Genomic DNA, 144,179 nt, shown 5'->3' with positions numbered 1-144,179 from the left:
GTGAACTGTCCCCGAATATCTCTAGCTAAGCCTTTCTCCGGAGCATGGTGCCCGGGCCAGAGGTGGTTTGGCGACCAGGTTTCTTGAACAAGGAGCACAGACCTCACTGTTGGGCATCATGGCTCTTCATCCGTCTCCAGTCCCTGGATGGCCTCCCAGATGTCCAGGTCACATCCAAGTCATCCAAGTCCCATGCCCTGCGTGTGCTTAGCAGGAACTCTGGCTTCCCACCCCAAGAAGGGAAAGACAGAGAAAGTTTTTTTCTCCCTAGGGCTCACTAAACAAGAGGCTCTGAAAGACTCGTCCCCCACCCCAACCCCCAACCCCCTGTTAGAAGTGTGGCACCGAGATGATTTGAATCTGCTCTATTGTCCTCTGACTGATCATGTGAAGTGTGGGGAAGAAAAGACATAAAGGAAGCCAGGCATCCCTGCAGGTGCAGAGGCAGCCATCTTTCTTCTCGGCATTGTCCACGGAGCATCTACTGCCGGCCTGGAGCTAAGCCTCAGGGGATGAAGGAAGGCTGGGCAAAGAACACACACTTGAGCAGGAGCCCAGAGGATGGATGGCAGCTACCCAGGTCAATGGGGAGCTGGGGCAAGTCTCTGAGGGTGAGGCAGGAGGCAGTGACCTTAGATGTGCAATGAGCATCAGCGACCGTCTTCAGAAAGCACCCTCCAGCAGGAGAGCTACAAGGCCACAATGCCTGAAGTTTACTCAGTCCTAGAGCTGAACGCCCTCCCCTTGAAGGGCTGCAGTGTTAATCTCCACTTCCATCAAGGCTTCTGCAAGCATCCCCAGCATGTCCTCAGGATGAAGCTGGGATGGACAGCGTAGGGAGAAACAGGCATGGTCCTGGCAGTGTATATGTCCCCTTGCTGTAGACAAATTTACTGAGCCCAGATTAGGGAGAGGGTTTGAGTCTGAATCTCCAGAAGCCAGGTACAGAAGCACATGCCAGTAACCCAAGCTGGAGTTCGGGGAACAAGGAGGCATGCAGATCCTGGGTTTCTGGCCAACCAGCCTAGCCAGTTCATGAGTGTTGGGTTTAGTGGGAGACCCCATCTCAAAACACAGGGTAGAAAGTAAGAGAAGAAAGCACCTAATGTCAACCTCTGGCCCCCACACTGGCACACATAGCTTCTCGTGACCCGTGTAGCTCAGTGGCATGCTTATCCCCCTTGGCCTCAGGAAAATGACGTTCACAGACCACTCAAAACGTGTGACAGTTGCACGCATATAACACACACAAACACACATACAGAACACAGCATATCGTCAGAGGTAACACAAAAGTGGACTTCCGAGTGGGGCCTGCTCGTCCTTAGGAGCTCAGCAGACGCCGAAAGACCATCGTCCACTCGTGGCTTCCTTCAGGTGGCCAGAGGCTACTCTGACTCCTTGGGACAAAGGAGAAGAGATGAGTGAGGCTGTCCAGCCATCTCCTCATGAAGTGGCAGCAGGACAGTCACACGTGCTGAATCGTCTCTGGACACCTTCTTCCCGAGGCTAAAGGAAATAAGCAAAGACATGTCACTGAGCCACACAAGCTGCCACCGGGATCCTAGACTCTTATCCCTAATAAAGGGACCTTCCAGAAGGACTCTGTGCTCCGGTGACTATTGGGTCGCGGTGTTTTTTGCAGGAAAGGGAAGTTGGGGTGTGGGGTCTCTGTTAGAATCAGCTACACACCCCAGGTTGCCCCAAAGTTAAGATAATGCATACATTCTGCTCCAGTTTTCTGGGGAGAGGTTCTCTGGGGTTTATTAATCCCACTTCTGCCCTTCATCCAATACAGGCATAAATGAAAAAGATGTACTTGGCTGAAAAGAAATAAGAGAATAAGAGACACCCCCCTGGCCAAAACATGGGGGGTGGAAATAGGCAATTTTCCCAAAAAGCCATTGCATAGGTTAAAATCACCCCGGGGAAATGTTTAACTTGCTCCTTGGTCATTTATTTGAGCTTAGGCCACTCTTGGGCTGTGGCGTTTAATGGAAAGAGTGTTTACCTTAGCAACCACAGCAAACTGGGATCCAGCAGGCATGCTGGGAGGACACAAAATCCTCTCACAAAGGAGGCCATCCGCTAAGAAAATGTCACACTTCACATTTGGGGATGCCATCAAGGGATCTTTTAAAAATATTTTTCTGTTAATGATGGTTAAGGGAGGAGAAAGGGAAGGGAAAGGAGAGGTGCGTTCAAGCTCCCCTTCGGTTTTCACCCCCACCTTGCTTCCTCCTGCTCCCTCCTGCTCCCTCCTCGCTGGACAGTCTTAAAGCAGGAATGGATGGATGGATGGATGGGGGAGAAAGGACCCCTGGAGAATGGAGTATCGGAGTCATGCTGCCCTTCCTATGTCTGTTGCTAGCAGTTATCACACTGCCAGCATGCCCTGCGAAGACCCACAGAAAGCTCCTGGATCGTTTCCCTGCACGCCAGACTGCAGGCTATCCACAGGTGTATGTCCTTGTAACTCTGGCACCCAGTCAGTCGGTCCTCCATCCCCAGTAACAAATACATTTAATTTCATCAGCCTTTGTCTAAGCTCAGGCCGGCTGCACACCTACACACACACACACACACACACACACACACACGCACACGCACACGCACACGCACACGCACACATGCACACACACACATGCACACATGCATCCCTGTGTTTGGAAGAAGCACATGAAGGAACCTGCTATTTAGATGCAATCATCTGGACCAGATAGCACCGCTGGTCCTGTCAAGGACCTGGACCATCCAAAAGGAAGCCATACACCTTGCAAGGAGCTCCAGCAAACTTTTAGCCCAACAATTCCCTCTGCTCCTCAGGGTATGCAGGCTTCTGATAATGGGAAGGTGGGTGCAAGTGAGGAGGGTAGAAAGGGGATGGAGGCAAGCAGCGAACGCATAAGAGTACGGAGAGCAGGAGAGGAAAAGTGTCAAGATCTTGGCTGCAGTGTTAGAAAAGACTAAAGGCCAGATTATTGTTGCCTGGAGGGTATGGTTCAGCTGGTGCTGGCCTGCCTGTTGCTCTCTTCGGCTCCCATCTTGATTCACCACCCAGCTCCTGCAGAAGCCCACCAAGCCTGTGCATGCCTTCCTGCCTCTCCTGCCTCCCTCACACACTTCCACACACCCCTCACGTTGCAGCCCGGACATCCTCCAGGTCTGTAATCCTCCTAGCAGTCCCTGGAGCTCTCAACAGTACTTTTCTTTGTGTCAGATCTGTCTCCATTTAAACTGACAGTTCTTAACCAGAACCCAGGGGACGCAGGACACATGCCAATGTCTGGAGATGTTTTTGATTGTCCTGACTGAGGACGGTGCTGTTCGTATCTATGGCTAGAGCCCATAACTCTGCTAAACACCCTACCAAGCACAGAATAGACCCCCCCAACACAGCATGACCTACCCAAAATGTCAATACTACCGGGCTGAGAAAACCTGAGTTCTCAGGACGAGGATGTCCTTCATCTTTGAAATCACCTTAGTTATGTCAATCTACCACACCACATGCACAGTAGATTCTGAAATTGTTACATGAAGGATAGACAGGCAGATCAACACAATTAAGACCACATCTGGAAGAACAGCGCGACTACATTTACCTCCCAAAATGTCTTCAGTACAGAAATCTATGGAATGGCTACACTGTAAGCTCCAGTGGCCAGAGGGCCATGCATACACTGCAGAAGCTACCAGAAAGAGCCCAGGAACATTGGGGCCATTTACAAAACTCACCACTAAATTAATCATCTCACTAGACACATTGGCCACTATTTCAATACATAATCCAATAGGTATGTTTCTCTGTTTGCAACTTCCGTTATGCTAATTGGTTTGTATAAATTATGACTATCAACCTATGCAGTTTACATCTGAACTTGTTGGTTTTGCTCTCTACGTCTTTACCCCCTTTAGTCCCTGGGAACTCTGAGGGACAAAGGGTTCCAAGAACTGGTTTTAAAATGCATGTTCTGCTGGGCAATACTGGTGCATGACTTTAATCCCAGCACTCAAAACATAGAAGTATATGGATCTCTGTGAGTTCAAGACAACTTTGTTATATAGAGTTAGTTCCAGGACAGCCGTGGCTTTACAGAGAAGCCACGTCTTAGGGGAAAAAACAAACAAACAAACAAAAAGAAAAGAAAAACAAGGACAGAAGAAGAAAATGCATTTTCAAGTCAGAAGTGCTGGGACCCGCCTTTAGTTCCAGCACTCAGGAGGCAGAGGCAGGAGGATCTCTGTGAGTTCAAAGTCAGCCTGGTCTACAGAGTGAGTTCCAGGACAGCCACAGCTGTGTAAAGACCCTGCCATTGCATTTTCAGGAGCCAGGCTTGTTCCCTGCAGGGTTTTCCATACTAAAAGCAGCGGGACTGTGAGCATGCATACCCTCAGTACAGAGAGACCCCCTTATCCCACTCCCCATGGTCTCCCTGAACCCCACTGTCAAATGCACAGAACCCTGGGGTGAACATGAAGTCAGGGAGTCCCTGCCCCGGCCTGTCTGTTACTCTGAGATCATAGCTCTACCAAAAGTCAGCCTGGAGACCCGCAGAGCCCTCTTCTAAAACCCACAGTGCCATTACGTCCAGCATACGTTGGAGCCATTCCCAAGCGGACTCAACTGAGCTCAGTTCAGGCCAATTCCAGGAACTTTTATAAAGCAAAAGCCTTGTGCTGGGTACCACGCAAGAGACTGGAGAGTTACAAGGTCGGGCTACAGTCCCAGGGCTGTGTGTCAAGACAGCACTTCCTAAGTAAGATCAACTATGGAAACAGGCCCAACAGACAGATATGCAGGGCCCTGGAGATGGCAGCACACTGGAAGGGAAGGCAGATTCTGACCACAGCAGTAGGTCTGCAGGGTGAAGCTCCCTAAGATTTCTATGGCCATCCTAGGGCAGGATGGGGGAAGGGAACGGGGGGGGGGAGCTGCACTTCGGGGGCGCTAGAGCAGCTTCCTTCATGGAAAGCCCACAGGATTCCATTTCTCAAGAGGGAGTGGGGTCAGTGCTAAGGCAAAACTACGAGGAGCTGAGCACACTGGGGCCTGGGGTCTCTCTCAGACTAAACATCCAAGCCCTGAACTCCCACAGATGTCAGGCTGGCTGGACCGCACAGTCGGACACCTCTGAAAAAGGCCATCCCCTCCCTGTCTGAGAATAAACAGGACCATGAACTGCTGGATTTTTTTTTTCTTGGCATGCATGGGAGGGTCAGGGCTTTTTGCTTTAAGGAAAGAAAATGACATTTCCTGAACTCAGAGGTCCAAGTTCCAGTCTGCCCGCCCCAGCCCCACCACAAAGCCCCCCTCAGTCTGAGACTCTCTGGGCTGTCCCCTCCCTGTGTCCACTGACTCTGCCTGCACCTCTGGCCTCTCCTCTCAGTGAAGTCTGACTCACATCTCCATCAGGAGGACACCATCACCGCAGCTGCCTTCTCGGCGACCCAGATTGGTGCAAAACCACTGACCTAATGCAACCTGCAGCAGACTGGGGCAGGGGGAGCCCTGCTGGTGTGTCCAGGCGAGGAAGCGAACGCTCGAGAGATGAGAAAGAAAACTCAGTTCAGATTGACTTGAAATCCTGGGTCAGACATCGGGAGTCTAATGCCTCCCTTGGTTCATTGTCTGTTTATTTAAAACACAGTACAGTTCGGGGTGAGGGGGACTTCCAGGCAACAATAATTCCGATTTCAGGCACACAACAACACTTAAGGTGTGACTACATAGACTCTTGACAAAGAACACGTGACCACGAAAACAGGTTCTATAGCTTAAGAGCCTAAGGTTTGATGACATAAAGGTCAACAGGCTGTGAAGTACATGGGACACTGCCCCCCCCCATGACTGGTTCTATAAACTGGGAACCAAGGAGAGAAAATCTAGGATAAGCATTCTGGGGAGTTTGGGGGATGAAGTCTGCCTCTATAGCAAAAGGTGGGTGAGGCTCTGCCTCCACAGAGAGCAAAAGGCATTAGGTCGTCAACAATATCCACTCCCAGTCCTGGGTGGGATAGCAAGTCTCTCACCTCCTCCACTGAGGAGAGGCCCCTGTGTGTTTAACAGTTCCGGGGTCCCTGACAATCTGTGGACAGATGTGTGACCCCAACAACAGGCCGTCACCGACTGAGCTAGACCGTAGCCTAACTGTGGCAGCGCAGCTGAGATCCTACCTGTACCTGAAGAGGTAACCCTTCGTCCTGTAGGCTGTCTTTTCATGTGGGCGATTTGGGCCCCCAGCTGCAAAGTGAATTACCAATCCTGTTATAGTAGCAATCCTTACTGGTGAAATTTCTCTCTGGTGAATGGAGAGAAGACCTAGTATCCACGGACCTGAAGGATCCGCCACAAATGTCTGTCTGTCTGCCCCAGAGCCTCCCACCTACACAGCAGAGCAACCTCAGCTCCCCATCCCTGCTCTAGACTCATCCACTCCTCCCTCCCCACAACCAGATGACTCAAGCCCACAGCAGCTCAGGAAGCCTGAAGGAAGCTCCCTAGGGTCCCTTTCCGTCTGGCACAGCAGGACAGCCTCAGTCCAAGGCCTTCATCATGACAAAGTCCACTTTCAAAACTGCCTGGAATTAGAAGGGAACAGTGTGCACATCTTTGATTTAATTGGTATTTATTATTTATTAGTCTTTGGTAAGCCAAGAATCACCCAGCCTTCAAGTGACTAGCTGCGTGTACTGGCCAGATCTGCAGCCCAGAGCGGGGTCATTGGTCCTTTCTCTTTCGCTTTGTAAATTTATTTTTTTTTAAATATCATCACCATTCCCAGTAAAATGAGCTTGCCCTGGGCTGTCCTACCCGAACCCAGGGCACAAGAAGTAGTCTTTATCCATCAGAAGATGGCCCTGCAGTGACCCTTGGCCCTTTGTCCTTTTCCCAGACCCATCATTCTCCTCCATGCTTGCTCCATTTCACGAGCTCAGCTTACACTCACACATGCACACGCACGCACACACACACACACATGCATGCACACTCGCACACACACGTGCACACTCGCACACACACGTGCACGCACATCCTCTTATATCCAGGCTGGCTCTAGAATCCAGCTCTTTCCCACTGCCTACAAAGACCAGAGCCACCAAAAACCTTGACAGCACGCCAGCAAGCACAGGGACATCTTGGTCCACGAAGCCATTTCTCACATCCAAAATATCCCTCTCAACACTCAAAGGGCGATAGCCCAAAGCCCCTCCCCCAAGTCAAAAGGCTCTGACTCCACATTTGGAGCGGAGACTATTGAATGCTCCCATGAAGCGGTTCCCTGGCCTTCGTCCACACTTTCAGGACCTAGAAGAGACCTAGATCTGGTCCTTTAGCTAATTTAGGAGAGGGTGCCAAAAGGCATGGAAGCAGCAACATCTGGTGGGAAGAACCTGAAATTTTAGTTAGAAAGCTTTGGATGAAATTTTTGACTTCACGCTGTTCTAGCGGTATGATCTTGACTGAGTTACTTGACCTCCCCAGAAGTCGGTTTCTCCATAGAAAGCATCTTATACACTGGGTTGTCATAAAAGGCAAAGGCAATAGCATAAGTGGACGGTCAATTTGCTCCTTTCTCTTGCAGAAAGGAAATTCCCAAAGACGCAGACAATACGATATTTATTTCTCCATTGAGCCCAGAACCAGTATTATTTGCCCCTAGAGACGTAAATAGAAATTTGTAAGTAAAATACGTTTTTAAAAATGGAGAAGCTACACGGTCTTGGGAAACTTAACTGATAGCACGTTTAGATGCTACACCAGTGGCTGGCAGACCTTGCATTTGAGGGGCAGGAGAGGGCATACTTCTGGTTTCAAGGGCCTGCCTCTGTCACAAGCACGAGACCCTGCCATTGACAGCAGTCACAACTGTAGGCAATATAGCTACACTCAAAAGCTCTCAGGAGACCTGTGGGGTGGCTCAGCAGGGGGCATGCTGGCAAGTCTGAAGACCTGAGCTGGATCCCTAGAACCCACATGGTAGGAGGAGAGACCTGACTCCCACAGACTGTCCTCTGACCTCCACATGTTCACTGCGGCACATGCTTGTCTCCACGCATGCAACACACACACACACACACACACACACACACACACACACACACACACATACACACACGGAATGAATGAATGAATATTTTCCAAAGATAAGAAGTTGGGGAAAGCACAGGATTGTTGGGGAGAACAAAGGGGTGGAGAGAATGAGAGGGGGAACGAGGAGGAGGCAAACTTGTCTGTTTCTGTAGAGCATAGAAAAGGTTAGAAAAACAGGTACTTAGAAAAGGAGGTGAACCTCCTGGTTGTATACCAGGACTCCCAAGTCAGCATCTCACAGAGACATTGCATATGAAGGTTTACTGTACACAACAGCTAAGTTACAGACCCAGGCTAGGTGTCAAGCAACAGAGGAACTGTGCTATGTGTACACAATGAGATTCTTTTCAGCCCTAAAGAAGAATGAAGTTAAGTCGCTTGGGGGAAACATAGAGACTACTATAGAGAATTATATTGAGCGAATTATGTCAGCCTCAGACAGACAAGCGTCATACTTGGCCTCTCATCTTCAGTTCCTATATTTAATATAGTTACATAAAATCAAGTCCATATATACCAAATGAAAATGTAAGTAAATTTGTCTAACGGGACAAAGGGATTAATGGAGGGAAGATAGAAAAGGGAAGGTAGATTGGAATAGGGCAGGGTGGGATGCGGTCAACATACAATATACACCTAGGAGGGAAATTCATTTCTTAAATGAGTGTGAAGTGGATGTGGCCCTGAGCTGCGGGCAGCAGACCCTACACTAGCTCAGCCTAAGTTTTGTGACTTCTCCTGCTCCTGACCATCATGTGGTTACCTCTGAAGACACCACCACATGCCATCCAGCTGGTAACATCTGGGCCACCGGTGTGTCGTGTTCCGACCTCAGGTTAATTGGCCATGTAAAGTATGGCTTATCTTCTAGAAGGTTAAGGAGACCAGCAGTGTCTCTGTCTTATTCATTTGGGGGCGCATAGCAAGGCAAGCTTTAAGACATATTAATAGCAGGTGGGGTTAGCCCACCTCATGGACCTCAGAACTGAGGTGCCTGGGTGGGAGGAGACCTAACTACCCAACACATTCTTTCACCAGAAACGAAGCTCAATCCTCGCTTCTCTGCCATGCCACACCTCGATGCGCTTCCTGCTTTTTCCTAGGCTCCGATCTCTTCAAATCAAGCAGTGAGCAGTGAGTTTCCGCAGATAGGCACTCAAGTGTTTTACAGGCAAAGGTGATAGACTCTCCACGACCTGCTGCGTGGAGTTCTGGATGTCTCCAGATGTTGCAAAGATTACACTTATTTTAAGGAGCGGTGTGTGCACCTGGAAGCTGGCTCGGGGCAGATGATCGGGGCTGGGCCGCCAGTCCCAGGCTGGTGCTTTTCTCTGCGGCACCCCTGCCCAGTCTTCCAGCACATGCCTAACCTCTTGTTTTATTATCCAAGCAGGTCATTAAGCAGGTATAATTGACCTTGATCTATTTAAAGACGTTGTGCACAGCAGCAGCTGGTCTAAATGGGGCAATGAGCACTCATGCCCATCCTGGGGACCCCGTGTGCTTTCTGGACGAAGAAGTATTCTCACCATGGTGCACGAAGGACTGGGGAATCTGCAGCTCCCTAAAATTGGAGAATGCTTCATTTGGTCAGAAGCATGGGCTGATGGAGGAATTCAAAGCTCATTTCTGAGACAGTCTCTTTATCTCTTCCAAATATACTTTTTCAGACCCAGCTTGCATCCGCACATACCTCCCCGAGATGTACAGACAAACTACCTCTCACACTTGCCAGTAAGGACTAGCTATAAATCCCACCAAATAAATGGTGACTCGAATTTCCTGAAAGCCTCTTCCAGGCGAGGAACCTTGCCTGGAACAACTCATTCGGTGACTATACAGCTTTTCCTAGGAGTCAGTGCCGCCCCGTTTTCAGGATAGCAAAGATTAAGGTCAGACAAAGGCCAGAAGGAGGAGAGGAGGCCCATTATCCAAGAGCCCTGGGCATCTGAACCAAGTTGAACTGCTTTGGATGACTGGGTGCTCTCTTGGAAGTGTCCCCCTTTGACAAACCCCAATAACCTTCGAATCTCTAAGCAAAGCCTAGGGAAGGACTGTTTCCTGGGAGTCCTTCACCCCTGCCGGCTCTGCATGCATGTCTGTGCTCTGCATGCATGTCTGTGCTCTGCATGAATGTCTGCACTCCTCTGAATGCATGCGGCCCTCCTTGAGCTATGTTGCAGCACCTCCATAGCTAAGGTCTTCCCAGAGCCATGGGACTCCTGCAGCGCTGAGGTGAATGGGACAGATGCCTCCCAGGTTTACGTGAACACAGATTATCAGGCTCCGGTGACCAAAGCAGAGATGCAGTCTGCTCCACAGAGAAGCCAGCTGTCAGAGCTCCCTGGCCCTCACCACACGGCGACGGACCGCCGGAAGCCAGCAGCCCTGATGCTGTGCCCTAAGCCCTTCTGGATGCATCTGACCTTGGGGTTCTGCTCCTCTCCTTTGAGATTTCTGGTGACAACTGGACCCTGTGCTGCAGCCCCGGATCTCACCTTCAAGGGCACAGTTGAAATCCAACACCATTCCGTTCCCCTCCCTGCCTGCCTCCTGTCAATCCTAAAGCCTCAGAGAGACACTGCACCCAAGCGGGGGTGGGGGGCGGGCTGCAGACAGGCTGGCCTGGGGGAGAAAAGGGAGCACATGACCCTCTGAGGCTTCTCATGCCACCACATTTGAAAAATATGGAGCAGGTCAAATTTCGTTCGCTTCTTCTGGTTTATAAAAAGCAAGTCTGTGAGTTCGGGTGGGAAGCCGACTGCAGAGGAAGGTCCCTTAGGCATAGAAGCCCAGACAGCCTGCATGTCTGGGGGAGGGGTGACACACTGTTTGACAAAGGTGTCATGTGATATTAAACATGGTCTCGGACCTGTGAACACTGACCTTTGCCCTTTCCAGGCCCACCCCCATCTGTCCTTTGCCCCCCCCCCCTCCCGCCCCCATTTCAAATCTGAAATGTAGATTTGGCTTGAATACAAATACCTTCCTCTGGCCAGAGCTGAGCGTTCACACACTCTGACTGCATTGAAGTGATACAATGCCGGGGTCAGAGTAACACAAAATACTAGGACCGCTAGACATAACACAGACTCGATTTCTAAACACCATTATAGTGCTTGGCAGTCCCAGCCCCCACCCCAGCCCAAGCAGCAAGCTCCAGGGACTTCCCATTTTATCTCCCCTGCTTGCTCTGGCCCTCCTTTTCTTCTTCCTTAGGTGTCCCGGTACTTTTTGTTTTGTTTTGTTTTGTTTTCACTTTAAAAAAAATATGGAATCTTCCCTAGAGCTAGCCTGTTTAAAATAAGCCCAGAGCTGGAGAGAGCGGGCACAAATCTGTGTGCAGCCTTCTAAGAGTGTAACCCTAAACCGCTAGGAAAACTATTCTTCCTTCCGCCTGCCCTGCGCCGCTGAACAATCCAACAGACCACAACAGACTTTCTCAGAGACAAGACACCCTCCTGCTGAGCAGTGGGTTCTGGAGGAGACCTGCGGGAAAGTTAGCCCCGAAGAGGGTCCTTCCCCACAATGCCCACGATTCAGGGCTGAACATCTACTTGTGTGTATCTGTGTGTGTGTGTGTGTGTGTGTGTGTGTGTGTGTGTGTGTGTGAATGAGTCCCATGTGTGCCTAGCTGCAAGTTAAGTATATGCATGTGAGGGAGTGGATGCATATGTGTGCAAGTGTGTAGACCTGTGTACGGATGTTTTTGCCCATGGGTGTGAGTTTGTATGGATATGCAAATGTGTATGAGTAGTGGGCCTGTGTCTCGGGAGTGGAGATGGGTGTGTAACACTGCACACACTAAGTGGTTGGGGAGGGTTTAAAGGGGATGTGAAGAGCCAGATGTGCCAGCTAGATGAAGGGTCCTGTGCTTTCTCCAGGGAGGTGCTGCAGAAGCTGGAGTTTGGGCGGGAGAGAAGCAGAAAGCTGTACCGAGAGCCCACCACTTCTCCTGCCTCTGTCCTGGACTTCCAAACACTTCCCCATAGACTCTTCCTCTCGGGACTGGCTTCCTTTGGGACAGTCAATGAAATCTGCCCAAGCACAGTGTCCTCAACAACTGAACTGATCCCCTAGAAACTGCTGCCTTGTTTCTCTGGTCCTCCAGGTCACTTCAACCTCAACTTGTCCTGCATTTAAAGAGTTCCCTAGTCAGTGTGCCCAACCAAAACTCGCTCACCCTGTGAGAGACCTGCCCAGGTAGGGGGCTGCATGTTACCAGATGGATCAAGAAACACACACCCTACCCGGTTCACCCCTCTAAACCCTCTGCCCTAGTAAGTCCTCCAACCCTTCTGGTCCCCAGCAGTCTACCTAGGTAGCTAGCAACTGACGAAAGATTCCAGAATTAAATTTTTCCTTTTCCCCATAAATTTATGCTCTTTACCTACCCTGTTATATTTCTAATCTCTTAAACTCATTTAATTATGTCCAGAGTAATTAAACTTGCTATCAGGGGGCATCTGGAAGGCAAGTTAATACATTTTAATTTTACTTATACAATAAGTCTTTGATGGCACCCGAGGTGGGGGAGGCGCTTACACACTCACACGGTCTTGCATCATCTGCTCACGAGATCGGTTGTGGGAGGCTGTGGGGTGGAGCTGGCAGCCTCACACACCCTGTGGACAGGGCCTGAGGCTGGAAGAGATTAGTGGGCACCATGGTGACAGTGTCAGGTGGGGCTCAAGACTCTCCAGAATCCTTCCGACCCAACAGGGTCCCCTAGACAAAATCCTCCACAAAAGAAACCTGAGAACTTGTAGTTCCTTTCAAGAGTGGGAGGAAGTCGGCAAAAATAAATAATAAATAAAATAAGGTGTGGCTTGTCTTGAGTCTCCACTGAGAACCAAATGAGGACTGGATTTTCCTCAACCAGGTAGGTGGGCAGAGGAAGAGCTGCCAAGATACACCTCAGCAGAGTTCTGTTCCATGCCATGTACCATCACGCATAAATGAAACTTGGATTGGGTGATTTCATGCTAGGTACATAGACCCAGTGACACTGGCAAGGGTCTTCCTGTATCACGCCACCCTCAGTTTTGCCCTCTATGGAGTGAGCAGCTGAGCAGATTGCCAAGGCCCTGTGAGAGTCTACCCTTGTGGCTTCAGGGCTCCTGGAGAAGCGAGGTTGGAAGTGAGCCGGGCCAGGATGCACATACAGTAAAGGCATCCAGGAAATAGTTCAGATCCCCCATCCAGGTGGGGACATGTAGCATCACTGAAGTTTAAGCCTGTCAATGGCAACAGTGTAACGGTTAGGGAGTCTGTGCTGGCCCACCAATAATGAACTCTCCAGTCAACAGCTAACCACATGCCAGGTCTCTCTCTGAGGGCTGAGTGGACCCAAACAGGCATCCTCCTGCCCTAGGAAGAAGGCCTCTTGGCCCTAGAAGGCTCTGTTTGCTTAATGGCAACCAAGACAAGATGAATCCCTTCAGAGAGGGTGAACGATCCCCTGTGGGAAGCTCTGACCTCCCTGGAAACAGATGTCCTGGCCCCACAGCGCCAATTGCGGTATCACATCCCCAAAACACAAGCCCTCCCATAAATCACTCGGGTGGGGGGGAGCCTGTTTCGTTTTCCTGTTCTGATGAAAGTGACCCACGGGGAGGAAGGGGGAACACAGGCCGAAAGCCCTGTCACACTCGAGGGCTCCACACTTCCCTACAGCTTACTGTAAAGGTGCTGGTCAAAACCACCACGGAACGCCCCGGGCTGCAGCCTGGGACCACAGCAGCCCTGCCAGGGGGCCCAGGTGGCATCCCCACAGCCTGGCTTCTCCACTCATCTGTGATCACCCCACGTAAATTTGGGGGATCCCAGGGTTCACCTTTTAATTGTTTGGGCATTCTGACTCCGTAGTTAGCATTCTCCATTCTGTGCGAAGGTATGTTCTCCCCTCTTCTTTTTTAGTCAGTGTTGCTGAGGTGGATTATACAAAGACACCTCGCAGGTTGTAGGTGTGCTGTTCACCGGGGGGCTCACATTGGGCAGCCACCATGCTGGGTGAAAAGAGAAGTTTGCTGGGTTCTCCGGCCTAGCCACACCCCTGACTCTCGGTAATCACTAAAGTGTGTCGTTTTGCCTTTTTTTAGAACTTACATTTAGGAGGGGTCATTGACTGTGTAGTGTTTCTTGCCCTTGGCCTTTCCCCTTGGAACGCTGTCTTCGGGACTCAATCCTAAGTGTTATGTGTGTGCAGTGCCTCCGTGCTTGTTACTCCTACAACTAGCTAAATCCTCCTGGAATGCTAAGCGGTCCGCCAGCCTATGCTATACCACAGTCTGTTCAGGCACCAACTGATGCTTAGTCGGTTGGCAGTGCCCTCCGCACAGTAGGTAAGTTTCCCTGACGTGGAGTACAATTTCTGTATGCACATGAGTTCGAGTCATTCTTGTTCATTTGATGAAAAGATGTCTTGTCCGTCCTCCTTCTTGGAAGTCAGCCAATGATTGGCACACGGACGCCCTCTGACCCCTCGGCTCCATCCGTCCCATGTCCACTATAAACAAGCACCAGAGCCTTTACAGCATAACCTTACATCTTGAACTCGGAGGCACGAGTTAAACTTGGATTTATTTTTCCCAGTTGCTCTGGTTTGTTCGAGGTATTTACGTCCCCCGTGTGAGTTTGAGAACCAGTTCATCAGTGTCATCAAAAAGCCCAGGGACCTTTAACCAGATGAACACGAGCTCAGTGGATCAGGTCTTCTACCCATTATGTTTTAAGTGCCTGGAAGACTGAGTCGCAATCCCCCATGGCTCCTGAGCACAGCCAGCTGCACACTTATCTGCACAGAAGTCGCTGTAAGCCAGCCCAAGGAGGTTGAGACCAGAGGCAAGAGCTGGGCACAAGGCCCGCAGGAGTGGGAGTCATGTGACAAAGTCAGGCGATGGTAGAAAACCTCAAAGCCCAGGAATGAAGTGCCCACTTTCCCTCGTGGTCGCTGTCACCGTGTTTGGCAGCAGAGACTGTTCCAAGACCATCAGAACCTTTGCATTCGAGAAGCTAGGAGAACCTGGCAGGTGGGAATCCGTTGGTTCATCACTAGAAAGGGGGAAGGTAGCTGACTTCGTTTCTTCATGATAGTAACTTCTAGAGGGATCTAGAATGCTTCAACAAAACTCAAGGCAGAGGTCAAAGAGATCTGTAGAGAGTTAGTAGCACAATCCAGGCTCAGAAAGCCCACAGCTCTCCCAAAGTACCTGCTGGATTCAGGCTGTTCCAGGCGGTGCATGTCTTCCCCCATTCAACAGCAAAACCCCTTTGCTTCATAGAACCAAACTCACTAACTTGACCACAAAGGCTGCTCTCGGACCTCCCAACCGACTCCTCCCTTTTTTGGAGAGTTCAGCTCTCTCCCTCCCGATGGGAAAGACCAACTCTCTCCAGGTGAATGTTCTGGGGGTCTTCTGTGGGCATGGGAGTGAACCCCAATCCTCTCTGCAAGGATCTCCAATTCATCCTGTTTTCAGAAAAGGGACCCCAGAGGTTTAAGTTCAGCTTTGTGCTCTGGGAAACCCCTGCCACACACAGGGCATTGGGCCTATGACAGCCCTCCCTCTCCCAGGTCTGTCTCATCAGGGTCCTGACTCCCCCGTTCTGAGAGGATCCCAAAGCACTTCTGACCTTCCTCCTCATTGGCTGCCTAGACACCTGGCATCTGAATATCCTACAAGCCTGACATCACCAAGGCTGAGGAGACTTGAGCCCAAAGTCTTCCCTTGACATCAGCAGGGACTTTATTTAGACTTGGGGCAGATCAAGCCCATCTCGTTTCCAAAGACCTTCCTTGACCAGGTTTTCTCTCCAAGGAAAAGACCCTCTGTCTTAAGGAGACAGACAGGGTTCATATGCTGGAAGGGCCCAAATCCAGGATGCCTGGCAGTGATGTAGAAACAGCTTACCTCTTCTGCTAGAAGCAGTTTAATTACTAAATTAAGGCAATTCCATTGTTTTTCTAAGCACAATGACATTATAGTAATACCTGTCACTAATGGGTCCTGGACCTCCCTCCCACATCCTCCCACACCCTCCCCCAGCAGAACTTACAGTCCGGTCCCCAGGGACAGCCCCACATTTCTATGCAAATCAAGTGTCCAGAGTGAATGGGGGAGGAGGCGGAGCCGCACTTTCTCCACGGCTGGGTGGCTGGAATATATGCATAATAAAATGCCATTAACAGCTTGGAATTAATCATTGCTCTTACCCTGAATGGCCTAAGAACTCTTTTTCTGGGGCCTCCTCTGTGGAAACTGTAGATGGCATTTGAAGGTAATGGAGCCTCTGAATATTTTTCTAATTAACACCACATTTTCCTATCTGTCTCTAGAATGTTCCTCTGTCCTAGAATATCATAAATTGTTGTAGATATTCAAGGATTTTTTTTTTAAATTGTACAATGATTCTCAAATGTTCAAGAATTTTTCCACGTGCCTCCCTTTAGCTTGCTGATAGCGTTGGATAGTTCTGCCACTGTGATAGCGACAGACCAGGGCCCTGATGCGGCACTTCCTTCCGTGGGGAACAGAAGGGCCTCAATCTCCTCCCACTTCTGACATGGCCCCGGTCTGGCCTGGGGCGGGGGGGGGGGGGGGGGGGGGGGGGGTTCGGCAGTGAGATGGTTCTAGTGCTTTGCTTCTGAGGAGAAGAGTGTGTGGATGAGGAGAAGAGTGTGTGTGTGGATATCGGTCAGAGAATCCCGGTACAGCAGAAGGAGCTCCCCGCCCCCCCCCCCCACACCCGCTCCCCGCTTCCCGCCCCCAGCCAAGCCAGCACTCCACAGAAGCCAATACCCATGCGCTGCAGCAGAGGCCCTGGAGTTCTGAGTCCCTCCACCCTCCAATAAGGAACTGGATTCTGCCAGGATCCGCTTCATCAGCCTGGAAGTGGACCCATCAGGCTAAGCTTCCAGAGACTGCCGCTCTGACCAGCACCAGGATGCCAGCCTGGGAGAAGGCCTCCCTCGTCTTCCAGCTGAACTGCACCTGGGCACTTGGGCTCTTTCCCCACCAAGACCGTGAGATGATGTACGAGCTGCGCCAACTTCTGCATTTGGGGTGCATTGACCTGCAGTCATAAATAACTAATAGTGCTTATTATTCAACAGATAAAACCTTATAAACTACTCCACAGAGGATCAACATCTCCGACGCCTTGGGGCTGTAAATTGGAAGGCACCCACAGGGTTAGAGCATGCCTTATTTGGGGCCCAGCAAACAAGTCTCATTCCTAGATGCTACTGTCCTCCTCTAGGTAGCAAGTCTACTGTCCTGAACACTGTATCCCCTCCATGAGTCCGACTTCATGGTTTTGCTCGTAGGTAGGACCTCCTCACCAAAGCCAGCATGTAGATGGCATTGGGAAGGCAGCCGGCAGTCACAGGGAAGCTGACTCCATGAAATTACTCTTCCTTGGCTTCTCCCAATGATAAGCCCCAACTAATAATAGTGATGAGTCTTTTATTGAACAGCGTGTGCCAGCAGTCTTGTGACCATTCTCTCATATCCTAACCATCGTCCTAAGAATGACTCAGCAAATTTAAGTCACTTGCCCAGTGGTAAACCATTAGAGACTGTCACAGCTGGGGTTAGACATACTTTTTTGGCTGTGTTTATTTATTCTTGTCATTTGTGTTGATTTGTGTTGTGATGATTCTAAATCAACTATCTAATCAAATTAAAATATGTTTATTTGTCTTCTTTTCTCACTGAACCCTTTATTATGATCATTTCCCTGTGTTGTTACACTTTTTAAATCTTATTTTAACGGCTGCATAATATTCCATTGCTGAGCAGACAGACTCTGTCCTACCTGTCTAGTACTAGGGCTACTCCCTGGCGGCTCATTCTGGGGTTCATTCTCCAAAATCCATGATGCGCCCTCTCATGCGAAGATCTGTGATCCCATCTCTGACTGTTTTCTTAAGACTCACTGCTAAAAGTGGGACCGCTGGGTCATGGAAGTTAACGTTGCTTTAAGGCTCCTAATGCATGTTGCCAAATTGCTTCTCTGAAAGCTTGTGCCAATTCCTATTCCCAAAGAGATAAACACTCAACTTTGAAAGCAAGGGGAGTCTAAAAGTGTGAGATAAGCTGACATCTTGTTTAAAGGAACAGCTCTTCACGCTCCCCCAAAAGGGCCGCCTGAGGAACCCTGTGACCCCCGCCTGAGGAAGGCTTGTTCAGCTTTCCTGAAAGGCTGCCGCAATTCCCAGCATCCCCGATGTCATTTTATCACGATTGTAGGAGGGGATTGGGTGGAGTATGAGGGGAAATGAAAACATTTGCATGATAATAAGTTTGAAACTTGACCATCAAACTCTCACGATATCTGGACCTGTTCCTCTCTAAGCCAGCTTCTCCAAAATGGGAAGGCCCCCTCCTAGGGGCCGGGCCCTCTCACTGGGGGATCTCCAGTCGGGGCACTGAAATTCTTTCTAAACACATACCCAAAGAGGAGTGAGTCAGGCCACAGGAAAGAGAAGAGACACTTCTGAGGCAGGGATTCTCTCTTGGTGGCAGGAGGGTCAAAGGAAGACGCAAAACTACCCTTTCTAATTGGGAGAAGTCACCCCAGTTTGTTACATGGTGACATGACCCGAAAGAACGACGTGACTGTTTCAACCTTTAAATGATGCCATCTTACTTTTATAAGCTAAATAAAGTAAAATATCCTTTTTAAACAAATATTCAAAACGACAGTGGGGGAATGGCAATGAGAGCGAGGGAAGGCTACCCCAGCCTCTGCAGTGACCTGTGTCTCCAAGAAAGAACTCAGAGTCAGCATCACACACGGCCTTCCCTGGGGCAGCACCTTCAAGGCAGGGCTTAAAGAGGCCAAACGGTTCTGCCTTCTGCCACGATTTGGAAAGTTCTCACTCACACTGGACAGCTGTATTTTCAGTTATACGGGTCCTTGTAGGCTAAGGAGACCAGGGGAGCTCTATTCCACACAACCATCCAGAGGTCCAGGGAGATGCAAATTAAACCAAGAACCACCCTATGGATCAGCTGGACAAGAAGTTGAATGTTACAAAGTGTGTATAAATTGTACAGTTTACATACGTTTTAGGAATTATGAAGGGGCACCTCTATATCCTGGTTTTTTGCTCGTTTGTTTTTTGACATTTATCTAGTGTGTGCAGATGTGTGTGTCACACATACATGTGGAGGACACAGGCCGACTTGAGGGAGTCAGTTCTCTCCCATACCCACGCAGAGGCCACAGAGATCCCCTCACTGGCAGAGGTGAATAAAGGCGAATGAGACCCAGGGAGCAGACTTGAGGCACCGTTCACACAGTCCATCAGTTCAAAAGAGGCTCAGCAGAAAGGGCAGAGTTCAAAACCCCACAGGAATCGGTAGTCCCTGACAAGCAGCATTGGCAATGAGCTTTTCCCAACCTCAGAGCCACCCAGGAACCTTCTAGATAGGTCATCTAAACCAGGGTGTCTTAGACTCCCAGGTTCAGAACTGCCTTGACCACCTGCTAAAGCTCCTATCATTACTGTGGTTCAGCTTTCTTCATACAGAGAAACAGAGAACAGGCCTGGGAGAGGCTCCGAGGGGAAGGATTGGGAGGGTCTGCAGAAACCTGGCAAAGCCTGCTCACTTAGCTCCAGCTGCAGCACCTAGGGCAGGAGAATTATAGAGCAGGATGCCAGGGAAGAAGATTTTGGTTTGGGGGCCATGGAGTGTGAAGGTAGACAGGCGTCATACCAGCCCCTGGGACAGGAAGTCACATAAGACCAGGGCCAAGGGGAGAAAGCATTTCATCATTCAGACTTCAGTAATTTGCTAACAGACTTCTGGGGAAACAGGATAATTAGCAAAAGACGTCAGAACTTTCTAGATGCTTTCGATTCTCACCTATACCTTCATTTGTTCTGGTTGAGCAGCAGCTTGCCACTATCTCAGGGTGCATCATCCTTAGGGTGCCCACCACTTCTCAGTTGGGCTAGGAAACCCCTCCGTCTGATGCAGACCAGTTTGGCCAGTCCCCAGAGATTGACAGCCGCTTCACAGACAGCACCAACCAGGGGTTGTTTTATACAAAACAACAGGGACCTTGTCACCTGGACAAGGGAACCATGGACATCCTCGCACAGAGGACCAAGATGAGGACCAGTTAGGTCAGCTATCAGAGTCTCTGGAATACCACACTTCTCCTTCCCCATGAGGAGAGAATTTACAGTTTAGGCTTCCGGTCACCGGAGTGGGAGGAGCTTGGAGACCGTCTAGTGCAATAGGCCGTATGGTAAATGAGGAAGAAGCAGATCCAGAGAAGTCTAAAGAGATGCTGATCTACACAGCAACCCACTCGGGCCTGGCGTTCCTTTCTCATCTAGAACTCAGCCCACAACATGTGAATTGGTCACTAGAGTCCCAAGCAACCAAATTAATGGGCCCCAAGAGATAAGCCTGGACATCCATGGAGGCCTCTGGAGGACCATCCCCAGTAGTCACTGCTGGGGACAAAAGACAGGGTAGTGGCAGTAGAATCCTCCTAGGGAGCTCCAGTCGGCTACCTGTGAGGCTACGGTGTGGCACATCAACCACCAAGAGACACCGCGCTCTTCTGGGACTTCAAGGCTCCAGCTCCCAACCATCATCAAAGCCCCAGGCACTCCTGATGCCCACACACTGCTGGACCAAGGCAGAGGAAGGGGGGGTCATGGATACCGGCCTCCCCAGGATCTCTTAAGTTCATTGCAGCTTCTGAGAAACTGAGTTAGATACCTGGTCACCTGTGCTATGGAGGAAAGTGCTTCAAGCCAGCACCCGCCTACCAGTGTGGTAGTGTTTTCCAGGGACAAAAAAGGCTTGACTCCCGGAAAGGAGTCTTCTGAACATTGCTTTTTTCAAAATTTTTTTTATTGGTTTTTATTGAGCTCTACATTTTTCTCTGCTCCCCTCCCTGCCTCTCTCCTCCCCGTTTCAACCCTCCCCAAGGTTCCCATGCTCCCAATTTACTCAGGAGATCTTGCCTTTTTATACCTCCCATGTAGATTAGATCTATGTAAGTCTCTCTTAGGGTCCGCATTGTTGTCTAAGTTCTCTGGGATTGTGATTTGTAGGCTGGTTTTCTTTGCTTTATGTTTAAAAGTCATTTATGAGTGAGTATATGTGATAATTGTCTTTCTGAGTCTGGGATACCTCATTCAAAATAATGTTTTCTAGCTCCATCCCTTTTCCTGCAAAATTCAAGATATTGTGGGGTTTTTTGGGGGGGGGATTGTTGTTTTTTTGTTGTCTTTTTTTTTGCTGTGTAGTACTCCATGGTGTAAATGTACCACATTTTCCTTATCCATTCTTCATTCAAGGGGCACTTAGGTTGTTTCTGGCTATAACAAATAATGCTGCTATGAACATAGTTGCGCACATGTCCTTGTGGCACAATTAAGCATCCTTTGGATATATACCCAAAAGTGATATTACTGGGTCTTGAGGAAGGTTGTTTCCTAATTTTCTGAGAAATCGCCACACTGACATCCAAAGGGGTTGTACCAGCTTGCATTCCCACCAGCAATGCAGAAGTGTTCCCTTTTCCCCACAACCTCTCCAGCATAAGTTGTCATCAGTGTTTTTGATCTTGACCATTCTTACAGGTGTAAGATGGAATCTCAGAGTTGTTTTGATTTGCATTTCTCTAATGACTAAGGATGTTGAACATTTCCTTAAATGTCTTTCAGCCATCTTAGATTCCTCTGTTGAGAGTTCTCTGCTTAGGTCTGTACTCCATTTTTTAATTGGATTATGTGTTCTTTTGATGACCAATTTCTTGAGTTCTTTGTATATTTTGGAGATCAGACTGATTTGGGGTTGGTGATGATCTTTTCCCATTCTGTAGGCTGTCATTTTGTCTTGTTGACAGTGTCCTTTACAGAAACTTTTCAGTTTCAGGAGGTCCCATTTATTAATTGTTTCTCTCAGTGTCTGTGCTGCTGGGGTTATATTTAGGAAGTGTGCCAATGGCTGGCTTTATGTTGAGGTCTTTGATCTGGACTTGAATTTTGTGCATGGTAATAGATATCTATTTTCATTCTTCTACATGTTGATACCCAGTTATGACAGCACTATTTGTTAAACATGCTTTCTTTTTTTCCATTTGATATTTTTTGCTTCTTTGTCAAAAATCAGGTGCTCGAAGGTGTGTGGATTAATATCCAGGTCTTCTATTCAGTTCCATTGGTCCTCCTGTCTGTTCTTATGCCAATACCAGGCTGTTTTCAGTACGGTAGCTCTGTAGTAGAGTTTGAAGTCAGGGATTGTGATACCTCCAGAAGTTCTTTTCTTGTACAGGATTGTTTTGGCTATCCTGGGTTTTTTGCTTTTCCATATGAAGTTGAGTACCATTCTCAAAGGTCTGCTTTTGTGACATCTCTTAAGTCCCACCTATGTGGGTGGAACAGCAGGAGGGTGGAGGTGGAGGTATTGCTTTAGGAAGAATCTGACATCACCAGCAGTGAGTTTATGGTCTCTTTTCTGAGCTCAGAGGTGGCCACTCTTAAGGTGCACGAACATGGGATTGAGATCACTGATGCTCCTCCTATCCTGACCAATACTTGTGAGTTGAAAGATGGACATATTTCAACCCCAAAGCATGTGACTTTACAAAGTTAAAGGACCCTTTCCATTTACATCCAACCTCACCACGCCCTGAGGACACTGCAGTCTGCTACCTCTCTCCATTCCCACTTCTCTAGACTCGTTGTGCTCTGAGACCAGCGAAGAATCCTCCCTAAATATTATGCCATGCCCCTCTAGCCAACATGGCTCTTCCTCCTCTAGTTCATGCCTTCCTTAAAGCAGACTCTCACTACAAATAATGTAATACTTTGCTCTTTAGTGTTTGTATGATTTAGCGTATACTGTATGACCAACATGGAGGTGGTAGGTTCAATGTGTAGAGTTCAACTCGTGTGGGGAATGGATGAATGAGTAAACAAATGAACGCAAACATAGATCTTCCAACTAGAAAGACGCGACATCACCTCTTACTAACTCCATGACCTGTATCAAAAGCATCTTAATTAGTATGAGCCTCAATGTCTTTATCTGGAGAAATGGCAATAACACCACATGACTTAGAGGAACAAATGAAGTACCCGTGTCAAATGCTTCCAAAGCGAGCGTGTCCTTCTCCTATGCCAAGTGTGCAGTGAGCTGGCATTTGTCCTTTATTTTTAATCCTTTGAGAAAGTTCAAAGTGTGTGAATTTGATCATATCCGTCTTCCGCTATTTCCCCCTCCAACTTCTCCTGGACCTTCCCACATACTCACCTCCAAACTTCATCTTCCTCCCCCCTTCTCCTCCTCCTCTTTTTCTTCCAATATTCCAGTAAGTCCACCTAGTACTTCCTGTCGTGCATGGGTGTGCAACGATCCACTGGGGTATGTGTTCCTTTTCTATGTGACTCTTTTAAGGGCTTAAAAAAGTGCAGGAAAGCTAAACGACTTCCCCACCATCAAAGTCACAGTTGAAAATGTTTCATGAAGTTTTCTACTATTTACTCCTGAATTGTGGCAGATTTCATAGTTAGATTTTGATATATTTTTACATTTATCTATTTTATTAGTTTTAAGTTATACTTATGTCAAAAATTCAATATTATAAAAATATACCTGCAATTATTTTTTTCACTTAGCATTATTTACAATAGCCAAGGGATTAAAATAACACAGTATTTATTGATGAATGAACTGAAAACAATATACAATTGAATTTTATTCAAGCCCGTAATAAAAGGAAATCCTACCATTAACACTGGTATGAGCAACATACCATTGGCCAAACCCCCAAAGAAGAACGAGCCTTCCTCCCCTAGCAACTGCTGACCTAGCATTAGCTCTTCAACCAGGGAGCTAGAGCCGTGCTTCTCAGCCTTCTTAAGGCTGTAGTCCTTCAATACAGCTCCTCATGTTGTGATCACCCCAACCATAAAATTATTTTTGTTGCTACTTCTTGACTGTAATTTTGCTACTGTTATGAATCATAATGTAAATACTTTTGGAGACAGAGATTTATTCAGAGAGTTGTGACCCACGGGTTGAGAACCACTGATCTAGCGTGATCATCAATGCTGAACTTGATCTAAGGCAAGTTTTACACAGACTGATAAGAACAACTGGTACAACAGCTGTCCTGTCTAGCTCTGCTTTCCATCCTCCATCTTTTCCGTTCTTTCTGCTTGCTCTTCTGCGATGTCCCCTTAGCTTTGGCAGGGACAGGAGGGCATGACAAAGGCTGAGCACTTTGAGACTTATTCTCAGCACTTTGATCCATCATGAGTCTTTGCTCGGACTATAGCGGTATGGGTTGTCTAAACCAGTCCACATTCCACGGGCTTTTGTTCTTTTTAACTCTTCACTCTGGGACAGGTCTATTATAGTTGATTAGGATGGAATTGGACTTGTCGACTATGAAGAAGCTTCCAAAAACCAAGATCAAATACCCCCAAATAAAGACACCTGGAGCTCCAGATGCAGATGTGCGCCGCTGTGCCTTCTCATCCAAGAAGAGAAATCCCCACCTCTTGTCACCGTTCAGAAATGTCTGAGTCACCCTCGATCCCAGCATCCTTCATTTTATTTTCCTCTTCGCCCCTGAGTCTTGCAGATCCCAGGATACGGGAGGCACTGGGTATATGTGTGTAAACTCACTTATGTCATGATTCCCAGGCGTTGGAAATTTAACAGGCTAAAGCGGGAGGGAAATGCTTTCAGAAGCATTTAGCTTTTGGTTTCTGAACCATATTTCAACAGACGAAACTCCAAAGCTCCTGAGGATCACCCGAAGCTGCAGCCAGAACAGCCCTGGGCCAGGCAGTGTTGAATGGTGTCCTTTACACCCTACCTCGTAAATACTCTCTGCCTAATGAACCCATGCCCCCAAACAGCCCCTGAACTGCTCTGCTAACCCCAATACATGTTAAATTTATGATTTCTAAACAAGATGAAAGACCCGATTGGATTTATTTCCCTTAAAAAAATAAAAAAATAAAAAATAAAAAAACCCAAGGCATTCCACTCCTGGCTGTGAGAAGGAAATCTTGCTTAGAGTCAGCATCCACTTGCAGCCGATCCTTGGGCAAATCCTCCTCGAGAATTCCCCTGGATTTGCAGCAGACGCCTTCCTTTCCCAACCAGCCTGGCCTAGCACTCTCACCTTATCTTGCATGTGGCAAGATTCCGTCTCCTCCTACGGCTACATCTAGGCTTCCTACCTGCCTGTCATGGAGCAATGGTCTTCAAATTGCCCTTTCTGGGTTCCTCCTTCCAAGGAAAAACATAGAGAGTCTTAGTCAGAAGTAAACTTGGAATTCCTCTATTCAATTTACAGGTAAGAAAACTGAGGCCCAAAGAAGATAAAGAATTCAAAAAGCTTAGAGCAGAACCCAGGGATCCCTGTTTGGAAACTGACCTGACCAACTGGCCTCAGCAGCTTCTCCCCTGGCATGCCACATCTTCCCTTTGAGCTTGGCCCTTGTGGTATCTACCTGGGAGGGTCACATTAGCCACCCTCCCCCAGTCCCAGCTCTAACAGCTCCAATGAAACAAGCAAGCTAAGGCACCCAAGAAGAGGAGACCCAAGGACACTTTCCAGACAATCTGAGATAAGCCTTCTGAAGGGTTCAGCGTTGTTGACCCAACCAGAAAAGTAACTTTAGGGAAGAGCATCTGAAATTGAAGAATTCATGAGGAGCTGGCATCTGAGGGTGAGGTGTGGACCCAGGTTAGGCTATGATCAGAGGAGGTCATCAGACCAATCTGCTTTCACATCAAAATAGACACTCTGTGAGCCAGAATTGTGACACTTGGAATTCCTCCTTTGCAGGAAAGGCTGTCCTCGATTCTGTCCCCTCCTCCTATGGCAGATTGAGACCAGGTCCACACTGAGCAAGCACATTAGCTTTTTTAAGAACCACCTCCACCCTACACTCACCCCCAGTACACCCAACATACTCCCTTCACCCAGAATCTAGAATGGGGCCAAACCCAAGGGCAAGCACACTAGAAAGTACCAAGGAGCTTCCCAGCCTGTCATAACACCTGGGTCACCATCTCCGGCTCCTTCTACCCAGCTCTGCAGCCCTGACAAAGTATCAGACTGTTTGGGGTCTCCGTTTACACGTGAAAAGATATGGGCGTTTGCAACAGCTAGGAGGCAGGAAGGCAATGAGAAGATAAAGTCTCCTCAATGCGGTTCAGAACCTTTGCAAAGCCAGGACTCCTCACCCTTGTTACAGCCAGCCGTCACTCCTCATCCTCCTCCCGGGTGTTCCTAAGATTTTGCAGTAAACACCCAGATTTGCTAAGTTACTTGGCAGAGTAAGCTTCTTCTCTCACTTAAACTCCCTTGCTCTTGGGCTCAGCCTCCACCAACTGAAGTTTTATTTTTTATTTATTTATTTTTTTTTAAGATCACGAGGGAAGATTTGTCCAGGTCATTTCTCAGGAACCGGAAAACAAAATCCTTTGGCGAAAATGAATTCTAGTCACCCGCCTGATCCCTGAGCATGCGTGATTCTTAATTCTGCCTGGGCACGGCCCACCGGGGTGCCGGGAGCGCGCCTCCTAGGAGCTGGCCTCTGTGTGTGATTTGAGCGTCTGATGATTCTTCACTCTTGGCCCTCTGTTCCTGATCCTGATACACTCCAGGCAGCTGCCCTGCTGTTTCCCTGCCTACACTTACCCCTCCAACCCGTTTAACACTTTGACCTTCAGGACCGGACAGACGTGCACGTGAGGATTGCACGTAGCTGCACCACTTTCTCTGTAAGGTGCAGGAAGAGAGAATGGACCCAAGGGGCAAACCGGGGCAGGCAGATCAGCATGAAGCACTTAGGGAGACTGGAATCATCTCCCCCCATCCTTAGGTATTCCTGTAACGTTGAAGAACCCGTTTCTTGCACTTTGAGAGGTCTCAGAAATTATTCAGACATGAGGACGTAATCAGGAGGACACCCCTCCTCCCCTCCACTAAAGCAAATGGCTCTGAGGGCACAGTTCACGGGGAAAGCTCTCATATCAAGCCCGGGCCTTAAAGTGGACATAAATATCAGGTCAGTTTTACAGTCGTTTATCCCACTCTGGGGATAAAACACATAAATAAACTGGAAATGGACACTTCTCCTGCCCCAGGGAGATGATCTTGCCCCAGGCTCCAGGCATGCTGCCACGTAGCAAAAGCAGCCAGCCCTTTTCTGCCTGATTGGGGTGGGGTGGTGGCAGAGGGCCATCTCCCTGAGGGACAGATCCCTGGGCTTTCTGTACCGTCTCGAGAGCCACCCTTTCCCTTCTCTCCTTCCTTCTCTTTATTGCTGGCACCGTCCCTTCCACAACACCCACCCTTCACCCTGGGTCTTCCAGGGTCTGCCTCCATGTCTTTCTACTGTGGCATTGGCATTGTGGTTGCTTCCTAGTCGGGCCTGTTGGCTTGATTTTGAATCAATTTTTAATTGCAGTAAAGCATCTATATTGTAACATTTATTACTTGAACCCTTTCCAGAATGTTTCCATTGTCCCCATGTAAATCCAGGACCCACTAAACAGTAACCCCGCCCACTGCGTCAGCTACTGCTGATGGCTACTCCGTGCCTGTGACTTTTCCAAGCCTGAGAATCTATATCTGGCTTCTTTCACTCAGCGTGATGTCTTCAAGGTCTGTCTCCGTTGTGGCATGTGTCAATATTTCATTTCTTCCAATGACTGAATATCACTTCATGGGGCATCTGGCCACAAGGTCTGTCCAGCCTGCATTTGTTGATGCTGCAGACACCTGCTGCGGCCTCTGCTTTCAGGTCTTCGGAGGATTCTCCCAGGGGTGACGCTCCCGGATCACGTGGCCAGATTCACTTTCCCGGATCACGTGGCCAGATTCACTTTCCCAGGGATTGCCGACCAATATCCCAGAGCGGCTCCTCTCCTTTACGTTCCCATCAGCAACGCAGCTTCCAGCTCCCTGGGGTCCGCACCGATGCCTATGTGCCTCTCTGTCTTACTCATTGGTTTGGTTGCGTATTTGTCCTTAATGGCCATCTTAGCTGGTCTGATGACAGACGGCAACTCGGGGATGCATTTCTCCTGAACTAGAACCAACCCAAGATGAAGTCACAGGCCAGTGCTGAGGAGTTGCTGGCAAGGGCCTCAGATGTGACGCCTAGGAAAAAACAAACAAACAAACAAACAAACAAAAAAACCAAGACAGAAGACAGAAGACCAAACTTGTCCACAGACCTCACTCCATGCCACCTTCATGCCACTCTGGAACATCTGCCTTGGGGTCAGACTCAACCTGCTGCCAGCTATAACCTCAGGAGAGCCCTCAAACCATGGCAGCCAGTTATAACCTCAGGGGAGCCCCCAACCATGTCAGGTCTCAGTTTCCAGTCAGCGATCCTGTGGCACAGCTGCAAGCTCCGCTTCTGGTAGGTTCCACAGTGCTGTGATGAACACCCTAGGAGAGAATGCCTCACAGGCTGGCACCGCACACGCGTAGACACTCACGGCAGGACAGGAAAGAGAGCGGTGGCCCTCCATGAGCTTACCCACGTCTCCTCCAAAACCCAGTGGCTGCTTCAGCCACACTGGGCGGCTGCTGCTTGGAGATTTCACAAACTGGCATCACAGATTGTCACATCTTGTTCCTTTGAGTCTCACAGGACAAAGTCAAGGCCAAATAGAGTGATGGCCCTAACACGGAAAGACACTGTGGGCTCTCCATTCCCCAGGAAGCGTCTGGGGATGACGTCTCAAAGACCAAGTGGGAGAGGGTAGTCAGTCTGAATCTGAACTATGGGAAAAACACACATTTGAATGTGTACACTGGAACATGCTAATTAGCAATCCCATGCCACCCATCCTCAGGTCCTGGCCCATCTGTGAACATTTAGATCAATCTGAAGGGGTAATCTGAACTTTAAGAGCCTCAAGAAAGAAAAAAAAAAAAAGACCACTCTGTTTTGCATTTCTTAATGGAAGGGATGAGGGCGCAAGTTTCTCCAGAGTCCTGGATAGATGTGGCTGTTCAGGTGTACACAGGAGTAAAATCGGTCCTGGAGAGATGAAACTATCCCATGAGGGTTTGTGGAAGTCCTTCTGAAGGCCACTTCTACTTGGGCATCTGTATAGGGCTGATTCGCCACTCAAGAATTATGTTCATGACACTGGGCTGGCTGTAGGAAACGTCGCGAGAGTTTGGGTTAGGCCTTGTAGAGAGAGGGGACTTTGCAATGAAAAGCTGCAGTTTGTGAAGCAGGAGACTCACCCTATGGAGGAAGTCACCTGGGCTGAAGAACCTCAACAAACACCGGCACCAGACAACGCAAAGCTGAGACGCCTGCTCCTCAGTCTCCTTAGCTGGGAGACTAAACGTCTGGATGTGTCCTCTCCTCTGCCCAACGGGGAGTAAACTGGGCCCTACTCAAGGCCAATGAACAAAGTCTTCAGACCTCATGCTCCAACTTCATGCGCCAACCCTCTGAGCAACTCCCCTGTCTGTGCCCTACCTCGGCAGAGAGAATGTTTGTTCTGCCTACACACGAGCACCAGATGGGCCTCCTTTGGAGTCCTTGAGATCTGATTGATTGGCAGGTTATCCTTTAACTCGTTCACACCTGAGTGTTACCACACTCCTGTCCTTTGTTGTGTAAGACTTTCTCTCCTAATTGTCTCACAAAGGCATTCTCACCTTGTTAGAGGAGCTTCAGGTGGTGGCAGGTGTGGGGAGGACGAGTTAGTCCCAGCTGCCATGAAACCTCAGCCTGCTAGAGGTCTAAGGCGGCCTGGGGAGCCCTATTCTTCTCATTTCCATACCTATCTCTAACACCCACTCTCAAGGAGGTGGGGTTTGCTCCTGGGATGAGTTAGGAGGGGTCACAGCCTTACCTTTTTACACTAAGCCCATATCACTGTCGGAACAAATGATGTTTTCGGTAGCCTCGGCTACCATACTTCAGACTTTCGTCAAAACAGAGAGCATGACTCGGTTGCCCAGAGGCGAGGCTACTGTCTGTGCATTTCTCCTGGCTCTCCAGGGATGTTCAGCCGCTGTGGCTCCATGGTCACACTTAGAGGCTCAGGTAGCCCATGCTCCCAGCTGAGGAAGGCTTCTGAGAGACCCTGAGAGCTGAGGACACTTCTTGCTGAGCTCACAGAGTCAGCCCCCAGGAGAAACGCAGGGTCTAATGCCTCAGTGTTGGCCTGAGAGGAAAGCATAACTCACCTGCTGGGGTGGACAGTGGCAGGAAGTCCAAGGGTCCCGCAGTCTGTTTGTGCCACTCAGGAAAGAGGAACTGACCTCTTTCTCATGGGGAAGTGCATCTTCTCTTCTAGAAACCACAGGCCCACCAGTGAAGGAGCTGGAGTGAAGTTCCTGTGAGGGCCGCTGGGTGTGGGCCTACCACTCACAGCCCCACCCAGAGGGGCTTCCTCTCTGGGAGCTGGCCAGACCCCTGCTCGATCCCAGGAAACCAGCCTCTCCAGCCCGACCTAGCCTCCCTTGCCTTCACTGCACCAACGCTGCGCCTCGAAGCCCAAGCCAGGAAAGCAAGCTGTGTGCACTGACACTTAAATTAGATCCTGGCAATTATCTCTCCATTCTGACTTGCCCCGTGCTTCTTTGTCGCTTCTTTTTATAGCTAAAGTTACTCGCCCTCGTTTTAAGTACACTGTGCATAAGGCATAGGCCAACTTCTGATATATTCCCACAAGCAAAATTAAATACCAGTAACATGTGTTTCAGTGAATTGGGTCCCTCAATTTGCATCTTATAATAAGGATGCTATCATACTGGTTTACGGCTCAGCTCTTTAGCTTTATCTCTCAGGGGCTAGATTCCCCCTCATGAGTTCAATATAAGTCTATGAACTCATGCAATTCTTAAAACACTTTTCTTCCGTGTTCACATTAACACTTTCGCGAGTGAAAGGGGTTTAGCCCTGGAGTGCACAGAACGTTTGCCACTGTGGAGGGTGTGGTGGGCTGCGAGCCGTCTGAGTCCTCCAGGCTGGATTTTAAGTGAAAACAGTCAGTAATCCGGGCTGCCACGGAACACGGCTTCTTTCACCTCTTCACACTAAGACGTAATCTCCAGTGTCCTCATTCCCTTACATTTAGATTAATTATAAAACATTGTCACCAGAATATTAAAGTAATGTTTAATACACAGAAGGGAATAAGGTATTCTGGAAAATGCATAATTTCCCTAGGATGATTTTGCCAGTTGCATGCAATATGATCTTTTGATTGCCAGCTATAGAAATATTGTGACTAAGCCTTCACTAGCTTTTTATTTTTGCAACCATCCTGTCATAGCACTTTGAAAACTGTAAGCTTGGCCCACAGGAAAAAAAAAAAAAAAAAAAGAGGTGCCCATGCTAGAGTTCTTTCCGCTTGGTTCCAAAAGAGGGCAAGAAAAGAGAGTGAGCCGTGTAAGGGGAGCCCCCTCCACGTGGTCAGGCCTAATGTAACTATGTGATAGGGAAAGGACAGACACTTAGCCTGGGACAGGCCTAACGCGCACATGCACGCACATGCGCACTGTGTCCTTTGCACAGGAGGCGGTGCCCATCCTTCCAACAGGACGTGCCCGCGTTCCTGAAAGGACAGCTTGAGTTGGCTGCCTTGCTTCAGATTTTCCAAGCCCTCTGTAGCAGTACGCCTGAGAGACCCAAGTGGACACATAGGGCTGCCGCAGGAGGAGGCGTCCAAGCTAGCGGGGTGAGATGGGACCGTCATTCCTTGGGGGAACAACAGCTTCTGGGGACTGGTTTCCTCGGCGACCTTCCTCTAGGTACTGGACGCTGTCCTTGGCTATGTTGGTTAACAACCAAATGTCATCATCTGCCGGAGGCTCCTGCCTCGTGAGACCTCCTGCCCAGACGTCTTCACTCCAGGTCTCTATGGGTGAGACTTTCCGACACCAGCAATGGCTTTACAAGCAGTAAGAACCGTAGAAGAAGGGACACACATGCCAGCGTTCACGAGGCATCTGGTGACCCTGTTCTTCTGGGACACCAATGAGGACGCTGTAGCATTCATTCTTTGGAGTGTTTTAAGGCTCACGTGAACTCGGAACAGTCGCTCCCGGACACCCAGTGGCAGTACCGCCGACACCTGCCATCTTGCTTCTATTTTCCTCAAGTCTTCCTGTGTCTTTCTGACCTCCACCCTCTGTTCTCTAAATCACACACTGGATATGAAAAGCCAAGCCCTCTCCCCTCACAGGACTCAGTCTGGTGACTTGATTACCTCTCCATTTGCAACAGGGAGGCCCCTTGGGTCAGAATTCAATGTGATTTCCAGTAGGAGAGGGGATAGGTTTACTCTGCTCTCTCTGCCCGTCCACAGCTGTCCTGTAGACACAAGGCCTCCTCGGGCTCGGAGAGCGCCAGCTGACCTTCAGCCTGGCTGATTTGCTGTGACCCTTACCACGTGGAGAAGAAGGGTGGAATCCTAGGAGTCATACAGTCTCTAAGAGGAAGGCCCTAGAAACAGGAGAATAATGACGACCCAAGACCAAGGCCGCAAGTGCTACCGAGATCATGACCGTCATCTCAGGTAAGGCATGTCTTTCTGTTCAGAAAGAGAAGCAACAATATGAATGAGTATGTGTTGCAGAGAAGACATCCAGAAGCAATGTTCTGTGCAACCGTGGAAATGTGCCCTCTTCCTACACATAAACCAACACGCACACTCACTGGGAAAAAAGAAAAGGCAACGTACGCAAACAGGTCCCTGGTACTCACACATGAGCTTGCTAACTCAAGGACATGTGCCCTTGAGTGATTGTAACATTGCTAAGATGTGGGCTGAGCCCTGCACTTACCCAGAAAGGGGGTGTTTAGTATACAAGGGGGCTCTATCTTCTCACAAGACTTCATCTCAAAGACCCCACTTCCCCATCAAAGTCCATAAAGATACTTACTGGTTTTGGTTGCTCTTTACTGTACTTCAGTGAGAGGGGAGATTGAGGCCATCCTGGCAATAGCAATGCATGTGTGTATCTATGGGATAATCCCCACTCTTTTGACTGACTGCTGCATCCTTACTTTTCACCAACTGAAGGATGAGACCAGGGATAAGTCATAGAAATCAGTTCTCTACTCTCAGAGAAAGTCTCGGGTGAAAGAGGCAGTTTGCTGCCCAATCCCTGATTTATGACGCTGGACAGTTGCCGAGCAGGCCAGCATCTAAGACGGGCAATAGTAGGCGGGGGGGGGGGGGGGGAGATAGGGAAGGATACCATGATATAACGCATGACTGCAAAGCAAAAATCCAAAGTCTCTATTTTTGAAACATCACCTCCCAGAGAGCAAAGCCCCAGTCTGTTCTTAGAATTCTTCTCTGATTGCCTGTACATTTGTTTATCCCTAATCCACGCAATCCTCAGGAAACTCATTTAATGACACACCAAATGGCATTAAGGTAAAATTGTGGAACACGACTTATATTGACATGTATGGCTAAGAGAAATCAGCATAGCACAACTTTTGCAAACTTTCACAAGTTTGAGACTGTTTTGATCTGGTGCTTAAATTCTGTTGGATCGTTTTTAAATCTTCCCCTTCACAATTCTTGGGGTTTGCTGACCTACAAAAGTCCTTCAACTTTGTGTTCTTCTGGTTAGGTTTGTCATTTTCATTCCAGGCTCGATGCTAAAGGGTTAAATGCTTGGTGAGAAATGGTACCTTCTGTGTGTAAAAATAGGAACTGGCTGGCTTGTCTGGGCCCCAATGTCTGTATCTTTAAGCTCTTCTTACAAGTGTCTCAGAATGGTCAATCCGCAAGGCAGGCCTTTGGGTGGTTTCTGAGACAGCCTGAGATGAACCTAGACAAGCACAAATGGGGAATTCAGATGGACTGTAGAGGGTGCTCACTAGCAGAGACGACTAATACGGTGACCCAAGTGCTGTCCCCATGGCAGAGACAGAGTGCTGGGCAGTCTTATAGAACTGGCTTCCCGTTGGTCACTTGTGACCAACTTCACTTCCTTTGAGTCCCCTTAAGTCCGCTTGACATCCTGCTACAACATCTCTTAAACTCGCCTGTGGACATGGTTCTGGAAAGGCATTTACTGGCCATATACGTTTTTAAGGTATATAAAACAAAAATACAAGTCCATTAACCCACCATTAACAGGCCTCTAACATACGACTCCGAATCAGCCTCCAACGTTAGGTTCCAGCATTTCCACAGAGGAACCCCTTCCAGCCACAGTGGTCGAGCCATCAGCACCGGAGCAGTGCTTCCTTGAGCTGGACTGAGCTTGGCATTTCGACTTTTCACCAAAATTCTAACCTGTTTTTGAGGGCCATCACAACTCACCGTCTCTGCAGACCCCAGAAAATGATGTCCTTCCTCAGCGTTCCTCCAGTTTTCACCTCGTTTATGGAGTAATCGCATCAGACCCAACATTACGTGTTCTTATTCCTACAACCTTATCCACCAGAAGACTGACTAACTCTGAGGAGGGTCTTGTACCTCTGAATGGTTCCTCTCGTGACTGGGACACCACCTGGCGTACTGCAGGGTGTTAGAAAAGCTCCATCTCTGTGTTGCTATTCTAAGAGGTATTGTAATACTGGGCATGGGAGAACTCCAGGCTTCTTAGTCACGTTCCACTAGAAAGAGCTAGCAGGACATTCCGGCTCAGCCTGGAGGGGTAAAATACCCAGGCTTTACCCCGGCGCCGGTCACTTACCTTTGATAGCAGGACAAAGACTATGTCCCCATTACTCTCGTTCTAAAGCATGTGGTGTCAGTATTTATAAGCAAGACTGAGCCAAATATATGAGGAGCCTTCAAGATAGACCCATCTCTGTCCTTTGAAAAATAGTTTGTAAGTCTGCATGCCAACGATGCTACATAAAGAGTAGCGTTCTCGTTCGCCCCACAGTGCTAACACCCCTCCCCTGGAACTGCTGTCTACATTGGCAAAGTGAATTATATATTAGCATTTTAAAAGGCCCACTGTTTCTCACCACATCAGCTTAACCGAGACCAGTTATTTAGTGGGATTCTAATTAATTTAATTCTCCACTGGTGGCAATTTCTGATGGGCAATGACTGTGCCTTTTACCTCTTTGTATCCCTTGCCTAGCACTTTACCCAGCCGGCTGCCTATAGCGGGGATGCCATAAATATTTGTTGATTGAACAAATGAATGAGCCTTGCGGCAGACGGAGAAGATTCATGAGTGAATTCTTAGATAAGCTTCATAAGACCAAACCGAAGTGGTCCTCTCAGAGTGGCAGGAAGAAAGCCGGCTGGCCTTGCTCAACCATCAACAGAACCTGGCCTTCAAAGCAAGAACATTTTAATTCTAATTAGCACTGGTGCTGATTTTTTTCTCTGAATATGATACACAAGACTCAGTGTTACCAATGTGAACAGGACTCTTGAATGAGATCAATACGGAGAGCCACATGCAGAGGGAGAGGTGAGAAGTTTAAAAGTGGAGGGTTCGTGGAGCTGGAGGGATAGGCACCCACGTAGAAGCAGGGTGGAGCAGGATGGATTTACAACCCCAGCTTTTGCAAATCCCAGTTTACAGCCAGGGGAACAGAGAGAGAAATATTCCTCGACTCACTGGCCAACCAGCTTGGTCGAAAGGAACTATCAAATCCAGGTAGAGTGAGAGAGTTTGTCTCAGGACAATAATAAGGTTAAGAGCTATTGAGGAAGTCACTCAACATCAACTCTGGCCTCCATGTGCAGATGTGCGCACAGCCACACATGTGAACACATAAAGAGACAGGATTCAGGGATCATTCTATGGTAGCAGTGGAGGTTGTCAGGTCTCTCTCGGCTCCAGTCGAAGGGGAGAGATAATTGTAGCTAGTGCACAAGAAGGCCAGAAGAATGCAATAACGGAACAAAAGCACGAGACACAGGGGTCCTTTCCTTAAGCCTAGAATGTAGGAAAATCTCAATAAATATTAACTAATATTATTTTCATTTTAACCTGTTGTTCCCTCTAATCTACACTCCAGGCAGGCAGTTCGCCAGCTAAGGGTAAGAAAGGTTAAGTTCTTCATCAGAGATGGTCTGTAGGACACACCCAATGTCTTGATCGGCAAGTAGTAGGGGTATGAATATTTGCCTTCTTGAGTCTTGCAGAGCAAAGGCCAGAGGGACCTCTACCTTTAGGGCACAGATAAAATGACCCAGGGAACTAGGTCTCACAGTGACAGCTTAAATTTCCATTCAACATCAAAATCACTGCTACTTTCTTCCCTGAAATATAAACTTAAAACGAATATGGTTTTGCCAGGCCAAAAGCATAGCCCCCTACCCTAGGTCACATCCTGATGGCCACGAATACTGGAGTCCAGTACTCTAAATCTATGACAGAGTCTAAGAGTATGGGATATCCTCTACAGTTGTGACTGTCACGTGTTGCCTGAAGGTGGAGACTTGAGAAGGTGGGGCAGGCTCGGAACAGTGTCAAGGAGAGACACCGCCCTGAGCTGCAGGCTCACAGAATGACCCACCAATGCTGTCCTGGCCCATCAGTGTCAGAGAGGAAGAAAACACCCCTGAGAGAGGCAGAAAAGCCAGAAGAGGCAGAGTAAACTACAGGTCTGCCGACACAGTGGGATGGCTGTGAGGGAACGTGTGTTCCTGAGGTCTGAGCTCTGGGTGGGTCTCTGAAGAGGGGCATTTGGATGGTTCGGGGAAGCAATCAATGGGCAGAATTTGTTACTCTGAAACAAGGACCAAGCCACTGCAACTCCTAGAGCGCAAAGACAGGCCAATGATCACACACCTCTCAGCGGGCTCTCTGAGGAGAGAGGACCTCTGAGGAGGTCAGAGAGGGCAACAGGGGCTTGTGTTACCAGGAGGGAAAGTCTTGGAGCCCATTACGGCAGGATGAGAGAGACAGGTGAACCCTTCCCTTCAGATTCTCCTCAACTGGGAGGAGAGCCCAGGGATGCTACCTTCCAATGCCAGCCCTGTTCTATTCCAGAGTGAGCTTTGCTTTTACAAATGCTGATATGGCTGCAGTCCCATCAGACCCTAAGACATTCAGAGTCCACCCGCGTCCTCGCCAAGGCAAGAAGTGGCAGAAGAGCTGAAAGTAAGGGCGAGGCTGCCTATGTACATCTCCAGACAGAGCCAGGGGCCTGGTCCAAAGAGGAGATGCATCCCTCTTCATCTTTCCCTTCATCATCCCGCACAGGGAAAGAACAGACAGCGAAAATAGGGCGGCAAGAGGAGCAATCCTCACAGCCCAATGCTGCCGGCCATCACATCAGTCCACCCTGCAGGCCACTCCATCTCCCTGGGACCTCTGTGCTCCAGAACAACACCTCCTGTAACAAGATTCAAGGCATCCGATTGGCTCTTTGGATTCCTAGCAGGATGTGATGCAGGCTTGCAATTCAAATTAAGTGGGTGTTTCTCTTAAACCCTGTCTAGAGAATGGGACAGATTGTGAAATCTATTTAGGTCATTTGTGATGAATCTGGTGTGATGAGTGGCTCTTTTTTATGCCCTTTTAACTTTAAAAACCATCTCTCAGCAATTCTCACTTCTTACGTTTATTTCCGCCATTGGAGGTGCAGATTCAAGACCCCTTCCAAGTAGCCTGAGCACCCAGCCCAATCATAGACACCACGGCGTAACCCTTCCTACTAGGGCCGGCACCACCACACAAGCCTTTGGCTGTTTCTTCATTTCTTCTGAGGTGTACATTTTTTTCCTGCAGGTGTACTCAACAGATCAACGGGACAAAATCTGTCATCTGAATCCCATTGCCTGAGAGCTGGAATACTTGGATTCCGGTTCCAACTCAGCTGTTAAGGCGCATGCTTTCCAGTTTGGCAATGACATTCCTGTACACCGTGCGAGCATAGACTCTTCCTTCACCTCCAGGCCTCTTGTCCTGTCTGTAAAGTGAATAATTGTTATGGTTCCTTTCAGCTTTAGTCTCTTCTTTTCCTTCTGAATTTATACAACCAGGAGGAATACTGTCGTGTAAATGAAAGTGTTCTCTAGGCCCTCGGTAGAAGGGGCAAACACATGACAAGGGAAAAGGCAATGTGGTTAGACGTAAGGAGTTTTAGTTTACACTGAGGTGGTAAGTATATAATCCCTGCTTCTGGAATTTGCTGGAAGCGCGTTCTCCCAGTTGAAGGGAAACCAGAAGGGAGCAAGCCAAAGCATGGTGTCTCCACCATGGACTCAGAAGTGCGATGCTATTTCTCCGGGGCGAAAGGAATTCTGGAAGAGAGTAGGTGTGTTCTGCAGCATGTGTTGAACCGAGTTTCCACTAGACAAAGAACTCCTCAAGTCTGTTGCCTTCACACTGGACCCAAGAAGGAGCCAAGCCTATGTGGGGGTACTGCAAGAAAAACGATGACAACCCGTACAGACCCTCTCTGTCGCTACAGTTGGGACACTGATGTGGAGGGGAAAATTATTATAGGAATGACTATCAGTACTGAGGTTTAAAGAGCTGCAGTAACTTAATAATCAGCTTCTTCAGATCGATGCTATTGTTAACAATAGATAAAAAGTAAAAAGATAGATAGATACATACATACATACATAGATACATAGATACATAGATAGATAGATAGATACATAGATAGATAGATAGATAGATAGATAGATAGATAGATAGATAGATAGATAGATAAATAGATAGATAGATAAAAAGAAAGAATACAAAACCTGAACGGTATCCCTGAGTATTAGAAGGACCTGGCTGTAGTCCAGAGGCTTCTAAAAATGCCAAGCATAAGTGACTGGACATATTCTGCCAAGGTCTGGGCACTTGGTGCAACCCCTAGTAGAAGCCAAATTTGCGCTCCTTGATCAAGAGCTTTCATTAAACCATCACTGGGTTTTTGGTACTTATGTCTTGGATACTGCTAGCATTTAGTAGGCTGGTACTGTAAGCACTCCAAGTGGCTCTCCGCCATCACAGGCCCCAAAGTTCTGCAGACTTTTGTATGTGTGACAGTGGGACAGATGACGGCGCGGGTGTGCACAGACCAGATGAGGAGAGGATAAGAAGGATGCCGACAGATTTGGCCCCCATCATCCGAGCAGCCAACACTGTGTCCTCTAATGTGCGAGCGGTGCATGCTGGGCAGTCAATTAATCTCTGCAATTTGAAGTTCCTCTCTCCAGAGAGGGCACAGTGAGGACCCCAGTCAGATTTGTCAGTTCCTTTCCCCGCCTCCACCCTCCTCAAATAACCGTGACCTTGGCATATCACACAGCAAGATGGCTTCCCAAATCATCAATGCCATGCGAGGTTTCAAAACTTCTACCCCCACCCAGGCTAACACCCTTTTGCAATGAACCCTATATATGAATCTTACTTTCTTTTTTGCAACTAAAAAAGGTGTGAGCAAAGATGTGGAGTTTTGCTTATTTTTAGTGAAGGGTCTTTCTTCTCTACAGGGGAGGAGGGGAGGATACCCTTTACTCGCATTGGGTCACTCCTTTCCAACAAAGTGACTCTGAAAACTACCTGCTTGTTTAGCCACAGAGTCTAAGAAGAAGCAAGGTGGGGATGAGAACAGACCAGACCTGAAAGCGTGGAGATCAGCCCGGTTCTCAAGGCTGCAGTTGTGCAGGACCGCACAACTGTTTCCCTTGGGTCTCCCAGGAGAGGTGGCACCACTTTTTCTAGGAATCAGCCAAGAGCTAGCACATCGAGGCGATACTGTTCACCAGATGCCTTGTGGGTTTAGAGCTTAGATTTGAACAAGTCAGACAATGTGGTGCAGGGAGGTTTCTCTTGGCAATAACTGTCTGGAAGTCCTGTTCTGACCTAAGAACACCAAAAACACATTAAGAAGATGTGTGCAATCTAAGTTTGTATATGTCGTGAAAGGGCCAGAGAGAAAGAGAGAGAAGACTGCAAGGAGAAGCCCTTGCTCCATCAGCGGACATCATTGGTCTCTGTATGTAGAAACCCACACGTATGTTTGTGAGCCTGAATCGTCCATGTGCGAACAGCGGAAGCACTAAGGGAGGGGCATTCTCTTTTGACTCTAACGGAACAGAATTTAGCAGCATCAACTCCAGTCCAGAATCCAATACGCATGGGCTTAGCAAGCCCTGGTGTCCTCCACACTGGAGGCTGTGGGATGTGTCCCAGCGAGGCGCAGATGAAACAATGCGCATGAAAGGGCTGCCCAAATATAAACCAGAGCACTATTATTTATGATGAATAAGCACGGAGGAATCCAGGTGCCAATTATTCGGCTATCTTTTCACTGGGTTAGGTAATCTAGCCAGAGGGTGAATGGGTAAGATTTTCCCCACTTAGGTTCACAGCCAATATGTAAATCTGTAATGCACAGGTGTCTGAGATCTATTATTTATGAGCATATTTTAATATGCCACATTGTCTCTAGTTCTCCTCTGGATCTGTAGACAGTGGAAAACACCAAACTGAGAAGAGTCCTTGGTGAATTTAGCACCTATCTGTGGAGCTCAGCAGTGTCACGGATCTTTAGGATAGAAGGCGCTCCTGGTTGAAAGGGTCTGTTCTGACAGTTAGCCACCTCTTTCCTCCAGCGATGCTTGCCCCTGGTTAAACTCTTTACCGCATTTTCTGATGTAAATATCAGGCAGTTTCATGTTTGTTCGTCTGCATTAAGACCTAATCACTGGAATTTGGAATCCTAGCATCAGGATATTTCACAAGCAACCACTGGCTTTTACCACCCATCCGCTGTGAAGTTATCTTCCCTGAACTAAATTAACAAATTCAGCTCCTATGTGTAGTCACCAAAAGCATATATTTGAAAAAGAGGATTCAGTGTGCCATATTTATGCATTATTTAATGGTATGCAAATTATAAGTCAGACAGGAAAAACCACACGTCAGCATTAATAAACAGCAATACTTCTACATTAATTATGATATTGCTATGATTTATTCCCTAGTTTTGCATCTTGATTCTCTTTGAAAATGTATGCTATCTGATAAGTGAAAGCCTATTTCCTCTTGTACATCTTCTGTCCATCCCTTGAGTCTGGTCCTCATGCCCACCCCATGGGCTCCTTCAGGGAACAGGTACACAAACACAAAGCCCAAAGCGGCCACATTGTCTTGCGAACATTAAAAATTAAAGAACAAGCACACGCTGCCTAAAGCTCCAACATTTATTATGTCAATGTTAAGCACACTTTTTAAAAGACAACATAGAATGTATAGAAACAAGGGGTTCGGGGCTCATGCTCATTTCCACAATAAGGGTAGCTGGATTGGCTGGTTTCAAAAGGGTTGGACGGCGCTCGGACAGCGACGGTCCGGGGGCCCTCTAATGGGACGGGTGCACTGTTCCAATGCGGGTCTGTTTTTTTGTTTTTAACTTTTTATTAAAAAATATAAATAAAATGGCACTGCGGGCCCAGGCTGGAAGGACTCGGCAGGACTCTTGTCTTCGCACAACGGCTTCGTGAAGGGTTACTGTCAGAGAACACCACAAACTAGCAGGATGACGGGCCACGCTGACATCGGCTGGGCGGCACATGTCCACCCCGCCCCTGGGGGCTTCAAAGTTTCTCAGAACTTAAGGGCTCTGGAGCTTCCATCCGAAAACTGCCACACATCTTGAGCTCTCTGGGCACTACGCCGAATGGGGGTGTGTGAAGAACCTGCAAAGAGGTTGGAGACAGAGGAAGGAAAAAAAGTACAGGTGTGACTTGGCCTGGTGATTTTCTGTTCTCTTGCTAGCTTTTTCAAAACTACGACTTAAATCAACCACAGGGTGAGCCACTGGCAACGTCTCTAATGCAATCTCTCCCTCCCTGGAAACGTCCACCTCTGAGGTGCTTTCCCACACACCCCCCCCCCCCCCCCCCCCGCCTCGGCACCCGAAGGACCCGGACTCCCTACCCCATCATACGGAAGGCCTACTGAACTCGGGACACACCTGGAAGGAAACATTGTTCCTTACGACTGGGAAACCTTGGCAGCAAACAGTCCTTCGGTCAAGGATAGGGAGAGAGGGGCGAGGGAAGGGAGACGGTTTCTTAAAATGATAATGAAATTATAAGGAAACAAAAATCAAAATTGATGTGAAAGCAGCTCAACGAAAACATGAAATGTCATCAAGTTCAACGTCAAAGCAGCCAACGAGTTACAAGAGGTGAACAAATCTCTGAGGAGAAAACCAAAAAGTCGCCCTCAAATTGCACCCAAACTGCCTGGAGCTTCTTTCAGACATGTGGGGTTTTTGTTTGTTTGTTTGTTTATTTGTGATTTTGTTTTGGTTTTTGGTCCCGGGGAAGGCAATGGTGAAGGGAGGACAGTGGCGATGTTCCTCCAGGCTCCCCCCCCCCCCCCGCCCTCTGTGGGCATTGCCTTGAAGCAACAGAACTGAGAGTCCAGATGTGCTGGGGATGAAGGCTAGCACTGTGGCATTCCAGGCCTCGTTGCCATGGTGACCTGAAGCAGGGGCCTGGGGCCTCCTCTCCCCTGACTCCATGAGGCAGGAGGCCTGGGGTCTGGAGCTCAGCTGTGTTCCCACATACTCCCCCCCCACCAGTGGAGACCAGGTGGACTCTGGGGGATCCTGTCCCTGGCCCAGTGTTAGCACTGCCCTTGAGGCCTCTTCAGGGGATGCCCCTCCAAACCCCTTTGTCTGACCCACTACTTATACTTAAAGCCCTAGTAGACAAAGCACACCGTACACATATACCATATTCCTGGTTACTTAAAAACTCACCCAGCCCTCCAGGGACCTGGGGCAGGGGCAGGGGGGGACGGGGTCCTGCTTAAGAGAAACTGTTTAACTTGTCTTTTTTTATTTTTTTTTCATTGTCTCTGTGAAAAATCTGGTAGATTCATGGTGCCTTCCTAACATAGTTTTTGCCATGTGACAGAGAAGAAAAAGAGTCGTTGGATCAATTGCTGAGTTGTGTTCAGCCAAGTCTGGTTACTTAAGTACAATGACCCTTGTGAACTGGATTGGCTCCTATATTCCCCTTTGGGAGGGAGGGAGGGATCTGCTGCTCCCATGACAGATGACACAGGGAATTAGAAACAGGCCAGACTCCTTCCCCAAAGACTGACTCCCTGGTCATGTGCTGTAGTGAATGAAACAGTGGGTTGACAGGATAATGAGATGCAGGATAGCAAGAGTGAATGGCCAACCATCCACGCCTGCAGTCTGCAGGGGTAGCAAGCTCTGGAGCACAGCCTATGCGGTCTAGTGTCCATTTCTTTAAAAAAAAAAAAAAAAAAAAAGTTCTGGGAAAGCCTCAGGCGATGCTTAGGAAGATTTGCTAAGGAGAGATCATGCTTTTTCAAAGTTAGTGTTCTCTCAAAACATAATTTCCCAAGTAGGTTGAAAATGCTATCAATCGCAGTGAAATTTCTACAACTTAAAAATAGAAAAAAAAATCCCTAACACGCCAGGCCAGGGGACAATAGTAAATTCCGTGGTAAGGGACACAGAGAACACCGCCATCAGCAACCACGCTTGGGTGTGGAAGGGAGCACAAAGCCAGAAGACACAGCATTTCCTCCCTAACTCTCAGAGTAAAGGAGGAGGCGGTCAAGACCAGCCCAGGGCGTTCTCAGTCTCCTTCTGGGTTGGTCCCAGATAATCCTGGTGTCTTCCAGCCAACCCCGGTGTCTGTGAATACACCACCTTGTGTCCTTCCCTTCCCAGCTGTAACGATATCTAGTCCACCCTTCCCTCTGCATTCTCACTTCAGCCATTATGGATATTTACAATATGGATCTATTGCATATACAAAACATGGTATTTAGATAAACAGTTCTATCCACAGAATGCCCTGGTGTGGGCGGGGAGTGGGGGGGGGGGGAGAATCAACTACTTCACACTTTCTGCCACGGCTGGTACACAAGAAATGGCATGTTCACCCCACTTCTGAGCAACCTTTAAAATGTGCCGGATTCGGTCTTTCTGAAGACCGTAAATGAGAAACTAGCAAGCGACCCCAGGAAGGACAGAGTCACACAGGAAACATTTATAGGGGCTCGAATTTGCTGTATTCCTGCTTATTAAGTTTTTTTTTTTCAAATGGAGTTCTCTTTGTTTTGCTTTGTTTATTCCCTTGGGAGCATCCTGGGCATTGGAGTTCACGTGCATAGATAACAGTCTACTGGCATGTCAAGACTTTCCAAAGCTCAACATGAATTCTCGGTGATAATGGACAGTCTTGGTACTTCCTCCTTCAAAGACCTATCAGTAATTCATGCTATGTGGTGGGAAACTTTTTTAAAATTCCTTTCTAGTACAATTTAAAATGTTTGGGTTCAGGATAGAAAATGTCCCTTAGAAGTTCTATTCTCGGTGTCCAAGTTTTCATGCCCCCTTGGCTCACAGAGCTTCAGAAATAATATTTTATCGAAGGGTTGTAATAAGTCATAAGAGGAAGTAACCTGAAGAAGCTGTCTCCCAACAAATTTATTTAACTTTGGGACCATGTAAATCAAGCATAATCTGTGATTTATCACCAGATATTTGCACCCCTCCCCATTCCCAGTTTGATTTAAGATATCTCAACCTATAAGGACACTGGATCCACCATTAATTCTGTCTGTCAGGATGCAAAATCTAATTACGCTAAGAGCATCGTATACCGAGGAATTAAAATAAGTACTGTATATAAAATCTGCACAGCTGCATGCTGAGCTCCCCTGGACAGCACAATAGGAACCCACAGACGCTGCATGGACAGCTAATATGGGGAAGAAGCCACCACCCTCTACAGCCAACAGGGCACAGGGACATATTCCCATTTGCTCTGGAATCAGTTTGGTACCCAGAAAACACAGATTTCTTCCCTTAGTTTACTGAAAAACAAAACAAAACAAAACAAAAGAAACAACTTTCCCAAGGTGCTTGACCCTCCCCCCCAGTTCCAAACATCTCCCAGTGAAATCCCCTTTTCCCACTCAAACTGGCTTAAAAAAAAAATAAAAGTAAAAGCCAAATGCCTCCCTTTCTACTTAAAAAGGCCAAACTCTTCTGGCCTTGTATAGAAGGCCACTTGGCGGTCACCAGGAGGGAAGAATTATGCAACCAACAAAGATGCTACCACGAGAAGACAACAGAACAGCTTTTGTGTGGGTTTTTACAAAACTAAGAACACTGTCAGATCCATCCATCTACACTGGAAACGGGGAGACAGTACCACAGAGGCATGTGCTATAATAAGGCAGGTTGATGCTACAACATGCAGTAGCTGGAAAACCGACAACACAGATTTCTAAGGAGAGGATTTGTAAAACAGACCTAACCTGCCTTTCAAGCCATTGCAAAACATGAAAAGGTAATTAATTGAAGGGTTATCTACCCTTATTTGCCATCAGCAAGGTAGAACCTTTGATAGATATATGTATACATATATATGTATGTATGTGTGTATATATAGATATATATACACACACACACACACACACACACACACACACCTGTGGCATGTTGAGACCATAGAATTTCAGAATCACAAGGCAAACCGTGATGCATCTTAGGAGCCCAACAACGGCTTCCGGAGATGTGGCTTGGTCTAGCCACCTCCGGTTGCTGCTCTACACTCTGCTCTTCCTATCTCTTTCCTCCCCTCATCTTATTACTGTTTAACAGATATAATATATTTGCTACCTTTGTTTCTGGAATTTTAGGGTTGAGGCAAAGAGTCGTATTTATTATAAGAGGTCGCTCTGTGGAAATAGGGAGCTACTTGTTTTAGGACCCCTTCTTTGGCATCACACTCTAGGGAAACAGCGGGAGAACGGAAGGACTCTGAGACACACGAGCACAGCAGAGAATCCAAAGGAAGTAAGTGGGCTGCTCCCGGGCTCACGTGTACCTAGTGCATTCTGCTAGGGACAGAGCAGAGGTTTTGAACAGTACACAGAAATCACTTCTCAATTAATCTAAAACTGTAATGCCTAAAACTACTTCCAAGGCTTGAGGTATGTCTATTAATATAGTAAGTACTTTATGCTCCTTTAGGGTATAATACACACATCAAAATGCCCATAGAAATAATTCTGAAAAAGACAGGCTGGCCTTCTCTCAAACCTGTTATTTTGTTGGAAGTAATTTACAGAGTGTGTCAAATGAGGACACAAGAAGCTTACATTGTACTTTAATTTTTTTATTTTTTTCAATAAAGGGACAAAATGGGTGTATGAACAGGTTAATGCAGACAACTGCCAAAAAAACACAGACAGTGGTTTTTCCAATAGAACTTAACAAAGACCAGAAACAAATACAATAAAAAGCCAGGTTGTAATGACCTTTGGTCATCCAAATAAAAAAAAATAAAAACAGAGAAAAATAAAAGATCAAATTAAGTGCCTCTGTTTTGAACAGGGCATATAAGCAATAATAAATAGTGACTCCCATAGTAAAAGATAAAATTTCAAGTTACGACAAACAGCTTTCATTACAGGAATAGAAAAGGCCAATAACAAAATATTCTGCATTGCCATTTACAAAAAAGTATTGACTAAAGCGGGCTTTCTCTTTAATATGCTTTGCATATGAAATTCTTTCCAATCTAAATATAAAGCACCATTTAGTTTTTGGCAATGAAAAAAACTGCAAAACGTTGTTGTTTTTCCTTTTTTCTTTTTCTTTCTTTCTTTTACTGCATATGAAGGTGAAGATGCTGGGATGTGGGTGACGGGGTGGGGGGGAGAGGGGCAAAAAGCACACTACAGAACAAACCAACGCTATTAGCTTGCAGTACTGCATACAGCATGGCAGCAGGAGAAAGGGACAAAAAAGGATATGTACAACCCCTATGACAGCCATCCGTGTGACATTCTAGCAGGGTCCCCAAACAGCCATTATATGGCTTCTCGGTACAATGTCACACCTCTCTCTCTCTCTCTCTCTCTCTCTCTCTCTCTCTCTCTCTCTCTCTCTCTCTCTCTCCTTTTTTGAAGCATACAAATAATTTGCACTATATTATCCTGCCAAATTAAAAAAATATACTGTGGCAGCCTGTCTTTTTTTTTCTACTACCAAAAAAGGTACATCGATGCCTTTAAGAGAACAAGCAACAGTGAAAAATACAAGCTTCAATATAAATACTATAGTGCCTAACACTAGATGAACATTTAATTCCAATACCATTCTAGAAATACAGAAAAAAGACCATAAATGCGTTTTAGCATAGGAATCAACATGAGTGTGCATTTTCCTATATTTAAGTACTATAGAATCTTAAACCTTTCCCCGTGTATGTTTTTTTACAACCTGAAGAGCGGTGTGTGATCCAAGGCAGAGAATTTCCACTACCGTTTTTAAATGGATAACAGGTCTTGCAACACCACCAAGACAATGGAACCCTATAATGCTGTTCCCCCCTAAGTATAATGAAGTGTCTTTTTAAAAATTTTTTTCTTAACATTTATACTTAAAAAAGTTTTGTACAAAAAAAAAATCCTTGCACTGTAGAAGCGAAAGCATCATTCATTTCTATGTTAAGTGTGTTCTTTGTCCATCCACAGCGCTTGCAACGTTGCGTCCAAGTAAGCTCATTAGTCAAGTAAATGGCTGGCAAAGTTTGTTTTGCTTTTGTTTTTGTTTTTTTTTTGATTTTTGTTTTTTGTTTTTTTTTTTAGTTTTTAAAAATTTTTTAAATGCTCATCAATGAGATTGTGTTCAATTTTTTCAGCATTCTTGCAACTTTTCCCTTAATAAAGACCTGTAAACTGGGAAAACTGTACAGTGCACTTAATTGTCCTATCTGAGCAGGTTTATTTTATACTCAACCTCTGTATCTCTGATTAGAGAAAAGATACAGGCATCATAGGCAGAGTCAAGTGCTATTGGAACACCAACTGGGGCAGATGCTAGCTTAATCAAAAGAAAAAAAAAGAAGAAAAGGAAAAAAAAAGGAAAGAAATAGAAAAAAAGAAAAAGGAATAAAATAAAATGAAAGCAACGAATCGTCTTCCGTGTTAACACAAATAGCACACAGTGTATGGGAAAGAACGCAGGACAACTTTTAGGGAGCACAGACAGAGATGCTGCCGCTCTTAGAACTCTTTCTCTTCCTTTTGAAGAATGTCACATTAAATGCACGTCTTAACAGTTCATAGTTAATCATCATTGTATCACTATTAGCTTATACACCTGTTCTAGTCTGACATGGCCAGCAGTGCCACGCTGTGCTAAGAGATCACCTGTTGTGTGTTTCCCTCTGCCACACTGCGACACCCTCTTCTTTTGAATACAGTCTAAAAGATCTTAAGTTGATCGTTCGATTGTCCACTTGACAACCATGTGGGTCGGGATCTATTTCTTTTGGTGCCAGAAGGTCATTAAAGGCATTGCTTTCGCCAACTCCTTACGGATGTTATCTCACCACCTTCCAGGGCCTTTGCACGCTTCACATTCAATTTAATCATCGTTTAGAAAGAATAAAATAAAACTTTAGGCAAAACAGCCCATTTCTTTTAAGCTCTCACCAGGAGCCAAGTAGCTTTTATACTGGTATAATCAGTTCTGTTCACACAGTTAAAGTCGAGGGAAAAAATGATGATTAACTGGGACATAATGGGTCACATCTTAGGTAGCCATCGTTGTGAAGAGTACAACAGAGAACTACAAGCTAGGTCCTGAAGTTCATTGCCTCACCCAGTGCTGAGTTCAGCCACAAGTTTATAACAAGCAGAAAGAACCATCAACATGGTTTTAATAGATCCAAGGCACTCATATTTTAAAACCAAATGATAGAATAAAACTTGTTGTTTTTCTGTTATTTTGTCAATTCAAGGCCTTTATTTTCCCTCTCCAATTAATACATGTAACCCTTTAGAGACAGACATTTAGCACATCCTTTTTTTCCCCCAGTGCTCTGTGTTCTGTCTGTAGAGGGTTTGTGAACCCAAACACTGTTTTCCCTCCGTTATAAAATAAAGCTGTACATGATATGTATTACAGAATTACGCAGCATGGTTTGTTTCTTTTTTCCCCTCTCTCTCACTCTCTCAGAACGGAACTGGAAACAGCAACGTGTTTGCTCATAATGAATTAGGGACAATTTAAAATAGCCATAACATACCATACATGCTGGCTAAGTTTTAAAAAAAATACACAACATGTAAATTATTGCACAAGAGAAAGGCTCAAAGTTTGCGTAAAATGCAATAGTATTGCCCCAAACAGATCATGCATTCAAACGGTGAGAACATAAAGAAATTTAAAACAACAAAAGAAGAAAGAAAAAGAAAAAAAGAAAAAACAAAACAAAAAACAAAAACAGGTGTGCTGGTGACAAGCACTCTCATTCATATTCTTAGCTTCCATTACTTCTGTTGTTTGTTTGTCTGTTTGTTTAATCACATGGGACTAGAAAAAAATCCTACAGGGAGTAGGGCTGGAGGACAATGGGAAGAGGTGAAAAAGGGGGGCATCAGGTGGGAGTGAGGGAGGGGTATTAATATACCTCTATTCAGTTTTTATATCATTATTCAACACTCGATCACTGTGCCATTTTTTCATGTGTTTCTCCAGGGTACTGTACACGCTAAAAGGCATCTTACAAATTTCACATTTGTAAACGTCCTTCCCCACCTGGCCATGCGTTTTCATGTGCCTGGTGAGCTTGCTACTCTGGGCACAGGCATAGTTGCACAGCTCGCATTTATAAGGCCTTTCGCCCGTGTGGCTTCTCCTGTGGACAGTGAGATTGCTACAGTTCTTGAAGACTTTCCCACAGTACTCACAAGTGTCGCTGCGTCTGCCCTCTTTTGAGCTGGGCCTGCCCGGGCCCGGACCACTAATATGGGGCGTGCTCCCTCCACTTCCCGTGCCGCTGCGCCCCGAGATCCCTCCGTCCAGCTCCCCGGGCGGTGTGGAGAAGCGCAAGCTCCCGTTCTCCGAGGAGTGTTCTGACGAGGAGGCGAAAGGCGATTGTCTGGAGTCTCCGAAGCTAAGGAAGGGATCTTTGAGCTGCCTGGAGGCCGCATAGCCAGCGAGCCACTGCGAGTACACGTTCTCAGTGTTGGGCATCGCGGCTGGGGGCAGGTCAAACTCCTTCTCCAGCTTGATGCGCTTGGAGAAGGGGCTCAGCGAGCTGGGGCTACCCAGCAGCAGCTTTTTGGACAGACCCCCCGAAGCTGATTCGCCGGGGGAGCAGCCGCGGCCGTTAACAGTGCCATCGTCTATGCGGTCCGACTCGCCGGCCACCGAGTCTTCATCGCAAGTGTCCCTGTGGCCCTCGGCCTCGGCCAGGTGGCCACGCTTATGCTTCTCGCCCAGGACCTGGTGGAAGGCCTCGCTGAAGTGCTGCATGGAGCTGAGCACCATGCCCTGCATGACGTCGGGCAGGGCGCGACCCTCGTCGCCCACGCCCACCACCGCACCCCGAGAGCTGTTCTCATGGTGGCGCGCAGCCTCCAGGCTCAGCCCGAAGCCGTAGTCCACCCTCTCGCTCTCCGTCAGCTCCTCCTCCTCCTCTTCCTCCTCTTCCTCTTCTTCTTCATCGTCCTCCTCTTCCTCCTCATCCCCGTTCTCTGGGATCAGGTTGGGGTCGTTCTCACTCTTGAACTTGGCCACCACTGACTTGAGCGCACTGCTGGCGCTGCCCACCAGGTCGCTGGTGCCAGGTTCCGGGGAGCTGGCGGTGGAAAGGCCGTCGTCGGACTTGACCGTCATGGGGGACGACTTGTGCATGTGTGTCTTCATGTGGCGCTTGAGCTTGCTGGCCTGTGTGCACGCATGGTCGCACAGGTTGCACTTGTAGGGTTTCTCACCAGTGTGGCTGCGCCGGTGCACCACCAGGTTGCTCTGAAATTTGAACGTCTTGCCGCAGAACTCGCATGACTTGGACTTGACCGGGGGCTGGGAGGGAGGAGGGGCGGATTGCAGAGGAGGGAGGGGGGGCGTCGCCAGGAAGGGTGGCTTGCTACCTGGCTGGAATGGTTGCAGTAACCTTTGCATAGGGCTGGGCCGGCCTGGGGACAGCGGCGGGCTAGACGTGTTCCCTGCCAGCTCTCTAAGTCTCCTAGAGAAATCCATGGCGGGAGGCTCCATAGCCATTGGATTCAACCGCAGCACCCTGTCAAAGGCACTCGGGTGATGGGTGGCCAGGGCCATCTCTTCCGCCCCCAGGCGCTCTATGCGGTGGGGGTCCAAGTGATGTCTCGGTGGTGGGCTAAACAGGGGGGGAGTGGGTGGAAAGCGCCCTTCTGCCAGGCCGGAAGCCTCTCTCGATACTGATCCTGGTATTCTTAGCAGGTTAAAGGGGTTATTGTCTGCAATATGAATCCCATGGAGAGGTGGCTGGGAAGGACATTCTGCACCTAGTCCCGAAGGGATACCAACCCGCGGGGTCAGGGGACTTCCATGTTCGCTTTCTAAGTAGATCCTTAATCCATGAGTGTTCTGTGCGTGTTGCAAGAGAAACCATGCACTGGTGAATGGCTGTTTGCAAGTTGTACATGTGTAGCTGCTGGGCTCATCTTTACCTGCAAAATAATACAACACCAACATCAATGTTTAATCACTGAGGCAGGCATCAGCAATTGCTTATTCATTCACGTCCCAACATTCAGCCTCTCCTGGCCCCACCCCCTCAAGCCTGGCCTTCACCCACCCACCCCTTCATGAGTCCTTCACATATGGTGCCCAACAAATCTTTGTCAAATTGATCTTCACAGCATGTAACTCCATTCTAAGAATTCCATATACAAGCCCTATCACATAAAGCCCTGCCCATTTCAGGATCTGATACAGGAGCACTACATCCCAGGGTCCCCAGCAAATGTCTTCTCATCATCCCCAACCGACTTGCTGTGGTGTGGGCAAGTCATAGGGCAATGGGACAAGGACAAGGCCAGAGCCCACTAGACTTCACTCAGGGAACTCTTGCTCCCTAACTCCTGCAGGTTATAGGTGAACTTAACTTTCTCCCTAGGCAATCACTGCATAGAAATAACAAAAAGGCAAGGTCAAATGAATACAGTTCTCTGGTTCTACACTGCTTAGGAGGAAACACATGTATTCTTGGTATTGTTAAAGTGACAAGAGACCCCAAAAAGGCTTTGAAAGAAGAGAGAGTAGCGACCTTCTCTTATCCCAGCCGGTATGGAAGTTCCACACCATCCTATAAGGACACCCATGTTTAACCTCAACATGCTGTGATTAAAGTCTCAAAAGAAAAATTTAATTCTGAATTAAATGAAAAGCTGTGTTGAATCCTTAGGAGGTTGCCGCAGTGCCACAAAAGAGGGCGTAGAGAAGTTAGGAGTGGCTGGTGCCAACTTGGGCAGCCCCTGCATACTGGTGGTAGGAGCACTGAAGGCAGCCAGCACGGTGACAGGCGGCAGGCTGAGCAATGCTACCCTAGCCTCCTCCTCATTATTTTGAGAGGCTAACAACGTGAACCAAATTATACAACATCCTGCGCCCTCGGCTGAGACTCGGCTCCAGTTGAGAAAGAAACAGAAAGATACAGTTCAGCTAGTCAACTCTTTGGCCAGGAGCCAAGCTGTCTGGAGAGGGGCCTGCTCAAGTCACGTTATTTCTCTCTTACTGAAAAGAACCCGAGAATGGTAAATGCCACTTTGGCAAAGAGGGGGCCAGCTTTACTTCACAAAAATCATTCATTTTTTTTCCTGATAGTTCAACTTAAATATATATTCCCGTATACGCTTATATGTGTGCACACATAAATGGAGTATATAGAGTATACGAAGGGAGCTAATCAAGAGTTAACCAGGTGATTGCAACCTTAAAAAAAATGTAGACGAGACAGCGGCCTAGGGACAAGGGTGACAATAGCTGATGGCCCAGGGATTAAAATATAAAAATAAAAAAGACTGTGCTTAAAATATAACTGAGAAATACACTTCCTCCCTAAATGAAAAGGGGCCCTTAAACCCATGGCTAGCATTTGTAAGTAACTTTTTCAATGGGGCAAGACTCACCAGGGAGCTAAGGAGTGGGCATGAGGAATTCATCAATTATATGATTCCTCCATTTAGCAAGTCAGAAAGAAAAGCTGCCAAGGTCTTCTGAGGAGCCCCAAACACTCATATTCCAAAACAAGCCAGCCTCGCTCAAGCACTTGTCTAAATAATGGACTCCTGCCCTGCCCTTGCAATCTACTTTACAATGCATTTATAATCTCACTCAATATAGCCCACTCCTGGGGAAATCTCTTTAACAAGATTAGATGGGAAGATACCAAAATTAGGTTCCAAACATTTGTCTAATGTAGAAGGAGGAAGAAAGGCAGAGAGATTTTGAAAGAAAATGCTGACATTAGAATCACATTATCTGCCTATTTTTGTTTGCCTCTTTTCTTCAAAGGGAAATAAAAAGCTTCGTTGAGAGTATTTTCATAATTTTTTTGTTGTTACTGAACAATGACTTGGGTCCTAAATAGGCAGGGGAAAAAAAAAATCTGGTTCCAACCACTGTGACCCTCCATGGCTTTCTCCTTTGCCTCCCTAGGACTCTGGGCCATTATCATATATTTAGCCTGGCAATCAGAACTGGGTAGCGAAGGAGCTTTGTCGGCTGAAGCAAATACTTAACACTTTCGTCACTCCAAATGCCTTAAAATCATACCTGACCCCCATAATCTCTTAAAGCCTGGGGATGGACCCATAATTAACAAGGATGGTTTCAAATGTGCTGTGATGGCCCTGATCAAAGCCAAATTCTGTGAATGCTAAGCCACACCCAGCGTCTCATCCATGAGTTTCCAAGAGGCTTAAGGAAGGTCCGTTTTATTTCGCTTCCCTGAAAAAAACTGTTTTTCCGAGGCAGCTAGGTGATTACGTTACAGAGCGTTAACACTATGGAGGGGCCTTCCCCTCTCATACATCAGGTTAGAGAAAACGGCTTTGATCTTATAACGAGCACACAACACACAGTTTTCACTATTGCATTCTATATTCCCATCAACTAGATATTCTAGATCATGAGGGGCAGCTAGTGTAATCATAATGTCAATGAGAAGGGCTGTTACGATCGAGACTAAAGATTACATAGAAAGAGCCGCTCTGAAACTGGTAATTATTACCAGTCCACTAATAGCAAACGATGCATTGCAATTTCACCGTATAATCTGTGTTTCGCTCGGCTCATGCTGGCACACCACATTATATTACAGTGCTCACAGATTCTAAATTCCTAAACTGCAGTCATCAATAAATGTGTTACTCGCCGTAATTTGTGAAATTACTTTGTTCATAACATCTTTGATGGCTTAGAAAGACCAGAATTGATTTCCTGCATGGCAAAATTAGGGCTACATTGATTTATTGATGTGTAAAATATAATAATATTCTTCATTTACTCTGATGAAAATCAACTTCTCACTCTGAGAGCCTCATTGGGCATTTACCAGGATTGTTTTGATTTAAAGCAATAAACTGAACCCTGCCCCTCACCGGTACAAGAACCCAAGGCACTGAAAGGGTTAAACCCAGCTGTTAGCCTATCTACTTCCTGACTTATTTTATTTCATTTTGTGAGAACGGACTCTATGTCTAAAGGCCTCACTGAAGTGAAAAGTCATGTGACTGCGGCCTCACAATTGGAAACAGCAAGGAGGTCTGTGATAGGACCTTGAATGTCATTTCCCAGTTTGTGACTTGGCGCCCAGCAAATGAAATTTCCCTGGGCCTTGGGATTCCTTCATGTAAAATGAGCATTACAAACAGGACCTTTAAAGCATGGTTTAGTCTAAAATAGCAGCCCCATACACAGCCAGGTGTAATCTATCAGGTCCAGTACGCAGGTTTTCATTACCACCAGGTGTGATTAATTGTGTGTGTGTGTGTGTGTGTGTGTGTGTGTGTGTGTGTGTGTGTAACTAACCACATTATACTCCCAGCACAGCTTGGAAAGGAAGGTCCATGGTAACATCAACCCAGACTTTGGCAACAGAGGCAAATGGGGGAATTCTAAGCCGCTGCTAATGATTTCACAGCCAAGGAGGCCACGGGTCTCTGAAAGCCAAGGATGGTCCATGCAGTTGAAGAGGATGAACCCTAGCTTTGTACTAGAGCTTTCGGGAACCCACCGTCCATTGGCACATACCGTCTTCTTGCTCCTCTGTTATCAATGCGCACTGTGAGTGGCGGACAAGGCAAGGAAGGACTTCTGTGTCCGGTTTTGACCTCTCCCCTCCACCCTCCACTCTCCCTCTCAGTCTCTCTTCCCAGATGGGGGGCAGGGACTCGAATCTGTGAAGTCACCCACTAAACTCCCTGCAGTGACCTAACCCGGGCCCAGTTTGGGAGTGGGGGGAAAAGGGTGCTTTTACTCCCACCCCTAGCCCTCAGGACTCAAGGGCTTGTGAAATCCTACAACAGTTCCCTGTTACCTGGGATTACCTAGGAGTGAGTAAGAAAATAAACAAGTGACTTTGGATCTGATCTGGAGGTGCACAGCCTGTCCTAAGGCACCATTCACAGGATGGGTATGACTGGTGACCCTCTCCAGAAAGGAAGCCTCACTGGTAGCCTGGGCTTCTGTATCGGATACTTTGTTATGCTCTTTCCTGTCCTTTTTTCTTCCCACAGCCACAGTGCTTTGTTGTTGTTGTTGTTGCCTTGAAAATAAACATTAGATGCTATATTTCCCTTATCTTGAACCTGCTTTTTGTGTGTGCGTGTGTTTGGGGTAGAATCAATTCTCCCTTCAAATATTTTGGCCACGTGTGATTCATAACCACACACTTCTAACCGGAGAAGAAAACTGAACTGCTTACTGAAACATCTTTCAGGATGACATATGAATATATTCATGTGTTATAAATGAATAAACCTGACTTTCGTAAAGAGGTCCCCACTACAGAAGTTATGGTGGTGGATGCATGAGTGTGGGAAGCGGCAGTGGCTCGCTACATCTTACCTACATTTCTGGGCATATTTTCTCTAAAATAAGGAGAAAAACAGAAGTATACTGTTATGTATCTGTATGCATATATATACACATATATAATAACCACATGTATTGATAAATATGCCATGTTCAGATACACATGTGAATGCATGAGTAACATGCACTAGACTATCTCGGGAGTAACTGTAAGCAGTCTGTGGTGCTGTCCCCTGCTAATGATGCATGCCAAACAATTCAAAGCCTCTACAAGGCCACAGGAGTGAATGTCCAGCAATAGGAAGGGCTGTGAACACAGGAATGTAGCAGCTACCTGCTACGGAGCCAGGCAAGGCCCGGGAGAGAAGCCCCCAGGGACCAGCTGCTGTCAGCTCTGGGTCTCCCGTGAGGAAAGCGATGCGAGGGGAGGGGAAGCCACTCTCAGGACTACGAACGGGTAGGAGAGCTGGTGCCAAGTGAGTAATGAAATAACACATATGGGGTACCTGTCTATGTAGGGAGAAACTCCCCCCAGTGCTGAAAAGTAAGGACCGTTTTCAGGAACTCTCATCTCTACACACAAGTATATTTGGAGAAGAGATAACATTCAACTTACAAATACCCTGCGGGGCATATTCTGCACTCATCCCAGGCGTGGGGATCAGAGCTCCGGGTGCGGATCGAGGGGAGGACAGGCCCCTCCAGTGCAGAAGTTTATCTGTGAAAGAAACCCAGAATCAGGCACTGCAGCCATAAACAATGTGCATCGTAAACCACGGGATATCACATTTCACTTCCATTAAAATAGATTAACATCATTACAACAGCCTTGCAGATAGTTACCAGGCCCTGGGCCCAGCAACAAACAGCAGCAGAGAGCTGTCCCCCACAGGCTTTGTTTTGTTTTTCATTTTGGTCTGTTTTTTGGACAACAAGAAAGAGGTTGGTTTGAAGTCTGAAGCAGGGGCTAGTTCTTAGGTCCTGTTGCTTATTTGTTGTTGTTATTTGATTATTACAAGAGACAGAGAAATCGCAAGGAAGGAGAAATTGGCAGTAAGAGGGTGGGCCAGAAAAATGGGGTTTATCTGCAAGGCTGTTTTACACGAATTCAATGACTACAGACAAACCCATGCCAACAGCAGGCTAGCAGAGTGGGTTTGTGAACCACTCTTTCTATCGGGGAGTAACACTGTTTAGCTTCCTCCAACTGCAGGTATTTCAGTGCTCCGTGGGCCACACTCTGGAATCCTGTCAATGGGTGCCCCAGGAAGGTATGCCTTCTCACCGTACAAAGCAATGGAGAATGAAGGTTAGACTCTTAGCATTTAAGTAACTTCGGTCAAGTCCCCCAAATCCCTTTAGAGCAAAGGATAATGCTACTAAGTGACAAGACAAACAAACAAACAAACAACAAAATTCCCAAGGGCAGCACCCAGAAACTAAGGTCCACGTTCCCCATTCCAGCACGCACACCGGCCGACCCTAAGCGACTGCTCACCACTGCATGGAAATCAAGAGGCATAGAAGGGTGTTTGTAGGAAAGGAGGCGGGGTTTGTGCAATCTTGGGATGCTCGAGATTCTGGCCTCAATTTCCAGCTTTTCCAAACACACCCCAGCTAACCACCCTTCTGGTGACCTAGAGGTGGAGTGGGAGACAGATGACTTCATGTGATCATGAAGTTCGGGAAAACTAAGTTGGATGGTGTGCAAATAGGGCATGGTTAATAAGTACCAGTACCTAACAGCACTGCCAGTGTATGCCGGAACAGTTGCCATACACAGTGGGTCACAACCCCACATGGGGGTCACATAACTAAATTAATTAAAAACTCTGGCCAGGGTTGCCCACAGGTGGCCTGTCATGGCAGCCCTGGCTACGAAAGGCAACGTGCACACCACACTGTTCCAGCCACTCGGGCCAAGCAACTGCTGGCCTGAAACACCTGGCTCCACACTCTGGATCATGGAACATTATGAGCTGCTGTGTTTTTATTACACAGAGTTGACCATCTCTTACAAAGAGACCTAATACTTCCCGACTGTTATTCTTAAGCCTGCAAGCATCAAATCAGTCTATCTTTGTATTGTATTATGATAGATAGTACGTCTTATTCATTCATTCATGTTTTTATTTGGTTTTTAAAGGCAGGATTTCTCAGTAGCATTGCATGGAGCGAGTCATAGAACATACTTTGTAGACCAGGCTGGCCTCAAACTCACAGAGATCCACCTGCCTCCGCCTCCCAAGTGCTGGGATTAAAGTCATATGCTACCACCACCTGGCTAGAATGTTTTATTTTAAACATTGCTTGAGTTGCTAACTCATCAATTTCAGGAGGTGGAAAAATCAAACTAATTTTGGCATGGAATTAGGACAGAATTTCCAACAATCTCTGAACTAGGACTACACATTCCACCACTTTGAACTGCATATTTATGAGAAGTGGGTTCTCAGCATTAGCGATTATAAAATCAAAATATCAATGAACTCTGAGAAACACTGAAGATGCTCTCCATCCTGCAGTATCAAACATTAAGCCAAGATTTAATTATTTATGCAAAAATAAATACTCTCATCCATCTCATTAGTACACAAATTTGCCTTAGTCTTTAATAAGTGTTAAGATTATATGCATACCAAATAAATGATTAAAAACAAATTTCCTTATAATTTATTTTAAGCAAATGTTTGGTTGTATATGTATTTCATATTTGTACTTCCTGAAAGTCATATGAAAACTTAGGTGAAAAGGAGTTATGAGTGTAACAAAAGAATTCTCTGTGATCACTTTACTTAGGACCAAGCTCCCTGTTATGAAGAACCTGACGCGTAACAATGACATACAGTAGAAATCTGTTATTACTGGGCTGTCATGGGAGTCTTACCAAGCCTTAGACCAGCGGTTCTCAACCTGTGGGTCAAATGACCCTGGCACCGGGGTCTCACGTCAGATATCCTACATGCCAGATATCTACATTACGATTAATACCAGTAGCAAAATTACAGTTATGAAGTAGCAACAAAAATAATTTTATGATCGGGGAATCACCACAACATGAGGAACTGTATTAAAGGGTTTCACGTTAGGAAGATTGAGAACCACTGCCTTAGACCATCTATGATGACACCTTCTCCGCTTGGATCAAAGCCACAAAAAGGAACCCGCAACTGTGGGAGACTGGGCTCAAGTCTGTGTACCTTTTGTTGGTGGTGCTAAATTGGAAGTGCAGGTAAAAATCAACTCGGCTTAGTTCTTGAAGTTTTCAAGGGGAAATCTGAGAAGCCACTCTCACACCTGTTCCTGCCTCAGCAAAAGCTTTTCTGTTGCAGAGCGTGAAATTCTTTTCTCAGAAAACCACACAACTGAGGTATTTCTGTGACCCCCCAGCACAAAAGCAACAAGGTCCTTGAACCCCTGAACGGGGAGTATGACTTCAAATTCCCTGCAACTTTGGGAAGAGGCCCTAGTGTACCCCAGCAAGGAAAGAGAGAGCTGTCAATCAAATTTCAGCTGAAGCGTTCACAGTTCACATGCATTGCTAGGTGAAGGCTGACCTGCTGGCAGGGGGTGAGGGGGTGCGGTGGGGGGGAGTTAAGCTCAGAGCAGCAGGGACTACATGGCAAAGTGAGGTCTCTGTGACCAAAGTGTGGGAGTATCCAGCTTCACAGTTTGTTTGGAGTCCTGAAATAAAGGGACTTGACAATGGCTATGTGGATAATTAGTAACAAAGTAAAGATCTGAGTTAGTTGGCAGACCCTCGTCTGTGTTCTGGCCTGGAATGGCTTCCCGGCTCTGCTGGCTCTGCTGTGGTCTTCACCCGGCTAGGAAGGTCTCAAAAAGGGAGGTTGTCTCCAGCCAGCAAAATGGCTCAGTGAGTCGATGCACTTGCTACCAAGCCTGACAGCCTGAGTCCAATCCCAGAATTGACTCCTATAAATTGTCCTCAGATCTCCATATATGTGCCACAGCACATGTGTACCAATCCCGTACCAAAAAAAAATAACAATAAATTTACACACACACCTAATATTCAAAAAAAAATTCTCATTTTACTAACTCACTGGGCAGACTCGCCAACATCTACCGGAGCGGGTTAGCCTAGCTATGCGGCAAGGCTTTCAGAAAGTCCGAGGGCACCTGGTGTCCTGAACTGGACCACAGTACCCACTCTGCTGCAAGGGTCAAGGGACCTCAGCCCACTACCACACCCTCTACTTCCTCTGCAGACAGATGAGCTAAGGAGAAACAGTGTTGCCCCAGCCCATCATTTATTTTACAAAACAGCACACTGTCATGGTGACAGAGACGAGGGGGTGGGGGGCAGCCTGAATGTCCTCTCCAGGAAGAGGGTCAAGCAGGGCTGACTATGAACTCAACTGATTCCTGCCGCTTCTTCCACTAAAACCACCCTTTAATGTTCTCCTTAGCAAGGAGAATCGACATTCATACATGAACTGGAAATGTTAAATTGTTAATAGCCTCCCTAGGGTTTAACTTCTTGCTATGATGCCTTCAATTATTTCATCACAGCTTAGGCAAAGTAAAGTATCACAATTAATGCTTCCGAACATCAGCCGGAGCAATCGTCCTGCCTTCCCCGGCAGAGAGGAAGAGAGCCACACAGGCCGAGGGGACCCCTCTTTCTACCTCTTCTCTCCCCAGGAGGAAGAGTGCCCCTTAGCTGGCTGAAGTGGCGTCTACAGTTGCGACTGCTTCATTTCTTTGTGGGTGCTCCCAGTGAACGGCTCCTAAGTGCGGACCCAGAGCCCCCACCAGCTCCATCTGGAGCTTGTTGGAATCGCAGATTTTTGGGGTCAACCTTAGAGTTACTAGATCAGAAGTTCCATGGGGCGGAGGGATGTCTCCATTAAGTAGGCCCTTCAGACTATAACTTAGAGTCAAGTCTAACACAAGTTGACTTAATAGTAGAAAGAGAAGTAAGGAAATCGGAAGCTTTGCTGGTCTTTGGCAGGGCCTCATGGACCATGAGATTGTCATCCCTTCCACAACCCTCCTCTTTTAAGATTAAGAAAGCCAAAATCGGGAAAATTCCTAAAGACCCCTCCATATGGAGTTCAAGGTCCTAGTCCATCCTTCATCTTCTCATCACTGACCTAGGTGGTCCGGGCTCCTCATCAAGTAGGAAGCCCACGTGAGACAACCATCCTAAGTCAGACGAGCTGAGTTCTCACTGCTTCCCGACAACTGCAGTGCTGGCCTGTGCAGTGGTGACCCATGCAGTGCTGACCTGTGCAGTGCTGGCCCGTGCAGTGCTGGCCTGTGAAGTGCTGGCCTGCTGCATGAACATGAGGAAGGGTTGCACGCTCTCTCCCAGGCTCCCTAGGATGGTATATTATTGCCTTTTTCTGAAACAATTTCCAAATGCCTCCTGCTCCTTGGGAAAGGTCCCTTCAGATCTGGTGGGAGGGGTCTCAAAGATGGTTTATACATCGCGAAGTTGCAAAGCTGCGGCACTTCCTGGCGACTGATTAAAAAGATAACAACTTCACTTCCAGGTCTCACTGAAGGGCAGCAGGTCGGGAATGATTCTGACGCAATGCTGCCCACTGCTCACTTTACATTTCTGCATTCACTGGACCCTGACGCTGGACAAGGTGCTCCTCGGTGGGATCTGCTCAACCAGGTTTTGGGTTTCCTAAAGAACATCTCAAAGAGTGCTCGACCACTCGCATGTTGTTTGCTTCTGCAGCTAACAGCTACGCATGAAATGCAGTCAGCCACATGGCTGTCCGCTCATCACCGAGCTATGATGCACAGACACTGGTCAGCTCTGGACGTCTCTTCCAACACACACCATTCATGCTTCAGGAACCCAGGTTCTTTCAGGAGTCAAGGGCGGAGGGTATGGCTCAGTGGTAGAGCACTCTCCTGCCCTGTCCGTATGAGGCTCAGAGTAAAACCTCCAGCGAGCCCCCTTCAGATAATATCAAAACAAAGATCCTCTCCACAGAATACAAAGATGCGGGCTGTTTTCTAAAATGTATTTGCGTATTTTCCTCTTAACCATGCACGTCTAGCTGACTGGGTCCCCAAAGGAGAAGCTTAGGAGGCTCTCCCTCTTCTCCTTGCATCACCCCTAAGAGAACAGAAAACAAACCACTCTGACAGATAACAAGGCAAAACAAAGGGTTCGAACAGTCCCTTCGACTCTACAATCCTCTGGTCTTTTCTTCTCCTAGAAGGCAGTCTGGCCTAGAAGCTTCATTGTCTAACTGAAAAGCAAAGACAGTCCTTGAACATCCTCTGTGGTCTGCTACTTCTAGCTCTTGACTTTCAGCTTTACCCTGGGTACCAGCCCCTCTCTGAGAGCCCAGCTTACCAGCGCGTTCTAGAACAAACACTAATCAAGCCTGTGGCCTGGGTTGCGTTGCTCTGGATTGAACGCATGCCAATTTTATCACTGCATACAGAAATCCTAATTAACCTTCTGATAATGTCAAGACGTACTGCCTTTACTCTAGAAATAAGCATTTTTCCCCCTGCATTTCTCTTACCCCATTGGCTAAGGTTTCCCTAAATCAAGATGATCTCTGTTTTGCTTGCTTATATTTTTCTGTTTTTGAGACAGCGTCTCACTAGGTAGCCCTAGCTGGCCTAGAACTTGCGATGTAGACCAGGCTGCCCTTGAAATAATAGAAATTGGCCTGCCTCTGCTTCCTGAGTGCTAGGATTAAAGGCTTATACAATCATACCCAGACCATGATGTTTCCCATGATTCTCTTGAAATATATTCTGCAAAAGCAGAAACCAGCAAGAATCCTAGACAACACACTCTAGAATTTTCTTCTTTGATACTCAGTTGGTTTTTCTATTATTTGATACCACACCAGTGACTTAATTGCATAGCTCATTTAAATACTCTCTTTTTTATTTCTTGGCCAATTCTACTCTCTCAGACCTGTGATTATCCAAACAGGTTGCTAATGTCACCTTCAAAAAGTTCTCATGCTAGGCCTCCTCTCAATGAGGAAAAAGGAAGAGATGACATCTTTTATGCCCCCTTATCTATAAAAATGCAAGCCACCAATCTGTCAAGCCTAAACAAAATTTTCTGCAATCTGTGTCTTTAACATAAGCAAAGCATATAATTCAAAAAATAAGGGGAAAAAAGAACTTGCTTTTCTGAAGAATAACTAAGCGGAGAAACATTGTGTTCCGTCTCTGTGTTGAAATGCAGATTTCCCACTAAAAGGCAAATCTTTCATTTCAAAAGGTTGAATAGGATGGTACTTAAAAAAAGAATTCCAGCTGGTTAAATTTAGGGTGTTGAAAAAAGTTCACTCCAATAATATTCTTTGGCTCTGGGCCCAAAGTATTTTCACTTGATCGTGAATTAGATAAATTTTTATTACACTTTAAGCTTTTGCCTTAGAATGGTGGGGCTTTTTGAGGGGACTGTGAGGGCAGCTGAATAAAAAGACAAATTGTCTTACAACAATTTTTTTTGTTGTTTATTTAACCACGTACCGCACTATGCAGAAATGTGTGCTCCGGGATACATTCCCTTCATTCATTCTTACATGCATTCATTCAGCAAATATCCACCAAATGCCTATAATGCCCCAAGCTATAGTCTGGCTTCTGTGGGAAGTACAAAGTGTTCAGACTATCCTGTAGAGACTGCACCCAGCACAGCAGACACAGGCTGAACAGATGCCCCCACTGGGCATAAAAACCATGCCATGAGAAAGGCACAGGGCTGCCGTGGGAACCCACAGGAAGAGAAATCTTGGTGGGTTGTCAGTATCCACACATGCAGGGTTCCCAAATCTGCAGCTGCTCAAATCCTTCAGATACAATAGCATAATATTTACATACACTATGCACAGCCTTCCATGTTCTTAAATCATCTCTAAAACATTGCAGATGCTTAAGGAAAGACATTACTGTTTGGAAACAGTGACAAGAAAAATCTGTACATGCTCAGGATAGATGCAATTGTTAGAAGTCCTTTGAATCTGAGACTGGAAGAACCTGTGAACCCAGAAGCCACTGGATGGAGATGTCCAAGCATCCTTCACTTTGGAGGGGAGAACAGGGCCTTGGGCATGAGGCTGACTGATGAGCTAGACTTGGAAAGTCCCAGAGAAAGGTTCCCGAGACAAAGGCAGGAGTGGACGTTGGTGCTCTGCAGAAGCAAGCCTCATGGCAGGCAGCACACAGGGGCTCACCAGGCAGTCACATTCAGGCGAAAATGCTTCATCCAAGTGACAGCAGTGACTGTGGTCATCCAAATGTCAGGTCTTCAGCTTCATCCTTTGAAATGCCATTCTTCTTAAATAAGGGACAGAAAGGGACTCCTTCCAGACTCCCAGAAGGCTCACCTGCCCTGCTTTGCCTCAGCACCCTCCCCCCAACCCTTCCTACCTCAAGTTCCCTTCTCCTAGAAAGCAGTGGGTGGTCTACAAGTGCTGACAGCCATGTTCTTCATTGAAGCATTGCCTCCCTGGTTTAAATAATCTATTTCAGATGTATTGCCAGTTTAAGGCAGCCTTGTGTTTGTTGAAATGTCTTCAGCAAACAACTGTGGAAAAATGTTGAGATTTCCCTACACTATGTTGTCTCTTCCATCAATACGACCCTCCCTCCAAACTTCCCCTTTCTTCTCTTCAAAGCCACGGGGAGAAGAGACAAAATGGGGACTTTTGTCTGCCTCTAAGCCTTTCTTCTAGGACAATGCTGCAAGGTTTGGTGGGACAGTTCACTCCAGTGAGCCTAGCACCCAGGAAGCTGATGCAGGAGGATCAGAAATTTGAGGCTAGCCTAGGCTACATAATGAGCTCCTGGCCAATCTGAACTATAAGATCCTCTCTCAAATATACAAAAACAAAAACAAAACACACACACACACACACAGAGAGAGAGAGAGAGAGAGAGAGAGAGAGAGAGAGAGAGAGAGAGAGAGGATGCCTTTAGGCGATGCACTGAGTCTCGTCACCACAGTCTGTCCCTAGATTCTTTTGTTGCTGGAGCAAAGCCAGGGACCTTGGTGCTTCAGCCCTAACTCTGCTACTAACCACCCATTTCTCACTTTGAATAAATCCCATCCATTTCTCACTTTGAATAAATCCCATCCTCCTTCTGGCACTAAGTCTTCTCAACTTTAAAAAGAGAAAGCTGGATCAACTGACTGAGTGGCTCCTCTCTCCTGTTTCCCACGCCTGTCCAAGACTTCTTGTAACCAAGCTGGCAGCTGGCTGAAGGGACCTACAGGGCCAATGTGGGCTTGGAGAACAAGCTAATTCTTTTTTTTTAAGACAGAGAAAGTGATTCTGGATTTCAACCTCCCAGGGCACAGACTTGAACGGTTCACCTTCTGCGTGGCAGAGAGGAAACCCAAGTGTGTCCTGGACCAATGAGATGGAAGGTCAGAAAACCAGGAAGAAGCTTCCCACACACCCCCAGGCAAGGTGTCAAGGGAAAAGGTCCCTGCAGTCCACGTCAGAAGGCCAGTGGCAAAGCCAGAGCCGGCACCACTGCTGAGAAAAGCACACACAGGACTTGAAACTTGAGTCTCTCCTCAGCCACCGTCAAGAGGGGTGGGCAAGGCCCAGGGGCCCTGTAGTTCTTGTCCTCAGTCATCATGGAGCGTTCCTGGAAAACTGGAAAACAAAGCTCTGTAAACTGAATCACACTGGCTAACTGATACAACTTCACAAGTTTCCTCAGTCGCGCTGGCTAACTGATACAACTTCACAAGTTTCCTCAGTCATGCTGACTAACTGATACAACTTGAGAAATTTCCTCAGTCACGCTGGCTAACTGATACAACTTCACAAGTTTCCTCAGTCGCGCTGGCTAACTGATACAACTTCACAAGTTTCCCCAGTCAACCTGGCTAACTGATACAACTTGAGAAGTTTCCTCAGTCATGCTGGTTAACTGATACAAGTTCACAAGTTTCCTCAGTCAGCCTGGCTGATACAATTTCACAAGTTTCCTCAATCACACAGGCTAACTGATACAACTTCAGAAGCTCCCTCACTCTCCCGAACTCACCAAAACTTGGCAGGTCTTCCAACATTCTACCTTCTAACGGTGCACCGCACCCCTCAACACTCTCCCCACTATTAAAGGAACCCTGCTGTGAGGCCTTTGGAGAAGTTAACCACCTTTCTAGAAAGGTGAAAATTTACTCGTCCTCTATCAGTTTCTATTCATAAAATGTTGGCTGTGTGTTGAACCTTCTGAAAGCTGGGCAAAAGCATGGTCAGTGACTCCATGAGTAGAAGGGGCGAAGAATCTAAGAAGCACCCCTAGGCATGGCTCTTGCGACCACTTGGTCTAGCTTCATACAAACATGTTCTAGATACCCCACCCCCAAATGATTGAAAGATTAAGAAACTGTCTGCCATCCATTGAATGTACCCCACCCTGCCCCATTAGATGGCAAAGGAAGGAGGAACAGCCATCTCAGCTGAGGTGAGAACGAACTACTGTGGCTGTGGGATGGGTCCAGGGGAATTGCTATTTATTTAGCAAACGTTTACTTCTGATAACACCTGCCAGGGCCAAGACGGGTTTGTCTATCAATGCCAGCAGAAGACACAACTCCCCAGTTACTCTGAAGAGGCCACCCCTCACCTTTTTATCTGTATTAAATGTGTCACCATTTAATCGGCCTTGGGAAAATGCCAGAATAAGCTAAAAGAACAAACTTGCAAGAGGACCCTTGCTTTCCCAAGGATGACAGAGAGAGACACTTGGATCATACGTGTGAGGGGGCCCAGGTACCACCAATCTAGCTAGCCGTGGCGTCTATTCTCCAGGACTGATCTGAACCAACCCTTTAAAGGACTGGGGATGGTCTAAAGAAATGGACCACACACACACACACACACACACACACACACACACACACACACACAATCAGGAAGGTACCTCGCACTGGAAACAGGATCAGAATACCAAGTCTTCGAAGCTTTTCAGGAAGTGTGTGTCCCGCCCCTGTGAGATTTATACTCTCTACCCCCTCTCCAAGGGCTCAGGGTAACTGATGTGAGGAGTGCAGTCAAGCCTGGCCCTCAGAGCCCTGCTCACCTTCTGGGAGACAATGGCACCTCCCTATTCACCTCAGGACCCCTCAAGGTAGACCACAGCAAAACACCCTGCATTGTCACAGACCCTGTAGACAATTGTTTTGTTTTCTGGGACGATTCTGTGGTCTGTGCACTTCAGGGAAAGCAGGAGAAGGCCCAGTCTGAATTGAATACTCTGTGACGTTCTTGGCCAAGAAATTCCAAGAATCAGAACTGGCCATTGTCCAGAATTAAAACCTATTATGCCCGTGGTTAGCAGAGGACCGCTCAGAAATTACCAGAGCTAATTTAAGGAGTCAAAGCTCCAAAGGCAAAGAAAAGAAAATGGTCTAGCAGGTCAGGTTCTGACATTTCCTCAAGATCAGAACTAGGCCGCCCTCTCGCCTGAGGTGAGGCTCAATCTAGGAGGTTCTCCTGTAAGGCGGGGCGGGGCCTCCTTCCATGACAGCTAGTCCTTTGAGAACAGGCCTCGCCCTGGACAGGCCACTCTGTCTTCCGGGTCCCTCGGCACTTCAGCACAGCCAAGACACAAGGCAGCCCAACTTCTCTGACAGAACAAGAGGTCTGTTTTCTTGGTTATTTTTCTGGGATTTTATCCAATTTCAAATCCCTCATTTCTACAACTGACCAATCTAAAAAGAGTGCCCTGAGCAAAATGGAGGTGCACAGTGGTACAGGCCAGTCACCTCAGAGATGCCTCAGATGATAAGCTGCCGGCTTCATCAACTCCCTTTCCACTCCCTAGAAACATCTACGTGGGTACTCAGAGTGTGGAAACCTGGCATCCCAGGTTAGGAGGCTGCTCGCCATCAGCACCGAGAGGGCCTGGGGGACAGATCCCAGAGGGTTATTTTCATTTTAAATCTGTGGGGCTGCTTGGGGTCTAGAAAGTTCTCCAGACACCTTCTGGTTCCACACCATCCCAACCTTGAGGGTGACCCCAGGCCCCCAGTGTCAAGATTTTTCAGCATTACACAGAGTGTCAAAGACTCCTCTCTCCCCTTAACAAACCCCTCAGGCTGAAATCCTTTTTCCTCAGAGCCTCAACCATCAACTGCCAAGTAGAAAGCCCCCTCTGTCACCGGCCCACAGATCTCTGCCGCCATGGTACTCAAGCCTTGTCAGGTGGTGCAGGGTATGGACAGCGGGCTGACGCTGTTTCAAAGAGACCGACCAGGCAAGAAACGTCCTGTACTCCAGCCCCGGCTCTAACGCAATAAAACGTCTTTTATCAATGTAATTCAAGCCAAAGAGTCAAGGGTCTGTCACCATTTTAAAAAGGCTTATTACATGGCCACAAAAATTTGCCTCAGGCTGAAACCTGGCATGTAAGGTACCAGCGTGGGACAGGCTCTTTTGATTTGATTTTATTTTCTTACAAAATCTGAAAATGAAACGCTTCTGTCCCTCCCTTCCACCAACCGTTTTTTGATTTATGGAGAGGAGGAAAGAATCTGAAGTTGACAGGTTGGGACAACTCCACTCAGCTTTTCCCACTCAAAAGCTGCTTTTGTTAAAGTCACATTCTGCATTTATGGCCTGCGGCTCTTGGCTGACTTTAACGGCTCCTCCAGTGACGAGCGAACTGGACTTCCCGGGGAAGAGGCCCCACTGAGGTGATGGGGCCCCTCTGTCCCCAGAGGAGGAGTGTCACAAAGGTCAGGGGGCCGAAGGTGCGAGGCCCTCGGGTTAGACAGTGCCAGGGCCACAAAGCATTTGCCTTTCCTCTGAGGTCGCCTCTTAGTTACAAGTGTCTCCTTGTCCTCAGCACGAGCCGACCGCTGGGCCCACTGATGTTTCATCTTTCGAAGACCAGGTCTGAAGGCCAGACAGCATATTGCCTGGGCAAAGAAGAGCTCTTCATGATGTGCTCAGAAGTCCAGCACAGAGAGAGATCTTCCTCCTGTTGGAGAGCAACCGTGGGATCCAACCCAGAGCTGTCAATGGCCACGGGGAAGCCTTCCCTTCCCCAAGGCACCCAGGTCTACTTAGTAAATAATTCACTAGCATGTCCACCAGGTTCACTAGCTGAGCCACCAAGTCAGCCTTGAACCGGGAGGTGATTACAGCCCCTCAAGGTGCCTGCTGGCCCCTCGGCAGGCCGTACTATTTTGGTGATCTGTAATTGTATATTTACTCAATGGTTGTTACGGACAATCAGGTTAATAATTCACTTTGCAAATGCTGTGTAATTACACACTTAGAAGAGCTGCAATGGTTGTCAGATTTCCTTAGTCTTTAATAAATCCATCCCAATTGCTAGTCTGAGATCCTTTCCTCTCCCTGTTTCCACCTTCCTCGCTCTTCTTCCAACTTTCCTCTTTATTTTCACCTTCGCCTGCACCCCAATCATGGCGGTCCATCTAGCCAAACACTGGTTCTGAAAACACAAAGTTTTTCTCCACAAAAAGGGCTTGGAATCGGGCTAGCAAGCTGGCAGTGGACGGTGCAGTCCGCTGGCTGTGCCCCGGGGCCGTGGTACAACACCTGCAGCCGCCCACATCCTGCCCAGATCGCCCCATACCACAAACCAGGGCAGAAAGCAAGGGAGGCCTCCATGTGCCCCCAGGATGGTTGGGACTTCCCAGTCAAATGACTGGCAGGAGCCACCAAGGGGGAAGCCATGTCTGTGACCAGGCACAGGGAGACCCTCCCTCCCCACGTCATGTCCAGCCATGCAGTTCTGCTTGGGACAGACTGAAAAGATTGAGCAGTGAAGCAAGTTTCATAAAATAACCAACGCCTCAAGGGGTCCAGAAACCGTAAAGTCCTTCAAGGGTCTCTTACCTGCATCTCCAGGGAGCTAACCAGGCCCCTCCACTCCACCCCCCCAGCACATTCCACATCCCACCTCCCACCCAGCTCAAGCACGGGAGTGTGCTGTCAGGGCCGCACCAGAAAGACAGAGAGACTGGAACCTGGATCAGCCTGGGCTAGACCTGAGACTACAAGCTGGTTTGGGGCGTTTCACTGAGCATAACTGGAAACAGAGGGGAGAGGACAAGATTGCTGTCAGCAGTCAGCCTAGCAGAGGCGAGGTGGAACTTCTCCATTTTGATGCCTTGTGACGTGAGTCCTTCTGGAGGCCCACCCAACTACAGACCTTCTCATCCTCACTCTCCAGCACATACCCCATCGTCTCAAGGGTTTCCAAAGGCTTCTTATCGGCCCCAGATGAAATGAATTCCCTAACAGACATGTTCTCATGTGGCAAGGGGGCTTATACTGAGCAGAGCACCATGTTGGGAAGTGAGTTACAGAAAGCCTCAGGGGTCAGTGCTCTTCTGAGCCCCAACGACGACATTTCAGATACTGTGTCTGCAACCCACGGTGGGTCTCAACCTTCACCCCTAAAGGACTAGGGTGGGCTGCTGATCCACAACTGAAACCTGGCCCTCACCTTCAGATTTGACAAGTGGGTGTGGGGCACTTGGCACACTTGGGAAGACGAGGTGATGGGAGGGGGCGTCTATGCACACCGTACATCTTACAGCCACTCTTTCCGGGGAGTTCAGCTTGGTTGGAGTTTGCTGGGTTGTTAGTTCGGGTTGTGCTTTCTCTTCCACCATTAAAAAAAAAATTGGAGCTGTTTTTCAGTTTCCTGTTCATGGAGCGGACAGAAGGAGGGTGTGCGGTGGAGGAGGTGTGTGGGGAGGAGGCTGAGAGATGGAGCACGGCCGAGAATATCCGGAACTGGAGAAAAGCGAGAAACGGAGGTTTTTCTTGGCTCCCAAACAGTTGTAATTTCCACACCACTGCTTGGTTCCTGGGCACCAGGCACAGAGAGTGGGGAAGGGGCATGTGACAAGTTTGCCACAAATCAGGATTTGGCATCTGAATCCACAGGAAGCAAGAAGAATAGAGGGACTGATTATTTATAGGGCTGCAGATGAATTGAACGAGATAACCAAAACGCACTTCTTGTGTCTCTGAAGGAGCGGTTCCATTTTGAGATCTGGAAAGTTCCCCATAATTGAGTGTCACCCGACCCCAACCTGCTGCGTCCCAAGGTTGAGCCCCGCTTGTGGAAAGCAGGGCAGAAGGCGGTTGCCTCTGCGGTAGCTCAAGAACTCTGCTTTGAAGGACAGGTTGGTCCCACACTACATTTAACTGGAATCAGTTCATCTGATTATACAGTGCCTTGCTTTCTGGAATATGTAATCATCTCTTTCTGATGACATTTTAAATATCCAACTAGACAAATAATTGCAGCATTAATTGATAGCGGAGTCAAGCTGGAAGAAGTTGATTGGCAGCGTCCCCACCAAACAATCTTCTCTCATACCGTGCAAGAATGATGCTCGCATCTAACTTTCGCTGATAAACGCCTAAAGTCTGATTTACTGATAAAGGAACTGCAAGAAAACCTGCACTTCAGCCTGTGATTGCTTTGCGTGATGTGATTTATATTATTTCCCACGAATAATCACAAGGACAGAGCGGGAGAGTGGGAAGAAGTAGAGGGTGTCCGCTCTTCAGTTCTGTTCCTCCAGAACAATGCCAGGGGCACTCAGAACCCACCCTGGGCCCTCTAGTGTCTATCACAGGGTAGAGAAATGGTCTCAGCAGGAGAAAAAGATGCCCAGAGAGTCAGTTTCACTCCGGCCTTTGAAAATTACTAAAATCGGTGCCTCAAACCAGGTTTCAGATTCTCCTGCTCTGAGCAGAGAGCCCCGGGGCAAGGCCAGGAATCCTGTCTAGGTTCCAGCAAGACTTCAATCATCTCAGGCAAGTTCCCACCACCGCGGCCGGGTTCCCTCAGCTCCAATCCATTTCTCCATCCAAGGTAGAACCCAATCATTGTCTACATCACTCATTTTGATTGTAGTACTCAGGTCGACACACTGAGTTTGACAGTTTAGGCCCCATGGAGTGCTGCAACAGTCAGAAATAACTCAGGATACTCATCTCCAGGAAACATCAAAATGAATGAGTCGGTGTATTAGCAGATTATAGATTACAGTAAGGAGAATCTAAAACAGAAGATAGAAGTACCCGAATGCTTCAGCTAGCAACAAAGGAAGAATGTGGTTAGTGCAGGCACGTGTGCATGTGTGCATGCATGGTGCGAGTGTGTGCGTTCATATGTGTGTGTAATATTCACCCCAAGTGCAAAATGCAGATTTCTGTTCATCCCTTTTGCCTGTGCCTGCTTTCTTTCCTTCCTTCTTTCCCTTGGTGGCTTTTCCCCTCTTGTAACGGAGCCTCACGATGGGCAAGTGAGTCCCAGCACTTTGGCTGAAACCAGACGCTTGTTAGATGTAATGATTATCTGCGTCGTGACACTGAGCGCGTGTGAGGGGGCTTGTGGAGCGCGTTACTCTCATTTAGAGCTCCTCCGTTAATTAGGAAGCCCTCAGATTCTCTGCGAATGCAGGTCACTATCGACAGCTCATGCTTTTGATGCTTTTGCCGGTGACAGTTGCTGGGCTGCCCTTCCAGGAGCCGGCAGGGCTGTCCAGATTCTGACAGTGGCAGAGAATTCGGTCGCCACAGCACACTCACAGCAGGTTACAGGGAAGGCCGCAGTCTGCTTCCCCACAGCCTTAAAACCTCAAGGAATCCCCGGTCACGTTCAGCTAAGGCCTCCCATTTCAGCATCTCAGCCCTCTCTGAGTTCTCTTCCCTCTTCCTTGCACTTTGCTTTCCCATCTTCTTTCCCAACCCTTCCCTCCCACCTTTGCCCTGCCCGCACCGTGGTCCTCACTATGGGAAACGGACACACTTCTGAAAAAGGGAACTCAGACTTGTAGGCAGCCCATCTGCTTTTCATTGAAACAGTAGGGACTGTGGAACAGAAACTGGCCCCCACCCCAGCTCCTTTCTCCCCTCCCCACCGTGTGTGTGTGTGTGTGTGTGTGTCTCACACACACACAAGTGGTCAGCAGCTATACTAGGTGAGGCCGAGGTCAAGTCTATACTTCTAGCACGGCTCACATATTTTTTCTCTTAAAGGAAGGGACTTCCAAGAGGCAGAGAAAAAGGAAAGGAAGAGGCAAAAAGCTTAATGGCTCAGGCAGAACTGCACGCGGGGTTGAGGTTAGAGGATTCCTCTCCTCGGAAGACCTCAGGGTGGAATGCAGGCATGCAGTGGGGCCCTGCCTGTGGTCGTGTGGGAGTCTGTCTACTCTAAATTTAATCAAGGTCTGTATGCCCTATGCCTCCTGCTTAGGAGGTGGCCAGAAGTGAACTGGGTATCTCAACCTGAATAGGAAAGACGATTTGCATACGCGCATGCGTCACCAGCAACAAGATAGCACTGTGGGAGGAGCAAAAAAGGTCAAGAAACACGGTTCCAAGTAATCTCAGTTCCTTAAACAGCCCCTCCTCCCTTGAGGCTGTTGCACAGCTACAGGACCTGAGCCTTGCAGTAGCCATCTTGTGATGTGCCAATGGCTGGGATGCGGCAGGGTGAAGCCGGCAGCATACAAACCCTGGATCTGCACGGCTCGGCATCTGTGCTTGCCACAGAAAGGCAGTCATAGCCAGGGCACTTGGGATGGCACCAGCTGTATCCTAGAGCCAGGCCTCCGTGGACGTCCTTGCTGCCGCTCTTGCTGCCGTTGGCTCTGCCGTCCGCTTTCTGACACTAGACCCAGGGAAACCCTCTGTGCCTTTAAGCTCAGGGAAACCTGCGGCAGCATGAACCGGAGCTAAGCCCTCATCTTTTAGATTCTGCCTACGAGAGCAAAGCAAGCCTAGACTCAGAAAATAACATGAAAAGTAGCGAAACCTGGTCAATTCGTGTAAAGAAAATCCTCCCTCCAACGTCATGAAGCTGCCAGACACTAGATTCTTAGGAAGCTGTCCCAGCAGCCCAGACCGGAGAAACGGGCCTCGCCATTGGAGAGTGAGAACTGAGATGGTGTCGCTGTTCGGGGACTGTCATGCAGGGTCTATACATGCTAACAATGCCCCTTGGGGACAATAAGATGAGCTCTCACAGAGGTGAGTGTTGTCCTAAGGTCACACACCAATCACAAGACCTCCACACACGCCCCTTCACCAAAAGGATGGGTTTTCCTTCTCATTGAACAAAGAGGACCACACTGAACTCCCATTTTCAACAGGAGGAAGGAGATTGCTCATTTGGGGGGGGTTCTCTCCCCAGTTTTCCTTCCCCAACCTTTGGCTACCCCAGTTCCTTTATCTATCAGAAGGAAAAAGAAAAAAAAAACTGATAGGAGAGATTTTCAGTACATCCAAGGATCCACTTAGACATACACCCAACGGCCTCTAAGAACCTTCAGGCAGCAGAGAAAGAGCGGAACTATGAAAGGTGCCCCTGCACTGGAAGATGGATTTGGCTGAAGGCCAAGGCAAGGTGTTCGCTGGGAAACTGCTACCGGTGCTCTCAGGACCCTCCTTGCTCTGTAGGTGGACCACAGCTCACTCCAGAGAGCAACTTGGTGACGTGTTCTCTCCCACATGCACCAAATGACAGCACCAGTCACAACTCTGCTAGCCCACTTTGCCTTGCCTCCAAGCGGCAAAGGTGGAGCCGCCTTCTCCAAGCAGAGGGAGAGCAATGGCTCAACCCTACAACTCACTTCATACACATATGCCCCACTCAGTGCTAAAGAGAGTCGCTCAAAGCGCGGGATCAGGCGAGTGTGGACATGACTTCCCAGTCCCAGCTACCGAAAGAAAGAGGGAACAGCTGGCCTAGAAAGGCTCTAACCTTTCCCCTTCCCCAGCACCCGGAGCCCAGCAGTGGGCCTTTACACATAGCGGTCAGGACGCGGAAACACCGTCTCAGCATCACGGTTGGTCCAGGAGCTGTTTTTCAGGAAGGCTCTGATCACAACTAACAGGGACAAGATGGTGGCAGAGAAGAGACCACAGACTTCGAATGACAGTTACATTTGCATCTGAAAGCTCCCCACAGGCTTAGCATGAACACTTAGTTCCCAGAAGGTGGCACTGCTTTGGAAGACATAGGGTAGCGGGTTCTCAACCTGTGGGTCACAACCCTGGGGTGTGGGGGTTGCCTAAACCATCAGAAAACACAGATATTTACATTACGATTCATAGTAGTAGCAAAATTACAGTTATAAAGTAACAGCGAACATACTTTTGTGCTTGGGGGTAAGCACAACATGAGGAACTGTATTAAAGGGTCCCAACCATAGGAAGGCTGAGGACTGCTGGCTTAAGGTCTATGCCCGGCCCTTCCTGGGTCTTTCGGGGAGGGGCCCCATGTGCGGGAGTCGCTCCTCTCCCCACCCCCACCCCGTGTCTACCTCAGGACTTCTGGAGCCAACATAAACCTCCCTTCACTTAACTTGTTTCTGTTGGGTACAGCACCAAGGAAAGCACCTGACACTAACTACATCCTGTTCTTGAGCGACATCATGAACACCATCACAGGCAGCCTGAGATACGTCACCGTAGGTCCCACGCCTGACCACGGCTCTGCCCTTTCCTTGCTAACAGACACAGAAGTCAAGCAAATTAATATTTAATTTTAAGATAACTCCTGTCTGAATGAAAATAGACTTGGAAAATGCAAAGTTAATGCGCACGGCCCTCCTATAAACCTAAGCTGGCTGCTGAGGCCTCCAGAGCTCGGAGAGCAGGGAATCTGCTGCCTGCCTTCAATCTGTTACTTGCCACAGGCAGGAGGGGGGAGAGCCTAAGTGCACGCAGTTTTAACCTTTTACCCATGTAATGATCTACTTAATATAATATTTTGTCTTTAATCAGGAAAGTGCAAGATGATTTGATATTCTGTAAAACTCCCTAACCTATATTTTGCAAGTCAATTAGCCAAGCGCCTTATGCTAATGCCAGCGCGGCCACACTGCACCTCCAGCCGGGCTTGGGCTTTTGGGTGTCTGCACCCCATGCCATTACACACTGCGATTGTAGCACATGCAGAGGGGATGAAGGAGTCATCAGGGGGAACAGTGCAGTGGGCAGGTGCTTTTTGGCCATCCATATGGAAGTCTCAAATGGAGATAATCTTCCCTTGGGATCTTAGGGAAAGCTATAAATAAAAGGATAACCTAATCAACACTAGATACTTTAAAAGTGAATACGGAATTGGGTAGAAGGAGAACTGAGCAAGGTTCTCCAAAAGTCCAAACTCAAGTGCAGAGCCGCCAGTCTTAGCAGGGGCTCCTTAAGCCGCCTTGTTTTCTGATAACCAACCTTTAAGCAAGGGGATCCACAGCCACTGGAGATCCCACTCCCTTTTTGGGAGTAGTGGAATGCAAGAAGCAAGAGGCTTGATTTTAATCAGTGATGCTGCCGCCAGCCACTCAAGAGACTAGGAACTTAGGAACCCTTTATGGAAGATAGGAGCACGAAGTTGGTCGAGGTATTTGTAGACTGACATGGCCAAGTGAAACCAACACAAAATAAAGCTATTCCCAACTCTATCCACCTCATAATTTCTGACACTAAAGATCTTCTGACTCCATCTCCCAATCTCTAAAGTGAGGCCTAGCTCTGAACCATCACTGTGTAAAGACCCAACTAACTAAGAGTGGTTTGGTTTGAGTCTGCATACATCAATTCTTTCCTCCTTCCCATATTACTTTTGCTTTGGTTTTATAAACCTGCCTAATAAACCTAATAACACCTGCTATTCATCCCACTATGGAGAAGAACCAAAATATCCTAAGAGTACATCTAAACTGCTGTTAAAAAGGCATTCTTTTTGCCTAAGAACACAAAGAATTGATCTGGCTAATTCATCAAAACCTGTGAATGATGGGATTTCTAATTTTGCCTCAAGAATTTCTCCAAGAATCCTGTCTATCCGAGGGGAGAATCCTAATCTCTGTGGAGTGTGGGAATCGCTGCTGCGTTCTCCCTGAGTCCTCCGCTCCGTCCTTGGCAATCAGTTACGATCTGACAGCATTTACAGATGACAGTACTTGAAGTAATAGGACAATGCCGTAACAGGATTACAGCAAATGTGAAAGAAAGGACACACATAGGTACTGTCATTTAAGGAATGTCATCTGTGGTCAGCTTGCGTCTCACTTTTCGCTGACACAGAAGTCAGGATCACTTATACAATTCATTGCCGGCCTGTTATGGCGGCCAACAGTTGCCTTTTGGATGCTCTGCAGGAGGGTCTGGTGGGACATCCTAGCTTTGGTTGTTGTGAAAACAGTAACAGGAAGATCTTATGCTTACAAACGAAGATGACAAACTAGTCCAAAGTTACGACCATCCCAAACGAATTTACCTTCGGACAAAGGAAGGGGAAAAAATGCTGCGGGCCACAAACAGTAGGATGCCCAAAATGTATCCATTCAACTAGAGTCACCCAGAGGGAGCCGGCTCACAGAACCCAGAGAGGTTCCTGCTAGTCACACATTCTCTCACCATAATTCCTTGATGCCACCTGTGGGTCGCCAGTCATTCCATCCAGTCCCATTCTGCTTTCTAATTCACTTCTGCCCCCGGAAGCTTCCCCATACCTACCACATTTTCCAGAAGCCTTTGCTCCCTGGCAGTAAGCACATGGCTCCCTGCCTGACACTGAGACCATGTCCTCTTGTCCAGGACAGTTCTGCTGTCTGAGTGACCAACTGCAAACCACAGCTCACTTGACTGAAAGAGGCTACAAAGAAGTTCTGACACATTAAATCCAAAAGGAATTAACGTTTTTCTAGAACATTCTGGAACACAAGGTTATCTTCTTTCTTTGTTAGCTAGCAAACCTACAGAGACCCAGGCCCCTTTCCCTTTCAACTGCCTATCTATTCTCTTCTTCATCAACTCTTATTCTATTTCAATAACTCATTCCGACTCAGTCTATTCACCCCCAAACAGAAAAAAAGGTTGCTACAAACCAGGGAGTAAATGAGGGTATGGGTTTTGGGTACCTGCCTCACTTCATCACACATCATCATGACAAACCCCATACTGAGCAATGCTCCAGCATGAGGCACTGGAGAATAGGAATGAGACCTCTAGGGGGCTGAAGGGCTCTCACTACCAAACCTCAGTCCTGGCCCTCTGCGGGCTCTCACTACCAAACCTCAGTCCTGGCCCTCTGCATCCACAGAGAGTGACGTGCACACTCCCCAGACCGATGCTAACCGCCTACAGTACTCGGCTCCCACTTCACTTGGAGAAGGAAATCCAGCCAACTCCGTCTTCCAGAATGGACAAGTGAACAGAAGAGACCCCACTGCAGGAACCTTCAGCTTGGTCTTCTGGAACGCCCCTGTAGCTCCTGCTCGGAGCACTTAGCCGCATGCCATGATCTGCAGGATGTGGATCAACTCCCGCAGCGGCCATGCCAGAGTTCCATAATTCATGTCCCAGTCGCTATTCTGGTCTTGGCTCCCTGAATCCACCAATGAAAATAGCCTGCTCAAGTGAAAACTCTCTTCTACCCTCATTTCCTTTCTGGGTTTTCTTCTTCCTCTCCAACTTCCTAGAATGTTGTGTGTGCTTCAGAGTCGCACTGAGAGTCAAGCCTGGGCACCTGCGCAGAGCACCCCTGAACCACTCCTTCACTTGGAGCTCGGAGCTCAGCTTCCCCTCGCTGCTGCCTCTTGGCCTCTGACTAAGTATGTGTCTTCTCAGGCTGATTCCTAAGTGCTGGGACGCTGTCTTCTACCTGCTTTTACTTTATTCCCCAGTAAAAGCACAGCACCTGATATATGACACCCAAGGAATGTGACAAACTACGGCTAAAGACCGCTTACTGCTCTTCCAAGTGCCATTTCTGTCCAGAATCGTAACTTCAACCTTCTTGGTTCCCACAAACAGTCCCTGTCCGATATCTGCTTGAACTTCCAGATAACAAGGGAAGGTGGCAGCAGCATGTTATGCTACACAAAGATTAGCATGACTACCCACCCTCCTCCAACAGCCACCCCACACCCTGGGGCAAAGGAAACCTGAAGTTCCTGGGGCAGCCAGACCACGCACAGTGCAACGAAATCTGACTTGAGGAATCACCCCCAAATGGCGCCTTCTTAATGTGAAGACCGCCTTTGGGGCTGCACAACGCTGTGGGTGTGTCTCAACCGTGCGCACTTCCAACTACAAAGAAGTTAGATTTTTACAAGAACATGTCCTGGATACAAAATTGGAAAGAACGTCCTTTCTTGTTTGTTTTGTGGAGACAGAGTCTTGCTGTGGGGTCCAAGCTAGTCTGGAACTACTATGTAAACCAGTTGCCCATGAATTCAAGAATTATAAAAAGTGAGCCACCATGTCAAACTCTGGAAATGTATTTTTAATATTCTTTTAAATCCAGCAACACTAAAAAAAAGACTCAACTTCGAAACTAGTAAGCAGCAAACACAGACATTGCTGTTCCACAGCAGCTCAGAGTCTGGTAAGACGAAGTCTTGGTGGAACCCATGGCAGTGGTTAATTTAACTGTTGCTGGAAATGTTATGTGATCGAGCCAGTGTTCGTAGCAAAGCATCCTGGGTGTCCTTACTCAACCATGAAAACCAAGACCTGGAGCCTGAAGAGCGGCAAGGTAGCACTCAGCACGCCCTTCCACAGAGGGTTTTGACGTTACTCGACCCAAATTTACAGAACCGTTCACATCCATCCAGGTTCAGAAAAGGCACTCCATTCAGGTTTACCAAATCAGTGAATGAAGTTCAGATGCCACACGTATGCCCGCTACCCTGGAAACTGCAGGAGGGACAGTTTGGGGTAAAAAGGTGAACATTAAAACAAAAACCCTCACTTTCGGGAAGGGAATAGAGACCGTCACCGCTAGCATCTTCTCCCATGCGAAGGTGCTGTCAATCAATGGCATGGGTTAATACTTGATCTTCCTGTCTTGGTGAAGCCCTGGGAGCCTAAGAAACAAGTTCCCTGTCTACTCCTTTCCTCTCACACTACACATGTGCACATTCTCTGCCCGGACAGCCCAGCCCACCCCTCTCATGTAGTTACCAGTGCCTCCTCAGAACCCAGACAGCAGTCTCGGGCTTTATATCCCTTCAGAGCTGGTCTGAGTCTTAAGAAAACCCAAAGAGTCAACAGACAGGCAAGCCGCCTTTCATACTGGTCCTGTTCTGGTAATTCTGTTTTGTCTGTTTCATAGAGGCATCATTTACATACAATAAGTCATTTGTTTTACTGCATAGCTGGATGACTTTGGCCATACAGTCATGCAACCATCACCAAAATCCAGACATAGAGCATTTCCATTGCTCTGAAACACTTCCACGTGACCTTTTGCTGTGGGTCCTCCACACACCCCACCTCTTTGCAATTCACGATCTGCTTCCTACCAATTTAGTTGGCTCTTCTAGACTTTCATCTGAATGAAACCATACAGGCTGTCACCCTTCATATCTAACCTCTTTTCCACTGAGCAGAATGATTTTAAGATTCATCATGTTGTTACATATATTACTATTTCACTATTTTACTGTTGCGGTGTAGTTATCATATGACAATCCACCTATGGATTGACATTTGAGTTGCTACCACTTTGAACTATCATGATCATGCTACAAAAAAAAATCTTGCCTATGTATTAAATTTGCAAGTATGCATATCTTTGTTTTCCTTAAGTAAATACACCGAAGGCATTTTGAGAACACAGAAAAGGTGTGTTGGGCTGGAGAGTGCAGGGAGCCCCATTTTGTCCTCCTCTGCTTGCCCCATTTCCACCCCATTCCCCGAGGAGCTCCACTCCTAAGCCTGTGCTCCAGCCATCTGTTAATCTCAACAACCAAATGTCACCTTCCTCCAAGCAGAAACGTCGCAATACACTAAGGAAATGATGGGTACGGAGCCCAAAGCATTCACACGGTAGGCATCCTTTGGGGTCACATGTAACCATAGAAAACTGAGAGCCCTAAGAGCCCCTGTCAGATCAAAGGAGAAGTGGATGGAGTCTCCCATTAGCAGACGTTGAACTGAGGATCCTAGGGGGATTCTTGCTTTGTCAACGGCCTTAAAAAGACGGACAACATCAAGCCTTTGGGTAACTCCCAAGGAAAGAGTTGCTGGCCAGTACTATGAATGGTAAAGAACCGGTACAGGAGCCTGACACCCTGCTTCCCCCTCCTTCATCAGCTACGGCAGGGCAAGGCCCTGAGAGAGCTAGGGCTTCAGGACCAGAGCTGAAAAGGCCCCACTGCTATGAAAGAAGCAGATTAAGGGAAAGCAAGGGGAGCAAATGGAGTGTGGACAAAAGGGAGGGAAGCCATCTTAAACAGAGAGAACTCGAGAGAGAACAGCTGAAGCAAACCGAAGGGAGACCACTACCGAAAATAAACGGGGAAGAGATGAGGGTCCAGAAAGGAGGTAAACCTGCACTGGCTCCAATACCTGGAGCAGAAACTCGGAGCTTTGGCCTCTCATCTGCACCTTCTTCTACACTGGACAATGATCAAGGCCACATCGCCTTACCCTACTTGATCCTAGGCACCCACTGTAAATAAGCAGGTTGGAATAAATTCTAATACCCCAGTGTCTTATAAACTATGTGTCACTTGCAGAGATCGGGGAAATAGGGAGAGAGGAATAGAATTGGCCCAAAGTTAGCTGAGGTGAGATATGGAATAGCAAGAAAAGTGTCCGTTCCTCGTGCCTAACCTCCGGTTGGCACAGCCAGACTTGGGACAGGCAATACAGCCTGGTTCTGTGGTGGCAAACGACCTCAGGCTCACTCCTAATGATCCACCACAAACTTGACTCTTCACTAAGAATAATAATAAAATAAAAGAAGACGCATCTGTAAAATAGAAATAATAATTGTAACTGCTTTGCAGGCTTGTTAGGAGAATAAAACCAGTCCAGTCCGCATTTATAAAGTATGTACAGGGCGTAAGAAAGCTCTGAGCTTGTGAGATAAAATGCAAAGCTCTGGGTATTTATTACCTGCACCTCAGCCGAAATGAGGTTAGCATGCTTTTCCCAACAGCAAGTTTGTGAATCCATAGCAAAGAAAGGGAAGAAGCAATAAGTCAAGGCTACAGGAAGACGTCAAATAGGGATGCAGATCCCAATACAGGAGGAAGACCCCGAGAAGCAGCTACAGACAGACAGATGGACACATGGACACTAGGTGGGCGGGGATAAGGGGTGGAAGCAGGGACAAGGGATCCTCCGCCTTCTTTACAGTTTAGGGAGGGAGGCTGCACTCGACCAATAGGGCATACAAATAATTTTATTCTGATTGAGAAATAAAATCTAACTCTCCCCTGGCATGAGCCTTCGGAAAGAGACCAGTTGAGCCACAGACCTAGACACCCAGCTATTCCTCTTCCGTCCTGCCCACAGGGGCCAAGCCCTTCTTTGTGGCCGGTGATAAAGCAACTGCTAGCCTGCAATCGGCCAACTCCAAAGGTTTATCGGGCCTGGTGCATTGTGCCTAGGAGCGCATATCGCCTGCCCTCTCTAGCCTAGGCTGTTTCTTACCTGTGAGGGCTTTGGTTCAGCAGCTTGCTCCGACTCACACGCACCTGGGACAGAGATCAGCCACACCGCTACAGAGAGTGGCCAAGTACTTCCTCTCTTCCTTATCCCAGAGACAGCATGTGGGCTCCATCGGAACCTCAGACCCCAACACCCTAGACACAAGTTCTGGTTCAGCTCAGTCAACGGGTGCAGTCACGCTGCTTTCTGAGTGGGGTGCAGACATTGTGTGTACATTGTGGTCCCTGTGGTTTGAGTTTGGGGTTTCCCTGAAAGGTGAAATGTTTGAAAAGGACCCCGAATTTGCATGCATAGATATAAGGTGCCAAGTGAATTCCCCTCCGGCTCAAAGAGAGGTGACTTAACACCCTCTCCCAACGCAGAGCCTTTGCCACCCGGGAGCCTGCGGCCGAGGGTACCCACACTTGGGAGCAAAGTTAAGACCAACTTTCAATAGAACTGTCCCATCTCCAAGGCTCCAGACACATGACTGTTTCCATCTTTTTAGAATATTTTTTTAAAAACCTATAGAACACACTGTAGATCTAGAAATATAGCAACAAAAGTGGGAATAAACCAAAGGGAAGAAGTCAGAGGTCACCCTCCATGTGAACACTGGATGACAAATGCTTCAGGGGTAGCAAGCAGGAGCAAGACTGGAAGTCATGAACGGAAGCTCCACAAAGGAACTAAATGAAGGCAACCGGGACTTGGCCGTGGGATCCCGGGACACCAGGACGAGGAGGTTCTAGGGGCAGAGAGAAGCAGGACCTTTGCGAGGGGCTCCAGGAAGCACTTGCAGAGAACAGAGGTGGAGTGCTAGGCTGGTGAGAGACTCGTGGTGTCTGCCATTGCCCTCTGCTCAGCTCGGGACACAGCAAGAATGACTCCATAACAGCTGCCCTAAGGAGAGCAGGGACAGTACCCATCTTCCCCAAGATGGCCTTAAACTGAGCCAGTCCCCTTCTGGAAGATGGCCAGCCAGTAGCCTTTCACTTTCCGGGTGTCAACATGAGCTCTCTCTCTCTCTCTCTCTCTCCTTCCTAGAGGAATTCGAGATTAGATCCTCCTCAGCTCTTCACCCCCGTCTGCATTGCCAGTGTCTGTAAAACGAGACTCCCTTTCCTACAGACAACCACAGGACACAGGTGAGCAGCACAGACAACCCAATGCCTGTCTTCAGGATTAGTCCAGTCTGGACTCCAGAGGGACCGTGATTCTCAGATGGAAGGTCCGGTGGTGCCCACCTCCCACCCGCCAGCACTGAGTACACCAGAGGACACAGCTGGCACCTGATGCCAGCCGGTCCTAACTGAGCAGCATCCTCTAGAAATCTCAAGCTGAGAGTCCCAGCCTCCCTCTCTACTGACATCCTTTGGTAGGGTAGTTAATGACCCGCAAATGCTCAATGATCTAGAGAAACAGTCCGTGAAAAGGCATACCACTGTGTGTGTGGCGGGGGGGGGGGGGGAGACATTTTTTTATAAAGTGAAATCAGTTAAATGTTCTGCCTTATAAATTCAGATTTGTGTAAGACTATAAATAACTAGTGTTGAAGTATGTCTAAGAAGCCTGCGTCAATCCCTACAACTTGCTGTCAGCTTCGCAGGCCAGGGACGCATCGGAGAGCTTCGAAGTGAGGACTCAGACACTAGCACCGGAATTAAATTAGAATGTCAAAGGCAGACAAACTCATGGCTGTAGCATCAAGAAGGGGTTGGAAACTTGATCAGCGCTCACCAGCCACCACATCCCCCACTGCCACATCCTATAATGGTAATGATAATGACCATTATGATGATGAACAGAGTAATAATAGCTTCCACTGGATGGCACTTGGCAGCTTGCAGAGCAATTTAACAACCTTTATTTCCCTGGAAGCCCTTCCAGACCAATCTACTGTTCCCTTTCTGAGTGACCACTTCACTATCAACATGCATGTCCCCCCAAAAGACTCTGGCATGACAGAGCTTGCTATGCAGAGAACGTGGAAGACCATAAAGATAAGGGACCTGGGGAGCCATAGGGCAACCCCTAAAGAGTTAGGTCTGGTCCTTTGGAAGGACACTCTGAGCAGGGCTGGCACACACCCGAAGTCCTGGTTAGGGGGGCGGGGAGGACAGGGTTGAACTCTAAGCAAGGCAGGCCTCTGGGGAGATGGGCGTGAAGCTCCTTGAGGGGACACCGCGGCCCTGGGCAGAGAGGTGCTAAGTGTAGATAGTGCCCACAGTGATAAACAGTGGGCCCTGGAAGAAGAGGCCTAGGACATTACAGGCTGGGCACAAGGACAGCTCACGGGAGGATCAGTGGGCTCCAAGACTCCTCCCTACCCATGACCCCTATCAGAGCCGAACAAGTACGTAAGACACACACCCAAACAGGGTTGGACAAGAGGGGTTAGGGGTTAGGGGATGTACCCTCAGAAGGTAGAGAGGCCCCAATCTCTAAGCATTGCATGACTCTGGTACCAGGAAGCAACAGGCTGCTTCAAGCCTACTTCTTTTCCTAGAAGTGGCCTGGCACACTCATAAGTTAGTCACTTCTGGCACTTGGTCCTCTCAGATTTCAGCAGCAAATAGGTTTAGGACAGTGAACCAACCTGAGCAGAAAGGCCTGGGTCTCCACACCTACTCAACATAGAAGATCTGGGAGCCACTGAAGAAGGAAAGAGGCTGAAAGGGTCTTAGGAGCCCAAGGGCGTTTGGACTCAACCCACTGTTAGCCAAGAATACCCATTATTTGAGAAAACCAGAGACTCTGTTGCTTGAGAAAACCTCTTGAATTCATATTCTAATATCTGTCTCCCACGTGCATTTGAACTGTCGACTTACCCAGCTCACCCACAAGGTACATCTCCCTGCTAGGGCAGGAAGCGGATGTGTGGGGAGCAAGACAAGGCAAGGAAGGATGCCCCGGCTCCAGCTCTCTGACTTTTCTTGGGGTGTTTCACTGATGTGCCCTCCGGTACTCAGGTTACTAGGGCTCCTGTTATCTTTTCCATCTTTGGGGGTCCCAGCCAATGACCTGGAGAACAGTGTCTGGTCAGGCGAAGTGAGCAGACAGTGTTCTTCGTTGGGCTTCCAGGGCCCAGGCACATCTGTATTCCTGCCCTGCCGTACACTTTTGTCTCATGTTTGAGACGAAAGTAAAACAAAATAAAAAAAAAAAAAACCCTGCTGGGAGAAGCTCCATGATCTCAGAGCGAGGGGCCAGACACACATTTTCCCCATGAGTAAGAAGGGAGAAGAGCTCCATTTTACATAGAGGAACCCAAGACCCAACCCAAGACCACCCAGGTAGGAGGTGAAAAGTCAGAACACCATCATGGAGCCCAAGCTCCTTTGAGTTCCACCCTTTTACCCCCGGGGCCCTGGCTAAACTGTAACTCCATTTGTAAACCAGGCTGGCCTTGAACTCACAGAACTCCACCTGCCTCCGCCACTTGAGTTCTGGGACTCAAAGTGGGCGCCACTACACCAGGTGAGTCTTGTCTTCTTAAAACAGTTTTGCATTTATTCACCAGCCCCGGGAACAGAAGTTCCCAGGTCCAAAGGGGCTACAAAGGAGCCCTGGTGCGTGGAGAGGTGACATTTACTAAAGATGCCCGGCACTCTGCCATCTTAGTTCTCGCTCTTCTCCTAGCCCCGAAGCACCAGACTCCAAGCCCCAGGTGCACCGCCAGCAGCTGGCAGGCGTCAGGTAGGACTAAGAAGGGGAGAGAGCAGGCGCCAATCTGCCTGTTCCCAGGGCAGGCCAGCCTGGGAGAGCCCCTTGAGCCAGGGCACCCACCCCATCACGGGCTGTTTACTCCAGCTGGCTTTTGTCTCTGGCCCGCCCTGTAGCAACTCCCTTCCTCCTTCTCTTGCTTTCGGTCCTCTGCCCAGGCCTGCCTGAGGCTGCTTGCCAATGTGATTGCATGTCAGGGCTATGCCCCAGGCACCAAGGGCTCCAGCTCCTGGTGTCCTGCTGCCCAGGATGCCTGATAATGGTCTGAGTGTAGCACAGGGCCGTGGGTGGAAAAACTGCCCCTGGGAGTGAAAATCCCCAAGACAAGCCCCAGTGAATGGAGGACAGGGGGCAAGTAAGGTTCCCTGAGACAGGTTCCCAAGGACTTCTGCCTCTGACTCCTCCACCCCATGAACCACACCTCTGTGGGCTGAAAGACGTGCCTTCCCAGCAGGGCAGGGAGTGGCTGGTGGCCTGGCCAGCACTATCACCCAGGCAGTATGGGCATCAGCAAGAACCCTATTCAAAATCAGGAGAAGAATGAGGCCTTGCGAGATGGGAGAAGCAGTCACAAGGACAGTCCCTTGGAATGAAGACCAGGGTGGTCTGTCACCTGATTCTTACAGGCAGCCCCTTGGAGATGTCAAACTGACCGCATGCACGGCACAGCTGAAAATCAGTTCCAGCACATTCTACTCCACGCCTTGGCCATGTAGTATGCTGAGCGCTCCCAGGGTGGGCGGACAGGCAGGCATCCTCTGCTCCCGCCCGCCTGGCTGTGAACTCCGAACAGTTCTTTCATCTATTAGAGCCTCAGTTTCTTCATCAATGAAATGTGTGTCCTGACGTTCAGCCAAACCGCCTGGGGCTGCTTTGGGACTGTCTACAAAGCCAAGCACAGAGCAAGAGCCCAAAGTCCCTGGGACTCAGGAACAAAGCTGGATAGGCTGCCCGCCTTTCTGGGTTCCTCACCCCCATCCACAATGTGGGGAAGACCTGAACTGCTTGGCCCACCCTGTGGTGAACTAACTCAAACCTAGAGATGTTCACCGGCTTCAGGAACCCCTCCCAGACGAGATGCCTCTGCAGCAGCATCCCAAATCAGATCCGTTTCTAGAGAGTTCTCGGTAAAAATGGTTTTGTACTTACTTCCAGCTATTAACTAGGAGATGCTATCTTTATTCTGCTTGTAGTCGATGGCAGCCAACTCTGTACATGTGAATTAGGGGTCCCAGGGAGTCTGGGACATTTGGGGAATGAAAGAGCCTTCTGTCATATGATTAATGGCATATTAATTCCAAATGTTTGTCCTGCTTTGTGTGTCCTCCTTAGGTACTCACTTGAGTGGCAAGCAATGCAGGCCTTTCCCGAGCTGGTACCACCACGCCTTCTCCCAGTCCACATAAAAACGTGGGGAAAGGAGCAGGGAGACAGATTCAGAAAAGTTACACTCGCCTCTGCTTTCCAGAATGGTGCTTGGTCCAGTTAACTTGCTAGTGAAGGGGGAAAGTCGTAGTAAGAGTCTTTTATACTGCCGGGGGGTGGTGGCGCATGCCCTTAAATTCCAGCACTAGCGAGGCAAAGACAAGCGGATCTCTGTGAGTTCAAGACCAGCCTTGTCTACCAGAGCTAGTTCCAGGACAGACTCCAAAGCTACAGAAAGAAATCTTGTCCTGAAAAACTAAGGGAAAAAAAAAAGCCTTTACTCTGGGTGAATTCTCAGACTAGTAGCGCTCCAGGGAAGAAAGACTAGAGCTGGCTCCACAGAAAAGTCAAAGCCCACGGGCAGTGGAGACCTGGCAGCTCTGTGTGCTATGAAGACATAGCCCAGGTCTATCAGAAGGATAAATATTTGTGTAGACACTCATCAAAGCGCCCTCACGTGGTCCAATGGACTTGGGTTCTCCTGTCCAAACAGACTCAGATTCTGTTGTCCCCTCAATGGCCCAATGGACTTAAGCTGTCATCGCCTCATGTGGGCTGATGGACTTGGGTTCCAGCATCCTGACTTTTCCAGAGCAACCAGAACGATGCGCAGGGGATGTGCCGTGCTCCAAAGCACGAGCTTAAAGCAGGCCAGCCCTGACGCGACAGACTGAGAGTGAATGGAAAAATAAATCCTTGGGGGATAACTTCAGCCCGATAAAATTACAGAGTAACTCCTCAGAGGCACCCTGGAGCCCTGCAGAGGACCGTGACAGCAGACGCAAGCTTGGCCACTGCACTCCATACGCAGCTTCCGAATTTTCCCCTGGGTTCCCTCCCTAGAGCATCCTCATGAGACAAAACATACCCTTCACACTGAATCATGCTTTCTTATTCGAGGAGAGGAGTGATTGGACATTTAAAAAGTTCTAGCCAGGTGTCAACTCACACATCCACCATCTCAGTACCAGGCACTCAGAGACAGGAGGATCCCAAGCGTAAAGCTGCTTAGTAAGGTCTGGTATTAGGAAACTTTTCCAGACATGACATTCTTTTGTGTATGGCACATTTCTTGACACATTATCGAAACTTTATTTTTAAATTTGTCATCATCAGAGGCAAATAAAAAACCATATTTGGCTCCAATTATGGTGACACAAAAGGGTGAGAAGGCACTCATCAGGCAATCAACAAAGAAATTCCGGTCTGGTCGCTAGGAAGCTATGTGAAGAGGTCCTTAATCTTTAAGGGAGTTGAGTTTCATGAGGATTTAAAAAGAGATAGGGAAGGGACAAAAAAGAACACCATGGCTTCCTGACACTGACTGTCTTCCAGGGCCCAAGCCTATGTAGGGTGAACAGCTACTGGCTTGGAACAAAACCAAGGTGTCTATCATCTTAACACATGGTATGTGTTTTTAGAGTCTCGAGGCAGTAGTGAAGGAGTCTGTGGAGAAAGGGCATACCAGGACCCAAATCTGGATGCTCCTACTCCTTGGAGGGTGATGACACGCCAATCAGATCGTGCCAGGCCTACCCCGAAGCCCGGTGGTATCCCTCAATTGCTGGGAGACACCCTCACCATAACAAGACAGCCAGAGGAACCTCGCCCACCCAGGGAATTTGAAGTTTTAAAGGTACCCACACCACACTCCAGTCCGACAGTGTCTGCCCAGGTACAGCTGGCTCCCCTTGGCCTTTCTCCTCCACTGACTCCCAGGATGGGTACTCACTCCCACCCACAGGTTCACCAGCCTGTGGACTGCCCTAGTCTAGTCTGACACACGCAGCCATGGAACTTGGGTCTAAGCATTAACCACGCTCCTGATACTACTGTCTGCTTCCAAGGTTACGTAGCCCCAGTGAACTCAACACCTAGCAGATGCTAGCCCAGGATTGAGAAACCTGGACCAAGAACCCACATCACCCTTGTGCATGGAAACCAACTTTGTGGAAACTAACTGAACCTGTGTAGGTCTGAAAGACAATAGGCAAACTTAGGACCCATTGATGGATTATCAGAGTGCAATTGGGTTTTTTTGCATATTTTTTTCAATTTGTATTGATCTAAGCCTCCTGAAGCTGGTGATAGTAATTTATTGATTCTAGAAGTGAAGTAAGAAGGAAGGGATACGGAAAAGAGGAAGAGAGAGAGAAGGAGGGAGAAAGGGAAGGAAGAAAAAGAAGATACAACACACACTACTCATGTTCAACTGAACCCTGCATTTCCCAACGCTTGCTTATAGTCTGATAATTTAAGAAATGTCATTTAGACTAGGCTGCCCTTGTGCAATGGCACCCTGCTCTCCTCGGTCTCACACTTGCTTGTCAGGACTCCCCACACGGAGCAGAGGTGCTTAGCAAGAACAGAACCCCCACACTTGCTCACAGAGCAGGAAGCCCAGCACACTACCTCCACTGTTGCCCCTGACCTGCCAGCAGCCAGCCCCCCAACTGCTGCCCATAGCCTGCCAGCAACCAACCCACCCCAATTGCATCTCCTGGCCTGGCTGGGTACAAAAAGAATGATCAAGGCTCACTCTTTCAGGCCTGACTGAGTTTTACCTTCCTCTAAGTCGCTCTGCATCCTAACCCAGCCCAATCACCCTCTGCAAAGGCCAAGGAAGCCACCTTGTCTGAAAACCAAAATCTTACACACACTTGAACCTGCCAGCCTACTCTCCTAGAGAGGACACTGTGATAAAAGAAAAGTCAACTTCAGACCAGTTGGGCTTCCCGACTTTCTCTAAGGCTCTCCTTGAAACAGGGGCTCAGCCTGGAAGTCGGAGGGGTCAAGCTCACAGCAGAAGTAAAGGGATGAGCAGGTCTGCTCAAACAACCAGTACTGCGTGTGCCTCCCTGAGACCTCCTGTTCAGAGCGTCCGCCCCTCAGTGCCTCAGCGAGACAAGGGACAAGGTGAGGCCCAGAGTGGGCGCTGCTGCGCTCCCCGCTCTTCATGGTGCCCTCCTGCTGCTACTTTGGGAGAGCGGTGATAAAAATCCTGATGTTCTATTGACCCCTCAAACCCTAGAAAGGTCCAACTTCGTCCTCCACCTGTTTCTCCCAGCAGTCAGCACCCCCCCCACACACCTCTTTCACTGCTCCGAACCATAAAATAGATGGGAAAGCAGACATGCCATTGGCCTTCTCTGGACTGGAGGTGCCTCTTTCTCCTGCTTCCTCACAAGGTAGCACATGAGGTGATGAGACCCGTAGGAAAAAAAATGCTTTTTTTCCTCCCTCTCCCCACCCCGCCCTCTTTCTCCATTATTAACAGTGCTATGGTTGTTAATTGGGATGGACTTGGCTTTCTATAAACCAAAGCTGTTGGGTGGCCAAAGAAAAGGGAAGAAGCAGGCATCGAGAAATTGCTTCAAGGCTGTCCTTTAAGAGTTCCATTCTTTCAGATTTTTCCAGATGCCTGCTGCAGTAATAACAGCCCCAAAGGAACACAGTACTTTGTCAGGACTTGTAGGTGAGATGTGCGGGAGCAGCCGTCGGCTTGGGGAAATCACTCATCGGGTAGTCAGCCGAGTGGGGCTGCCTTCAGCTGGACAAACACTACCTCTGCGCTGTGGACAACAGGGGCAGCAGCTCGCCCATCTCGCCTCAGGGGCCAGCTCAGTCTTCCCTTTCCTCCCTCCCGCACATGCCTCCCACCCCTCCTTCAGCTTCCTAAGCTCTCCGGAGGACAGAGTGCCCTCTCAATCACTAAGGCGAGAAGGTAAGAGAATATGGCCCCTTCCCGGTAGCCCCCATCTCTCAGTGACAGGAGCCAAGACGGCCACCCTGTGATAAGAGGGGTACATAACCACCCCCCCCGACCCACACACATTAAAGTCTATAATTTTAGACTAAGTCTTTCGTGGTTAGCCCATAGGGAGGACTAATTCCACTGAGTGAGGGAGCAAGTACTCCTCAAAACAGCAAGGAGCAGAACAGTGTGCAACCAGCACACACCCAAGAGCAACAGCAGCCACATCCCAGTTACCCGCCAGACGCTGTGGGGGTGAGTGGTGGTATTTGGCAAATAATCTGAATAGTTTTTTTTTTTGGTTTTTTTTTTTTTTTTTTTTTTTTTTTTTTTTTTTTTTTTTGCTGGGTATGGGACACCACAGTAGACTTTGCAGTGCAAGGGACACCAGATGGGCTGAGAAGACAATGAATTACTCATAGGCAACTGATAGTTGTTAACACCGCTAAGGAGCCTGTTCTTTCAGCCATCAGTTGATGGCCACCACTCTAAATTACAGAGAGGGAGAGAGAGGTGGGGGGGCGGGGGGAGAGAAAGAGAGAGAGAGAGAGAGAGAGAGAGAGAGAGAGAGAGAGAGAACCATGCCCAAAATAGTATGTGAAACTTCAAATGCAAGCTCTCCCCACCCTCTGTCCAAGGGCACTGGGGGCAGGTGCTGACCAGGGTCTGAGACTCTGGCCTCTTCACGGAACTCCCTGAGACAGGGTGCAGTCTAATTTGTCTGTCTTATACCACAGGGCTCAGCCAGTGGCTCCTGTCCTGCTCTGTAAATCCCCTGACTTGTGAGACAGCCCCCAGGACACACTGGCTTGAAGTGCCATGGCATAAACCTAAGGATGCCAGCACTCAGATCCTCCGAGCACTAAAATCTCCCTGGACCGTGTCTTGTGTTTTTAGCCTCGACTTGACCTCTGCACCCCAGGACTATCCCTTGGGTTTTCGATCTCAGCTGGTCTTCTGCACCCCTGGACTATCTTTGCCTTGGGTTTTCAGCCTTGGCTGGTCCTCTGCACCCCAGGAATGTATCTTGTGTTTTCAGCCTCGGCTGGTCCTCTGCACCCCAGGAAAACTACACAAACACAGTACTCAAAACACCTCTGTGCACTGCCTTTTGGAGGATTAGCAGGTGGCTGTGCCCAGCGCCCTTCTAAACTGAGAAGGCAGCATTTACCACCAGTGAGTGAACACCCTTGTGCTTTCTTCTCGACGCCTGATATATATCCGTTTTTCTGTCAGCAGTCTCAAATGTCTGTAATGCTGAAGTTTACACATGTGTACTTATAAATGCTATTTCATTATATCCTCCACAAAAGTACTTTTCTGCCTAAACATTCAATTAATGTAATTAAATTGGTACCTGATGGCATTATCTAATCTAACTTGGGATCCACACTATTGAAGAGCATGTGCCTTTTAACACCCTGACTGGAAAGGCATGTGATGAAGAGAGCTATAAACATGTTGGCGTAACTGAGCTGTTTAAAAATAAATTAGCAAACTATAAAAATAAACAGTAACATACATATGTACTCAATTATGAACTAACTCTAATTTTTGTTCTGAAATACTGTCTTTGACCTTGTCCATAAACAAACACTATTAAAAGACATAATATTCCCACAGACAGGAGGCCAATGATTAAATGGTTGTCCAGTACAGTAGAAAAAAAAAAAAACAAAAAAAGACACCAAGAGAAAGAGAGTGAGACAGCAAAGCGGGATCAATGGAAAGAAAGTGTTCTTCCTCAGAAGGATGGGAAATGCACACAGCACCGCCAAGCTGCCTGTACTTGCTAACTCAGAGCTGCTTTCTGGACAAGCAAGCAGAGTTGAAAACCTGGCTGAGTACTTTTGCGTTTCCAAATCGTGTGCAGTCTCTCAAGAAAAGGGGGGAAGAACCGCTTCCCAGTGCAGCTGCGGCAACAGCTCCCTGTCTACACAGTGCGCCCTGCACTCGGTCACGCCTGGCCTCCTCCCCACCTGAGCTAGCTCAGTCTCCTGACTCTACTGCTGCCTCAGAGTCCTGAGCTTTCCAAAGACATGTGGCAGAAATGTGGAAACCATCGTGCAAAGAGCACCAGGCAGAAAGTGGGGAGGGGGCAGAAAGCAAGCTCTTGAAGCTGTACCCCAGACACGTTTCCCTGCAAATCCAATACTCCTGTAACAAAGGATGGCTTGCATGGGAATTGCGGAACCATGAGCTATCATGACAGTTGCTGAAGCAAACACGACTGGGGTTCACAGAAGACATGGCACATGCACAGCCTTCTACAGAGCTTTAAAATTGCATGGCCTTCAGGGCTGGTTGCTGAGCAGTTACTGATGCACCCTAACTTGGCAAGGCAGTGCGACACTCCCCCTTCCCCAAAGCCATGATAAAACTGGACTTCTCTCCTGTCATGATACTCGTTGTCCTTTATTTCACAAGCACAAAGAGTTGAGCAACAACTACAAAGTTCTTCATCAAAAAGCCAGCCTAAAACCTGGGGGTTTGTCTGCCCTCCCTTAAATAAGTACACATTAGACCAATGAAAGTAGAGGAGACTCAGACTCATTCCCACCCGCTTCTGAATGCAAAAGCTGGGTAGAAAAGAAGATCTAAGAAAGGATTCCTGAGCGCACAAGCTTCCACCCCAGGCCAGGATCCTTCAGGAACAAGAGCAGGCCCGGAAGTGCACTCAGGATAGGACAGCGCACAGACAAGGGGCGTGTGCCAGCTGCTGCCATGGGACAGGCAGTTCTGAAGGACTGAGACTGTTAGGCCAGGACCGGCACACTGGGCTACGGCACTTCGCCTTTCTCCCATAGGCAGAGGAGGTAGCTGGTGACCAGGGAAAGAAAATTTACACAGCCACCATAGAAAACTGGTCTCAAAACACACAAGACTGAACATGGCAGGAAGCCATGTCAGCATGCACCCAAAGACTTAGGCCCTGGCCTAAGGAGGACCCTGGAAAAGACTATGGCCATTAGATCTCCTTGCCTGGCTCCCAGCCACAAGGCTGGACTTGTGAACTGCTCTTGAATGGGCTGTCCTTTGGGTCACCTCTGATTCAAAGAATTGCTCTGTGTTTTGACAGCCTAGCACCATGGAGCGGACAGACAGACAGAAAATCAAGGCGGAAATGAAGGATACAGAAATTGAACTGCTGTATAGCGGGTCTTTCTTGAGACAAAGAAGGAAAGTCCTCCCCTGAAAGGGGACTGCCTCAAAAGAAAAGGTGGCCTAGACAGAAGCAAGGACTTCTGCAGTTCTCACTGAATTTGCCAGATCATGGTCATCTAGTCTGAAGAGTTGCACCGAGGTCAGAACAAAGAAACAATTTGTTTGACTCTGGTCCTTGCAAATTACCCCCACATCATTTCCTTGATCTCAACTTTGGCTGGCGTGGATGTTGTGAGGATTCCAAGAATTATTTCGCTTTTCCAAGAGAGGCCTTTCACTCTCCTTCAAGGGAAATCAGTCTGCCAGCCCCGTCTTTTTAGGAACTGGGAAGGGAGGAGATCTGTAAAAGGAGGTTAAGAGGTTCTCTCAAGAAATCTCAGCCCCATGCTGACCATCAGGCCAGAACACAGTGCACAGATAGCACCAGGAAAGGTTTGGAGGCGAGGCACAGAGACAACCTGCCTTTCCTGAAGAACTTTGTTAGGATTTGGCTGAAACCATCCAAATCGCAAGCCGTGGACAAGAAGGCAGTCACCCAACAGTTCCATCTGAAGGTCAGTTGCTTTCTCCATGAAAAGAGGCAATAGTGTAGGCCTGTACTGAGGAGGGTGGGTTCCTGACATGCCCACACACCCTCTCATGCTTCCTCTGCTCTTCCTTGCCCATTCCAAGAAAGAATAGTTCTACTCCTCCAATCACCCAGGCAAAAGGCTCAGGCTCCACTTTGATTGCTCTTTCTCTCATACCCCTAACCTAAGCTGTTAAAAAAAATCCTCTCAGTTTCATCCTCAAAATCCATCCAGAATCCAACCCCTTCTCACACCCCCATTTCATTGGCCTAAACCCCCATCACCTTGCCTAGATTACACCTGATGGCTCCTGCAGCGTACGTAGTCTTCTAGACACCCTGGTCACATGACATCACTTTCCTCTAAGGATTTCCACCTCCCTTCAATCAAAGCCAAGACCCACACACCAAGCTGCTCCCCCGTCTCCTGGCCTCAGTTCCCCCAACCTCTGCTGCTCCTTCAACCTCCTCAGAAGAGCCCTCAGCCAGGCTGACCCTACACAGAGAGCTTGTTGGACATTACTGCCTAGAAGCTTCCTCCTCAGACCCACGGGATTGGTTTCCTCACGTGGCAGGCCTTCCCCAGCCATCCTATCAGCAGTCTATGTACCAAACACACCTTCCCTCTTTCTCTTCCTCACCTTATTGTTCTCCAAGGCATCGACAGAATCAACAGTGTGTGTGTGTGTGTCTGTGTGTGTGTGTGTGTGTGTGTGTGTGTGTATTGACACGGTGTATGTCTTTCCCAGCTGGAATAAGAGTGCCCCCAAAGAGCAAGAATTTCTTTTAGGCTTTGACCACGACGGCATGCCTAACTCCAGGAACAGTCCTCTCTGCATGGCAGGTGTTCAAAATATTTGTTGAAAAATGAATGAGGGAAACCTTCACCATTCCAAACTGCCAGGAGGCTGTTCAATGCCGCATCTATAAAACTGTCAGGCAGCCCAACCTGGGGCACTTGGCTTTGGAGTTTGGTCTGGAGCCAAATTCCATTTTCCCCACAGGCCCCGGGGGCCTAGAGGGAGCAGCATTTTACATTATAATCTAAATGAAGGGATTCATCTGGTTTGAGGAAAGGGGAAGAATGGGAGGATGGGCGGCAGCAAAGATCAAATGTGAATCTGTTTCTTACGGCTGATGAGGAGGAGAAAAGATGGTCAGAAACTTGGGAGAGGCCTGACTTCAACACACCACTTGATGGTCACCCTTTGTCCCATGGCTCCCCTCGCAGCCACCGCATGTCTGTCACACTGAGAGCCCATGCTCAAATCCAGTGCTGCACAGCAGACACGGGCCAGATCAAACCCCGGAGATGTCAGCTGCTATTAGTGGCTCCAGACTCCCCTGCGAGGGTGGAAGGACTGAGAAAAGTACAAGGCGAAGGGACCACATCTCTACTGAGGGCCGGGATGCAGCCAAAACGACTGCAGTGCCCTCCCATCTTGGCAAACAGGCTGCCAGGTAAACAAATGCTCCTTCATAGGCAATAACAAGAAAAAAATCTGAATTGAAAGAAGTTGCCAATTTGGAAAAGAATATCATTTGATGTGACTGACTATTCCCTTCCCAATAAAACACTTAAAGATGGGGCTCCTGCAGACAGGAAGTGCTAACGACCCTTCGTTAGCGTGCTTCAGACTGCTAATATTTCTCTCTCGTTTCTAGCAGCTCCTTTTCCCCTTCTCTCTTTTTTTTTTGGGGGGGGGGCTGTTTTAAGTTAACAGAGAGCTAACCTGATTTAAAACCGAAGTCTTAAAGAACCCAACTCTACTCAACTCTGCTAATGACGGCCATCACTTCTCCTGCACAGTTTCCGGGAAACAATTGTCATTCGGTCCGTGTGTTTTTCCCAAACCACAGAAAAGCTATAGTACGTTACGGTGTGAGGTGTAAGAGGAGAGGAAAGGCGCACTTCTTCTCCAGGCTTTGCCCTCTTTCCTGTAAAAGCAAGAATGAATGGCAAACACACGGGAGAACGGACTTCTCACCCACCATTAAAAGATCAATGAGCCTGTGGGGTGCATGAGCTACTGCGGTCAAATGTGCAGGCACAGGCACCAAGTGGCCCCGACAACTGGGATGGGGAGCTGTTCAAAGGCAAAGTAAAGGGAACCTCAGAGGACTGGCCGAGCCAAGCACAGGGCACCTCTTCCCAGTGTCATAGGAACTCCAAAATGAGAATGTGTGCAGCCACTGCATCGGGAAACTCAAAAAATGGCAAAACACCAGAACTAAAGTGTCAGGAAGGAACTGCTGTGCTCACCCACCTCAGATGGCTGTCAAAAGACGAAGCCTATTTAGTTCTGATGGGACAACTCAGAAATCACTCACACCACAGCCTATAGCTCTGGCGTTGCTGACGAGGTCAACCTGACCCCCTAGGAAAAGCACGACCTTGAGACTTGGTGTGTTTGGACTTGTGACTGAGCTCCACTAGGTAACCCAAACAAGTCACTTGGCCTCCCTTGGCCTGTGCATTATTAGCCTTTCTGGCTCCAAGTCTTGGTCTCAGACAGAAAAGATTTGCCTTCTTCACTCCAGCCCTGCTTCCCGCACACATCCAACCCCCAAATGAGAAAGTTGGCGTCCATCAAGGGAGTCAGCTTTGAGCCCTTCACCTCCCTCTCCAGCACCATCACACTTGACATAGGGTAAGGGTTCAACACACACAAACGGAAGGAACTCGCTGACAGGATTAGATGAGGCGGCGTCTCCTTTAAGGTCTCACTTCTCAAGTCTACAGAGAACTCAAGCTCCCAGTAACTCTACGCAGTCTATTGAATTTTAAGTTAGCTTCAATGACATAATTGTGGGGCATGCTTATGTTACTTGAAGTTGGTTCAGAGTCTGGCGATATTCAGTCTGGCGAAGATGTTTATTCTCCTCTCATCTATGAGTCACCTTTAACAGGGCAGGAGAACAAGCAGGTTTTATATTACAATACACACCTAAAGTGAATTAACAAACACAACCGCATCGTCCACCTACGTGGCATCCTATTGGATAACACAAGGAGAAAGGATCTTTAGTTCATGGATGTGGTGGAGACTGATCTCATCCAAAAACTAGACACCCAGAGGCGCTGCCAGCAAATCCCACTGGACCATACCTCTTTATCCCAGTCGGCACTGTCCCCAGCAGAGGGCAGGTAGCCGCTGGACTTAAGCTAAGGCATCAGGGGGACTCCAGCCCATTCTAGTCACTGCTGGCTGATGGCAGCGGTGATCTCCTTTTGCTTTCATACTTGACCACCTCCAGCATGTAGGTGGGGTCAGACAGAGACAGTACAGCTGCACTCCAGATGTGCACCACTTGGCCAGGCCTGGGCTCCTGGTTTGAAACCATTGCCCCACTTGGTCAATGCCTTTTGGGTGGGGGGACAGCATCAAGTCTTGGAGAACAAGCTGTCTAAAACGGGAACTAAATTTGGTTGGTTTTTCACTAAGAAAGGTATCAGACTTATATCAAATAAATCTACTTGGTCTGGCTGACTCTATACAACATGATGTACAGGGTAAATGAATTCCATTGACGAGATGATTTCCCCGCTTAAGCATAAAAGGAGAGAGAGAGAGAGAGAGAGAGAGAGAGAGAGAGAGAGAATTGAAACTGAGACAAGAACCAGTCAGAACTATCTGAAGGAGGTCACATTCAGGCCCTTCTGAGCCCAAGCCATCCTCCCTCACATGAGAGGCAGCTTCTGTGGACAAATAAGCTCCAATTCCTATACCCTCTGGGCTCCAGCTGGGTGCTCCCTCTGCTCCCCATAAGCCCTGTCTCAGACTCCAGGTGACTGAAGACAGGTAGTTCAAACCACCTAGCCATAGAGTTATCCCAGTCCCTCCACCTGAAGAGACATGGGGACAAAATAGGGGTTGTCCCAGCTCACACCTTCCAGTGACAGGAAATCGAGATATTCAAATCAAATCCTTCTACCTGAGTAAACTACATGTTGAACACCAAATATGAACCAGAATTATGCGAGGTGGCCACAAAATATAAAACTGCAATAACAATAAGAATAAGAACATGACCTCGACCTCCTCAAAGGCTATGCATAATCTACAGGGAAGACAATATTGTCACTGTGGCGCCCTGTGAGCACCACTGGACACCTTTTACTAATCCCACAGAAGCCCCTCATCAAAAGGAAAGTTGGTGATAAGAGTCAAGCCTTGGCCAGGCCGCAGTCCGAGACTCCAGTTACCTAAACAGCCCATGACAATGCAGCCGGTGCTGGGCCTGTTGAGCCAGGCCAGCTCTCTGGAGTGGCCCTGCCCTCCCTATCTGTAGCAGAGAGAAGGACAGATGTAGATTCGGGGTTCCTAGGAACTCCTCGTCACCCTACAACTCAGCTGCCCCACTTCTGCTCCTGACTTGATTCTTGAGGCAGAAGTTCCCAACTCACCCAGCCCACTGTGAGGTCATCCTGTGGGGAGCAGACTCAGCACAGGGCAGGGCAAGATGGGAAGAAAGAAAATCAATCTGAGAAAGGCCCTACGGAGGGATGCTCTCCAGACACCACTGGGGCAAGGGTCCCGGGGTCCTTGAAGTCAGGGGGCAGGTGGCCCGCCTCACCGTTTCAGTTCATCTGTCTTTGTTGAACCGAGTACAAACAGGGGAGGCAGGAGCTGAAAAGCCAGCCTTGTGGCTATAAGCCTGCGATTACTCATGACAAGTCTGTGTGCTCCGAAATGCCTTCCCATGCCTGTAATGCTTTCCCTAGCATCCTACACACTCACCGTCACCTCTCCTCACTCCGGCACACAAAAAGAGATGCACTTATTCCGTGCATTTAGGCTTTGTTGTACCACGAAACACAATGGCCAACTCCTGTTGTTTTAACACGGGTTTTGTTGGAAATGAAAAGACTTGGCCTGGCTGGCTCCCGGCGAATCTGGGCTCTGCCTCTCCAAAACCTTTGTTCTCCACATGTCAGAAGAAAGTTATGAACAAGTCTCCCCCGAGGTGAGTTACAGCACAGACAAGAAAGGCCACTCTGTATTTCTCCATCCCCGTGCAGATGTCACCAGCAGATTAGCCAAGGAAGAAGAGGTACCTTTGGGGACAGGATCATAATTCTCATTCCTCCATCCCAGGAAGCTGAGCAATAGATAGGGCAGGAAAACCAAGCTCACAGGGACTAGGCCATAGAGGCGCTACCACAAGGGAGCAGCTCCTGCCCAGCTGGAAGAGGCCAATGAAGAAGAGCCAGGATTCCTGCGGATATCAAGCTGGGCAAAGGCCTCCAGCGAACAAGGCAGTGGGATGGAAAGGCACAGCGGGAGGGACCTGGGAAGCACTCAAGTGGCTTGACACTGTGGTCTACAATCATGAGGCTCATGTGTGAAGAATGGCTCTGAGGAAACAACAGGGTTGTACATTAGAACATGTCCAGGAGTTCAGCTCAGGCGAGAAAGACTATTCAAGAAGACACAATGCCAGAGACAAGAGCAGAGAATTCTGAAATATGAGGGGGTTTTGGCCCCACGCTAATGAAGAGATACTTTGTCTTCTCTGGAATGCAGAGGAAATGGGTTTAAACTGAAGCATAAGGGATTGGAGGTAGACAAAAGGAAGGATTTCCTGCTATTGAGAGACGTCTTTAAAAATAGCACTGTATGGTTGGGAAGAGGTCAGGCTGGCTGAGTCTTAGACTCGTCTCCGTCTAAGACTCGTCTGCTTCAGAGAAGATCTAATCCCTCCACCACTACCATTCCATCTTTCTCAGATGCCCGGAGATAGGCTGTGCAACATCAGGACCGCCAACACCAGGAAGACCCGGAAGCGGCAGTGGGAAACGGACCGCAATGGGACAGCACCCAGGGAGAAGAAGGGAAGGATGCTGGACCACATCGAACAAACTAGCATCTTCTTTCCGAGCTAGGCGTGAATGCTCCAAACTGCACCGCCAGAGCAAAGCTCACGACCAGGAAACGACTGTAGTCGCACGAGGTGAAGCACCATTCCTGCTTCCTGCTGGATACGGGGGTGTGAGCTGGTGCAGCCGGAAAGAGGCAAAATGGGGAGATCTAGCTCCGAGCTACATCTTTATCTGCCTAGCAAGCAGTCTTTCTGTCCACCACTTCCTTCAATCTTCCTCACTTGTGTAGACCAAAGTGTGTGTGTGTGAGAAGGGGGGAGAGCTCTATCACTGAGTTATAATCCCCAGCACTAATGTTCAATCAAATTTCCTTGCGCCTTCTATGATAGAAAATGCCTGTTCTCAAATATCTATTCTTTCTTCTATGATCCCTCAGACACTCTTGTCAACTACAGGAAAAAAAATCTTGCCCTGAAAGTCAGCTTAATGGGAAGACGGAACTTTTAAAAACTGTTTAAAATAATTACTGAGATTTAGCTCTCTTAATCTAAGAATGAGACCCAAATTTTCTTTCCCCAGATTCCATCCCACAAGCCAGGGCCTGCCGCTGTCTCATCTTGTTCTATCTGCTGTCTCCTAGGCTCCCATCCCGCACAGGTATCACAGGTAAAGAAAGCATCAGCTCAGACTACTGTCCCACATAACAGGTTACCCGCAATAGACCCGAAGAACGTTACTGCTGGGGACCAAGGTTTCCAGAGTGCTTACTTTGAAAGGATCTGTCTGTAGAGCAGATTTAACATTAGGACTGTAAAGTGGACCCATCTGACCTGCAGCACCATAGCTTAGTGGAGGGGAAGGATGAGACCCGGGGACCAGGTGGAAGAGCCATGAAAATGCCAGGTCCTCACACAACACGGGAGACAACCAAAGCGAGTGAAGGTGACACAGGAGCCCCTTAAAGACCATTTAAGGTCGCTGGAGTTCTGGCAGCCTTGTCTTCATTACGGGGTTCCACTTAAAAGGTCATTCCGAGCCAAATGGAGTAGTGAATGTCAGTAACCCCAGCCACACGAGTCTCAGGTCAGTCACAGCTACAAAAGAAGACCTTGTCTCAGAAGCCAAAACAAATCAACACACTTTTCTTGTTTGTGTGGCTTTGGCCAGCCTGGGACGTAATCTGTAGACCAGGCTGACCTCAAGCTTGCAGTGATCTGCCTGCCTCTGCCTCTTACACAAAACAAAACAAATTGAAGTCCATCCAAATTCAAAATGTGAGGCAGGGTTGCCTGCCACAAGGCATTCTGCGAGGGGCATTCCCAAGACCCAGCCCTTACTATTCAAGATGATCTGGGCAGACTCTGCACAAGCCCCTCCTCAGAGCAGAAAGACTGGGCTGTCACTCAGAGCACCAACAGCACAGTGAGCAGCAAGCACCACCCTGCTACAGCTCAGCTCTCACAGCTGAGAGAGGCGGGATTCTCACCCCCTACCTTGCAGAGTACAAGGAGTCCATGACAGGTCACATCAAGCCAGAAAATTCCTTTCTAACCAAATGCACCAAGGAACACTTTTAAATATAGATACTAAGAGGGGGTTGGGAGTAGGAAATGCAGCAAGCAACATAACCTAAGGAATTTGCATTCTCCATCTATAGGCATCAACGTCTTTAAGGCATTTCATGTTGTTTTTTTTTTTTTAATTTCTTTAACCTCTATATGGAAAAACATAAAACACAGAACATTACACCTGTCAGGTGCTGGGCCCTGAACTATCTCTAGGCAGCTGAAAGTCAGTACATCAGACTTTTAACGACGTGAAACTTAAAGATTAAAAACATGTTGGAACGCTCACTCTACGCAGTGCCAAAAATGTGTCTATAACTTGTAAGGAGAGATGAGTGTGGGACGCAGCAGGAGAAAGACAACGTGTTCGTGCCGAAGAGGAAACTAAGAACCTCGCTGGCTTTCTTCCCTTCCTTCCTCTCTCTTGTGAAAGAAAGTGCTACTGAAATGTGGCGAGCTTTGCCACACCAAGAAATTAATCACACAAGACAGTGAGGCAGGAACCGCTGGAGTCCTGTGAAGTTGAGCAGGGCCAGCTCTGCTCTGACGCATGGGGTTGGGTGCAGCTGGCAGAGGCACTTGCATGGGCATGGGGTCACACCTATTCAGACACAAGCTGTAGGTCACATCCTACTTACTACTCTAGGAATTGTCAAATTCCCACAGAAAGCCCATGGAATCTTTTTGCTTGGCACTGCCATTTGCCGGCCCGTGACGTAGGAATTAACGGCCATGCTTGGCTAACTCTCCCTTGGCACCCACTTATTCTCTCCTCTCTTTCACAAGACATGTTGGTAAAACATGATTGTACTTAATAATTGTCCCTAAATTCTCATACATAGCTATAACAATCTATGCATAAGTGTATGACATAACCATGATTCTTCTTTCCTTCCTTCCTTCCTTCTTTCCTTCCTTCCTTCCTTCCTTCCTTCCTTCCTTCCTTCCTTTCTTTCTTTTTCCCCGGAGACAGGGCTTCTCGATGTAACAGCTCTGGATATCCTGGAACTCATGCTGTAGACCAGGCTGGCCGCAAACTCACAGAGATCCACCTGCCTCAGCCTCCCAAGTGCTGGGATTAAAGGCGTGCACCACCACCATCTGGCTACATGTATGTTATAAAGTGTTGGGGCATCTTCTTTTCAAAATTTAATAGTTCAAAAGCCAACAACATTGTAATATACTTTAAGGGGCACATTCTATAGATAGGAGTCCCTCAAAACTTCCAAAGTTACTTATGCAAAATTATTGAAGTTTCCCTAAAAAGTTCTCAGGCAAATGGGTGCCTGTTTCATTCTCACCCTCACAATAAATTCTTCTGCAGGTTTTGTTTATTTTGAGGAAACATTTCACTTTTTTTTTTCCCCAAGACATGAGGTGTGAATGATGCAAAACAGTATTTGGATATGTAAACTGAGTTATTTGCATAATGCATTCCTAATCAGAGAGTATAAATTCTGGAATCTGAATTCTTAAAACTCTAGGTCATAGAAATAAAGAGCATTGCCCTCTGACGGAGTAATATACACATTTGCATTCTGTTTGTAAAAGGGAGGGAAATTATCTGCAGTTTGTGAAAACTTTTAAATAAGTAGCTTTAATGCACACTGTCATGCTCTGACTAGAGATAAAGGTCCCAGACTCCCAGGCACGGCCACAGAACGCCAAGGAGAGTAAAAAGTATCTGCGCCACCGAAAAGCAAATGTTCCCCCACCCTATCCATGTCGGTCCGCCTGCTGACCCTAAGGAGCCTATCCACACACCCGCTCACCATTAACCTTGCTCACCAGTCTCAAGCCAGAAACAATCTCCACGCTCCTCCCACTGGTTTTTAGTGGCACTGGCATTCGAGATTAAACCCTTCTTTGAAGAGAAACACCAACGAGGAAACAGTGCGCAACGAGGAAATCAAAAAATGACTCCTGCTTCCCAAATTCCCTGTCAATCAAGCACAGTGATAAGATTGGGTTTGAGAAACAACGCGTCTGAACCTTTCGGGAAGGAATGGAACAGGACCAGAGCAAACGGAGGTGTAGCCTAGTGACCGGCACCATCCCTGTTATCGGAGCCGTGTGACAGGGAGACCAGCAATGCTAAAGGTTAACCACCCCTGCTCTCCCAAGAGTCACTCCCATACTTAGAAATCTCAGGTGGACAGATAAGAGCACAGACAGGAAACATGTATGTATGCACACGTGCACACACACACAGAAACACAGACATACACACACTGGTCCTTGAGGGTGCCAGGTTACATTTCCACAGCAGCTGCTCCCTATTGTCTACTGCCAGTGAAGCCAAACCGGCCTAAAATTTAATTTAATCTGCTGTAAGCCCAAGTGTCAGGCACTTAGATGGCAGCTAAAAGCACCACTCACAGATAACTGAATGACACTTGCTAATAATAGCTTCTGCATGAAGCAAGCAGAAGCAGACATTTTGTGTAGCTGGAGGGACCTGGGCCTGGAAGGACTTGGAAGACGCGGCCTCCGCTTCCATGAGGCAGACAACTGCGAAGACCCGGTTCACCATCCCCAACAGTGACCTCGCTTTCAGGTCAGGCAGACGCTGCAGAACTCTTGACTGGGTTCTCTGGCCCTCCTTCCATGGAGTGTGGTCTTAGACTTAAATCTTTCTCCAGCGCCATGGCTCCAAGACCTCGTCTTCATAAGCATGTCCAGCTCTGCTTCCCAAGACTCCAAGGAAAGAGGCACTGGCCTGACCCAACCTACTACCCCCAACTCTTCCACACAGACGCCATAGAAGGCAAGGGATTCTCTCTTCTAGGAAAAATGGAGCACCATGATAGCACGGGCCCCGGAAGTCATCTTCTTCTCTCTTTTCCCTCTTAACAATGGCCTTTCTGGACACCAGACTCAGCTCCCAGCCACTGGTTTCCATGCAGGAACCTCATCCCGAGCCCAAATCCTTGTGGCGGCAAAGCAGCTTTCCTCCCTAGCAGTCAGAAACACCTTGATCTCCAAGGAAACAGCAAGCATGGCCTAAGTCAGTGCTGGAGTACACCACCCAGCTTCCCCTGCGCCAGGCTCGTCCACAACCCTGTCACCTCCTCTGCCAGCGGGCTTATTTAACTTGATCCTCTACAACGTATCTTCTCATCAGTAAATACTTCAATATGTATTTTTTTAAGATAAGGGTTCTTTTTTTTTTCCTTCGTCTTAAGCACAACCACAAAACCATTACCACACCTAGAAGTAACAATAAATAATTTCTTATCAAACAGGGCAGAACAACTCTAAATCCGAAACCACTTCTTCCCACTCGAGTGTACTTCGGGGGACCCCCAACCACCCACACTCAAGTCTAGAGCTGCCAAAGAAAGCATTCAGGGTTACGGTGTCTTAAAGCATGGCCGCCCTGGTCTAAAGCCACCTGTCCTGCCTTCTTGCAGTCATTTGGGGCTGAATGCATCCTCCAGGGTCCTCACTTCCCTAACTCTCCACCATGCCCCGAGACTGCATCAGCCAAGCGGGCTCGCTCCCAGTCTTCGGAACTGGTATTTATTTTTCCTCTAAGGCCACATTCTCGTGGACAGTTGCGCACAGAATTCGTTCACCGAGCATGTCTTAGACCTACAGCTGACTAGATATGTCAGTTATGTTCCAAATGGGTTTTCACAGGTCAAGGTTCCACAGGCAAGAGCAAATACTATTTTTAAACAGGATCAGGTCACAGCGCTTTTAGAGACAGTGAGGTCTACAATAAAACCTATTGATCAGCCTTGGGAACTAGTGCTCCGGAGAGACACAGACTGAAACAAAACAGCCTGGCCGTTTTCTCTGTAGCCAACCGAGGTGGGTAAAATCACCCAGGACTGAAGATCTTGGGGGATGTACAGTAAATAAGAAGCAACAGTGGAGACTATAGTGTCATCCATTTAACCATTTAATGCGGAGGCAGCTCGCAGGAAATACACTCGGGGCAGGACTCTCAAGGAGAAGGACTTCAGGGTGAGCCTTCCCAGCTCAGGAGAGGCCAGTTCCGCCTGGGCCATGCCCTTACACTTACAACTAGGATTCTCAGCCAGCGGGGTGAAAATAACAAACTGTCAGGCACAAGGCTTGAGGAAAAGGGGTATCTTCATGGGGAATGTTTCAAAACCTTCAAAACTAACTTAACAGAAGCACAACAAAGCCTAAGCCCTTCCTCCACATCTGATTGATTGAGATTGACTAATAACGAATACTATGGCCATACCACCGTGAGCCCTTCTGATCTCCCCTGGTGACAGACAGACAGAGGCACATGCACATATGTGTATGTGTGTGTGTTGTGGTGATACTGTTGATCTGTTTGGGGATTTTTTTTTTCTTTCTAAAACACACAGTAAGTCTTTCATGGGTGTGCCACACTAGATTTCAGTAAGAAAAACATCATTCATTGCCAGGTGAAACGTGAGAGTTAAATTTAGAAGTACACAAACAGAAGCCCAAGAAAATGAATCACACACACACACATGCACACTCACACGCTTGTACACATGTGTGCGTGACAACCAGCCACCTGAAAGTCTTTCCGCCAAACCCGAAAGTTCATGAATTTGCCAAGTTTAAACAACAGCACTAAATGACTTACTAAAGCCAGACAGGAGCCCTAAACAAAGCAACCGATTTAATGGGCTGTCATAGCTTAGATTTCAGAGTTCTCCTGCAAGGTCAGCAGGTGTCCTCACCAACACCTGGCCTTATCGGAAGTGTTGTATTATTCTGGAAACTTGGGACCACAAGAACTAGTGTTTTCTTGTGAAAACTGAGGTTTTCTCCATTTATCATTTACTCCCAGCTCCCAGCCCAGCTCAGAAACAAAATATGCCATGGTAGACATAATCCATACATCACACGGTGACACCCGTAAATAGATAAGGTATCTAGGCCCGCCCAGCAGTAGACGCCCACCTTACAGCACCCAGCTGAGACATGGGCACGGTGAGGGTTAGAGGAGAAGAAACCCTCAGCTTCATGTACTTTTGCTGTCTTCTTGGCACAAATGCTACTATACATTTGCTTGGCCTGTTATCTTCCTTTGGTTTGGGAGGACTTTAATTTTAATTTTTTGTTTTTGTTAGAGATAGAAGAGGATTCCAACCCTCTAGCAGCTTATTATATCAGAACCCTTACAGAGCACATCTAAGGGGGAAAAAACCCAAAACATTATAAATTAAAGAGGAGATAGTTTAAGTAAATTACTTCTTATTGAGGTTATGATCTCAAGTGTGTCTGTGTCCTATAAGAAACACATATTTCACAATAGGCTCATTTCCTCCTAATTCTGAGCCCAGAGGATCATAAAGAAAAGTTTCAGACAACCTGTACCCAAAGGACGCTCGCAAACTCCTGGAAGCATCATCTGACTTAATGACATTTATACATGGCACTTCCTGAGCAAGGTAGAAGGTAGACTCGTGCACACGGAAAGTCAATTGTAAACAGTGTTTAGAAAGATGGACCGCAAGATCGCATGTCCTAGAACAGGCCATATGCTTTTACCTACATGAAGAATTAAAAAAAGAACAGTTCCCCTCGACTTATGCTGTCTTCCCACAATAACAGAGGGCGAGTTCTTCTAAACACATTGCATCGGATGCCTCTAACAAGCAAGAATGTGAAACTCCAAGAACTCAGCATATGCGGGCTGTGTCCACACAGAGAAGCCAGCTTTTAGGGAAGGAAGGAACAAAATACCACTGAATGCAGCCAGTTAATTGAATTTAAAATACCTGCTTGTTTGAATGCAAGTGGGTTTTTTTTTTAAGTGTATTTCTATTTTGATAAAGCTAGAGTTGCCAGGAAAAAAAAAAAAACAAGCTTGAAGTAAGTACACATTATATTCTTTGGAGTTTATCAAAAACCAGCTTGCAACAATTGAGAGAGAGGGGGCTACGTAAGGTGGAAAATTCTGGAGATTATCACTGTTCCATTATTCCATGTTTCGTTTTTGCTTTCAGCAATCTGAAAGATGCCAGAGTTTCCACCTACGAGGTAAATCAAGAAGACGCCCAGCCCTCTTCGCAAGTGAGAGGCATGCCCAGCCAGGAGATCCCAAAGAGGAGACACTAAAGCAGGGGTGACGAATGGGTCTTTGAGAGCCACCCGTCCAAAGGCCTGATTTATAGATGAAAAAGAACAGGATGCCAAGCTGCGATTAGGGGGCTAGAGACACGCAGTAGTGAAGAGTCCATCTCCCTGCACCATGGGCAGCCACAGCAGCCTTTAACTCCTGCTCCAGGTCGACCTGGAGCCCCTGACCTCAGAGGACACCTTTAGCACGTGACATATCCACATGCAGATGCAGGAACACCATTTTAAAAAGCAAACAAAAAGCTATTTTTGTTTTGAATCTTTTAGGAAAACAGATGTGATGAGAGCACAGGGTCCCCTGGCATGGTATACCCAGGATCAGCACCCAGACATCTTGGTTATCTAGTCCAGTGTCCTTGTTTGTTTTAGATTTATTTTACATGTATGGATACCTTATCTATTTACGGGTGTGAATATTTTACCTATTTATCTTACATGTATGAATAACGTAACTATTTATTTTACATGTAAAAATCTTTACATGCACCATGTACATGCCTGTTGGATCCCCTGCAAAGAGAGCATGGATGGTTGTGAGTGTGGGGGCTGGGAATCAAACCAGAGTCATGGATGACTGTGAGTGAGTGTGGGGGCTGAGAATCAAACCAGAGTCATGGATGGCTGTGAGTGTGGAGGCTGGGAATCGAACCAAAGTCATGAATGGCTGTGAGTGTGGGGGCTGGGAATCGAACCAGAGTCATGGATGGCTGTGAGTGTGGGGGCTGGGAATCAAACCAGAGTCATGGATGACTGTGAGTGAGTGTGGGGGCTGAGAATCAAACCAGAGTCATGGATGGCTGTGAGTGTGGAGGCTGGGAATCGAACCAGAGTCATGGATGGCTGTGAGTGTGGGGGCTGGGAATCGAACCAGAGTCATGGATGGCTGTGAGTGTGGGGGCTGGGAATCAAACCAGAGTCATGGATGGCTGTAAGTGTGGGGGCTGGGAATCGAACCAGAGTCATGGATGGCTGTAAGTGTGGGGGCTGGGAATCGAACCAGAGTCATGGATGGCTGCGAGTGTGGGGGCTGGGAATCGAACCAGAGTCATGGATGACTGTGAGTGAGTGCTCAGCAAGAGCATGAATGCTCTTAACCACTGAGCTCTCTCTCCAGTTCCAGTGTCTTTTAATATCATTAGAATTTAACACTTCCTGTCTAGAAAAATCTACAATACCCAGAAGACCTCAGATCACCATGACCCCTTCACAGGTCTTGGTAATTTTCCCATTGTTTTCAAGGAAAAGCAAATATTTGGCTGTAAAACCTTTGCTGATTTTTGTATGGCTGACTTCTTCCTTTAAGTTTCTCCTAATTGAGGTCCCTTCACATGATGAGCAGATTTATTTCCTAGCAGAGGGTCACAGAGAGGAAGAGGGAATATGGCTTTTTTCTATAACAAGAATTCCGTACTCTAGGTACAAAATTGTCATGGTTTCTCTTACCAGTGACTTCTGCAAATTCTAGACAGGATCGCATTCCAAAGCGGGTGACTGGGTCACAGGCAAAACCTCATACTTGTTGCGTGATATGTTCCAGCAGACAGCTACTAGTTGGCTATATTTTGTTCTTTCTCCTCCAAAAGATTTTTATAATTTCCACTTTTTCAAAGGATTTCAACTTTGGTTTGTAACCATGCCAAACCCTCTATACATCTAACCAAACAATGAAGCCAGACAAGCTTCACATGCTCACCTTTACCATGCGGTACTGGACATTAATTACCACAGATTTGTCTCCTATGCCTCCCGCCACCCTCCTTCCATCCAAGACAGCAGTCCTCAAAAGCATCCACAAAACAAAAATGTATGGGGTAATTAAATGGATATTTATAATTAGAACTTAATAATTTGCATCGGGGACAAATGAGCTCTGATTTTAATCTGCAGTGCATTTAGATCAGCCCCGAAGATAGTGTAATTTGATGGTTTATAGGCCTCCTCTCAGATTAGGAAACAATACCCAGCCTTCAAATGCTTCCTGTCTGTGTCAGGAGTGTGTTAAGAAGAAGACGCAATGAAAATGTTTGACAATGTGAAAGCAGCCATAAATTACATGACAACTGTGTAAAAGTCATGATGAGACAAATAAAGGACTGACCTATAATGCTCCTGACTCATCGCGACACACGCGCGACGCCCTGCACTGGCGTCTGCACAGCCAACGAGTTCTTAAGCAGGGAGCTACTTAGCGCCAGGAGCGCTGTAAATTATCACTAGTCAACAGCATTGATTTTTAGTCGACATTTCAATCAGGTTGCAGTAGAAACAGCACCCAGTTCATCCAGCGGCCTCCTCGCCCATCCACGGCCCCTCTGAGGTCTCCTCTGTCATGGCTCTGTTAAATCTCCATTGTGCTCAACATTCAATATTTATTGTAGCGTTGCCGCATCCAGGCACTTGGCTCGAAGGGCCACCAGCCTGCCTCCGGGGATATTAAGTTCAGGCTTACCTTTAAGGCAGGCAGAACCAAAAAAAGGGGGAAAAAAGAAAAGGGAAAAGAAACAAAAGGCCACCATCAGAGATCTGGCCTGATTCTTAAGGGGATAAAAGGAAACGTAGTGGGGACAGAGGGATGTTCTAAAGTAATGTGCCCCTTTTATCATTCTGTTTTCCAGTCTAGAAGTTCCAACAAACAAAACCAAGAGCTTCTCTTCTGGGGCAATCATGGAGCCCCACTGAGTTCCTGAACCCACACACACGGACACACAGGAGAGCAAGTGAAGAGGGCAGGAGGCAGGGCCTTGACAGAAGCCACCAAGGCTGCACAACCAGCAGAACTGAACCAGAGGTGTGGGGCTCCTTGCCCACCAGTGTTCTTAGCAGTCACCTCCGCCACCACCATCAACTCAGAGCATCCCCTGGGTACAAGCCAAAGACGACATTTTGGTGGTGGACCTGGGACGGACCAGAGCTTTCCAAACAACACACCCTTCTGCCAACCTTCCCCTCCCTGGGCCGCCTCGGACACACTGTTTCCAAACAAGTGCGGCTGTGGAAAGGAGGGGAGACTGGGAAGAGAGCACCGTTTGCTTTGGGGATACATTGATTAATCTATAAGAAACCTCAGACCTTGCCTCTGCAAACGCTAATATTAATAGTGTCAGAGTTTTGTGTGGAACAAATGGGAGAGGGCTGGGGGGGGGAGCTAAAAATTTGCCTCCGGGGAAGCCAGAGGTGGACTTGTTGACTCTAGTTTCCGGCCAAGACTCCCCTGACTCTTCCTGCCTGCCTTCCTGACTTGCCTAACCATGATAGACTTCTGCCAGAAACAAAACCTCCTTGAAGCAGGTTATTGCCTCCAGCACCTGGTCTCCCAACAGCCACCACTCACTCATTCTCTCCCTCTCTCTCACACACAATCTCTCATCCACACACACACTCATACACACACACACACACACACACACCCCACACACTCATACACACACACACATACACACACACCCCACATACTCCAATACACACACCCCACACACACTCATACACACACATACACACACTCCACACACTCACACACACACATACACACACCCCATATATACTCATACACACACCCCACACACTCATACACACACACCCCACACACTCCAATACATACCCCCACACACACACTCATACACACACATACACACACCACACACACACACTCATACACACACATACACACACTACACACTACACACACACACACACACACACACACACACACACACACACACTGTAATTCTGACTCTACACACCTGTTAGAGGAGACAAGGAAACAAACGCAAGGAGACAATCAGAACTGCCAAAAGCCAGACTTCACAGCCCTCAAAATACTTGGTCTCGTGGTCAGCCCACCTCTGTTTCCTAACCAAGTCACACAACACCAGGTAACAAACTCTCCTACTCCACAAGACCGTCACCAAATGTCTAGCTCTTCTGGATAGATGTGAAGCAAGCACTTGAAAGCAGTATTCCCACTCCTAGACAGCCCTCCAGTATGCCTAGGACACCCTCCCAGACTAGACAGTAACATTCTTCCCTTTTCCAGAAAACTGGAAAAACCTGACCCCAGAAGCCACAGGGGAGCCAAATGTCCAGCACCACAGCTCCCTGCCCTGCAGGGGTCGGTCCGACTGCAGGAAGCTGTCTCAGGTGGCATAGCTCTCCATCGAAGGGCAGTCTCTGAAGTAGTTATGGATCATCAAGGTAGGTGCCCAACCCTGGATGGGTCTTCGTTTTTCTTCCAGAACTAATAGCACCAATAGGAGCACATCTTTGGGGGCGCGGCAAAAGCTGGCGCAATAGCGCCTCAGACAGAGAGACAACGGTCACTCTTGAGTGTGTCCTGCAGAGCGTGGGATTTGTGTGAGTTCTCTCTTACCTGTCTTATGGACCCTAGGAGATAAGAACTTCAGGTTGCTGCCTTTTCACGGAGAGGTTAAATGACCTGGCAAACTCTCCAGCCAGTTGGTGGTGAAGCAGGAAGGTGACCCAGGCATGACTACCTACAGCCATCACACGCCCAGGAACCTACTCCTCCTAAGGCAACAGGTGTCCCTGACAAGAGTGAGGTCCCACGCCCTGTGGGAGCACCCCTGATGTCCCGTCTCATCAGATCCAAAGTGACTATCGACCTCTCCAGACCTGGGGATCCCTCTCCACAGGCTCACATCAGAAGGAATCCACTGGCTGCTCCCCTCACTCCACACCTCCTCTTCTCACAACTGCAGAACCCCACCGAGACCCCAGTTCTAACCATCGAGTCATGGTCATAACAGTAACTGGCCTTTGGAAGTGTTATACACTAAGTGCAAAGACTCTACCCATCCTCGCTGGATAGTCACCCCACCAGGAAGTGGGTCCTACAGTTTCCCTCACTTTATAGTTGGGGAAACTGAGGCCTGAAGGGACAAAAATCTGCTCAAGGTCACACAAGTAGAAATGACACCGCCTCTACAGCCTCCTCTGCCTTGTTTTATGCGTTCAGATGCTAGAGAAGAAAAGAGAGAAGATGAAACACATTTTTAAGGGCCATTTCCCCTTTTGGTCCTGCTTCTCTTTCTTACCAATTCAGTCACAAAGACATCCTGGTGGAAGAGAATCAGACTGCCTCTAAGACTGAGTTTTGTGGGTGACCACAGGCCCCCAAGTTTGCCCAATTTCTATTCGCTACTAAATAAGATTTCCTTCTAATACATCTCCCTGTGAGGCTGGGGATAGAAATATGGCTTCATCTCATTTTATAGGGATATTTGCAATTATGTCTTTGCAAGATGATGAGGACAAAAACAATGTGTGACCAGCATTTCAGACAGTCCCCAAACCACCTGGAAGCCCTGGTGTTCCCTAGCTGGAATCCTACAAAGCCAGCTCGGGGGGGGGGGGGGGCATCAGCGCCTCAGGTGGGAACTGGAACCTGCCTCCTGCCAGCACACAGAACAGGAAAATTCAATTACCTCCCTGACTGGTGGCGGGAGGGCCACGGCGGCACACTAAAGAGCTAAAAGTGTCAGAGAGTTACTGTGCTGGTCGCTCAGGCTTCCAGTGCTCATATGTGGAATGCATAATGTCACAATAAGCCAAAAACACAGAAACAGACCAAAAAAGATAAGATAATCGAAACAAAACCAGCCCCAGCACACAGGTCTGCCATGGGCCCAGTGTGGGGAGAGCTGGGCTGCCAGCAGGGACACGTTTCTGGGCCTCTCTTGAGATTATCTTTCTCAGCCACCAAGAGATTAATTCACAGGTGCTTTCCCACAAGTTCAACTTCAGCCATTAAAAAAAAAAAAAGAAAGAAAAAAATGTTTCCACCAATTTCCTACCTGCAGACGCAGGCCCACTAGGCACGCCCTAGCCAGCAGCACCCAGGAGCTTACACATGCTGGCCTCCCCAGAATACAGAACTCTTTCAGATCCCAGGCCCTCTGGGTACTGGCGTTATCACAAGTCTTTTCTCCCCCCAATGGCAAGCCAGGAAAGATGATAGAACCCCAGTGTGTAGCCAAAAGACTAGCCTCAACTGGTTTAAGAGGGGGAGAAAAAAAATCAAGCTCTGTGTGTGTGTGTGTGTGTGTGTGTGTCTTCTGCCTTTGGCCGAAAGACCTAAGAACATTTGATGTACAGTCAGCAGGTATTTAAAACAGAAAAAAAAAAAAAAGAAAGAAAGGGAAAAAAAAGAAAGAAAACAGGGTGGGGGGAACGGGGGAGGAAAACACTGCAAAGGCTTGGCTGCACTGGGCCCTGACACGCTCTCATCTAAAGCCTGGCCCACGGCCAAGTTCATCTGTTAATGGACAGCCACAATCCAGCCCTGCCCCTCCCCCCGCCTCCCCTGCCCCTCCCCAAGTCTTCTCTGTTCTCCCACCTCTTTGGGGCTCCTAAAAACTAGACATCGATTATGTCTGCGCTTTCCCCTTTCTATTCAAAATAAGCAAAGTGCTTCAAGTTCAGGGCGCACCCTGGGACCCTTGACAAAACAATCTATCATTCTGTCTGCTAAACCAGTCTGGCTACACCATAGCCAGGGAGGCCAGGCTCCCAACGTACAATTTTCCCTTTGTGCTCCCTCACTCTTGCCACGGACCTTTTCTTCCCCACCTTCTCTGGCGGAGATGGGCTTGACCACTGTTGCCTAAGCCCCTCCTGGCAACCTCAGAAACTGGAGAAAAGAAGGAAGCTCCTGGACGCCCCTCCCCCTCTGCCACCCTACACACACCCCGTCCCCTTAGACCCACGCTCTCTCCACTGTCACCCAGGGAACACATGAAATGCAGGAACTGCCCCTTCCTTCATCCCCTGCAAGAATATTTTAAGTGAGTTTTGTTTTAAATCATATCCATTAATTTACCCTGACTTGCAATTAAATGCAAGTACACTTTTTACAACCAGTACGGAATGTATTAATTATAACTACAAATGGTCAGATGAGAGCACAGTCCCTCCTAAAAATATTAATAAAATGCATAATAAATAATATTAATGAAACAAAAATAGATTCATAAGCCTTGGCCTGGTCTTTTATTATTTCACGAAAGGGGAAGTGCGGCCAACGAAACTTGTTCCACACACTTTGGCAGAACTCTGACCAGCCACCACCATTAAACTCTAAAAGAGTGTGCTTTGGCTACTCTCTGGATTCGGGGGCGGGGAAGGATGCAGAGGCCACCATGAGAAGCTGGTGGCCCTTCTATGGGACAAAGTTAGAGACACGTCACACATGTGGCCAAGGAAAGCTAGCCCAAGATGCTTCACCTTTCTGAGCCAGGCCCAGCTAACACCCCCACACACCCACTAGACAAATGAAACCCCCAGAACTCAAGTCAACGGTCTTAGTCTACTTTGAGTCTGGGGTTCAGCGTCGGCATCTGGCTCAAGGCATCCCACCCTGCACCAGTGTTGGAAGCCACCTTTGTCCCTGTTACAATCCCAGCAACCTGTCTCCACATCAGCACCAGCCTCTGCCTCAGTCCGGGACACCCTGCCCTGCCCATCCCCCACGCAACACACCCCCGGAACAATTGAATCTAATTAAGATGAGGAAGGAATTTGCATTTTCCTTTCACTGCACCCCTAGTAATCACACAAGTTCTTCAAATTTTGAGAATTTTGTTCCCCTGCTAATTATTTCCCTCATTTTGCATTTCAAGGCACAAAGACAGCCTATCTCACTGGTGGTCTATTAATAGTTCAAAGTTTTGCACTCAGAAGGTAGGGTGTCTTCCCCCCCATCCCAGTTAAAATTATTCTGTCATTTCCAGTTTTGTAAAAAGAATGCTTTGGGGGGGGGTTAATTATGGGTTTTGTTTGGGGTTTGTTTGGTTAGGTTGGGTTTTTCCTTTTTTTTTTGAATTGTCTTTTTTGGTGATGATGGTATTAATATTTCTTCAAAACAGCAGCTTCATATTGCATATTAGAATCTGATCCTACAATAGTTACTGTCTGCCTGGCTTACTGATTTATAGAACCCTGGTATGTAACAGAAGAAAGAAAAAGAGAGAGAGAGAACTCCTTGGCATAAGTGTGTGTTTGCTGATCAAATTTCAGATCATATGTTGTTCATTATTATGACTTGACTTGAAATCGGTTTGCCACAGTGAGATGGATTTGCTCCTACACCCTTCTACCCCTTTGCTCCCTTTAAGGACTTGGAAAAGCAGACCAGTTTTTGTAAGGTACATCTAAAGCATGAACGGGCTTGGATTAAAACAATGTCTCAGCATCTGTAAATTCTCTCAAGATACATCTTGGAGCAGCTTATGCAAAGCCTTTAAGGAGTTAATGAGATTGTCCTACCAACAAAATGTAATGGTGATTTAAGAAATTCTAATACTTTTCACTGACTTCCTGCAGACTCATTTGTGTGCTGACATTTATGCAGTGTCTCCATTACATAACAATCCACCCTGGGTACACTAGATCATGCCAATCTAGCAGAAGGAAATCTGGACTCCATATAAGCACAAGTTTCCAGTCGGATTCGACTCACCACTATGTTTCAATGTAAAGTGTTATTATAGCCGGGTGGAAAACACAGCTACTCCACGCTCACGTTTTTAACTCTAATGCTGTCATCTTTCTTACCGCTTCTAGGGCTGTCAGTATTTACATTCCAGGAAGTTAAATAAACCGACATGGCAAAACTCCTGGATAGACTGAATAATAAGGCCGCGGTGACCAAACTGTTTACCTCTACCTTGCTAGGATCCTTCTCTTGTAAAGTTTGCGGGGAAAGACAGAGAGAAGGAAAGAAGGGGCTTGGAGAGAAGAAAGGAGAGAGAGAGAGAGAGAGAGAGAGAGAGAGAGAGAGAGGCAGAGAGATTCACACACTGGCTTCCACATGTCACAAAGACCTCCTACCCACAGGCAACCATACCGAAGCAGCGTGTCCAAGTTACTCTAGTCCATTTTGTTTTGTTTTCTTAAATGTTGGGTCAGCTGAACACCCCCCTCCTCTCCCCTCTCACCTCAACATAAAAATATGAAGATTTTTTTGCCCATTTTCAAATAGCAAATTATCCATTAGATTTCATCATATCTTAGTAAAGCAATTACATCAAGAAAATGATAGTGCGTGTGGAATCAATTATGCATGCAGTTGGCCGGAGACCAAAGGCTGTGAAGTCGGAGAGGGCAGAATCGTTCAACACACACAAATAAAAAGCCCCTGCATCTCACAGATGGACCCCATCAGTTCATCTTACTGCCTAAAAAGTTCATGCACTTAATAATTTATTTGTGTTCTGGATACTGTTTCCCAGATGAATATTAACAACTTTGAACTGAAGCATGCTTTTAGCATGGTATGGATGGGAGGCACAGGAGGGCAAGGCTAGAGCCCTCAGAGGTTAAAATTATAGTTGTTTCTTATACACTGTTCATTCTCCATCACAATTTATTTTCTTTCATTAAACATTCCTTTTAATCAGAATATCAGTGCCTGTGTTCTGATTCTGCTTGTTAACCAGTGGTAAACCCATAAACCAAAGACGAGCATCAATAATACAGCAGAGGCTATTCCCCAGCAAAACCAGCACCAACATCACAGGCTCTCAAGAATCGGAAACCGTTAGTTAATGCCTTGTTTTCACAGGCAGGTCCCTCATACACCTGGAGGGAGGCACAGGGGTATCTAAACCCCCCCCCCCTTCACTTTGGCAACTAGAAGATACAATGGAGCTCAGACCAGAAGACTTCCTGAACCTCCAGGATAAAAGAGCCATCCTAGCCCAGTTCCCAGACACAGCTGAGGTGCAGGCGTTTATTTTAAAGGAGCCAAAGCACCATTCCATGTAGCTTTCTTCCTTCCAAACGGGGAACCTGATGTCACAGCGCTGAAACATCCAGACCTCCCTGCCATCAAACCACTAACAATGGAGCTGCCCAACTGCGTCTGGGGAGAACAGAGGCGTTCCATCCATACTCGAGTGTGTGTCTGGACGTGCCTCCGTCACACACTTACATTTTACAGTCTTCTCCCCACATGAGAACAACTTCCAGGCAACACGTCCACAAACTGTACTTAACGTTAAAAGAAAAAGGATAAAGCATATGTAATTCCTCAAGGTTAGACTTCTAATTCCTCAATCCACTACAGGAAACTTGGCAAGAAGATGCATCATTTTGCTCCTTTCTGCTGGGGCATCTGAGGAGGAGAGCCACTGAGGCAGCTAATACACAAAACATGATCAAAAGTGATTAACAACAGCTTCATATGCAAATTGCATTAATGAAGGAGTGCAAAGTCATCATGTAAATTAAATATGTCAAATCTCTTGGTGAACTTTCAATCTTGAGAAGAAAAAACACTGCTTTAATTTTTTTACATCATCAATTTTGCAAGATTGAAAATCTAAGAATCTTGGTGTTATAAACAATTTTCACCTTTTTTTTCTCCTTCAGCAGGCTGACAGGCCAGCCTGATGTGCACCGAATGTACATGTTAATAGGCCAATCAAAAATGCAAAACAATTCGCAATTACTGGAAGGACCTAATGGTCATTAGAATTTACAACTAGGTAATGAACTGAAGTCTGCCCACACCATGCATATTCATAAAGCAATTTAGCCTTTGAAGATTAAAGAAGTGCTTAAAATTCAAATGAGCTTTAGCAAATTATCAGTAAGATTCATCCAAAAAGCAAAGGGTTTTTCTTCCTATGATTTCCTCATTTTTTTAATGCAAAATTGTTATATCTTCCAGACTGAGCTTAAACTAAACATAGAGCCTCTAGTCAAGCCAAAGGGGCTAAGAGACAGACAGAGACTGCAAACATCGTTCCGGACTTTGTTCATAAAACTAAGCCCTTAAGAGCCAAACGTATCTCTAAACATGGTAATTTATCAAAAACAGCCCAGAGTTGCTCACAGGCAACACTACACAGTCCTCCAACAGCAACGATCACCACGCGCCGCCGCCCCCGCCCCCGCCCTCCCAGAAAGCCTTTCCCCCTCAAGTTGCCTCTCCTGTGTAAACATCCACTGCGGTAGAAAAACAGCTTTTTCATCGGCTTGGAGTGGCATGCCGTTTAGAAGTTCCTGCTTCCAAAGGGAAGAGAGCAAGAAGGCAAAGAAATGGGAAAGGAGGGAGACAACACTGTCTGGTTTACTTCTGGGAGCGAACATCCTGTCCTTTGGTATTTGTCGTCCCGACTGCCCCCATTCTGCACAGGCAGCACTTAATTCAAGAGGAAAGGGTCACGCAGACATCAGCTGACATTCAGAAAGTTGTGTGTGCACCCACCAGCAGCAGCAGCCCACCCCAGACAGTGGAAAGTATCGTGGGAATTTGGATTTTCATGCTTCCCAATTACCAGTCTGGAGAAGCCTCTCCTTGCCTGCTGACACCTCGCTAACCTTCCGACATTTAAAAAAAGCCTAGTGGCAGAATTCCCAGGGCACTGCTCTTCCTGCACCCCACATACCCCACCCAAGGTGCAAGTATGTTCGAGTCCTGCCCCAGCTGGTGGACAAGCCATACTGAGAATAGCAGCTTTCAAAGGACCACATGTCCATGCTGGAAGCTCCAGTGCCGGCCCCCAGAGGATCTATGCTGTGGGGGTTTCTTTAAACTATCGAAAAATATTACAGTAATGGCTCTCTCTGTCACTCTTTCCCCACCCTACCCCTCACCACCACCTCAGGCGTCTGAGATAGTCAATCTTACCAAAAATGTGGGTGCATTGTGAAGTAAAAAAGAGGGGGGCAGGTGGGAAACCTTGTGTTCTCATCCTGGTTCCCAGGCTCCATATTAGCAGGCCCAGCCTTACCGGTAGCCACATTGTAATGTGTATCAGAAAGGAGGGGACGCGGGGCTGGATGGAACCTTCATCCACAACCTTCTGAATGAGCCACAGGTCCCCAGTCCTGACCAATTCTCTTTGACACCAATGTTACTCTACATGAGCAGAGTTGAGTGAGTGCTGGCATGGGATGTGACAGGGTAAATCAGAATTAGATTAAAGACAAAAGTTTAGAGACTGATGCTACATTGCAGGGCAAATGGAACTTGAAGGCCAAATTTCTTTTAACTGCCTTGGTGTCATTTTCCCGATGAGAGCCTTTGCCTACCATGCCCCTGCTGGCCATTCACACAGGAGACTGAAATATATACGGGACTTGGGATAGTCCTCTTTAAATACAATACCTATACGCTTAATATATAGCGATTAACTTGTGGTCAGGAGCCTACAGGCAGCAGGCTGCCCCAAGCAGATAGCAAGGGAGGAGGGCCCAGAGCTGGGACCAGCACAAAAGACAGGTCCAACGACAATGCCTGCTGTCAGCAGTTGAATTATTTTTATACTGGAATTTTTATCTCTATTGTACAAACAAGTACGTGTCTGTGCTGACTTGTTAAGCAATCCACTTGTATGTAGAATAAGGCGGGCTTTTTTTTTTTTTCCTGCTTGCTACCAGTCACACAGCTCCGAGATCAGAAGAAATACATGGTCTTTGAAGCTGCTCAAATGTTTTAGTTAAAAGGACAGCAGTTGTTTTCAAAGATCCAAGAGTATCTTTATCAGAATTAAATTTTTCCTTATTGATTTTTTCCCCTTAACATAACAAAAACATAACATGAGAAGGTTACGATTTATTATTAAAAATGTTCAGCCTTAAAATCATTCTTCGATAGTTCGTGCTCACTTTTAAATGTAAAAGAATAATTTTTTTTTTAAAAAAAAAATCTTAAGGTGGGATGAAGTAGGAGAAACTCCTGAGATTGGAATTTTAACACTGGTTAATGCAGTATTTTAACTGTAAACACAAAGGAGTTTTGGCTGGGGCAGGAGTTAAAATAGGCGGGAAAATGGTTCATTATGGTTGGCCCCTTAAATGTAAGCAGGCCATGAAATCATGATATTCCTAGAGTCAGGATGTGGGGAGGCTGCCTTCTTTTGTCCAGTGAGATGTCCTGTCTGTGGAACATAAAAAGTCAGATTCAGCCAGCCAAGCACTGTGCTCCCCCCCCAGGTAAGAATCTTATTTCTCGAAAAAAAAAAATCAGCAGATGCGATTTTTTTTTCTTCAGCATTCTTCAATGCATCATTACACATCAAGAAAATGAACGACTAAGGAATGTAAAATTCAGTGCCCTGTGCTTAGTGGGCGGGGTCCCTGTGAGTTTTAGAAAGTTCAGGAAGAAAACGGAAGAAGGGGTGGGGTCAGCAGCACCTGTGGCTGTTGTGAAAGCCTCCTCTGCTCTCTCAGACAGTCCGTGCCTGATTTTCATGGGAGCTCTCAATTGGTGGATTTACCTCTATCTAAAAGCATGATCAAATTGTAGATGTAATTGTTCTTCAACAATGTTAACGACAGTAAGAACACAAACAAAAACTCATTGTGAGTGGCCAGAAGTCCCCAGGTATCCCCTTCGTCAACATACCTGCTCCAGGGCCCCACTGGGAATTGCCTGGCGGAGACCGATTTGGTTCTGAACAACACGCTGCCAACCCTGTCCAGAAAATGGTGTGCAAGGTGCCTTTCTCACCTCTTTTACACAAGTCTCCACCCGATCATCTCACCTCTAGGTGAGTATAATGTGTTGTTTAGCACTCTAAGAACTTGGTACTTTGTCTATCTAGGTGGATCAAGAAGGAGGAAGGAGGGAGGACCAGGGGAGGCCATGGAAGGCCCAGCCTACCTCTGGTGCGTGTCAGCTGCACACAGCCCAGCACCTTAGAGGAACAACCTGTTCAAGTAACCCTTCAGCAGTGTTGCATCAGACTGCTGGGTCTCTGGGGCGACTCAGAGATGAGCCACCTCGGCTCCCTGTCGACAAACTTCGAATTCGCCAGTTCTGCCCGTTTATTTTTCCAAGTGTTTTGTTTCAGGAAACGTGTGTATTTTTCTTTGTATGTTTGGTGGATTTACCACAACTGGTTCTGACAGCTGTTGATTCTGTTAAACGAACACATTATAAAAATTCTCTATAAAACCTCAAGCAATAGCAGACTCAAAAATATAATGAAAAAAATATTTTAATGGAGCTCCAATTGAGAGAAGGTTTTCAAAGAGAAGTATAAATAAAGGTGCAGAGTCCTGAAATTGGCAGTGTGGGGGTGGGGGCGCACACGTGTGTGTGTGTGTGTGTGTGTGTGTGTGTGTGTGTGTGTGTGTTTAATGGGGGGAAAGGGTGTTGCAAATCACCACAAATATTTACACTGTAATCCCTTTGTTCAAATCACATACTTTTAACAGTAAAAGCTGGAACTGTGGCTATTTAAAATGTTAAATATTCAAACGCCTGTAATTAACCATATGAAACAAATTACGTCGCATTTCTCCATACCAGCACATGCAAAAAAAAAAAAAAATCAAACCAACTAACTGGCTAACTGGTGGCGGACTGGGGGGTGGTCAAGTTGGGGAGACAACTCTGAGAGGAGGAGGGGATGATGTTTCCATTTTGCTACAGATCAAAAGAGAACAGGATGGGAACTGTGGCATTGAGAGCATTCTTCCATTGCTGTCGCTCACACTGGGCTATCTAAGTTTATACAATCCCCCAGACTAGCTGCATATTAAGCTTGCTGTGTACAGCTTTATTATGGTGCAGTGGTGGAAGAAGCATTAATATTCCGACTCCACATCTGACAGGGCATTTACATGCGCCCATCTGAGCGGCACCTGAGAGCCCCTCCAAGGTGCAGTAACTGTGCGCCTATTGTAAAGGCAAATGAAGCTCACCTATTCCCTGCTGGGATCAGAAGTGACCTCGCCACCCCCCATGCCTCAAATCCTTCCCTTGCCAACCTAACTCAATGCCATCGCAGAATGACGAATGAGCTCAGAAATAGACCCCAAGTTACTAACCCTGCTAAGAACAGCAAAATCCTTTGCTGAAATGTTTTAAAATGCATAGGGAGTGTGCAGCTGGCCAGTAAAAAGCAGGGAGACGGATTCCAGTGAACCTAATATGGAATACGTCACATTCTAAAACTGATTAGAAATACAGTCTGATGTTTACTGGCTTCAAATTGAGCTTGGCATCAAGCATACTGGCTTTAATAATGCTGGCATTTTAGTATTGTTATTATTTTAAATTTGCCTTTGGTCTCAGAGAACACATGTGGAGAGCTAAAGAATTCTTATTCGTCAGGTTGCGTTTCCTGGAAATTAAGTTTGTGACAGAAAATGACTCCAGTAGCAATAATATGGTTCGTGCTCAAATTAATTAGGTCATTGTTGTAAAAACTACATGGCAAATTACAAAGGTAAATTTACAGATATTGGCCAGGGCTCCATACCCTGGCAGTAAAAGGGAAAAGCAGTTTAATAGTGCTGATTTACCTGGGCCGCAAAAGGAACACAGCAGAGGTACAATGGTCAATTTTCTATTTGTATTATACAAATAAAAATACTGGTCATTCTCCATTAAATTATATAGTCTGCACATATTTTATAAACTTTACTATGTCCTCCAAATTGACACATAAAATAAAAGCCTGTTTGATTTGAAATATTAAAAATGGACCCTACGTTTAAAAATACATTTTGTCTTTGAAGTAGCACCACTGCTGACATAGCCATGACCCAAATGAAATCTGAACCTGCAGAAAGGCACTAAAGATCCTTGGTGATTCAATCTCACGCTAAACTGTGGCAAGGTGCCAGCCTGGGTCCAGCTTGGTGCTATGTGTTTTTTACTGAACGATGCTACTACTACTACATGCAAATGCAGGCAGGGGCTTGAAGTGAAGTCTGTCTCAAACGGTTGCTTTGTGTGATAAAGGACGCAAACAGACCAACCCAGGTAGGGCAGTACGCCACCCAGGGGCATCTTCTGGGGCCTTCCTTCTCTCTTCAACCTCATATTTTTCCCCCATGGAAAGCCAAACTTGCCTCCTCAGTGACAGTCGTCCAAAACCACATTTGTCTCTTCCTTTATTAAGTACCACCAATAAGACATCATGAAAATCGAAAATCTGTATCCCGAGTTTGTTATATGCTCCCAAATCTATCTCTCCCTTATTGGCCAAATACAGAAGCTACCGTGTGAAATTAATGACTTCCCAGGACTCCAAAATGGGCCATTAATATGCATCCAACTGGCCTCTTCTCTGAACTGAAGGTGTCCGTCCTGACCCAGCCTGGCCTTTTCCTATGCCCAGTTGTATTTCCCAACCCATGGACAGCCCCACAATTAAATGCCACATTCCCTGGGAGGAAGGTGTGCAGAACATACTTCCGATCCCTTAAGAGGCGAGTGCACAACCTGCCCCCACAATAAGGATGGGTTGATTCGAGAAATTACAGCACTTGGGGTTTTTTGTCGGTTTGTTTTAGTTTTCACAGGATAAACACAGAGCATGGGAGGGGAACTTGGTCCCCCTCTGCTTCTTTTCTTGAAGTGAATACATATTTGTGTTTCCAATAAAAGGCCATTTTTACATTAACTGTCTGTAACAGCAGGAGACAGCAGAACGAACACAATCTCCACATCACACACAGGATGCTTCTCCATATCACGTGAACCTATTCTCAAAACTATTATTCCTGAAAGACGCCCTTGGAAGACGCACGGTGCCTCTTTTCTGTGCCACCCAGAGGGTAACATCAGAGGAACTTTGAGATCTTTGGGGTCTTCTACGCTTTAGATTTTGTTTTTCCTTTTTTTTTTTTTTTTGGTGCTCCAAAGTAAATTTAGCAGCCATGCGGGCCACTGTGTTTAATTAAGCTTTCAAAAGTCCTCTGACAATGCCAACCATTGTAGGACACTTCTGTGGCTCAATCGCGCAATCACTGTGACAGTTCTATTTACAATGTGTCTTAGAGTTCCTCTGACATTGTACTTTGACAAAACATCCAAGCTGCCAGTCCACAACCTTTCCCTGCCTTATTTACAAATACAGCTTGTGTACAGTACTCCCAGCCCCACGAACATCAGTCTGTGGGTAGTGGCCTCACAAACACGGCCTCCCTATGAAAATGCTAGGTATTTGTTAGAAAACAACCGCCTCTGCTCTACGGACTCTGAAGGTAAATAAAACATTTGCCAGTACATTTGTTTCTTTGAATGGGGTGGTGTTTTCCGGTTTTTGCTGCCACACTGAAAGTTGACTTCAGAGATCAGTATTTTTTTTTATTCAGAACCATACAAATAAAGAGAAATAAAAAATAAGTAGTCATAGTAAAACGCTGTCATTTATAGTCTCGTTTACAATTAATACACAAACACATCCTCCAGTTCAATCTAGCCTAGGAAAAGAATATTGATAATGGGTACAAAGAGAAGGGGGAGTTAGCTCTGTAAATTCGGAAAAGCAGGATGGTGTCGCTTGGTTTACCTGTAAGTAACATGCTAATACAGTTGCTTTTAATATTTCCCTGCTCATTAGAGAATCTGTCTTGCATATCATTAGCCAGATCAGTTGCTCTGTCTAGGCGAATGGTTCCAAGCACCCCAGTGAAAATGTCTGTATTCTAGATGCTAGGGGAAAAAAAAAAAAAAAACAATGTTCCATCAGGAGCAGCAGGCTGCCCTGCATCTTAGCAGATTTCTGCTCTCCCATTCGGTCTAAAAGCTAACTTTATGATAGGCTAATCCTAATTTAAAGATTCCCGGGTGCAATGAGCCAAAACTTCAAGACCGACACTGTGAGATAATGTTGGGCCCTTTTCTGTGAAATCTTCAATGAATATTTTACTCATCATAAAATAAAAGACTGAAAAAAAATATACAGAAAGCTCCATCAGTCCAAGGCTGCTCCTATCTGTCAATGGGCTTTTGACATGCATATCGATGAACTGGACCACACAATATAAGCTGATAATAGCCAGTTAAGTGAAGACTGTCCCAGTAGTCTCTGTGGATAATAACCACATAAGGCTCTGAACAGCTAAACAAAATTGGAAATGCAGCTTGGTCGTTGTCTATGGAACTAGGTAACATACATGCATGGTACATGAGAACACAATTCCATCTAGTCATCAGGCAAAAACATTCTGAAAGAAACAAAATCAATCAAACAAACACACACATCAGTTAATTCTGGGAGCCCTGAGCACAGCCCACATGCAATGCTGCTTTACTGCTGCCCTTCAGAATTCTACCTTACCCTGTTTCAAAGCCCTCAAATTCTATGCTTTACTTAGGGAGATTTCATTCCTGCTCCCTGCCTGTAAAATGGCACAGAGCACACACTGAACTCCAATCTGACTTATATCACTTCATAAAGTCTCTCCTACCCAACATGCTTAAATGACTGTCTTTCATGTAGCTGCCAAGCATATTCTTATAGACATTCATCAGTGTACTTCTTCCCCAACAGAGACCCCTGCTTCTCTCCTATGACACAGTTCAGACGTCTACTGAATGGTTACTGTTGGGAAGCCTGGTAGACTTGGTATGGAGGAACCAGTGGGGAGTACAAGTCACCTTTCCAGAACCTCGCTTCGGGGGTACCTGAGGTTCAGAGCATCAGAATTTATGTGCCATGGTAGAACGTTCATTTCGCTATAGGAAACCCTTAATTCGTTGCTGTGGATTACGAGAAGTCATGATTCCAGCTCCTGACATCTTACTTGGAGATGTGACCAAGCTATTTATGTTCAGTCAGTACCAGGGTAAAAATAGGTGGGGAGGCACAATGAAAGGAATCAAGATGTTGCAATTATTCCTGCGTGAAAGGTTTCCCTCACCTGAATGGCATGTGCATACTCAATGAGTATCTGAGAGAGCTTCCCATTTCAGAGAAACAATGTACCATCACCCCTAGAAATAGATTTCAAATTTGCAGCTTTTCTCTTTTTCCTTTTTTTTTTTTCTTTTGGCTTCTTTAGACTCTGCTATCACACTAGTTTTTGAGATATCACAGGATCATCATGGCAACCAGCGGGTTAAGGGCTATTTCTTTCCTGGTGCATCCAGGTAGCACAAGTAAAAAGCCCTAACTATATATACGGCTCTCCTCAGCCTTCAGATCTGGCTTCGAAATACAGAGGCCCTGGTTTTCAAACTGGCTAACCTGCAACCAAGAAACCTATTTAAGCCTTCAGGAATACGTGTGGTTTTAATTCCTGCCTGACAGACACTGTGTTTTGTCTTTTAAACGAGCAGCTCGATATGTAAATACGATGTTACATCACACAAGCCTTACTCCATATTTGGTGATTTAGCAAGGCTTTGGATCTCCAAAGACGACAAATCCCCTTCCGCCTGCTCTTGCTTCATTAATCATGCCTTACACTTCTGTGCATTTTCCTTCCAGTCACAAGCCAGCACATGGAAACGGTCATTGCTACATCCTACGGGAGTGGGGGATAAAAATCTTAACCTTCGTGTCTCGGAAGCCCAATGTGGTGGTGTCTAGGAAAACACTCTACACAGGCAGCTTTTCTGGCAGCAGAGTCCTTACTTCACTAAAAGGAAAATACCTGAGTATTACTGCAGAAAGCATTAAAAAGAAAAAGAAGAAGAAAGAAAGAATAAAGATTAAAAAATGCCGCACTTGATCTTAATGATCATATTCCAGACTTGGGGGGGGGGGTCGCTGTAGAGGGGTGAGGGTGATATGCCATTTAATCCCCTCCGGATCACTGACCTATTATGGTTCAACTCTGTGGTCCAACCATTTCAGAGACAAGTTCCAAAAGCCCTGTGACTATCTACACTGCCTTTCCAAAAATGAGCAGGCCTGCTTTTGTAGAGTGGGGGCAATGCAAAAAGAGACTGTCTCCCAGATGTGGCAGGCAGGCCTGTCACCACAGAATCTGCTTTTGCTTTGTCTGACGTGCTAAAGCAAACAGTGTTTTAAGAGCCACTACCTAGTGTTGCTGTTTACCACTAGGGCAGGGAATTAAAGTCCCTCTGTTAGCTTTTAATTCCATTTCCCTGGAGCAGCTGAGAAACCCACACACCTAGCTACCTCCTTGGTAAAACAGAGAGAGAGAGAGAGAGAGAGAGAGAGAGAGAGAGAGAGCTATTGAATATGTGCATGCATTTTTTTTCAAGAAATTTTTTGCATTAGGCTAGAGAAGAAACAGTGGAGCCGGTACTGGACATTTGTAAGGATGACATGTGGTTGTGTAAACCACAAACAAAATCAAGATACATCTGTCAAAACCACATCAGAGACAAGAAAGAGCACTGAGAAGCATTTATCACTGAGCTGAGGAGGCAGGCTGCAGGGAGCAGCCATTCCTGTCAAACCAACCTTTTGAAATTTCCAACATGCCCTTAAACTTTTCGAGTAAGCATGTCTGTGCGCTTCAGCAACTGCCCTCTCTACTCTGGCCTGGCCAGTCGAAAATGGCATCTTAAAGTCAAGGTCACCGTGTCATCCCACCACGGGGCTGTGTTTAATTACAGCCCCATACAGGCTGACAGCCAGTATGGATCCAAGGCTAGCCCTGGAACTCAGTTAACTCCTTCCAAACCTTCAGACAAGCCATGGGCTCAACCACAATACCTATATGGCTACCTTGCATTTTATATACATCACCAGGCCAGAAGTGGACACTGGAAACTGAGGCAGGAGTAGTAAGGTCCAACACATTAAAATAAAAGGGCAAGCAAGGGGCAAAAGAGAGATCTGGTACTGTCAGCACCAGGCAGAGGATGTCAAGTGTGTGACACGTTCCCACCTACATCTGACTCAGTAAGGTGCGGAAAACATTATTTCCAGCAGTCTGGATGGAAGCAACAGGAAAGATGGTTTTAACAAGACTTCCATGGACAGTCACATGGAGAAATTCAGACAGCACTTGAGCATGCCTTCCTGCTCCTACAACACCTCTGCAAACGAAAAAGCAAGCATGCAAACAGCTTTTCTCCTTGCTTCTCAATTACCTGCTATGTGTTCCTGTTTGGGGCAAATTCCTCTAGATGACGTTGATAGACAATCGTCATCCTCTGGTGTGACCTGGATGCCAACCTCCACAGGATTGGATGCCTTTTTCATCTCAAGTGGTGAAGGGGAAGGTGGCTTATCCACAGCTTTTTCTAAGCAGAGGCTGCCATTGCATTGTTTCCGTTTGTGCTCGATAAAAATAAGAATGTCCCCCAATGGGAAGTTCATCTGGCACTGCCCACAGGTGAGGAGGTCATGGTCCCCTTCTGGAGCTCCCAACGGGCCGTGGTCTGGTTCATCATCTGTAAGAATGGCTTCAAGAGGTTCGGCTGTAGTTGAAGAAAGAAAAGCACAATTCTTAGAGAGCCAGTGTGGAGAGGAAAGGGAGGAAATACATGCTCAACCCCACCCCCACCTCACCACCCTAAGACAGGAATGCGCAGCAATCTCCTTCTAACACCCCTCAAAAAGTGTGATAGGCAACATGTGATGTGGAAGGTATCAATAGCCAAGTTAATTGATCAATGAGAGTGGCCATCATGGTCTAAATGAAATCCCTCTGACTTGAATAACTCCAGAGAACACACACACTGTAAATTTTTCGAGAAGAATGTGACTTAATAGTTAACACAATATAAGGAGAACTTAACTAACAATTGCATTTAAAACGTGAACTGAAACCAAATTTGCTTCCCCTCCGTACAGTAAGTTAACTCTTAGGCCCAAGACTGGAAGAGGTGAATGAGCCCACACACCCTTTGTGAATGTGTGCACTAACTGTGCACGCGTGGTCTCACAGCAGAGAAGGCTGCTGTGCCACACAGGAGTGTGTCACACTCACACTGCAGCCCTAAGGAAGTGACTTCATCCACCAAACTAGTCATCACAAGGCAGTGAGTCTCACACCGCCAAAATCTTTCTGTCCTCATTCTCAGCTACTCCATGAAATCAAAGGAATATCAGATTCCCTGGCACTTCTCAAACACATTCACTAAATGAGACAGTCTTGAGTACTTAAGAAAATAAGCCAATTAGTCGGGTTTTTTTTCCCCAATCCGAAGAATGTCTGAAATATTCTAAACATGTTGGTACTTGGTGCCATCCATGACATAAAACTCAGAGTGGACTCCCAAGCTCACACATCAGAAGGCTGGGCATCCTTTCCTCTGAGCTAAGGTGCTTCACCTAATGTAGTCAAAGTTGACTAATTTTCTGAACAGGCTCCAAATGCTTCATTACGGGATATTTCTGCACACACAATCACCAGCCAGTGTTATAACAAGGTAGATAGATATACGTGGCTTTCTTTCCTGTCTGCCTTTTTTAAAAAAAAAAAAAAAAAAAAAACTTTACAACTCCAGCATCTATTTGAGCAACTTCTATCATTTTTTTTTAACCTTGCAAGTGGAAAAAGGGGAGCTGGGAAATCTTGCTTATACCATCTTAAAATACTAAAATGTAAAAAAAAAAAATCACAAATTACAAAACACGTCCAAGATGCTGCCAGTTAATAAAGCAAAGCAGACAACGTACAAGTCTTAAACAGTTAATCAGTCTGACCTTCTTTAGCAAGCTGCCAATTTCACATTTAATGAACTTAAAGCCACAGAGAATCAAAAAATAGATTTTAATTTGAGTGTAGAATATTGGAACAGATTTTGATAAAGTGCAAAAATCCAGTGAACTCAGGTTAAATTTATTTCAACCCTACCCAGGCTAGATACTGAGGGGGCAGATCTGGAGTAACTCCCAGATGTGCTGGGTGAAATAATATTGCGGGAGTCCTGCCGAAGCTGCACCTGTCTCAAGTAGGACATGTCATCATTGCTCGCCTTCGGTGCGCCTCCTAATTTAACATAAGGTCATCACGAGAATATGAAGGTTATCTCCCTACGAATGAAGACGGCAAAGCAAGCACTTAAATGTTTCTTTGCCCAACATCCTGATCAAAAGACAAATACAAAACGTGCAAGTATGCTTTCCAGATACAGGAGGCAAAGGGAGCTGCTCTGCATGGCGTCCTCAGTCGTTTCTCTCCCAATTGCTTTCATTTTGACCAAGTCAGGAGGGGGAAGTCCTGACCCGTGAACTCTGCTGCTTGAATTAAGTATTTTAAATGAGCACAGGCAACTGTGGCCCTTTTCCCTGTCGTTGTTTAGCTGCAAGTTCTGGGGTTGAGAGACTGGAAGACTCAGGGGGGAAAAATTGTTCTACTAAAGGTAAAACATTTTTGCAAATCCTATCATCAGGATTCACTTGGGGCTTTGTTGTTGTTGTTATTTTTATTCCGGGGGCCTGAAGGACTTCAGAATCTAGGAACAGTATTAGGAGCAGAGGGGACAGTCTCTTAGATCTCAAACAGTTAAAGGTAATTCGGGACAAAACAGACTCGGTTAAAGTCTTCTAAACGTAGTGACTGAACTGATTTACAATCAAAACCAGGAAATGAAGTGGTAATTCACAGGTTGCTGATTACACCTCCACATCTCACCTAATTAATTTTATAGGAGGCAAAGTTCTTGAAAATAACAAGATGATCAAATGTACAGATATAAAACCTGTAACCTCCACATTTTCTATGCTCTTAACGTAAATTATTGCTAATTAACAAGAATTATATCCTAATGTATGAAATACATTTAACATCGGTTTCCCTGAAAAACATTTGGCTAGCAATGTTCAGACAAATATCAAAACATGTTTTTATTATTGCTGCTGCATTTTAAAAAAAATCGGACCAAATGGGGCACAAAGAAAATATGAAAATACAATTCTCTTACTGCAGCCTACTGATTTGCATTGACATCCTCTCTCAGTGGCAATCAACATTTCCTTTCTGGGCATCAGATAATTTCTCTGTATTTTAATGCAAATTCCTCATTCCCTAAAAACATTCCTAACCTCAGCCATTTTACCCCCTCCCTTCAATTCAACTCTGTCCTAATTCTCTTCCACAATACCACCCTTTCTAAGCTCGGGCCTAACTCGGTACAAAGCGGGGAGTCCTCGATTGAAGTGGAAGGGAGTGGAGAAATAATCACAATAATTAGCCGCGAATTCTCTCTACAAGGGGAGGAAGACAAAATGAAATGCTTCTGCTTTCTACAAGATAGACTGGACGGGTCTCAGTCTCCCAGCGACAGCAGATCGAGATATATTTATATATTTGTGTTTATTTCTCTCCTCCTTCCCCCAGCCCCGTTGCAAACATTAAAAGAAGGGGTCAAAATCCTTATAAGAAATGTTGAGAGAAGGCTAGGAAATCAGGACTGCTGGGGAAGGGGGAGGGGGAAATGGGAGCTGTGTCTTCAAGTTTGCTTTCCAAGTGGCTTTTCTTAACACGATAAAGCAAACCGAGGCTGAAAAATTAGAGAGGCAAAGGAAAGAAACAAAAGCAAAGGCAAGGGCTACAGGCTGGGGGCCGGGGCCCTGCGGGAGTAGGCCGCTTAGAAAGTGAAGTTGGGCGCCCGGGTTCCCCGGCACAAAGCGAGCAGCCTCCTTCCTGGCTGCAGGCTCAGGCCGCGCGCACAGCGAACACGTGCAGCAGCGACCCGCAGTCCCAGCTTGGAGACGACGGGTGGCCCGGGGACTCGGCTGCTGCCTCCACGCCCATTCAGCCGAGCTACCGCCGAGCGCCGGCTCCCTGAACCCACTAGTTGGTGAAAAGGAAGTAAGGTTTGGAAAACTGAGCTGGAAAACCTGATCAAGTCTTGGTTTCATAGCGCACACCCCGAGTGCGGGTTCTGAAATTCATTCTGTGTGCACAGGCTAACACTTTTACTTTGAAAGATCTGTGCAAATGTGTTTCGCCCGTAATTCCGGGCACCGTGTGCGCGCCAGGCGGCGACCGCGGTTATTCATTATTAATGACGCTGCTAGCCCGCATCATTATGATGATAACTATTACTATTGTTGTGATTTCAGGCTTCCAGGCGAGAGCTGCAGGAGGCGGGGAGGGGGAGCGTCGGGTTGCCAAGCCGTCCGGTAAGCCTGCGGTGGACGCCGAAACCTGCGCTCTGAGCCGGGCTGGGGGTGGAAAAAAGTGAACCTAGAGGCCAAGGGCAAACTTGCCATATCCCTGCTTTCAGTCAGACCTCTAAGCTCGAGAGCGCTCTCCCCTTTCCTCGAGACCAAAAATGCCTTCCCTAAAAGGACCCTGAAGTGTGGAGTTGCCGGGTCTCCTTGCACGTGGGGGTGTCGGCTGCGCGCCCCGGCGCTTCTCCACTGCCCTAGCCAAAAGCATTTTTTTAAGTCAAAATGAAGAACAAAGACCTAAAGGGTAATGGGGGGTGGAGAAAGGGAATTCTGCCTAACCGTTAGTTGCCCCCCACCCCCACTCTCCCAACGCTCGTCCCTCCCCCGCCGAGAAACGCCGGGCAGGGGGTGGGGGGGAGGCTCTGGTACAGGTTCAAGTTCGCGAAGCTTTTCTTGATCTTGTTCTGCCTCCTAGCGACCAAATGGCTCATTCAGTCCACGTAGCTTAGGACGGGGGGGGGGGGGGGGGGTGTCATAGGACCCGGTAGGTTCCTGCCCTCTGAGCACCCAGAAAATCAAAGAAGTGATCCCTGCACAGACCCCTTCAACTGGCCTCCTAGTCCAGTGTCCCTCCCCGGGACAGCAGAGATTAACCCTCCCAGTCTGCAGAGTCCCACAAGGGACCCAAGTGGGAGGAGAGTTAGTACTGAGCAGTTCGGACTGCGCCTCCCAGACTGTCCCTTGCGCCCCCATAGCATCCTTCCGAATGTCCCAAAGTCCCGGCTTTCCCGAGTCCTGCGAACACTGCCCTTCCTTCCCGCCGGTACCTGGCCGGGCTGTAACTTCACACCGTCGCGCGCCGTGTCTGCTCTGTATCCGGCGCGGCCGGTGGGAGTGGGGGCGGGGGAGAGCGGCGAGGGAGAGATGCGCGGGGGTGGGGAGAGGGAGGGCCCCGCAACGTGCCAGGGCGGGGGAGCTTCCGAAGTGTGTGACAAGTTCCCGGGCCCAGAGGGGGGAAAAAAGCAATTCCTAATGAGCACCCCTCCCTCAACAAATGCAGAAGAGAACATGGGAGAGGGGGGGTCCTTCAAGCTTTGGTCAAAAATTAAGTCATAAATGAAAGGAGGATTTGGGCGGGGGGCGCTCCACGCCTTTCCTTACAGGACTCAAACTTTCCTAAGTGCCCACCACCCGCTTCTGTAAGCACACCTTCAGGTGGAGATAATCACCACCGCCGCTAGCACTCTTACATAAGCTCACAGAAACCCCGGAGCAAGACAGGCCCAGGGTATAGGGCAAGAATCCAAAGGTGGGTCTCGGCTGAATAGGGGACCCTGCACCCCCAAAATGCAAACTCAACATATTTATTTCCTGCCCCGCCCCCCTTCTCAACCTAGCCAGGCAACTGCTTTGGTCCAAAAGACTACTGGCTAGATTGGGGAGGGGGGGGGCAGAGAAAGCACGTGGTAACCTCCCGACTGTCTAGAGTTAAGAACAAGAGGAATCTAAGAGTACCCCGGGTGGAGTGGAGGGGGACTATCAGAACTCGCCTTTACAGTTGCTTGGCAAAATAAAAATGTTTTGCAAAACCGAGTTTCACCCAGCAGCTTTCGCTGTCTGGGAGGTCGGAGTGAGAGCTGGGCATTGTGTTAGGGGCGGACCGGAGCGCAGGCCGGGCTGGCGGAGTCGCAGCGTGGCCTGCCGCGGTGCCTGGCGGGTGGGCGGCGAGCGCCGGGTGGGCGATCCCGACTCCAGACTGGGGCGCGGCGAGGTCGGGCGAGGCCCAGCCGCTGCGGCCGCCTGCTCCGGGGCTGCCGCGGCGCGCTCGGTCCTCTGTCTGTTTGTTGGCAGGAGGCTCCCGCACACGCGGTGCTTGTAAACATTCAGACACGAGATTTTTCCCAATCAAAATCCACTTCCACTTTTTTTGAAAATCTTCCAAAAAATAGTAAGAGGAGGGAGTTCCTCGCTCCCTCTCCACGCCGCCGGCGCTCTAAGTTTGCAACTTGATGGGGTCTTGGGGAAGGGGTATTAGGGATATTTTTTTCTATTTTTTTCTTTTATTTTTTTCTCTATTAAAGATTGTGGAATTTCTGAAGAGGTGGGGGTGTGTGGACGAATCCCAGGAAAGCGATGAAAAATACGACTGGCGGAACATTTGGTTTCTTTTGGGGGGCAAGAATTGTACATTCTTTTGCGTTACTTAATTTTTTTTTTAACGCGTCTTCGCCTCGCCTCCTCCAGGGCTCAGCCAGGAGGGGCGGGCAACGGCAACCCGCCGGCGGCGGCTAGTGCGCCCTCCCTCCCTCTCCCTCGTGCCCCCGGCCGCCTCCTCACTCGGCCCTTGCTCCTGCCCTTCGGCGGCGGTGGCGGCGCAGGAGGGCAAGCGCGAGGAGCCCGCACAAAAGGCGGCGGGACAAACACCCACCTCCGGCCGGAACAAAAGACAGCAGCGCCGGGCGCGACTCCGGTCCTTCCCGGTCACCCGGCTCTCCCAGGCGCTGCAGCCCCTCTCTCCGGACTAGGCTGCCTGAGAAGCGCCGGGGGGCCCCCTTCTACAGTCCCACTTTCGTACAATTGTGGGGGTGACTACTTTCCTCCCACTGCACATTTGCCCGTGCACACATTGGTGTCCCAAGGCCAGTCTCACCTCTTTTCTCCCCAGGAATTGTTTTTTAGACTTGACGCCCTCCCTCCCCCCTCCATTTTCCTATAGTGAAGTGGAAGCAACCCCCCTTTCCTTCCAGCTCCCACCCCCAGGTTTGCATGTGAGTTGTTCGCATCCTTAGCATTGTTCATTATTTTTGCAAAACTGGGGTAGAAATCATTGCATTCCTTTTTGAAAGAAGAAATAAAGCGGCGGAGAGAAGGAAAGAGGAGGAGTCAATTTTTTATAAAATTTAAAGGTGCGTGCAGTCTCTAAAGTGCACACACGGTTCTCGTTCGAGAGGGGATGTGGGGCTTTTTCTCCTTTAATCTCTTTTTACCCCGACTAACGAAGGGTTTTCACCTGAATTTTTTTAATGCATGCACACACCCCTCTCAACCTCACTCTTACTTAGCGTCCTGCGCGCCCTCGTGATTAATAATTATTATTACTATTATTGGGTTACTTACGCGAGAATTCCCGTTTGCTTAAGTGCTGGGGTTTGCCTTGCTTGCGGCGAGACATGGTGGGCTGCGGGGCGGGCGGCGGCGGCGGCGGCGGCGTGCGGACGACGGCTCGGTTCACATCGGGAGAGCCGGGTTAGAAAGAAGGAGACTCCAGAGAAAATATCTTCATCAGTGCCTTTTGACATCCAAAATAAATTAGAAATAATACAAAGATGGCGCAGGGAAGATGAATTGTGGGAGAGCCGTCATGGCTTTTTTTTTTTAAGCAAAAAAAAAAAAGAGAGAGAGAGAGAGAGAGAGAGAGAGAGAGAAGAGAGAGAGAGGGAGAGAGAGAGAGAGATGAAAAAAATGGCAAAAGCCCCCCTGAGCTGCAAGTTCAAGTGCGGACGTGACGTCCCTGCGAACTTGAACGTCAGGAGTCTGGATGGACAGAGACACACAAAACATGGGCAGGGCGAGCAGGAGAGAAGGGGAGGAGGGAAGGGGAAGCTCACACCAATGGACACACATCAGGGGCTGGACATGAAAAAGAGACCAGGACAAGCCAATGGCCAGTGCGGGGCGGGGGAGGTGCGGGGCGGGGGGCTCCGCAGACGCCAGACGCGGCCCCTGGGGGAGGGGCGGGCGGAGGGGAGGGGGCTCTGGGGTGGCTGGCTCACCAGTGGCCGCAGCGAGCGCCGCGGCGGTGGCGTGGCCGGGAGAGAAGAAAGGGGCGGCGGGGTGGGAGGGAGGAGTGGGGGGGGGGAGCAAGACTTGCGCCCTGCTCCACTCCCCCCTCCACATACACACACTCAGCGACCCTAAAATAAAAAATTATTGGGGTGGGGGGAGCAAGAGTGCTCCAGGACGCTGCAACCCAGAGCCGGGGAGTCGCGGGCGGAGGGAAACCAGGTAGAGTGGGTCCCGGACACCCTCCTCCGTGCGCACACCCACTTCCCCTCCCCTCCAGCGGACGCCCAGCGCCGGAGTGCTAGCCCCGAGCCCGCGGCAGCGTTCGGGAAACTTTGCCTAAGGAAAGCTAGGAAAGAAAAAAAAATCACCCGAAGTTGAGAGCTGAGCCTCCAAGTTAGAGCTGGGCAGCGGGCGAGGGGAGGCGGGAGGGAGCACGCGGGAGAGCGAAATCTAGCCCAAGTTTGGAGGGTCGGCGGTCCGGAAGGCCAGCCCCGGGGCCAGAGGGAGCAGAAGCTGCCTGGAGAGAGGGGGTTGGGGCGAGGCCGGCGGCTCAGGCCTGGGCTCAAGGGCCAAGAGCGCGCCCCCAAGGCCAAGTCAGGGACTCGGGATCTGAGCTACCCAACTAGCGATCGGGTCTGAATGCCACACACAAGAACCCTGAGTCCCCGCTCCCAAGGGTCGCAAAAAGAGAGGCCGAGATACAAAGACAGAGAAGCCCGATTCCGGGTGCGTTCAGTCCCCAGAGGGGAGCACCCGAGGCCGGGGCTCGAGGCACCCAGGCGTCCACCTCTGAGCAGTCGCCGGTCCGAGGACAAAGCACGGGGAGCCCCAAGATCCCCGGTCTCTGGGAACCTGTTCCCGTCGCTGCGGGAGGTCCTCGAGCCTGATTCCAAGGAGGGACACACCCCCTCCCACACCGGGGCAAATGCAAAAGCACTGAGCAAAGGGAATGAAAACGTGTCTTACGGACAGAAAACAATTGTTCCTTAGCTGTTACTTGAGGAAAGAGAAAATGGGAAAAGGAATGAAACTGGCTACCAGGAGCAGCCGGGAGGCCACGGTGGTGAGGCCCTCGGGTCACGGCCGTGCGGCCCAAGCGCCAGCAGTCACCGCGGACACCCGGGAACCCCAAGCCCCCTCTGTCCTCTCTGCAGCCCTCCTCTGGAAATTAGGAAAGACCTGTTGGAAATAAACCCCTGTCTCTTTAATGCACACACGCGCGCGCGCTGCTGCTGTCAAAAAGCGGGCTTCACTCTGGCGTGGGATACTTTCAGTTTTACGTAAAATGTACAGCAACAGCACCCCCTGCGATTGGAAAGTTTATTCAGAAACGTGCTGCAAAGTCCCCTGGCGTCTCCCGCCTCCCAGCCTCCCAGCCTGCCTGCACCACCCTGCAGCCGCCGCAGTCGCCGCCGACGCCGACGCAGCCAGGGAGATCGCTCTCCGAGTCCAAATCTAGCAGCGCCCGGGCGGGGGCGGGGGATGGACAGAGTGCCCGGGAGGCGCGGAGGGCGCAGGGTGGAGACCCGAGCTGCAGGTGGACATCTGTGAGTCTCTGCAGAGCCAGGAGCCTTCCTCCACTCTCCTCCAGCGGCTGCACCCAGCGTTTCTGCACCCCTCCTCCGAGAGGTGTCGTTTCCGTAAATTCACCCACCCGGCGGGGGATTGTATTGTTTTAAGGCAGGGCCCTGGGCTTGCAGGCGCTCGCCCACCTCCCAGCCTCACCGGCTTGTGGCTGTTTATTCCTGTGTCTTAGGAAACTTTCAAACCTCTTAGAAAATGGCTTGCCTGATTCGGCGAGGCTTCGGGCCCCTCAGAGGAAGAAACACAGGTTTTGATGCCCGACGTTAGAAAAGCTGTGGCTTAGACTGGGGTGGGGAGGGAGGGTTGTTTCCTTCTAGCTGGTTTTCCTGGGGGAGGGGGGAATCTCGCAGTCTGTTTGAGGAGCAGGAAGACTTTAATGCTTTAGCTGCAGGACACCGTTTCCCCTTTTCACTGAGTTCTTCAGAGCTGGCCAGCACCTCTTCCTCGGTTTTTTGCTTGTTAAACCAGCCTTAGAATCACCAAGAGAATGCCGCTGCGGGGGGTGCCAGGGGAGGCAGGACTCAGAGGTGGACCTCTGGAGAGTAGGTAGACTGAGAGTGAAAGAAAGTTCAACCAGGAGGCCTCGGGAAAAATAAATAAATAAATCCCCTGTAGGTAACAATAGTGAGTCAGGCTCGGTCAAGACCGGTTGGGCAGATTTGAATCTTGTTCTCATCCATAAAAGTCTATAGAGAAAGGAGACAGATACATGGACAAATTGTGCTGTAGAAATATATACTGTATATGTGTGATTTATATATAATGGTGTGGATAAAGCTTTTCGGGCTTGGCTGTAGTGTAAAAAGTAATGACTTTATTACCTCTGAAAGGTTCTGTGGTTCACATTTAACAGTCTTCTGAATTACAATTCATTACACAATCGTGTGCTCTCTAAAACCGGCACCCTATCAGGGCCGCTATCTGTGGTTATTTCCAATAAATAACTGGCAGCATTTTATTGATTTTCTTTTTTTAAAAAAAAATCCTAGGAAATTAAGCACTTAGTTACAAGTAGGTCTGCTATGTTATTGCACTTGTTTCAGATTCCGGGGGGTTCCTACGGAAGCCACATCTGAAAACATACATTAAAAAGCCAGTTGCAGCTGCTTGCCCTGGGTGCCAGCGCAGAGGTAAAGCGGCAACGTTTCCACGATTAACATATATTTAATTTCTTCATCATAAAATGCCCAGGGTGAAATGGGACCTGCCATCCGTTCCCGCCCCTCCCCCAACCAGATTTCACCCAGCTCAGAAAACCAGGGCTCTGCGTCGGCATTTGATCTGTCCTAGCCGGCCCCCCTCCGGGTCCCTCGTGCTCGCGGGTACCGATGATGCCCCTCCCTCCCGGCTGCTGAATGTTCACTCCAGCGCCCGAAGGTGGGGGAGGGGATGTGTATATGAGTGTTTAAAGAAGTCAAAACGTGGCGTTCTAAGAGATTTGAAAATATTACATAAGTATTGATTCATGATGGAGGTGGTGTTGTGGAGCGGGGTGAAAGGTCACTTTAAATGTGCACACTTGGGTACACAATAAGTATGTTTACCTTTCCAGAAGTGGCTTTTAGAAAGTAGTAAATTATGACAACGATAGAATTATTTTCTAGCCGTTCAGTTAACTTCGTTGGGGTTGTAGAACCCTTGTTGCTTGGTTTGAGAGACCTCGGTGGGCTCTTTCCCAAACCTGTAGTGACGACAGTGCGTAAACCCTAGGCCAACAGACGACCCCTCCCTTCCCCTCCCCACCCCCTTTTATCTCGCCGGCGGAGGAGCCTCCCCATACTTCCTGCAGTGTATATTCTGCCTCTGATCTCCGTACTTAATAGCCAAGTCCTGGTTTATGCTTTATAATGTGTTGACAAGTTTTCTAACAGACTTTCTGAAATAATGCACATATATTCACGTCGGTTAGGAACCCACCGTATTTTTAGAGTCGAGTAGATCTATACCCTAATGCAGAGAGAGGGTGTAAATCACAGAGGGTTTCATGGTCCTTTCAGTAGTTTTCGGTATGAAGTATGAGCCGCGTGGCCTCCAGACGTAACCTTTTAGAAAAAAAGACAGTGCTTTTATTTTATGGTGTAAAGTGCTTTTAGCTTCAGGGCTCTGAACGTGCATGTGGTCAACAAACAGCTCCAAGAGGAAGGCTTACTACAGCCCCAGCCCTCTGTGAGCATCCCCTGACACCGGGGACTCGCTGCGAACTGGAGAACCAAGAGTTAAAAAGTCTGTCTCGATGGAAACTACAAAATTAAAATATTCACTGTCTGCCTTTAGGGTGAAACACTTTTATAGACAAAAATAAATAAATGAATAACTGAATGATTAAAAAATGCAATCCGTCCCATCTTGCTTTTTACTTCATCCTTTTTCCTTCTTTTTATTTATTTTTTATTTATCTATTTTTGTTCTTGTTGTGGTTACCTAATTGACAGACCAGAAAATAGAGAATGGGCAGTCCTCTTTCAGCTCGGACCCTGCACTCAGCACAGGTTTCTACTCCCCGGGCTGTGGAGAGGAGGTGGCTGCTAGCCCCAGTGCTGTTTGTTAAACAATGCATTCGAAGGAGCCGAGGCTGTGTTTGAGTAGAGGAGTGAGCAAGAGTCTTTGCCCCTGCTGCCTAACTGACCTGATGCCTGGACCTAAGGAGGCTCCCAAGAGTAGACAGTGCTGCCCCTTCCTCAGAGGCTTAACTCTTTCTCTGGGGTGGGCTTGGAAGGCACAGCTTCCCCCATCCCGAGAGATCCATCAGTCTGACGTCTTTCCCCAGTGGCTGCCTGGATTTCTGAGGGGCTGGCAGGTTGCTTCATACATCCTGATGCACCTATCTAAGAGAAAAGGAAAGGATGGGTCTGGCCCTGGACCAGGATGCTGTGTGTTGAGTCAATCATGCATGAGAAAGAGGAGCAATAGTCACAGTTAGGGGACTCATCTCAATAGGCAAGAAGTTCTGGACAGAACATCGCTGAATGAAGATCTTAATTTAACATTCCAGCTTTCGCATAAAAGACATAGGTACAAGGCTGCATGTCCAGTGACTGTAGTGTATTAGGGATTCCTGCTACAATACTCAGGACACAGTAAATGCTCAATAAACAGCCTTTGAGTCAATGAACTAACCAACTACAAATCCTCTTACCATACCCATGAAACTAATTCCTAACCACCCAAACTGTATTAATTTCCCCAGAAACCAATAAGGCTTTGGTGAGGCAGTCCTACAGTGAGAGTTCATTTAAGCCTTAAAGTCATTCCTACCAGGGACAGCTCAAAAGACCAACCCAACCATTTAGCAGCTGAAGAATTAACAATGTAAGGCAATATGTGTATTGCTCCTGCAGCTTATGTTGTAACAATCTTCTAAACTGGCCAGTTGCAAGAACCCAGGATCAAATGATACATTTTTCCTTTAACGATGCTTTTTGGATAAATACCAATCTACTTCAGGAAGAAAAAAAAAACCGCAAAGATACGTTGGACTCTGTTCTCTACCCTCTCCCCACAAATCTTGTCCTGCTAAAAGGAAACTATTTTGTCAATGTGTTTTTCACAACCTAACTTTAAAACAGCTTTCACCTATTTGCTTCCTTTTTTCTTCCGCTTTTCTTCTTTCCCTTTTGTAAACAAAAGGAAAAGCAACACACACGCGGGCGCGCGGGGGCGCACACACACACACACACACACACACACACATCTGGCCTGACATTTCGTACAGCAAGTTTCAGCCCAGTGTGATTTAAAACAATGTGAGTTAAAAACCTCTTAAAATTTGGGTTTATAATGGAAACGCTGACAGACTCTTAATTATAGCAGCCTCGCCAGACACGGCTGTAATGAAATAGTTGTGCTTTCATTACTATGAGGCACTATAGTTAAGGGTCTGTCAGTGTTTCTATTATAAACCCCAAGTTTAAGAGGTTTATAACTTGGGCTGTTTAAATGGCACTGGGTGGAATTCAAGTTATCAGTCCAGATGTGAAGTTGTTTTATAAAAGGCAAAATAACTCAGCTGTGGAAGGTTTAGGATCTCTCTCTCTCTCTCTCTCTCTCTCTCTCTCTCTCTCTCGCTCTCTCTCTCCATTGCAAAAATGATTTTTAGTAGTTTCAGATGGTCTTACTGCCAACTTCTAGCTATGACTTCACTGTCTGAAAGGGAATTTTATAGGCAGTTAGTCCTTTATTTGGACAAGATCTCTTTGCTATTCTTGTAAGTTTTTATTATTTTATTGTGTTAGTGTATGTATGTATAACGGGGTTTGTGTGCATATATGTATGTGTGTGTACCTATCCATTTATCCACACAGAGAAAAAAATTAAGACTATATCCAAGGTGTATTGCCACACCAGATATATACACCGAGGTGTCAGGCCACAGTGGCGCACACCTATAATCCCAGCACGCAGAAGGCAGAGGCAAGTGGATTCACAGGCAGCCTGGTCTACAAAGCAAGTTCCAGGACAGCCAGGACTACAAAGAGAAATCCTGTCTCAAAATATAAAAACAAAATAAGCAAAAAAAGGGGGGGGCTTGGAGAGATGGCTCAGTAGTTAAGAGTACTGACTGCTCTTTCAGAGGACCCGGGTTCAATTCCCAGCACCCACATGGTAGGTCTGACACCCTCACAGAGACACACATGCAGGTAAAACACCAAAGAACATAAAATAAAAATAAGTTATAAAAACGATAGACACAAAGACATATAATTCTGTGTTACAATTTGAGGGAGGGGAAATATGCATTTGCCAGAGCAGAGGGAAAAAGGCCCCCCCCCCGCCCCGTGCACTCTTCTCACCTACCAACTGTGCAGGAAAAATTAGAGTTGGTATTTCCAGATATATTTTTATTTTTAATTGACACAGTAATTGTACATGTTTATGGGGTTCAATGTGGTCTATCAATACTCATATATAATGTGCAATGACCAGAAGGAACAATTGGCATACCTGTAACCGCTGACGTATTTCTTTGTGTTTGAAACACTCGAAATTCTCTCTTTAGATAATTGCTGTCAACCATTTTCACCCACTGTAGTGACCCCTCCCACCCGACTGTACCCTGCACCTAGGAACAGCTTTGGGCACCCCTGCTGTGTCTCCCACACCTTTCCCGGGCTCCTTCAGCACTAGTCTCCTCTGGGGTTCTCCAACCAACATTCTAGCTTCGGCACAGGAGTGAGGCTGTGCAGCATTTGCCTTCTTTGGCCTGGAACAAAAAGTCCTCTAGCTCCACACTGCACAAATGACTGAGTTTTATTCCTTTATGGCTAAATTATATGCCACTGTGTCTGCACATGGCACTTTCCATATCTTAGCTGTTATGCACAATCTACATTAAGCATACAAGTGCAAGTGTAAGGAAGTATTATTAACATTTATTTCAGAACCATTGGGACCTTCCTGGTATCAACTGGTGTGCTCAGAAAGCAGCATCTAGAGGAGCTAGAGGCAGACATGTAGCATATGTCTTCAATCCCAATTATGTGTTATACTAAGGCTTGGTACCTTAGCAAGACCTTGTCTCAAAATAGAATTTTTAAGTGGCTGGGAATACATCTTTCTTACTGTGTGCAAGGACTTTGTGTACAGCTT

At 47.6% G+C, this 144,179-nt stretch overlaps 1 protein-coding gene and 4 long non-coding RNA genes across 13 annotated transcripts; 3 read left to right on the top strand and 2 right to left on the bottom strand.

The window, feature by feature from the left end:
- Positions 1-27,569: 27,569 nt before the first annotated feature.
- LOC148121216 (uncharacterized) lies at positions 27,570-30,795 on the bottom strand. Its single transcript, XR_015738612.1, has 2 exons — positions 29,372-30,795; positions 27,570-29,279 (listed from the first exon to the last, which is right to left on the bottom strand). It is a non-coding gene; the product is annotated as an uncharacterized LOC148121216 (long non-coding RNA).
- Positions 30,796-31,645: 850 nt separating this feature from the next.
- On the top strand, positions 31,646-41,122 carry LOC125401164 (uncharacterized). The gene is made up of 3 exons (XR_015002845.2): positions 31,646-31,824; positions 32,455-32,664; positions 37,817-41,122. It is a non-coding gene; the product is annotated as an uncharacterized LOC125401164 (long non-coding RNA).
- A 102-nt stretch (positions 41,123-41,224) lies between these two features.
- Positions 41,225-136,885, bottom strand: Bcl11a (BCL11 transcription factor A). Of its 9 annotated transcripts, none has more exons than XM_085692282.2 (5): positions 136,341-136,872; positions 129,248-129,577; positions 56,530-56,631; positions 49,650-51,544; positions 41,225-41,733 (listed from the first exon to the last, which is right to left on the bottom strand). In XM_085692282.2, the coding sequence occupies exons 1-5, from the start codon at positions 136,393-136,395 to the stop codon at positions 41,632-41,634; spliced, it is 2,484 nt and encodes an 827-aa protein (XP_085548408.1). In that variant the 5' UTR covers positions 136,396-136,872; the 3' UTR covers positions 41,225-41,631. The 9 variants fall into 9 exon arrangements, with proteins under 9 accessions (XP_085548408.1, XP_085548409.1, XP_085548414.1 ...); XM_085692283.2 differs by having other exon boundaries at positions 49,802-51,544; XM_085692288.2 differs by having other exon boundaries at positions 51,402-51,544; positions 136,341-136,828.
- On the top strand, positions 67,419-69,244 carry LOC146893962 (uncharacterized). Its single transcript, XR_015002844.2, has 2 exons — positions 67,419-67,538; positions 68,745-69,244. It is a non-coding gene; the product is annotated as an uncharacterized LOC146893962 (long non-coding RNA).
- LOC146893960 (uncharacterized) lies at positions 121,665-122,398 on the top strand. Its single transcript, XR_015002846.2, has 2 exons — positions 121,665-121,932; positions 122,040-122,398. It is a non-coding gene; the product is annotated as an uncharacterized LOC146893960 (long non-coding RNA).
- Positions 136,886-144,179: the final 7,294 nt, after the last annotated feature.

The sequence above is a fragment of the Myodes glareolus genome, chromosome 8 (genome assembly GCF_982192425.1).
Source record: "Myodes glareolus chromosome 8, mMyoGla1.1, whole genome shotgun sequence".
NCBI classification, from domain to species: domain Eukaryota; kingdom Metazoa; phylum Chordata; class Mammalia; order Rodentia; family Cricetidae; genus Myodes; species Myodes glareolus.
The sequence above is the reverse complement of the archived record's forward strand: the minus strand, read 5'-3'. Positions and strand labels throughout refer to the sequence as shown.

Bases quoted from the DNA above. Each gene is read 5' to 3' on its own strand.
- Bcl11a (XM_085692281.2), bottom strand. From the start codon at position 136,395: ATGTCTCGCCGCAAGCAAGGCAAACCCCAGCACTTAAGCAAACGGGAA. The intron at 56,632-129,247 runs GTAATTGAGAAG...TTTCTTTCACAG, and splicing joins CAAACAGGAACACATAGCAG to ATAAACTTCTGCACTGGAGG. The intron at 51,545-56,529 runs GTAAGTTGAATG...ATTATTTTGCAG, and splicing joins ATATGCCCCGCAGGGTATTT to GTAAAGATGAGCCCAGCAGC.